The sequence below is a fragment of the Drosophila bipectinata genome, chromosome 2L (assembly GCF_030179905.1).
Source record: "Drosophila bipectinata strain 14024-0381.07 chromosome 2L, DbipHiC1v2, whole genome shotgun sequence".
Lineage (NCBI taxonomy): Eukaryota > Metazoa > Arthropoda > Insecta > Diptera > Drosophilidae > Drosophila > Drosophila bipectinata.
In genome coordinates this window covers 10,763,663-10,900,041 of record NC_091736.1, presented here as the reverse complement: position 1 = coordinate 10,900,041, position 136,379 = coordinate 10,763,663, and the positions used below count along the sequence as shown (strand labels likewise).

The 136,379-nt window shown below is 39.5% G+C and overlaps 7 protein-coding genes and 1 long non-coding RNA gene across 16 annotated transcripts in view; 3 read left to right on the top strand and 5 right to left on the bottom strand.

The window, feature by feature from the left end:
• The window catches only part of haf (leucine-rich repeat and fibronectin type-III domain-containing protein hattifattener), a 6,826-nt gene extending 2,551 nt beyond the window's left edge, over positions 1-4,275 (top strand). The window contains 3 exon segments of the mRNA XM_070276970.1: positions 374-534; positions 718-1,095; positions 1,922-4,275. Coding sequence (XP_070133071.1) covers positions 374-534; positions 718-1,095; positions 1,922-3,080 — 1,698 coding nt within the window. The 3' untranslated portion in view covers positions 3,081-4,275.
• Positions 4,276-4,820: 545 nt separating this feature from the next.
• Positions 4,821-7,213, bottom strand: Rab3GAP1 (RAB3 GTPase activating protein subunit 1). The gene is made up of 2 exons (XM_017243484.3): positions 5,816-7,213; positions 4,821-5,012 (listed from the first exon to the last, which is right to left on the bottom strand). The coding sequence occupies exons 1-2, from the start codon at positions 7,142-7,144 to the stop codon at positions 4,836-4,838; spliced, it is 1,506 nt and encodes a 501-aa protein (XP_017098973.2). The 5' UTR covers positions 7,145-7,213; the 3' UTR covers positions 4,821-4,835.
• A 226-nt stretch (positions 7,214-7,439) lies between these two features.
• Positions 7,440-9,155, bottom strand: RFeSP (Rieske iron-sulfur protein). Its single transcript, XM_017243291.3, has 3 exons — positions 8,952-9,155; positions 8,027-8,406; positions 7,440-7,964 (listed from the first exon to the last, which is right to left on the bottom strand). Exons 1-3 carry the CDS (start codon positions 9,043-9,045, stop codon positions 7,746-7,748), a joined length of 693 nt encoding a protein of 230 aa, XP_017098780.2. The 5' UTR covers positions 9,046-9,155; the 3' UTR covers positions 7,440-7,745.
• Positions 9,156-51,274: 42,119 nt separating this feature from the next.
• Positions 51,275-90,715, top strand: chinmo (Chronologically inappropriate morphogenesis). Its single transcript, XM_070276737.1, is given in 8 exon segments — positions 51,275-51,730; positions 52,752-53,868; positions 78,386-78,448; positions 81,687-82,334; positions 85,644-85,861; positions 85,924-86,768; positions 86,827-86,974; positions 87,043-90,715. Coding segments are annotated over 5 exon segments (2,571 nt in total). The 5' UTR covers positions 51,275-51,730; positions 52,752-53,868; positions 78,386-78,448; positions 81,687-82,216; the 3' UTR covers positions 88,285-90,715.
• On the top strand, positions 79,057-79,823 carry LOC138925813 (uncharacterized). Its single transcript, XR_011442034.1, has 2 exons — positions 79,057-79,503; positions 79,565-79,823. It is a non-coding gene; the product is annotated as an uncharacterized lncRNA (long non-coding RNA).
• A 7,040-nt stretch (positions 90,716-97,755) lies between the features above and the next one.
• Positions 97,756-111,783, bottom strand: LOC108126913 (uncharacterized). The gene is given in 6 exon segments (XM_017243684.3): positions 97,756-100,595; positions 100,654-100,808; positions 100,870-101,034; positions 101,799-101,912; positions 101,975-102,105; positions 110,610-111,783. Coding segments are annotated over 6 exon segments (2,529 nt in total). The 5' UTR covers positions 110,813-111,783; the 3' UTR covers positions 97,756-98,834.
• Positions 111,784-111,995: 212 nt separating this feature from the next.
• mEFG1 (mitochondrial translation elongation factor G 1) lies at positions 111,996-114,646 on the bottom strand. The gene is made up of 3 exons (XM_017243820.3): positions 114,481-114,646; positions 112,368-114,388; positions 111,996-112,314 (listed from the first exon to the last, which is right to left on the bottom strand). Exons 1-3 carry the CDS (start codon positions 114,550-114,552, stop codon positions 112,170-112,172), a joined length of 2,238 nt encoding a protein of 745 aa, XP_017099309.2. The 5' UTR covers positions 114,553-114,646; the 3' UTR covers positions 111,996-112,169.
• A 446-nt stretch (positions 114,647-115,092) lies between these two features.
• Positions 115,093-135,419, bottom strand: Ndae1 (Na[+]-driven anion exchanger 1). 9 transcript variants are annotated; one of them, XM_043212645.2, is made up of 12 exons: positions 135,008-135,419; positions 127,924-128,027; positions 126,446-126,637; positions 123,563-124,036; positions 122,003-122,179; positions 121,044-121,344; positions 119,750-120,695; positions 119,193-119,695; positions 118,815-119,127; positions 118,471-118,713; positions 116,907-117,160; positions 115,809-116,601 (listed from the first exon to the last, which is right to left on the bottom strand). In XM_043212645.2, exons 1-12 carry the CDS (start codon positions 135,082-135,084, stop codon positions 116,394-116,396), a joined length of 3,792 nt encoding a protein of 1,263 aa, XP_043068580.1. In that variant the 5' UTR covers positions 135,085-135,419; the 3' UTR covers positions 115,809-116,393. The 9 variants fall into 9 exon arrangements, with proteins under 9 accessions (XP_043068587.1, XP_017099018.2, XP_043068580.1 ...); XM_043212652.2 differs by lacking the exons at positions 115,809-116,601; positions 122,003-122,179 and adding an exon at positions 115,093-115,330 and having other exon boundaries at positions 135,008-135,417; XM_017243537.3 differs by lacking the exons at positions 122,003-122,179; positions 135,008-135,419 and adding an exon at positions 130,484-130,851 and having other exon boundaries at positions 115,812-116,601.
• Between the last annotated feature and the right edge of the window lie 960 nt (positions 135,420-136,379).

Genomic DNA, 136,379 nt, shown 5'->3' with positions numbered 1-136,379 from the left:
CAATCACAAGGTGAGCTCCCATTCCATTACCCCACAACTTGTATCTGGCTTCAAAGTTTGCCAAGAAATTGTTGCTACTCCTCCTGGCTGGCTCCCGGCTGGCTGGCTAGCTGACTAACTGACTGGCTGATTGTCCGGATAGCTGACTTGGAGGTTTGGGAATGGGTTAGACCATGACTGCTGGAAATTGGCAGAGTCGCGATTTGATGACTGCTGATTGTATTTATGGAAGACAACAAATTAAACGTAGCGCAGCGCGGATAAATACTGTCCAGATTGCCAATCTTCAGCTCACTTCTTGGCAAGGTTGCTTGCCAAAAATGTCAGACAAAATAATGGCTGATAAGTGCATAGTTTCTAGGATATATAGTAGTTTTATAATTTGTTTACTTCATTATCTATTTTCCAGGAATGGGATCAAGTCTCGGCCTACAGTGGTCGCTCCATACCGCGTCCTCGCATTTATCCTGTTGACCAGCCGGACGACATGCGTAGCCACTTCTCCGGAATGCCCGGCAAGGTGGGCAAGTCAAGGTGAGCTGACACGACCTTCCATCCATTGAACGAATATTTGCTTGACCCACAATGCCAGCTTGCTGCATTTTTGTTTGCATTTTTATTTATTTGCAATTTTTTCATTTATTTTTATTAAATTTTTGTTAAACCCATCCCATACTCATGCCCAAACACAACACCTCACACACACAACTACAGCAGGTCCTTGGCGGATGGACAGTCGCAGCACAGTTTCTCGAATAATTCGCATCGCGGCTACCTGAACAGCGCCTTCCCCTCGAACTTGGTGAACTCCCGACCGGAATTGCGACAATCCCGGCAATCCCTGGCCGCCGCCTCGGAGCGCATGTCCCGGGCCTCCTACGCCGGCTCCATTCACGGGGGCGGTGGTGGTGGCAACGGCGTCAATGGCGGAGTACCGGGTGGTCTGCCCGTTACCAGCCTGATGGCCATGAGCGGAATGGTGGGTGGTGGTGGACCAGCCAGCATCGCCTCCAGTGCCAGAAGATCGCGTCCCCGATCCAGATCACGCGAACAGCTGAACGCCACGCACATACATAACCATCGACCGGGAAGTCGGTAAGTAGAACACCAAACACCTCATCCAAAGAGTCCAACACCCACACACACCTCTCAGTCACACCCACAAGTCACACCATCTGTCGCCGCCGGATAGAAATCAAAAATCGTAACTCCAAAGGCGATTATCACAAATCACACACGTCTTGAATTACACTTTCAATTCTTTTCTTCAAGTTTTGATTTTAAGATTGTTTGTTTCTTTATTTACGCTTTTGAAAGTTTCTTAATTGAATGAGTTTTTTATGGCTTTGGTGGGTGATTAAATTAATTAGCTTTTTTATGTATCGGGCGGGTCTTTTTTTTGGCAATAGAACGTCTTAAAATTCTCTTAAAGCTCCCATTTAATAGCCTTTCAATGATTTATTTGTTTATATATTTTTGGCTCTGAGTTCCTAGAAATCGTGGGAATAAAAGAATATTATTTCAAGTAATTAGTAATTCCCTCTCCCATCTTCAATCAAAATAAAACTTAAACACTTTCGAACAACTTCCTCGACAAACTCTCTTGTCTTGATTGGCAACTATCCATGGCTGCAATCAAATCAAACTTTCATTCATGTACAAAAATTCTGTAACCAACAACTGTCTATAACATGCATTCCTTTCACCACTAAACCAACCAACCATCCATCTTAGCAAACCCCCTTCCTCCACTGCAGTATAAATTTTCTTGGATTCGATTAAATTTAATTGCGTTTCGCTTGGTTTCGAGCACTCTGGACTACTGGGGGCTTAGTCAGCTCAAAAGGCAATCATTGGGCAATGCGTATTGCAGTGAATCTCTGATATAATCGATGGCCAACTGGCCTCTTTACTATTCCAGATACTCGCAGGCGGGATCGACACACACCTTGAACAACTACTGCGACACATCGGACAATTGGACGGATCACGACATGGACATCTATATGGCCCGCAATCCGACGACGCGGAACGGTTTAGTGCCATTATGAGGGCGGCTCAGCTTATCCTGATATTTCAATGTTGTATTAAACTGGGATGGCATTTTCTGACAATATCTGACGCCGGCTATTGAGGCGGGGAATGGCCGATGTCAGCAACAGCAACAGCAACAACAGCAACAGCAGCAGCAACCAATGCAACATTTGAGGAATGAGCGACATCAACAACGACATAGAAACAATCAGCAATTGGAGCAGCCATATCAGTCAGTACAGCAACAGCAGCAACAGCAGCCGCAACATCAACAACGATTACAGTACTATATGCCACAGACGGAGCGTTGCACCTCACCCCCTGATGTGGTGCCTCGAGCAGCCAATTTCCATAATAGCAACAGTAATAATAGCAACAAAATAGGCAGCAACAACAGCAGCAACACCAGCAACCTGCAACAGTTGCCGCTGGCTGCGCTGACAGAAGCTCTGGTAGATGCAACACCAGACGCTGCAGCAGCGAGTGGCATTGTTGTTGAGAACTATTTTAACGAATATGAACGTCAGGAAATCATTTATCATCATCCCACAAAAGTAGCAACAGCAGCAACAGCAACTGCAACAACTGAAGAAGTGGCAGCAACAACAGCACGCCACCAGCAAGTACCCCGCAGCAATGCCTTCCGTTTACAGTTACCCGCAATGGCAACAGCAACGACTAACAATATTTTATATAATAATAATAATAATAATAATCTTAATCATGATGCAACCAATTATAAGACGCATACATTTAGTGATAGCTGTAATTGTACATGTAATTGTAGTCTAAGCCACGAGGAGGAGATGGATGACGAGGATGGGAAGGAGAAGGTGTTGGCCACTGTGACAACAGCGGCAGTGGCACTGGAGGAGGAGGAGGATGGCAGCTCATCCTTGGCGGCCAGCACTTCGGTGTCAAGCATAGAACAAGTAAGACAGAAGGAGGAGGAGCAGGATGTGTCCTTGTCGCTGAACTTGACATTGGCTGACACTGAGACACCACCAGAGGCTGCAGACCCATCTGGAGACAGGGCCATGCCTTGAGTGCCTCCTAGATGCCGCTGCTGTTGTCACCCCCGGCCTCTAACAATTTGCATAATGCATAACAATTGCGATGGCGAAACATGCAAAACACCTTAAAGTATAATCCAGAAAGAATAGATATTTTTGTATGCTGTTTAGAGTGCAATACTACAATACCCCACACATCCGCTAGTTCTTTATGCAATTAGTTGATTGATCAAAGAACTACAACCTTAAGTCAATATGGTACTAACTAAACACAATAGCTAATAGATCGGATTAACGAATGTCTAGAGTTTAGAGTTTAAGGAATCAAGGATCAATTTGTATGCTGGGATAGACAGGCATAGAAGTCGCTGGAATAGCACAAAAAAAACACAAGCAATATGTAAATAATTTAGAAGAAATACCAATAATGTAGTTTATTCAAAATTATCATTTCTAGCTCAATTAAAATTTGTTTAAATAATCATTTCATCGTTTTCTAGTCCACAGTTTTAACTTTCTTGAATACATTTTTTCAATTTATGATTCTAAGTTTGTCTATCCCAGTCTCGAATCGATTCACCCACATTCCAGTAGTTTTTTGAATCAACCAAACCATTCTACTGCCCAAAAACAGTTTTATTTTAACTCTCATTGAAGTCAGTTTCATTTCGTTTTTGTACAGAAGCTTCAATTGAAACCTATCGTGCTAAGTTCTTTCTTAACTTTTATGATTTTAATAAAAATTTACCTTTTAAAATTGAAACCGTTTTTAGTTATTTATTATTTTGAATCAAATATCGGCCCACTTGTCTCAGACAAGCGTCTGTATATCGTTGTATATAGAAAGTATTTAGGCTTAAGCGTTTCAAACGATTTTCGGTTTTTAGCCTTATCATTATCATTATTATTGTTGGAGGTGGGACGAGTCCGGATGAACAGTCCGGAGGAGTCCGAGCGAAACACAGTTGACAGTTAACAATATTTAGTGCCCGTGGGCAGGAGCTCTCCCCAGAGTTCCAAAACAACGCCCATGCGAGGCACTAAATACTTAGTGAAGTAAGAAAATATCCATATATATATTATATTCTAAACGTTATTCCTAAGAACTATATAGTTACAGACAAGGCTTTGAGCATTAGACAAGTAAGCACAATTTAGGTGGAAAACGGGAGCAATTATTTAGAAGAAACCACAAAAACAAATATTCCAATAAAACTTAGGCAATAAATTTCAATAAAAAAAAACAATTTAGATTTCCAAATCGATGAAATGTTTCACAGACAAGTAGAAGAATCAATATCCCCAAAAACTAGTGTGTAAAAAATTAAATCAATTTTAGTGTTAAATTAAAACTTAATTAAACTGCCTTAGCACATGGAGAAGGAACGAAGCACTTGCTTGAATTTTGTTTAGCGGCACTTTAAGAACACCAACCAGAAACGAGGAATATTTTAGGAGGTAACACCAACACCAAAACTGCCAAACAAAAGTATGGAAACCTGTAGATTATCTCCAGACGAAGACACCAAACGACAACACCACCCAAGCCCCCACAGTTGGGCTTCTATCGATGAGAGTCCCATTATGAATGTGCGTTATATTGTTACTTGTAAATCGAATTCAAATGTTAACTTTGCGGCTTCACAGATTAGCAAACTAAATTTACTAGAATATTTACGAAACGTTTCGTTTTTCGGATTTAGATTCGTACGCATCGAGTTCCAAATAAAGCATATTTTTGTTACGACTTTTGGTTTTTGGTATTCTGTCTTTTATTTTGGTGTTCACTTACCCGGGCACTATCAAGGAATTATCCCATAGCAGCCGCAGTTGACGAGTGAAGGCGGCCCACAGCTGGGCCATGCCCTCGACACCTCCCAGGTGGGCGTGGCAGTTGGCCAAGAGGCAGCTGAGGCGGCACACCAAAGAGTCCGCAGCAGCACTCTTGATGCGCATGGGATCGAACTGAAAAGTATATTAAAGGTTTATATTAAAGTAAGTATTTTTGTACATTAAAAAATCATTATGTTTATAAAAAATGAATTTAAAAATTCGTGGATCAATAGAATGTTAAAGAACCTTAAAGTCAAAAATACTATAGAAACATTAGTCTTGCAAGTGTACGGAAATGACAACCTAAGCCCCAGAGATCCCTATATCTTTGCCAATTCTTATCGGATTCTTGAGAGGATTACCTTAAACGAATGGTGGATCGATTCTCCACAAATCTGCATCAAAATCTAGGAATGAAATATTTTTTAGATTTTTTGTCCATTTTTCTGAGGGATGCCCTTCAAAAGTATGAAAATGCATGGGAGGGCCTCTAGGGCCCTCAGGGATAACTATGTATATCTTTGCCAATTCTTATCGGATTCTTGAGAGAATTACCTTAAACGAATGGTGGATGGATTCTCCACAAATCTGCATCAAAATCTAGGAACGAAATATTTTTTAGATTTTTTGTCCATTTTTCTGAGGGATGCCCTTCAAAAGTATGAAAATGCATTAGAGGGCCTCTAGGGCCCACAGGGATGGCTATATCTTTGCCAATTCTTATCGGATTCTTGAGAGGATTACCTTAAATGACTGGTGGATGGATTCTCAACAAATCTGCATCAAAATCTAGGACCGAAATATTTTTTTGATTTTTTGTTCATTTTTCTGGGGGATGCCCTTCAAAAGTATGAAAACGCATGGGAGGGGAACTACAGAGGTCTACAGAGGTCTACAGAGGTATGGCCTACAGAGGTATTTAATATTCTACTCACCTTATCCTTAAAGTTCTTCTTTGAATATGGATACAGGGCCATATCTGGATGCATATCAGGAAACAGGTAGGCCAGCAGTTCGCTCAATTCGCTCTCTGTCATGGGCCCTGGCAGACGCTTCGTTAGACCAGCTTGTGACGGCAGATTGTAGCTGCGATCTCTGCGTGGGGATAGCTGGTGGGAGGTGATTCGATCCAAAGGATTTGAGGCGCCTTCAGCTCCGCTACTGATACCCGAAAAATTTCTACCCACATACGATTCCAACGATCGAGTAATCCCAGCAACCGATTGGTAATCTTTCAGACAACAGGAGAGGTACGAGGAAGCCTCGACGGACAGGTAGACCTTTCCCAGTGGAGCTTTCGATGGAACAAAATCGGTTCTTTGCTCACTATCGAAGGCTACATGCTCCGATAACTCTGGCCAAGTGTAAACCAAGTAAATTTCCGTGCACGACTCCGGAGTATAGCCGTGTGGCAGAGCGTAAAAGTGTTGAAGTTCAAGCTGGAACACCTCGCCATCCACGACTATATCCTCGGAGCTGAGACCATGATCGAAGGGTACATACATGGGCATGCGAATGCGCATGGTATCTAAGGCGTAGGTGGTGCAAACCGAAATCTTGGCCGCCTGGTTATAGGAAGAAGGTACCTTTTCCCGGAACAGTGTGAGCAAGCCCATTAGAAAACGGCACTCTGGCGGAGCTCTCTCCAGCCCAATCAGCCTAAAGTTAGTCCTCAGAGCAGGTGCCAAGGCCAAGCCTGTGTAGAAATTCCACTTGGGATCGTAGATCTGTACGAATATAGGCACCACACTCTGAACTTCCGCAGCCACCACAGCAGCGGCGCTCAAAAAGAAATTAAACTCCGAAGTGGATTTCATGTATTTAAGATTGGGGCTGGCAGGATGCATAACAATAAACCTTCTCAGGCCGTAGATCCTGGCCAGCGTGTGCAGGTCCTGCGTGTTCCTTATTGGTGGCCCAAAACTATTTCCAATGCTCATCAGATCTTCGTGGCAAATGGTGCGTTGCAAGCATGTATTTTCCTTGATCTCCTCCCGTGCTCCCAATTCATCCTCCTCCAATATGGCTTGATGGTACTCCACTTCAATGCCATTCGTATTCATTAGTATGTCCAGTTTCTCTTGTTGCACCTTCCACTTGCAACGAAAGATTTCCTCGGGTCGCAGACTCCGGCCTACGTCAGAGTCGGAGGAAACATCCCATTTTTGGAGTATTTCGCCCAGCTGGGCATTGAACACCTCCCAATCGGAGTCGGCGCTAAAGTTTTCTCTATAGAATTCGTTATCATCGATTTCTTCGGCCATTATTAAGATTATTTTAACGCGTATTAAAAAGTCAACAAACAAAAGTCGCAGACAAAACAATGACCAGAGCTGCCAGACCCAAGAATTTTGTTAATCAGCTGTTGGTTGTGCCTGTTGGTTTTTAATAAGTGTTGGAAAACGATTAAGACTTCTTTAAAAAATAAATTTAATTTAAAAATTAATAAAGCTTTAAAGAGCCATCTATTATTATGCAAAATAAAGTCTAATCAGTCGAATCTAATTATCGGCTATTAAGGTAGCTTTAAAAGTCTTAAATTAAAACCATTCAATAAAATATTTGCCTAAATCCATGTCTTAATTCAAACACAAAGCATTAATTATATTACTTCAGTTAGTATACAATTACTAAAATAAAAACAAAAGCTAAATTTGGATTGAACATGTCTTCGTTTCTTGATTCTGTTTGCTAGTCTTCTGCCACTATATAATTTTTGTTTCCACTTGATTTCTTGAGGGAGCTATCTCTTGAGTTCGAATGAATACTTCGTTTGTTGTCAGCCGTTTTGTTTGGTTGTTTTTTATTAATTTACATCAATCCATTCACTATGTAGTTGGGGCTTAAACGATAACAGCTCTCTATTTAGCCAACCACGAGAGTTCCCTCATCGGGGAATTCGTGGGTGGGCACCTCCAGATTAAGGGGCGCCGGTCCCTTGCGGATCCTGCCCGAAGCGTCGTAGTGGGATCCGTGGCAAGGGCAATAATAGCCTCCAAAGTCACCGGCATTCGCGATGGGCACACAGCCAAGATGCGTGCACACACCAATGACCACCAGCCACTCAGGCTTGATCACACGTTGCTGCAAAATAAACATAATTATTATATTTATAAAATCTCGAAGATTACTCTAATACTACTCACATCATCGGTTTCCGGATCACGGAGTGTGGCGGTTGGCACCTGACGCTCAGTATCGATCTCACCGGCAGTACGGTGACGGATGAACAGCGGCTTTCCGCGCCACTTGAACGTCACCGACTTGCCCTCGGGGATGTCCGAAAGCTTGATCTCGATCTTGGCCATGGCCAGCACATCGGCGGTGGCACTCATCGATCCCACAAAGGTGTTGACCAGACCCTTGGCCGCATACGCGCTTCCAACAGCCGCGGCTCCGACCATCAGGTAGGAGAAGGCCTTGCGCTCCTCGGCGGACTCATTACGACGACGGCTATCCTTGACGGAGTCACGACGATAGTCGGTGAAGTCTGGCACCTGCAAGTCGGTGTGTCCCTGGCGGTTGGCTGAAAAATAAATGAGTGAGTGAGTAAATGATGTCACTTGTGGTTGGATTCTGTTCCTGGTTGTGTTCCCGCTGTGACTACAGTTTTAACTGGTAACTGGTTAACCACCTGTTAAGAGGTATTACAATACTATAGTATTTCTATTGTTTTTTCATAAACAATTAGAATTAACCTTCCTTGAAATGTTAGCCCTGTAGCGATGCATTTTAAGCATCTTGTTTACATTTTAGTTTCAAAACATTTTCTCAATTATTTTTATATATTAATTGACCATATTCCTTAACACCTTTTAAGGAAGAGATGCCCTATATTGCGATTCCTAGTCTCCATCCCCTCCTTGCGAATAGTTGTTGTTGTTGGACGAGGTTATGTTGAAATTACGTAAGGAAGTTTGCCAATTCTCCTCCGTGGTGTCTGTAAACCGCTTCCTAACTGGTATTCCTTGTATTTGAAGGGTTTTAATAAACTTTTCCCTCTTCCATTCATTATGTAATGATTGTGTTTTTCTGCCTGCTGGGCCTCCTCGCCGAGTTCCGAAACCTTACCCATGGAGTTGATGGCCACACCGGTGGCCTTGAGGCCGGTGGAAATAGCCTGGACACCGCCTCGGACGTAGGCTCGCGACACGGCGTTCAGCATTTTGTGTGGGTATACGTTTGTCGGATGAAATAAATCACAAAAATATTCAAGTCGAAAATTTCGACGTTCGTCGCTATTTGCCTGCTGAGCACAGGGTTGCAAAACGATGGGACAGGGCTGCCATGTTTTTTTTGTCAGCTGATAGCAATGCTGCCGGACTGCAAGGCACAGTGGTTCATTTTGTCAACTGTTTTTTCTTAGTTTGTCAATTTTTTATAGAATTTGATTTATATTTTTAATATTTTATTATATTTTTAGTTGAGGGCTTATTTTTGTCAGCCCCTCTTGGGCTTGGAGAGTGATGAGAGAGCGTTGCCATATCTGTCTGTTCAATGTACTACTAGCGCCATCTATCTTAGAAGTTTATTTTTTAAAAATATTTTTCAGGTGAATTTTAAACTTGAATATTTACCTTAAATAAACTTGCGAAAGCTGGCAGTAAGCATATCTCAGCATCCTCAAAAGTAGTGTTACTTTTAAAAATACTTCTTACATTTTTAATAAATTATAAATTGAAAACATTTAATGAAAATTAGAGATTATTTTATTCTAATTTTCTTATTTAAAAAACAACTTTATCTTGGTTGCCGAATGTGTTTTATGCTCTACAGTAAAATAAATTTTAATAACAGGCCTAAAACGTGAAAAAATATTAACCTTCCTTTGAATTCATCTGCATTTAAAACTTTTTCAGGCTATTTCCTCTGGTTTTCTGAATTAAAATAAAGTTAATTTTGTTTCAGAATGTTAATAAGAATCTAGAAAATATAAATATACTATTCCCATTACTCGTATTTAAAAATTGCTGTATAAAAATCGCTCTAATACATCATATATTTGAAAACAACCATAAACTAATAAGACTCTTTAGTTTTTAATATAATATCATTTTCCAAGTACTCTTCATTAGATTGTTGCCTAGAGATATTTTCTGAATTTGTCAAATTGCATTTTATTTACCTTTCCATCTAACCCTTTCATCCCCCACTTGCAGCATCCCAGCATTAGTGCCACCCCTGTTTGAAAGAAAACTACCGTCCAAATTAGCAACTGCAGCGGCTCAGCTTTTCCCAGATGATGAAAAAGGGGTTTCCATGACAAACCGGTTACACTCAAAAGAACGACATTCAGACCGGAGCTTCGCTCCAGAGATGGAAAAGCCAACCACCGAGTTTCCAACGTTTTTCCACTGCAGTTTCCCATTATGATGTCACTGATTGGACTCCGCTCGCATCCCCCGTTCCCCGTTCGGGGTGGATTCGCTTAGCTTAATTAATAAGCGAACCTCTTGAGTTATTGTTGGCAATTTACAAATCGTTCCCTGGTTGATATCATTCAACGCATAAAATGCCAATAAAAAATTGCATAAAAAATGGCGATGGGGTATGGGAATTTGTTATGCGCATAAAAGTAGGCAACCAAAATTTGGCGAAACTTTAAAACCAAAAAAAAAACGTCCTCAGCTCCGGAGTTAAGGCCGTAAAAAGCGAGAAGAACTCTCCCACAGCCGGCTGAAATGTAATTCCTCTGGCGCCAGCCCTGTGATTATCGAAAGTAGTTCTTTTTGATGTCGAAAGTTTGCTGCCTTCCCGCCTACTCCTCCCCCTTTGTAGGTGGCAAGTGAAAGTGAAAGCGAAAGGCGAATGTCGGCCCCCGTATCCGTCTATTTTCCCAAAAATGTGGAAAGAGGGGGGGGATGGGGAGGGAAAATCTGCGCACATAACAGTGCCTCTATGTACTCTGCCACAGGCACACACACACCGAAGCATCCAAAAGGGGGGGCAGTACGGTTGCAGAGCTGGGGCAGGAGGTGGCAGCAAGGAAAAGTGCGTGAATTTTTGCCAAAAAAAAACCAAAAATAAAATTAAAATTTAAGAAGACTAATGCTGAAGAAATACTCTTTTTTTTTAATTTTTTTATTTAATATATATTTTTAATATAATAATAATAAAGTTTTTACTTCCTCATCTTATTTTTTAATGACAACCAGAAATTCCAAATTTAATTTTTTGGCAGTGCCTAGGACAGAAAAGTTAAAACTATGCCGCGTAGGCGTCGTGGCAACAACAGTCTCCCGCCTCCCACTCCCCCTGGCCAACCACCAATTCCCCCCATTCTGCTCCCCCGCATCCTAACCGCATCCTTCACTCCAATTTAACTCTGTCAGGCTTCGGCTGCGTTACACTTTTCACCAACTTTTACATGGGAAACTGGCGCCAACTACAACAAGAAAAGCAACAACAAACATACAACAACAGTGGGCCAAGTTACAACCCTGCCTCAGGACAGTTGCCTCCCGCTTTTGGCCACCAGCCCCCTTTTCCCTTTAGAAATTTTAGTGTGGCGTGTGCAGCATTGCGGCTGCGGCAGAAGCAACAAAAAAAAAATACTTTTACACAGAGAAAAATTATAAGATTATTTCTTAAAAAATGTATAATATTTTGTTATAAAATAAAAGACAATATTTTGTTTTAACTATTTGTAAAAAATATATATTTATTTTTAAAAATATAAGAACTATTTTCCTGAAAAATTAGTTTCCCAGTGGAAATGCGACGACTTTTCCTGCTTATCGCAACATCAGCCAAGCATAAAGCTCAGCCTAGCACCCACCCCCGCTCTGGGGCACTACCCTCCACCTCCCCCTACATCTCCCACTCGTTCTACTCCCTAAAATCCACTCATCCCCTTGCTGGAAAAGTTGAAAGTGGAAAATTGTGCGAGGCAGGCGAAAAGTTTTGTGCGGCTCCATGACTGACAGTCTTCCACAGATGCCAAGGCGCTGCCACGCCTACTCCCACGACGAGTCCTTGCAGTGCCCCGGTCACCCCTTTACCACCCACCCAACAAGCTCCATTTTCTCTAAGAACGAAAATTAAATGAATCAGAATCATCTGTGCAGCATCAGGAACCACCGTAGAGGATCTGGGAAATTCCGAGTTAAGTAAAGCCCTGTGGCATGTGCAGCGGTGCTTTAGATCCTAAAAATTCGGCACAGCTGGCGGTCATTTATGTGCTCCTCTCTTGAATCCCCGGACCCGGAGCTTTTTGCATTTAAAATTATTATATCTTAGCCGGGCTCAAGTCGGGGCCATTTTTGGGCAGTCGGATTAGGTGACCATGACAATGGACCCGGCCTGTTTGTTTTCATATTTTATTGGGATGGATCCGAGGGATGTGGGCTTTAAGGAGTGTGAATAATGATGTTTCATTGTCTGTTTTTTAAAGGGGAATACAAGTCCTACGAAATCAGTTCAAATGTTAATGGTAGGCTCTTTCTTGCAAGTGGGTTTTTGCGGTTTAAAGTAATACATACTGAGGTTTGGGGCAGGTTGAAATAAATAGTATAAAATAATAGAAAATAAATAAAATAATAAAATAAATAATAAATAAAAATAAATTTTGTTAGAGATCCATATAACAAGAAAATAAATATTAAGGTATGTATTACTAGACCTCTTATTTTGGCTAAAACACTAGTCTATTTTTGTGTTATATTTTATGTACTTATATTAAATATATTAAATATTTGTCAGGTATCCTATAATATCAAGTAACACATATATTTTTGTCCTAAATTTTCCATCCTATTTCCCAACATACCAACATATATCCATTTCCGATCCCCAACTCCCCATATCTTGGTCCTTATCTGCTTGCCAGCTTGAAAGTTTGTCAACAACTCTCGCCCTGCCTTGGGGCTAAGCAGCAACAAAAAAAAAAAAAGAATAAAGTTCCTGCGGCAGGATACGTTTTTATTTTAGGTTTAAGGCGGGAACGAAACCTGCCCTAAATTCGGCCAAGCGGCTTAAAAAGAAAAGCAACCAAAAGAAAAATCGTCAGGCACGCGCAGCAGGAAGGCATCCTGAGTTCCCAAAGAAAGGAAACGAAAACGTTGCGTTTTTCCCTTCCCCACTCTACCCAACAGATTGCATGAAAAACAGGAAATATTTGGGGTTGGGGCTTGGGGGACACATTCTTTTTGGCGGAGGCGCAGCACGCATAAATCTACGGCCCAAATTACATTATTTTGTCATTTTCATTGGGGCGCCTCCCTGGGTGTATTATTTTTTTTTTCAGCCTGCTGCAGTGTCCTGTGTGGTCCTGTGCCCAGCCCGCCAGGCACATAAAACTCAGTCGAAAATAAACTTTCAAGAAAATATACCCCACGCACCGAACCGAGTACAACAAAAAAAATGCAAAAGCTCTAGGGCAAAAGTTTTCCCGGCAAATAAAAAAAATAAACCAGGAATACAGTCGCGAGTACATTATATGCAAGCGGAAAAAAGAGAAAAGGGGGGTTGGCGGGGTGACTTTTGGGGTTGGGGCTTTTGTTGGGGTTTCCACATTGCCTGGGGTTGCTGCTGAAAGTGAAAGTAAATGCAGTCGCAGTCGCAGTCGCTGTCGCTGTTGCCGTCTCCGTCGCAGTCGCAGCAACGCTGACTGAGCTGCTTTCCCCCCCATTTACCATTGAACCCCCCTACCACCCTTCCACCTCCCTCCACCTTCTCTCATTCTCTCTCTCTTTCTGTTTTATTATCCTGCAAGTATCCAAGGACATTGGGGCCATTAAAAATGAAGCAGCAAAAGCTTTCCTTCGAAGCCAACTTTCTTGAGACCAACTGCAACTTGGCGACTTTTCTCCGCCTCTCTCAACCGCACTCTCTTGCGCTTAAGCTTTCGCTCTCACTGCTCTCGGAATTTTCTGCATTGTTTATAACTATTCTTGGAAAATGCGCTTGCGTTGGCTCTCTCTCTCTCTAGCTCTGTCGCTCTTGGGGAACTTTCACTTTCCTCGACAGCCTTGTCCTTTGCCTTCAACTTTCGCTTTCACCCTGAAAGTTCGACGACGTTGCTCCTTCTCTATCGCGGCAAGTCTCTCTTTGTCTCGCTCTCACTCTGACAACTTCCTGTGTGGGCTTCCGGTTTTGTTTTTACAACTGATAAGGCGTCCTGCCGGCACTTTGGCCGCCCCCTTCTGTGTCCTTTGAGCCTCTGTCCACCCTCTGTCGCTCTGTCTCTCTTGTTCGCTCTTGGGAAGACGACCAGCAGGCGCCAGTGTCTGCTTCTTCTTTATGTTAGTGCTTTTATTATGGCTGTGCGTTGCAAGGATCAAGGACGTTCAAGAAAATCCACGGCCAAGAACAAAAACAAAACAAAACCAAAAGGAAAGTAAAGCCAAAAGTAAAGTAAATAGCAAAAAAATGCAGGGCGTTGTTGAAGTTTTTTTTTCGGTTTTTCGGTGGGAGTATGACTTTGACACGGGTTGATGGGTTTGAGTGAGGTGGGGCGGGGCGGGGTGGGGCATATATCCCAACTCCCTGCCACTCCTTCCCCCTTTTGCGTGTGCGTTTTTTTTTTGGTTGCAGCTTTTATGTACTGTATGTACTTTGTGTATATAAATTCGACCAGATGTGCGTGCGCCGGCGCCTATATACAACATTTTCGGTTGGGAGGCTTCTCCCCCCCTCGGCTTTATCCTGGGGGAGGTGGAATTTACTGCAGTCCTTTATGGGCGAGATGAAGAAGAAGAAGATGAGGAAAATGGGGGCCAACACTCACACCAACTCACGCAAGACGACCACTCGCTGCGTTTGTAATTTTGGCGCCTTTGTGCGTGTGCAGCGGTGAATGGCAGCAAAGATGGTGGCGATGAAGAAGGACCCAAAGGAGGCAGAAGAAAAGGACCAGATGGGGGGTGGAGCCAGCAAGCAGCAGGCATGGAGGAATGGGTTTCGAGGTTTTTGGGGGCTTGGGGATTGTACAGTGACAGAATGTAATTTGATATATTTTGAGAAGGCATTGAAAATGCCTGGTGGTTAGGGATATATGTAGGTAGTAATTACATAGAAAAAAAATATATCCTGCAGGTTTAAGGACTCATTTTGTATATATTTTTGTATCAATATTTTCAAAGGACTCTTTTATAATTCCTTTTTTCTCAAAACTATAAAGATTTAATACTATTTTAGACTCATTTCAAGCTTAAATCCACTCTCTTACTCCCAAAATATATATAAAATTTCTCCCAGTGTATCAGGCACATTTTCTTTGGTTCTATGTGAGTGACGTTGACTTTGTTGCGGTTGCTGTTGTTGTTCTGGCCGGGGCTCTATGTGGCATATACTATATAGACCATGATGCCTTGGTATATAGCTTCTTAAACTTCCTGCTTCTCCGACTTTCCGTGTCCTTTCGAATTGTTCGTGTTGCAGGCCTGCTTTTCACCGAAATTGCGTAGTTTGGACATCTTTGTTGTTTCCCTCCCGTGGAAATGCAAGAAAAGCGAAAACAGTTTTCCGCCTTTGGCCATTTTTCGCCTTCAACAATGTGGGTCGTCGTCTGCTGCCTCTTTTTGGCATTTTCCTTCCATTTTCCTTCAATGTGCCACGCACTGCATAGAAATGAGTGTTCCAGAGTGTGTGTGTGGGTGTGGGTGTGCTTTGGCTTGCGGTGCGTTAGTTTAAAGTTCCTTTTTTGGGGACCGATGGGTGGTTGGGTGGTTTGGCTGAATTTTCCGAGTTGCGGCCAGAACCTTCTGCTTTATTTTTACTTTTTGTGAAGAGTGGTGAAAATTCTCTTTGAGGTTTGAGGTTTTTATGTTGTCAGATGCTTTTGACTCCACCATCTTCCACTTTCCACATCCGCCGGTTCTTCTTCATCATCCTGATTTTTTTAGCCAAACAGTTTCTACGGTTTTCTAATAAAGTGCCTTTCCTTGTGGCCAACTGGAATGAGTGGGAGGATGTTGTGTAGGTTGGTTAACTCGAAAATTAATTGCAATTTTAAAGCCTAAGATTGTTGTGAATTTAAAGAAAGTATTTTTAGTAAAAGAAACTTTAAAAGTAGTCATAAGTATATCTATTTATTTTTAATAATTTAAAACCCCCCCCTTGACTCCTTGACAATCGTTCAATTAAAGTTTTCTAAGCATCCTGTCAAGTCAGTTCTCTCCCCGCAGGACTTGCTAATTAATTAAATGAAGCCGGTTTGTCTGTTTGGTGCCACTTGTACAAATGTTGCATTCTCCGGCTGCCGCCAACTTTCCTTTCCTTTGAAAGGCCAGTTTCTGACAACCCACCCACTCCTGATTTAGAGTTTCCCGTAAAATGTCAATCACAATATTGCCTGCCGCACACTCCCCTTTTGATCTCAACCCTTCTCCAGCTGGGAAAATCGAGGACAATTAAAAAACAGTCTGGATTAAATGTATTTGTAATTATGTATTAGCTGAAAGTACTGTGTCTTTGCTTGGAACTTCCTTTGAGCTTTGATGCTGCCACTCTTGTGCTGATAACAAACACCAACACAAGCTCACCAGGCACACAGATAGGCAGGATATAGAAAATCCGAATGCTATGTAAAAGTTGTTGGGCATATAGGGAGGGGGGGATGCAAGGAGAGTGGAGTGGAGACAGGAAACACGAACATCAGCAACAGAAGCAGCAACAGCAGCAGCAGCATCAGTATCAGGAGCAGCAACATAAGTCGGCTTGCATTGACAACCAGCAGAAAAGAAAGTAAGCTGTGAAAAATTAAAAAAAGGTTTAAAATAATATTTTACTTAAGCTTTAAAGAAAAAAAATCAAAATATTTAAGCTTAATATCATTATATTTTTAATTAGAATTAAATGAGGCAATTCTTTCTCCAAGTGCATAGGGTCCTGTGCTTTAGCCTACGCACAAGCTCAGGCTTTCCACTCACACCACCACACTGACACACTGACACACCGACACAAACGCACACAGATGCAGAGTAATTATGTTTCGCCAGCAGCTTCCAACCCCCTTGCCAACCCCACCCTCTTATACATACATCTCCATGGTATTTTTAGTTGGGTTTCTCCACCTTCTTCGTGGCGCTTCTTCTCTGCTGTCTTGTTTTCATTGCATATCTCCTAAGCCCGCCTCTTTCTTCCCCCACTCCCCCCCTCCCACCAGCCATGTAGCTTTGTCTCTGTCGCTCCCAATGGCCATTGACAGGGAGCTGCGGCTCAATTGAAATTTGAGGATTTTTGTCTCAGTGCCCTAATTAATTTTACGTACCATGAAAATCATTGTTTGTTGCTTTTGCCTTTGCCCAAGTCCTGTCAGTCCTGTATATTGTTCCGTCTGTCTTTTGTTGTTGTTTTTGTTGTAAGGACTAGTGTACATGAGCATAATGCAAAATTGAATATGTACGAGTGTAGGAGAGAGTGTAAGTGGGAGGTTGAGTTAAAGTGAGGTGGAGAATCAGAAATAGATGGAGACTTTAATGAATTAGAAGGTCAAGGTGGGAGACATTCCTTAGAAATTCTATACTTATAGTATCCTGTCCATCACAGATCTTAACTCACTTTCTTTATAATAATGCTAATAATTATTCTTCTATTTATATTTCATTTATTAGCTTCCAATACTCATTCTCTGGCTATACCACTTTATAAGCCTGTTTCCACACATTTTCCTTCTCCTGAATATTCATTTTGTGCATTTGCATTTTTAGTATCCAGAACACCCTGTTACAGTGATTTTCCCCCCCAAAAAGCCCCAAAAATTGAAATAAAAAGAAAAACAAAAACTCCAAGCGATTTAACTCGAATCTCGACGGGCTTTGTCGGAATTTCTAACCAGCGGCCTACCTCTGACAATCCTCCCGATTTTTCCTTTGACTGCCCACGTCTCGTTGCTTGGGAAATTTGAGAAAATTAGGTTATGCCTTTGTTGCTGCTCTCGTTTCCTTTCTCCACTTTTCCTTACACCCGTTGCCCCTTTCCCCGTGCCACCTGGAACTCGGCCCCCGGTTTCCATGTTTTTTCTCCTAGGTAATTAAATGCTGCCCCGGCTGGACCGCAGTTACCAACGTTGCTGGCTAACTGGGTTTCCAGCCAGGTTTTTGGGGGGTTTGCTAATCAGCAATCCCAGTCGATCTCCACCCAGCCCCCCTCCCCCCTGCTAGAAGGTTGGGTGGTGGAAATTATGCAAATGGTAAGCACGGAATGTGAAAATTGTTTTTTCATTGCTGCATTTGGGGAAAATATGTTCCCGGTCACTAACAAATTTTAATTAAAACTTGTGCGACTTTCAAACTTGAGCTGCATTACAGATTAAGTATTAAATTTATATGTATTTTTTAAATTGAAGCTATGGTACACTTCCGTACTTTTATTAACTTGCCAACAAAAGTATTCTCCCCTCCTGGTTATTACTTATATTTTAGTCCTAGGTCCTACTTTCTAGTGGTAACTATAGCAGCATTATATTGCGAGTAATTAAGTGCCCTGAGCTGAAGTTTCCTTGAAAATGATACGAATTTCAATTTAATTTTCTTTATTTTTCAGATGGTCCTGCAGCCTCTATGATTTATTCACAAGTATACTTCATATTTTTTTTCGTTTGGTGTCTTGTCGGACAGTGCGACCATTAAATTAATTGCAATTTATCGATTTTCAAATTGCAATCTCAACGGGCCATAAAAAATATTGCTGCCAGCCACCGCATTGAATATCCTATACGTTTTCGTGCCCCATCACATATCATCATGAAAATGCCGCAGCACGAGTCGCAGGACGACAGATAAGGTAGCTCGAAAAAAATGAAGCAGCTATGGGTAGAGAAGACTACTCCAGGATCTGGGTCTGGGTCAGGACCTGGGTCCGAATCCTGGCCTGAGACTCAATGCATTGCATTCACATCCGTGACAGCTGGGCAGGAGAAAAAAAAAGAGTCGCGGCCTCTGGTGTATAGAAATAAATTGTTGGTCCACGTCGGGCAGGGACAAGAATCAGACACGGCGTATGCGTAATGCCAAAGGAGAGGGTAGAAGGTTAGCAAGATTTGGAGGGAGAAGAACGAAGGCTAACGAGAGTAATGCTTTGCGGATAGGTGTAGGGTATCTATGGGGGTATACTTAGAGAGATTATAAACCATCATCATAAATATTTTTTTAGGCAAAAGTACAGAGTACAAGAGTTTTGCTGCCATTTTTTAACAATAATATTTGTATATTTTCTTATATTATTTATAGAGTATAAACCCGATTTATATTTGATTCTTGCAACATCCACCTGCTGGCCAACAGGCAACCAAAGCAATAATGAAAAATATATGTGTGCACCATTAAAATACATCAGATAGGCATAGATCACATGCTCAGCGGGTTTTTCTGGATGCTTTTGTGGATGTGTGTGTGTGTGGGAGTGTGCGGGTGTTCTAGCTGCTGGTCATTTGCTTGCCACATGCATTGACATGGTTGTTGTTATTTTTTGGATTTTTTTTCTATAGCCAATGCTGTTGTTATTGCGTTATCTTTGCTGTCACAGCAACGTCAGGCGAGTTCTGTCCATCCTCGTTTTCCTACAAGTGCCTGAAAGTATGGGTGCCCCATGGGGCTGCGTGTGTGTATATTGGGGGGGTGGATCAGGGTCTTTATGCAGGCTGGTTGGGAGGCCTCGTTAGTTAAATGTGAAACGCTTTTCATATAACTTTAATGAGGTGACGGTGTTTTTATGGCCAAGACCAAGTTTGGGGAAAAAGTCCTAGTTAAGTCATTTTAAAGTGATTTAACAAATTCTACTTTAAACCCCTGATTTATAAAGAAAATCATGTAGAATTTCCTGTAAAATCTTTTAAAGTGCCATTGGTCATTTCCTTGGAACTCAGCATATTCCATTGGCAGACCAATTTAAGTAGCTTATCCCCGGGAACCTGCAAGCCAGGCTCTCGGCGCAATTTAAACTTTTTTTCTAGGCAAGCCGGCAAGCCGAGGCACAGAATCCAAGCTCAAGGGCCTCTTGACTTGTCCTACTTGTTACCAAGCAAAGAAGCTAACAAAAAAGGAGCCGTAAATCCTCTGGCCAGAGGCGGACCCGTCCCAGGACCTTAGTTCGCATGTGTTGTGGTCTTCCATCACAGGGTCCACAAAAAAAAAGGAAGAAGGACCCAAAGAAGGCATAGGCTGAGGCACATCAAGTATGCGCACCGTTGGCCATGCCAACCAACAACAAAAAAGAGCACAAAAATATTGTGTGCTTCGGAAAAAGTTACCGTTATTGTTGTTGTTGTGAAAAGTGCCACGTTACTGTTACATTCCCCTTATATGTACATCCAGCCATAGCCATTTCTCCACTTCCTGCACATTTTTTGGGGCGCCCCAACGAAGTGCGTGTGTCTGCATTGTAAAAACTTTTAATGGCCAACACAGCCAGAGCTCTGGGGCGAGTGGAAGTCTCCATCCACGGCACCCTGGGCTCATTGCATATGTGAACCACAGGTGCCTGGGCGTCCCCAGGACTCAGCCCCCTTTCCTTCGTCATTTTTCGGTAACAACTTTACAGCTGTTGCCTCAATTCCCGGCCATAATCATTAACATTATTGCTGCCCAGATTGCTGGGAGAATTGCCGGCTTAAAGTTTGATTTTACATTAGATTTCCTTTGAACTGGAAGCGTTTCTTGTTATTTTCCTTCATTTTCCGGTTGCCCAATGCATTTTCAATATACAGTTGACAACGTCGACAATTTATTTGGACTGGGGCCATAAATCAAAAATGCGTAAAAATTTTTACTTCGTACGCATTGGACGGGATAGGGCACGCCCATTCAGACCACCCCCTAACCATTCTCAGACCCATCCGGGCAGGCCAGAATACCAAAAAAAAAAGTGTATATAGGGGGGAAAGGCCCATTATCATCATCAACAGTCAGCAAAATGGCAAAACTTGAAGGACAGGAGCATTGGGTATTCAGGGGCAGGACAGAAGCGACCGGAATAGCAACAAGCAGGCGCACCTGAAGCCCCCCCCCTGAAAGGCGGAACTTTTTCAGGATGGGCGGAACCATCGAGGGTGGCTCTAAGAGTTAGAGGTTTGGTGTTTAATAAATATTATTAAAAAGGCTAGTATAAATATTAAAAACATATTTAAGTTAAACTTAGTTTAAACCTTTAAGACATTTTCTTTCAAACTTTAAGCTTTGTATATTGTACTGGCTGGCACCTCTCGATAGTACTCCTTTACTCACCAAACAGCCCCCGCTGTACCACCCCTTTTGGTAAATGTTCTCGCAACAAGGTTGCAATAACAACAGTGGCAGGAGCAGCAGCAGCAGGAGCACCAGCAGAAGCCGGAACAGCAGCAACACAAACACATAAACACAAGCAGACAACCGATTGCCAGGAGCAGTAGAAGCTGCAAGGAAGCAGAGGGCTCGATAAAGTATAGGGGGGGCAAGGAGTGAGAAGAAGACGGTGGCAAACATCCAGGTGGAGGGCGGTTTAAATGGGGGTAGGGCCAGAAGAGCTCCCAAAAAAGGTGCGTACAATCATTTTATTGATTTATATGCCGAAGCTATTACAACTGACATTCGAATTTTCCAACCGGTGGAAGTGCTGCGAGTGGGCGGGGATAACGGCAGTGGGTGGTGAATATTATGAAAGAAGCAGAAACGGCAGCAGCAAAAGTTGCGTGTGGCATGTGGCAACCCCAATGTGCCAGGAATTGCTGCTGTAGCTGTTAATGTTGTCACTGTTGTTGTTGCATTGTTGAAGCTGCTCGTGGCCGAAAGTCCGTGTCGCCCAGCAACGTGCAACAACAATAAATACACAGAAAAAAATTATAGAATTATTAAAATATTTTTAAGAAAATGTTAAAAAATTTTACAAGTATATTTTATAATTAATATAATATTTTAAAAATCAACAGCATTTGCATTCTTGATTTTTTTGGTGTAAGTACATGCTTTTGAAGACGCACCAGCAGCAGCTCAGGAAGAAACAACAAAAACATACAAACTTGTCTATATACTTGGCCAAAAACCGAAAGCCCCCAGCTCCGCACCTAGCACCCCCTCTTTCCTTTATGTGTAGCACACTTTTAGGCGAGGCTTTTGTCTTTTTAGTTTACTTACTTCTTGCACAAGGGGGGGCCGAGTTGTAGGCGTTTACACAAAGCACGGAGAAAGTTAGAGAGGTGGAGAAGTGGCAGGAAGAAAGGAGGAGAAAGCAAGGAAAGATCTCAACCGAAAAGAGGATGCTGTCCAGGGAGGCGGGGGCTTGTAGCTGACAGCCTGACAGCCTACTCGTTACTTTGACAACAACTACCCCCACCACTCGAATCCGAGCCACTCGACTCTGCCTCATCTCACCACCCGCACCACCCCCTTTTCTGTATCCTTCAGATACTCTTGTGCGCTGCGCTTTTGCACTTTCACTTTCGCTTTCGTCGGAGATGTATATATATATAATAAGGAAAATCAATTCTCTCCACCTTTTGCTGCGCCAACAATGTCACTGGGCCAAAAATTAATTAAGGTCGAAAAGGGAAAGTACGCCTCATGCTCCTCCTACTTTCTATCTTTGCATCTGTTGGCTTAGACTTTCGCAGCGATGTCTGTGTTTGTGAGCTCTAATTAAAATTTATATATGCGCGATAAGTTTTTAGTGGTTTACTCCACTTGGGCTGCGCGTCTGCCAGGGAATTTCAAATCCCTGATTTTGACAGGGGACGATTAGAAAGGCACGCGAGTGCCTCGGATATCTAAAATCAAAGGGCAATAATATATAAATTATTAATATATCAAGTGAGAGAGGCAGGATTTAGTCATCTAGAGCTAAAAACTACTTGAACTCAAGTAGATAATTAAATCATTTTGCTTGACTGACAATAAAAACATTAACAATCTCAACCCTCCAAAAAAATCAACAATCTCCTGGCACTAATATGACAAATTTTTGGCAAATTGTGAGCCAATTCAAGATATTAATTGCAAACATCGTTAATTTGGGTCATTACAAGTATGACAGCTTCAATATTAACCAAGAAAAAGGGGGAGAAAACCCTCCAGTCATCCCTTGAAGGAAAAAGAGAGGAAAATAAAGGGAATTCCATAGCACAGTTTCCATTACAACCACCCAAGAACGGCTCCGGCTCGAAAGTAGTGAAAGTAATAGCAGAAAAAACTTTCTGACACACTTTTCCACGCACACACGAACCCAAGAAGGGACTCACTGCAGAAAAGAACTCTTAGCCAGGCCAGAACCGGGATAAACCGGCACACTCACACGCATTGTGTGAAAAAAGGCAAAAAAAGGGGGTTATGGCAAGCGGTTCAACATAGAGGGGATAAACATGTTGAAATTTATTATATTTAGTTGTAAATAAGTGAGCGTGTGTGCGTGGGTTTGTGGTCCAAAAGTGCAAACCTCCCAAAAAATCCTTCCATCCCCCTTTAAAAAAATATCATACATATAGACTGGCATACTTGGTCTGGCGTTAAATGAGATATTTAAGTCATTCAGATGCTATTCGCCGATAAGCAAATTCAGGTCAAGCCCTTTTGCCTTCCAGTTTGCCACATCCTTTAAATGTGTGTCTGTGTGTGTTTGTGTGTGAGTTTGGGTCCAAAGTAGGTGAAAAATAATGGGAAAGGTCTGTTTATAATTTGTTTTTATTTCGGTCAGCAGAAAGTTTTATTTTGCATACATATTGCAGAAAAGGATAATTACTTGCTATTTGATGTGTGTGTTTTTTGTAATCTGTTTAATTTCAAAGTTTTATTATGTATCCATATTAATTTTTGGTAGTTTGGGTTTATTATGGGTTGGCTTTATTATACCCTTGCAGAGGGTATTATAATTTTGGTCAAAAGTGTGCAACGCAGTGAAGGAGACATCTCCGACCCTATAAAGTATATATATTCTTGATCAGAATCACCTCCTGAGTTGATATGAGCATGTCCGTCTGTCCGTCTGTCCGTCTGTCCGTCTGTCCGTCTGTCTGTCCGTCTGTCTGTCTGTTTCTACGCGAACTAGTCTCTCAGTTTTAAAGCTATCGTCTTGAAACTTTGCACACACCCTTCTTTCCTTTGCACGCAGTATATAAGTCGGAACGGCCCGGATCGGCCGACTATATCCTATAGCTGCCATATAACTGATTGATCGGAAATGGTATAACTTTGGTGTTTTTAGAGTTAGAGAGTTCAAATTTGACATGAGAGCTATTTTTGGCAAAACATAACGTCATGCCAAATTTCATAAGGATCGGCCGACTATATCCTATAGCTGCCATATAACTGAACGATCGGAAATGACCCAACTTTCGTGTTTTTGAAGATAGAAAGCTGGAATTTAATACAGATTCTATTTTTAGTCAGTTGATCCAACCTACCGAATTTCATTAGGATCGGCCGACTATATCCCATAGCTGCCATATAACTGAACGATCGGAAATGGTATTTGGTAGAAATATCAACTTTCGTATTTTTGAAGATAGAAGTTTGGGACTTTTTTTAGATTTTGTATTGTAATAAATTGGATTATATATTCCTATTCCCATAAGGATCGGCCAACTATATCCGATGTTTGCGATATATATCCGGTTTTAACTGCAAGGGTATATAAACTTCGGCTCCGCCCGAAGTTAGCTTTCCTTTCTTGTTTTTAATTTAAAATGAAAACAACTTTAATTTTCTGTTCAAAAAAAAGTTATCCATCAATTGAGCGAACGGAAAACAACTGTTGCATACTTTTTGGGGTAAAACTTGACGAAGAATTGGGGTTTCTTTGGGTTGGCCTTTAAATTAAATAACTAAGGAAATACGTTATTAAAACTTAAAACTTAAATTAAATAACTAAGGAAATACGTTATTAAACTATAAAGTAAAACCTAAAGGAAACATTTATACAATAATTTATTTAATATTTATTTTAGCATTTTAAAATCTGTAAAAACTATAGGCACTCATGATTCATGGCACTCATTCACTCATGATTTGTTATTTATACATTTTTATGACCCATCTAAACCCTTTTTATGTAATCCATTGATAATTGCATACAATTACCCCCAATTTGGCGTTATCTCTCATTTTGTCTGCTGTCTGTCTCTGCCAACTCAACCTATAAAAATGGTTAATATATGTCAAACCAAAACAGAAACAGCCCACAACAAAAAAATTTGATAAACATAAGCCGCAGATGACATTCGCTCGGAAGCATACATATACCCTAGATATATTTATACATTTACGCACAGTTCGTCGGTGGCCAGACCTAGACTAACATAATTATCATCATAGATTATATAGGAACAGCCACACGCTTCGCTTGCCAGACCCCAAAAAAAAAATAATAAAAAAAGCTAAACAAACTATCAAAAAACCCTACACACATATATACAGACATGCGTTGTCCCAACAAATAAAAAAAAAAGTTGTACTTGTCAGCGAAATAGAACGCACGATCGGCTAGATAAGTTTCGGTTCTATAGTGTAGGTTTGCTTTGTCAGACAGCTTTTTGTTGAGTTGTTGTTGGGCTATTATATATAAATAAAATATAGAAAAAATATAGAACCCAAGCCAAGATCGAACCACGCACTCTATAAGTGTTTTTACTCTCAAAGAATTTTAATAAAATGATATTTAATAAACTAATATAGATCTTTTTAATATTTTACTTAGATAGTACCTATCAATGGATTTCTGTCTTAATAGTTTTATTCTCTCCCTCCATCTATCCATTAATATAGTACTATTCTACTCTTTCTTACAATTCTTCGAAAAGCCTATATGTATAATCTTATCAGAAAACATACCTATACACCAATAGTTCCCCACAATGCCCACAATAGTTAAAGCTATTTTTTGTAGTTTTTTGGTTGCTTTTTTGGCTTTTTTTGTTGTTTTTTATTTAATGGCTCATACCTTGAACTTCACCGAATTTTTGCCATTTGTTTTGACTATTTCGCACACTTGTTGTTGTTGTTGGTGTTTTCTCTTAATTTGTATTTTTTTCGCATTTCTATTTTGCGAATGTTGATAGTTTGTTATTGTTTGGCTGTAGCAGCGTGTGGGGGTGTGCGAATTTCGTTGTTGTTTTCCTTATTCTGGGATCGTAATCAATTGGGTAGCTGGTGCGAAATAGTTTCGGATGATTTATGCTGGGTGGATGACCCGTTTTGGAAAGGGGGGAATACTACTTGCTCATTTGCGGTGAATCATTTACGATTTATTAAAATTATTATACTATTTATGGTAAATTTTTTTTTGTTTAGGTCAGTTAAACTATTTTTATTGAATTATTTATATGTATACTCCAAGAAAATGACATAAATAAAGTATCTCTTGTAGATCTGGCAATTAATTTTATGAAAGAGAGCCATAAAAACTAAAGAATTCCCAGAACCGAAAGTGTTCTTACTAGCCCCGATTCCAGCACTATGGCTTATTTTTATGTAGAGTCTCCTCCTCACTTCCCTGTAAACTCCACTCGAAAAAAGGCAAATAAAAATAAAAAGCGGCCATAAATAGTCAGAAGAAATGGCCGCAAGCAAAAAATATGCGTGTATATATTTGCATTGAAAATGTTGACCAATTTATATACCTTCTCTCGCCCCAGCCGATGTGCGTGTGTGTGGGTTAGTTTCTTTATTTTTTTTTTTTTGCGTGCAGCCCCCTCCAAAAGTCCGAGTCCCGAAAGTCCGGCGAGTATTCTACGTCCAAATAAATTATGTTATTTTTGTGCAAGTTTCTTGTCCCCTCCTCCCATCACCGCCAGCCCCCTTGTTTGGTTTTCGGACTTGGGACGTTGCGTTTGGCGTGAATGAACTTTTCAAGGTGAAACTAGAAAGAATAGTCAAAGTGTAGCCGAAAAGAACGCCGACCGAGGCAGAGACGTTAGCTGGGGACGCAACTTGCAAAAAGAGAACAGGAACCGCTTCTCTATAGGTGTATCTGTGTGTGTTGGAGTCTATGCATGTGTGTAGGAGAGTGTGTGCCGGGGAGCGTGTGATTGGGATTGAATCAACAACAACAATCTACACACGCATTCGACGGGTTTTTTAGTGCACTGTAAAAAATAGGGTTTTAACCATTTTATCATTTAAAAATTATTAAAATTCTAAACAAGTGCTGTCACTGTTTTCCTAATTCTTTCTGCTTAACTTTCTTTTAAATATAATAACAAATTTATTGTCACACAGGGCGTATTAGTAATATTAATATTTTAACAAATATACATATAATCTACTTATATTAAAACTGAAGCAATCATCACGTTAATCATGGTAAGAATTTTAAGCAAAAATGTACTGTAAATACTTAATATAAATCTTGAAAAAAACATAATTGTGTCAAAATTTTTAACCAAAAATCTAAAAAAAATATATTTATTATAAAAAATAAGTTTTTTTTCTTAGCCTTTTTAGCTAAGGGTTTATTTAATATTTTACCGGCCAACAGGGCGTATGATTTTCTTGCAGTGACCAATGTGTTTCTATCTAGTTTTTATTTTATTTTGAGAAGACCAGAGTCATCGCTTGCAAGTTGATGGAGGATGGAAGATGGTGATAGAGACCACGCACTGAACTGAACAAAAAAAATAGAGAACTAGAAGTAGAAATGAAAATAGAAGTAGAGACAGAATGAAGAAACCAGCCAAGAGCTGGCTGGTAGACAAAGTTTGGCTTTGGCTCCACTCGCTTAGCTGTGGGTTCGCTTCGCTTGGCTTTGACTCTGGCTGGTTGTTATTCTTTTGGTTGAAAAGTCATTTTTGTGGGCTCTGTTATTTCTGCGTTTATTCTTGGCCCCGTGTTAACCTCCCAGCCCGCCTCTCCCCATTCACGAGGCCTGGTCACTGGTTTTGAGTGGCTGCTGATGCTTTGCACTACCAGTATTTTTTTTTTTTTTTTGCCCAAGACTCTGTTTTGTAATTTGAGAAATCATTCACATTTAAATCTGAAAGAGGATTTAAACTTTTAAATTAAAAGAAAACATTATGAAGGTATACAGAAATTGAAAGGATTCTTCCTTAACATCATTACTTATAAAATTTTTCATAAACTGAAATTTTGAAAAATAACAAATGACTTCACGTTATTGTTCTAGCCCAACATTAATTTCCTTTACTTCCAAAAAATATTCATTAATTTGAAATTGCGTTCAATGAGTTTTTGTGGCACTACGGCACTCAAGTACAGAAACGCACAAGAATCGAGTGACTGGCGAGGGCCTACGCATCTGAGACTTCCTCTATTCCCCTCCTCGAAACCTCTACTGTTTAACCAATCAATTTCGGAGCGAAAAAAAAAACTTTTGGTTAATTAATTGCTTAGCAGCCTAAAGAACAAGCAAGCGCAGCTCCAACAAACAAAAATTTATTCCAAACTTCACGCAGTTTTTTTTTCGATATGGCGGCCGGCGTTGAGAGTGTTCCAAGTTGCGTATGCATACTGTAGTAGAGTGGAATGATCGCTTGTACAGCTTTTCAAGGTTATCGAAGCTGATTTCATTCGAGCTCGTCTTCTGGGGTCTATGCTGCTGGTCTAGGCCTATGCCGAAAGATCTCTCAATTCGTTAGAGAACCATTTATCTATATGCAAATTAGTTGAATTTGTATGCAGTATATGGGGAATTATTAATGGATCTTGTCACTGCCTATGGCGAACATGGGCGGGGTTGAAAAAGTGCGTTGAGAATTATAATGACATTGCGTGAACTTGGAAAAGTAAGAGTGAGAAATAAATGAGCTGTTTTAGAGATTTATTTTATATAGAGTAATATTTAAATATAATTTATCATTTGGCTTGAAATTGTATACTTTTGAATGCTTTTTCAAGAGGTTTTTAGGGGTTAATAGGCTTATTTGAATTTATCTGCATAATAAGTAGCTTTAATTTAATTTAACAATTATGTATCTCATAGATACAAACATAACTTGTTAAGTAAAAGCAATTACCAGCTACCTGGCTCAAAACGGATGGACACCCCCGCTGCCACTGCCGCCTTTGCAATTCGTGAGCGATCCCCAAAATGGGAACACTAAAGAGAACTAAAAAAAAAATTGAGAATTAGAGATCTCGCATTAAGGAAAGGAAATGCTGTCTCTAATGACGCCTCAGTCGACGCTGACGTGAGCAGCGGCGTTAACGTCAACGCTGCTGATTGGTGCAGGACAGCAACAACATATTGCGAATACTATACAGATATGGCCACACACACTCGAGTACTGGCACACATGTGTTTGTTTTATTTTTTTTTGCGTTTCTAATAAAGTCAATGAACCTTTCTATGCACGATGCGGTAATTTTTGGGTCTCCCCCTCCACTGTTGCTTCTTTTTTGGCGTTTTTTTTGCGGCTTTCGCGAAATTTCGCTTTGAGTATTATCTTTTTAGCGTTAAATTGTTGTTGCTTGGCGCTGTTGTTTCGGTCAGAGTGCAATGACTGCTGAAAACAGCCATAACAATGATCAACATAAATATATTCCTGACATAAAGCGTGGGAGACAATAAATTCGAACTAATAGATATCAACACAACACCAACATAACACGTATAAAACTAAAGAAATGACTATTTTAGTGATAAATCTTGAAATTATTAACATTTTAATAACTATAAATCAATAAAAAAAATTGAATGACTCCTGTAAAAAGATTTTTAAGCTTTATTTTTCATGGTGTCATAAAAAATTTGGCAAAACAAAGAACTTAAAAATACACAATAGAGATACAAAATAAACTCTGTGCGTATCTAGGGGATTTATAGTATAAATTCTGACATCTGTATGCGTGCCAAAAAGTAAAATTAGAATTTATGTGCGTACGCCGCGAATGGCTAATCATAACAAAGAACCTGAGTAAAAGTTGTTTTCTATTTCTTATACGCTCCCTTTCTCCTCCTTCCATTCCCTCCTAACATTTTTTTTATCACACTCTTTCCGTTTCGTTTGCTACCTCAACATAAAATTCAGGGGGGACTTCACGGCCGCTCAAGGTCACGGTAACAACTTGTCCGGCCTTAAATCATTTTTCGATCCAAATTGATGTCGATCCATAAAGATTTTATAACAAGGAAGCCAAAGATAGGCTAAATGCCTCAAAAATATGTGTCAATAAGATAACGAAAAGCTAAGAAGGTTTTTTGAATTATTAGAGGATCAACTATCACCTGATAAGTTTGTTTAAATGTATATTAAAAACTACTACCGAAAATAAATAAATAAAAATGTTTTAGTCAGGGTGTATTTCATTAAAAATAACTATAGGAAGTTAATGTGCTGCTAGTCTACAAAAAGGGATTTATGGGCTTTTTTTAAATCTTTTCTTAATATCTCGACCTATGTATTTCATTCACATTACCGAATGGTGTACCCTCTGGCGTTTGTCCTTTCGAGTACTATCAATTGGCATTATAAACTGGCAACTATAATCCCAAACTATCCCAAATTTTTCCCGATCACAATTTTTCAAAAAATTGGTCAAATATTTTTCATCTTAAATCTTCTATATTTTGGTGCAGATCTTTGAAGATTGTCCACTCTTTGTTAAAATCATTTGTAAAATGGCTAGAATATAAACTAAAAGGTCACTTAAAGGTTTAATTTTGGCAAACATCACCCTTACATGTCTTTTTTCATGCAGATTATAGGGCATTATTATACAAAACTTGTCCAATATTACATCTTTCTAAGCTTGTAGTATTAAGTACTATCATTCTCGATCAAAATAAGGCCAAGTAGAATCCAACCAGACCTGAAAATGCAACGGTATTTAAACGCCTTATTGATTATGTTATGTTTTACATAATCATTTAATCCATAATGTAACATTTCTCGCCTCTTTTTCTTTTATATTTTCGATAAATGTTCTTTCTCGATAGTTTCTTAATTTTATTGTGGCTTTTTTAAATGCAAAAAACTTGTTTCGAATGGACTTTGATGAATCGCCATCATTTCTAACGCTCCTATTATTCATGCAAAACACACCACTGGCCCCCTCCAATCCCTTCTTCCCATCTTTACAACCTATTTTATTCTATTCCCTCCCATTCCATATAATTTGGCAGCCGAAATAAAAAACAAAAGTCGTGGAAGCAAAGTGCAGAGTGCGTGCTAAGAAGGGGCAGGAAAAATAAAAACAAAATGGCAACGAAAGAGTTGGGGAGCATTTACAAACACAGATACAAATACATACTTATAGATACATGGATAGGTGGAAGTGTGTGTGTGTTTGGCAAAATGTAAAAAGCAAACACCAGATACAGTAAATATTTATTTATAAAAGAAAAATATTAAAAATATGTATAGACGTTCTATTACAAAAGAAAATGACACTGACATATGGGGCGTATGAGTGATTTTAAGAAGGAAATATTTAGTCTATTTTATCACTTAGTTAAGCTTTACTGTTCTCGAATTTTAGTTTCTGGCAGGCTGGCGGCGTCGAAATGCGTGTATTGCATCATCAAATTTAGAAAAAACAAATTCCAAAAAGCCAAAAAAAAAAAACGAAGAGAACACACTCCCGCACGCACTCCCGCGAATACACACACGCACACAGTCTTGCACACAATGTTGGAAAGAAGAGCGCAGAGAATAGCCGAAGGCGTTCGGCAATATGCTTCGGCAATCGTGCGTTCTTCGCTGCGCTTTTGCTGCTTCTAGCCGGTGTCCAAGTGTGTGTGCGCGTGTTGCGTATTTACATATGCTGATCATGGGCCATGTTGGTGGAATTTTTTTCATACATTTTGCACCAATACCAATACCCTTCTGGCAGAACTTTTGGCCGCGCTTAATTGCTGCCGACGCTGACGCTTGACGCCTGACGTTGCTGCGTTGCGTCGCCTACTGACTTTTCTCGGGTTTTTCGCTTTTTTTTTCCTGATTATTCTATGTTCTTTTTTTGCTCAGCATTAGAAAGTGCAATAACCTCGTGGTGAAATTTTCGGCACTCAAGCAGTCAGTGCCTGACATTTGTGGCCGGTTGATGGCAAAGTGCTTTTTGTTATTTCCTACTTAATATTTTCCATCGTTTGTTTGTGCAGCATACACGGCGTATGAGTAATATTTATGGTAGGTCTTTGTTTCAAAGAAAGACTAATTAAGACGAGTAATTTTATTTTTTGTTAATTATTATTACTTTGAATTGTTTTAATAAAACAATAAAGACCTTTATGCTTTACTTTATGCGTTTGCAAAATCCCTATCCTACATGACGTATGAGTAATATTATTGAAAGAAACCTAAAAGATACAATACTTTTTTTCTAAATTTAATTCAAATTTAATTTATCATATGTGTTCTATTTTAAGTTATTGATTACCTTTTTAAGTCTTAATTTTTCACTTATTCCCCGGGCATAACATTCCTAAATACAATATGTTCATAAAACGCATAAAACATCGCCAGTTGTGTAAAGAATGACCTCACTCCGATTTATTTCATCCAGCAATCACATGATGCCCCCACAAAAAATAATAGTTCCCCACTCCACATCCCATACCATACCATACCGCTTCAATCCAAGCCATTTTATTCCCTTGCACATACACATCGAGCTAGAACTTTGTTGTTTGTGGCAACCATTTTGCACTATACAACAAAAACATATCTGAATAAAAAAAAGTGTATAAATGCGAAAAGCAACAGCCGCAGTAACCAACAAAAAATCCAAAGTTGGCTCCAAAGTTGTTTACGAAAGTGCGTGTAAAGGCAGAGCAATGAGAATTATTCCAGTAAACAACATCGGCGGGGGGAACAAAGCCTTACCTGCTACCTGCAGCGTCCCACACTCACACACCAAGGGAGACTCATAGACAAACTACCTGTCATTATTATTTGTGCCTGAATTTGAATACCCTGTAATTACAGTGTCAGGAAGGGATGTCTGTTTACCAGTTACACTATCAATATATATCAATATTGGTAATTATTCTCATAAATTCATAGACTGCTATAATGACTAATACTTTTTTTGAATAACAAATTATATCTTAAAAAGTAAACTCTTAAAAATAACTGGATATGAGTAATAACTATATTTAATCAGTCTGCGAAGTACTCCATATTCGCAATCTTAAAAAATGGTTCCATTCTTCTCCTCCATTCAGCTTCTCCAGCTCCCAGATCGCCATTTTTGTTGCTCCATGACATCTTTTTGGTTGCCTTTCGCCTGTTCTTCACGCACTGCGACTGAAGAATCGAAAATGCGAAAAAGCTCAATTAAAAACGCTCAACAAGCAGCAGCCGAACAAAAATACAAAAAAAAATTAAAATAAAAACGTATAAAACAGAATCAAATTGCCTCTATCGCATTTTTCAAAGTCAGTAACCCTCTAACCTTGAATGTTGTTCTATGACGGGCCGGGTCCGACCCAAGGCTATAGTGCGTGTGATCCATGATCCGCATATATATGTATTTATGGCATATGCTTGTATGAGTGTATGTACAATATAGCAGCGATGAGAGCTGTTTTGATAATGAAACGCAGCGGGGTAGCTCATAGATATAGTTATACATATGCTATACATATGTATATTGATAGACTTGTGCAAAACTTAGTAAGCAATATTATAGGAATTGAAATATAAAAAAATTCTTAGTAATTAGTTTGTTTTTATAATTTCCGGTTCTGCTAACGACAATTGCTTAACAAAAATATTTAAACATTTGGTTTTCCATTACAAAGTGCGTAAGCTGCATGCCAAAACGAGATGGAAGCTCGCTGGCGAACACAAATGCGTGCCGCGAATGACAGCTGTCAAATATTTTGGTAAATTGTTGTTATTGTTGCTGTCTCCTATGCCTTTTGATTAATGCGTTTGTCTTCTCTCTAATTTTGCAATATTTTGTTGGTTATTTTTAAACGAATATACATATTTGAAAAGCCTCTCAACTGGCAGACGCAAGTGACAAACTATTGAGGTAAGCATCAGGGTGGTCTGATGTTTTTTTAATAAAAATAAAAAACCCCTAAAAATTATACTGAAAGCAATAAAATAAATCAAAAACATTGTACATACAAAGTACCTACTGTAGGACTCATTAAAACGCACTTATTCAGCCCGCAAGTGTGAATGTCTTTCGCGTGTAATGGGAAACCCAAGGGGGCGTGCCAAAAGTCGCGGATTGAATTGAAAAGAGGTCTTTGGAAAGGGGACACCCACCCAGCGGCAAGTGGGTGGATGGGTAGGATTAGACACATAATACATACAGTACTGTATGTACCTGACTATTTCATAAAATTTAATTACACATTCACACTTGCGCTTTTAGATGCTGGCCTGCTGGCGTTTTTGTAGGTGTGACAGGCACGCAATTTCCTTGCTTTACATTTTCTCTTTTCTTTTTTTTTTGGCTCTTTAGCTTTTGGTTTTGTTATTTACATGTATCCATCCCACTTTTGAGCTTCTGTTTAGCGAGCACTTCATTTTGACTTTGATTTGTTGGGCTCCTCCAGCGTTTAATGGTGACAAATATGCGTATGTGCGTGGGCGGTTTTCTTTTTTTTGGGCTTGGGGACCTTCGTGTCTTCGGGTTTTGGGCCAAATGCATTGTTTTGGCCCCTTGCTCCCGAGCTTTTGTTTACAGCTTAATTACGGAGCTACTAATTACGAGGCGGGTGTCTCCCTGATTTATGTGATTTTGATTTACAGTTGACAGTTGTGATGAGGCCGGGAAAATGGAAATAAAGATATGACTTCTGGGTTAACTTCTAAATTGGGGGTTTGAGATTCTAGATTACTTTATTGTGGAGTCAGCATGGCAGTTAAATACTTGAATTTGATTGGAAAATCCGTTTTTATGATTCTATTTAACATAATCATAATTTTGTAATGGCCCTTGCATTGATTTAACCTTCCATTCGATTTAGATAAGATTAAATAACTTCCGATTGGGGACCTCCGAATAATTACAAAACCCACACAAAGAACTGGTCTTACCCAGATCATAATCTTTAATTCTTTGCATATTAAATATGAATAGCCCCAACTGGCCTTGCATCCAACAAAATATTTGTTAAGTGACTTCATCAATGTGTTTGGCTGCAAGTTTTTCTTAATTTTGTTTGTTGTTTTTCGTGGGCTTTTTGTGTTTGCTTGTAAGTCGTTGTAAACGCAGCTAGAAAAGAAAAACGAACAACGGATTCGACAATCGACAATGGAACGACCTTGAACACCAACACACTCACACACACCAAGAGACTGACACGAGCATTTTTCTTAAGGGCCCCCTGCCTCAGTCACTGCCCCTGCCTCTGCCTCTGCCCCATAAAAAAATGCCCTTCACATCGAGTCTCAACAACAAAAACTCAAGAGAAACAATCGACATGGTGTTGGAGCTCTGCTATCAATGCGTATATCAATTAAATTTATTGTTGTTGCTGGTTCTGCTGTGGGAGACCTTAGCCCTTCCATAAAATGTGTGTTTGTGTTTTTTTTTTCAATGTGTGTAACTAACTCATTTCCGCAGTCAGTTAAAAACACGTTTCCAAACACGATCCCTTTGTTCATTGCGATTAAAGCTGTTTAAAAATTATTAAGACAATATTTAATAATTCAGAACAGAATCACAAAAAAATCATAACAGTCCATTAATCATATTCTAAATTTTTATTAAATTTTGATTTCAGTAATTGGAATTGTTTTATTGATTAGGTGTATGAGAAGTCCCTAAACCCTCTTCTTATAAATAGATATGTATATTCAATTAAAAAAAAATCAAACATTTTCCATAATTTCGTATGAGACTCTTAACAGCTGTCTTGGAAACGCTCTAAAACTATCCAATTTTCCGGTAGTTATGAGAAAAAGTTATAGCGTGCAATTGAATATCAAAACTCAACCCGAAATCACTTTCCGGTGCTGTTAAAATATTTAAATAGAGCCATAAACTTGTAACCTGTCGGCTGTTTTCAAGGTTACCCTTCGATTTGGCCTCTTCGGTGATTCGATTTGGGTTTGTGACCTCTGCCCGGTGCAGGGCCAATTGAAAAACCGTTGGAATGTCCAATGCACGTGAGTCTGTTCAGGTGTTTGATATTCAAATCAAAATTTTATTGATTACCTCGAACTCGAGTGTTATGCATTTCATTATAAATTACAATCGAACCTTGATTTATGATCAAGGAAGAGGGGGCTGTAAATGGCCCTTGAAATGGTTAAAAAATCAATATATAAGGTAGGGTTTAAGTTAACAAGATTTTAATTACAGCAATTAGAGTAGTAAGCTGGGGTTTGGGTCTGAGACTTTATTGATAAGTTTATGATAATATCAACAATTTCTCTTAAATTTTTCAAAAAGAAATTCATATTCAAATTTAATTTAACCCTAATTCCATGTCATTCTAATTGAACGCCTTGAGAGTTAACAACTTAATTGTGATGTTAATTGGAATGGTTATGGATATAGGCACATTATATACCATATTCCCCCATACCTTTGTACAAACTATACTTACTATTCACAGCTAATGGCAGACAAAGTATATAGTTTGCAGTGCAAATACAAATCAGTTGCGTAAATAATGCGTATCGCTGTGAACTCCCCAACAGCCCCTCTGGCCAAAAAAAAGAGGCAAGTTGGGCATTTATAAATTACACTCCAACGACAGCGGCCCAAGAGCATTAAGCATTTTGATTAGCAGCTGCAAAAACTACACACAAAAAAAGCTGAAAAATACTCTGAGTTATATACACAAATATATTACTTATATAGATACAAGCATATAGCCAAAAGTAAAAAAAAAAATATGCGTAGCAACAACAAAACTAGCAAACTGGCAAACGCACTAACCAAAAAATCCGACAGATACTGCCAGCTAACAAAGTACAACAAAAAAAGGCCTGAAATTCATTTGTCGATGCGATGCGTATAGCCCTGAACATAACCTTGAGTTGGGTTGACTTATAGTTGTTGCTTTTTTATTTAAAGATTCGTAAATTTTTTTTCATACATTTTTGGGAGCTTTTGTTGAGCAAAATGCGTTCGGGTGGGACAGAGATGGCGATTGAAAAATGCGTTACGCACATGAACAACGCACTCATACTCCTGCACTTGCCATATGGCGATAGATGCGAATCGCACACAGATACTAACTCATACAGGCATAGGCCTAGTCATAGGCGCATGGCAATTGAAGGCAACCAAAAAATTATGCGTTAGCTTTTGGTTCGTTATGGGTCTTGTGGGCATTATTAATGCGCTTCCGAAAAATATACATATTCTTGTTCCAAATAAGGAATATCATTTTTGCTTTAACTTACAAGATGATAAGTCACTTCCTGTTGACTCAGAAATATGCAATTATTAGCAATAAGCATAATTAGTCATTTAAAATATATTCATAAAATATAAAATATACATAAAAATGAGTCAAACCTCAAACTGCATGAGAATTTCCAAATAATACAAATTCTTTATAATATTTATAAAATAAATATTACTTTGCAAGCCCCTGAAAGTTTATTAAAAATACTTTAAACTATGATTAAAAATTCCCAGAAAATGATGCAATATTTATATTTAATTTTTAATCACAAAACGTTATAAAGTATTAATATTTTTTGAAGTAAAAGTACCGCATTCATCAAGCCCCCAAAACTGAATTATTTGGTAATATTGAAGCCTATGACTCCAACGCCTGAGCTACGAAAATGAAGCTCAAAGCAAATGCCGAATGACAGAAGACCGAAAGAGTAGAAAGAGATAGCTATAGAGTTAGAAAAAGACAACGAAATCGAAATCTTTTGCCAAGCGCATAAAATTCTGCGTGCGGTTTCGGCTGCTCCTCCGGCTTTTTCAGCCTCTGTTTGTTCGACCCCTGAGCTTAAGTTTTCAGTTTTAGGTATAGTTTCATGTAGTTTTTTTTTTGTTTTGTGTTAGGCCCAAGATTAGAGCCTCTATGAAAAACCAGAAATTCAGTTTTTTTGTGTTGCTGTCATTTCTGTTCAAACATTTTGTGTTGCCAAGCGTCCGGCGAGTTGTGATTTTTCGATTCACATGTGTGCGAGAGGGGCTCTACTATGTGGGCCTGAAGTTTAGATTTCGTTGTTAACACAACACGCATTTTGTGCGTAAGGTCGACGCAGTTTCGGCGTACAATAACCGGTAATTATATGGCCAAAAATACACACAAATAAACACACGCACATGCGTACAGATCTATGGATCTATGGGCTTAGATCAACAAAATGACGCTGCAGACCCGAGAGCCTGAGAAAATTACTCGAATCTAGTCATCAGCAAATAAATCACTCGACATTTCCGCATTTCAATTGGCCTGCCATTTAGAATTTTTAACTTTTAGAAGAATTTTTTTGAATTACCAAACGGCCAGCACTTTAGTTGAGATGCAAACCATTTGAACGAAACAAGGTGCAGATCCATTTGCCTTTCGTTCAACTTGACGAAACAGCAATGCACTCTTAAGCGATAAAGAGCTCTCTGGCCAAAATACGTTCTCTTTTGGCCTTGTTTCTCGATTGGCAAAAATATAAGAGCATTGTAGATTTGCAATTTGCACTGTACACGTTGCGTATGATTGATATTTTTGCGTATGAGTGATATTTTTAGATACATAGTTCGTCATAATATACAAAATTCCTATTGAAACCTTAATAAATCTAATTAAATTCGAATCTTTACTCTCTAATCTATAAAAACATTAATTAATGACTTATTTTTTAAGCACATTTAAAAGTAAAAAACAATCATAAAACCAACAAAAATCCATTAAATAACCACCATCCTCTTAACCTTCAAAAGTTGTTAGTCCAGAAAAAACCAATGCCCCCAAAAATCATTATCCTTATTGATCAGTCACCGTTGTTTTTATTTTTTAAGGGGAAATAAGTTTGTCAGAATTGTTTGTAGTTGTCATTGGCATTATTAAGGCGACAATTGGTAAGGGGATGGTCAACACAGTGTGGGGGGGATAAGCTTATCCAGAAAGTTCTTAATGTATTGGCCTTTTCAGTGGCTCCTTCGTCCGTTGTTCTCCCCCTTAAAAAAAATCTCAATTGAAATGAAATCTTTTGTATCCCTCTGGTTTATTTTGTCATTGACTTTCACTTCCTGCCACTGGCGGTCACTGGAAATGTGTGCCACATGTTAATGTCTTTGTGCCAATTCAGACAGGACTCCGGTCTTTGTTTTTTTCTTTCATTTTTTAAAAACTGTCAGTACAACTTTTGCCTTTGACAGTCTTGTTTTATTGCCATTTTATATTTTTGACATTTATTGGCAAGTTGTTTTTTGAAGTGTCCCCTCACCAAATAATAAACTTTTAAAAAATATTTGAGATATAAGTAGGTGGGGTTTGTTTTTTTCCCATTTCCGTTGATGATTCTGTTTGCTTTAAAGGTCTTTGGTGCTTGAGAATCCTGAGGAGTTATTATTTAGCTAAGCTTCTTTTATTAGCTTTATTGAACTTAAAGACATTTCTTGCCATTTTACAAACCATTTAAGGTTTAGTCTCTTCCAGTTTGTAACCCCTGTTTTCATTAACACCCCTCCTCAAGCTGCTTATGATTTCCCCCTCAAAAAAAAATCGACTTCTTGGTCTATCAGTTCACTGGCATCGACTCTGAAGACCCAGAAAATTCCCTATTACTTTCCCTTGCAGTTGGCCAAGAAAAATTCTTGCTAGAGTTATATTTTGTTGTTTTCGTGCCCTTCGCTTATCAATTTAATGGCCAACTGGCGTCAGCGGGGGCTGGTCCAAACAAAGCAGCCAAAAAAGGAGTCAGTCCCGCAAATGTCACAAACAGTCGAATAGGAATCCGGAAAAACCAGTGAGGGGAGACAAGGGCAATGTCAGACCCAGTGCACCACAGACACAGATATATGTTCCGTTTATACAGTGAGGCAGTGAGTTAACCATTAAACCACCATCCCAAAGCCCCCCCAATGCTCCCCTTTTTTCAGCAAAAATTGTGAGCGTCGCCAGAATGCAATAACATTGTCTGGGCCAGCAAATTTGTTTGGCCCAAAAGGAAAGAAGTAGGCGAAAAACAAGTCAAAGATTAAAAACAAGCGCATGAAAAAATACACACAAGAACGTATATAAACTATACAGATGAGATTTGTGCTGCTGTTTGTGTTGTGTTATTTTTATGGGCCGTCAGTAGGCGCCAGGATTCCTGCTTCCTTCCTAGGCCCAATAGTTCTTCAGCTCCTCTTTTCACAATTTTTGTTGTTGGGAGGAGTTCTGTTTCCTTCAGTCAGCGATTTTCGCCTTCACTTGCACATTTCATTCCCTCTGATTGGATTGGTCTGGTTGGCTTCGGTTTCAGATTGCCCGGCGCTTCCTTTCCCTTTCACAGACTTGTTTTTCGCATCATTTGCTTGTTCTCCCCTCCTGGAACTAATTTGAATGATTTTTTCTAGCGTTGCGTGGGCATAAATATATAATTTTTTCTTTTTACTTTATTATCATATTTTTGTTTTTTGGGGTTTGCTGTGGGACCTATTATGATCGTTAAATGTTAAAATAGGGAAGCAGGAAAAAACAAACAAAAAAACTAATAAAATTATGGTCTAAAAAACCGGAAGATTTTAACTTACTCGCATAAAATTAATAAAAAGTATTTCCTCCTTTCCCTGGATCGATTCATTTTGATTCTGCATCAAAATCCTGAGACAAAATATTTTTCAGATTTTTTGTCCATTTTCGTGATGGGATCCCTTGGAAATGAGGTTTTCCCTGTAGGGTCCACTGTGATGGCTATATCTTTCCCAATTCTCATCCGATTCTCAAGCGGAGTACCTTAAACGGTTTCTGGGTTGATTTGCCACCATTCTTCATCAAAATCCTGAGGCAAAATATTTTTCAAATTTTTTGTCCATTTTTGTGATGGGATCCCTTGGAAATGAGGTTTTCCCTGTAGGGTCCACTGTGATGGCTATATCTTTCCCAATTCTCACCCGATTCTCAAGCGGAGTACCTTAAACGATTTCTGGACAGATTCGCCACCATTCTGCATCAAAATCCTGAGACAAAATATTTTGCAGATTTTTTGTCCATTTTCGTGATGGGATCCCTTGGAAATAAGGTTTTCCCTGTAGGGTCCACTGTGATGGCTATATCTTTCCCAATTCTCATCCGATTCTCAAGCGGAGTACCTTAAACGATTTCTGGATCGATTCTCCACCATTCTGCATCAAAATCCTGAGGCAAAATATTTTTCAAATTTTTTGTCCATTTTCGTGATGGGATCCCTTGGAAATGAGGTTTTCCCTGTAGGGTCCACTGTGATGGCTATATCTTTCCCAATTCTCATCCGATTCTCAAGCGGAGTACCTTAAACGATTTCTGGACAGATTCGCCACCATTCTGCACCAAAATCCTGAGACAAAATATTTTTTAGATTTTTTGTCCATTTTCGTGATGGGAATTTCGCGATTCTCTTCCGATTCTTAAGAGGAGTACCTTAAACGATTTCTAGGTCGATTCGCCACCATTCTGCATTAAAATTTTGAGACAAAATATTTTTGAGTTTTTTTGTCCATTTTCGTGAGGGATCCCTTGGAAATGAGGTTTTCCCTATAGGGTCCGCAGTAATGGCTACTACTTTTACTATTTTACTATTTTATTTGCATTTACTTCCTCGTAACCTGCAACAATGAAATGTCGCACCCATATTTCTGTTTTTGGGAGACCCCTTGATGAGTTGAACCAAAATTGATGAGACACGGCCGCAAAAGGAATTAGAATGAAAACGCAATTTCCCTATAAAAATATCCATTGAGTCCGGGCCAAGCCTCGGAAAACGCAGCAAATAATGAAATTATTTAATTTTGTAATGAATTTTTATTTCACTTGTGCGCATTAACGCAGAAGGAGGCATAAATGAAGACCAAAGAATGGCGAATTATTTCATGCATGTTACCCCAAAAATTTCCATTAAAATGCAATAAAAAAAGGAGGGTAGCGTAAAAAGGACAAAACTAACTACAGCCGGCAAACGGCTGTAGACGAGGCGGGAAACCAAAAAGAAAAAAAATTTATGTGAAAATAATAAAATTAAAAGGAAATTTTCCATGGGCTGGTCAACGGCCTACACGGCGTATGTGTGCTTCATGATTTCGAATGCCATTTGGCCATTAACTAATACTAAGAAAACGGTTATAGGGGATAAAGGGGAAGGGGGTTTTGGGGGAATAAGTTCAGGTGAGGGTGTCCTGCAGCAGCAGGTGACCTGCGTGCTTAAACAAAGAATTATATTACGTATACGCCGCCTTGGTTTCGGTATTTCATTTTTTTCTGAACTTTGATTATAGTTTCCTTTTTTTACTGGGCGCAGCTACATATATGTACACGTACAAGAAAATCCTTTTTGGGGTTTTTAATATATGGCTTTGTAAATTAAGAGATTTTAAGAGGGCTATTTTGGAAGTAGTTTTTTTTGGCAAAGAGATGAAAATATTTAAGATTAATAAAGAAGTGAAGTAGATCTTTGAATAAAGAATATTTTTATGACCTTTTTGCCATCATTTCTATAATATTTTCTTATTAAATAAGCATATCTATACCCTTGTTTTGTAGAAATAAAAGCTTTCCTTTGCCAAAAATATAATATTTCCCCCGAAGTTTCTTAAAGTGCATTACCAATTCGTTATTAAAACAATCAAATCCTTTTCCCCACTTGTTTGATTTATTAGTACAATAGTTTTTACGCACATTTTCCACATTTCCCTGTCCAGTCTCACCCGAAATGCAAATTAGTATAATTATGTTATACCATCCACTTTGCGTGAAAAAACGGAAGAGAGGACTTGACGAAAGGTGGCCAAGGAGTGCAGCTAACACACACACTGATTAAAAAAAAAAGAAACCACAGCACACACACCCTTTTGTTGTGTGATTTATGGTTTTTCTATCCCCTCTCGGACTTTTTTGATTAATTGCCAACTCGGCCAACAAAAAACTAAAGTAGTTAAATGCAAAATGGTCAAGCCCAGGCAATTGTAATTGCGGAATCTGGCCAACTCCATCTTGTAATGAAGAATTACAAAACTAAAGCAAGACAAGCTACATTTCCGGTAGGCAGAATGACCTACCCAAAAACCAAAAAAATTGTGAAGAAGAAGAAGAAGCCAAAGCATTATTAGAAGAACAAGAAAACAGCAGCAACGGCGGCCACAACAATGGATCATTAATTCAAATGCCGCCTGGACCAGTTCTTCTGGGGGCTCCAAGATTACAACAAAGCAAAGCAAAGAAGCAGAAAAGCACAAAAGCAGAAAGCAAAACGCAGAAGCAAGCAATCAGCACAAGTTGAGATCGCAGCAGGCAGAACGAACAGTAAGGGTTACATGAATAGGTCACTTTAACAAATTATTAAAATCAAGTTTGCTCTACTGATAAGGCAGTTAGTTCCTAATTTTATATCTAGATTAATCCTAAAAATTAATTACAATTTGTTACCTGCTTCTATGCCTTTATGAAGCATTGTATGCCTGGCCTTTGAGCACAAAAAGGCCCCAAATCCCCCTCCCACCCTTCGAATTTTATGCGTGCGCATTCCAAGCCTATGCTACGCTGCTGTTGCTATTCTTCTTGCTGTTGCTTTTGCTTTTTGCTTTTTGCCTTCTGCTGTGTGCTGACATTCGTTGCGATGAGGTAATCAGCGAAGAGTGCGTGCGTGTGCGAGCAAGATGGGGCATATGGGGGGGAACAGGGGGGGCTTTGAGGGAGCGGGACAGCGGGAGAGTGAGTGCGTGAGCGCAAAGCTTGGCATGTTTCGGCTCTCATTGCACGCGCCGAAATTCACCGCACCCTCGAATGCTCCCTCTCTCGGTCGCCCCCAAAAGACTAGCCCCTCTCCTCCCTCCGAAAACCGCTCGTTCCCTCTTCTCGGGCAGATTATGGCCCTTTGACATCCCATAAATTTCATGTCCATGCCGCTCGTCGACAAAAGATTAACCGAGCAACAACAACAATCCAAACATAAGAGCCAAAAAAATAGCAACATCACTAGAAACTACAACGAATTCCTGGATTTTATATTTCTACAATGTGGAAACTTGTACTATTTGTTTCTGTTTTGCAGTAATTCTTTGTAAAAATGTTGATCTTGGATCTTCTTGTCATTAAATATTCAACATTTTATAGCAAATCGAAGCGATTCGGCTGGCCCCTTTATTTTTGATTGAAATTACCATAAAGTTTGTGATAAATATTCGTTTAATGGGCCTATAGATGAGGCATTAATTTGTTCAATCAATTAAGTTGTTAATTTCAACAGGTTGGAGATCAGAGTTCAAGAGTTTATTTCATACATTAAAATAATATTAAAACTTAAACCCCCACACATCTGGCAACCATGTTATCTTGTGCAAATTTTCGCAATATTCGCGATCGCCATTTTTTCGCATCCAATCAGAAGCTTGTTCTCTCACAGACACAGCCATATGAGCATGCTTGCCAATACACTTGCATTCGCTCTCTCTTAGTCAGTCGGCGCATACAGATGCAGTTATTGGCGAGCGTCGGAAAGAGATGGCGATTATGGTTCTGCCTTCCTTTCGAAAAAAATGACGAACTTAAGTAACATAATTAACTAGAAATTGGCAGACATGATGGAAATGAATTTTTTTAGTACCACTTGAGGCCGAGTAATAGACAAAATGATTGATTAACTAAAGCCCAAGGGCTTGGCCCTTCTGTGTGTATCTTCAAGATGCGCAAATATCCAATATGTATCTCGTAGTTCCGCTACTTCGACAAAGTCATTAATTTGCAATTAGTTCAAAGGCGTGGGAATAGAAATTGCCTGCGATTTTCCCCCAAGATTAGTAAAGTCTCCACCCAAACAAAAAAAATAAAAAAGGTTTAATAATAATATTTAAAAGTAAAAAAATTATTTTCTTATAATTTAAATAATTTCTTGTTTATTGGCTGTTTTAATTTATTCAACTTTTTAGCTGAACTGGAATCTATAATTATTTTATTGGCTCCAGTAGCTACCGTTTTTTGCGAAACTCAGCATTATTTGTGCCCCCACACACAGATTTTAATATTCACAATTGGCTTTTGCTTTCTGATTGTACCGAAAGGCGGCGGCCCACCTCCTTCGCTAACATCTGACACACAATTGAATTCTTCCGGTTGCTGTTGCAAGCACAAAACTTTACGTCATGCCACCCGCCCTCGACCACCACAGCGATTCGCCTCGGCATTTACAATTCATGCATAATAAACAAATAAAGAAAAAGTTGAGAATTGCCTATGAACATAGAAAGCTGTCTCTGGGAATCTCTGCTCTTCTCTTCTGCCTTTGTGGCCATTAAATGGTGCAAGTCCTTCTAGCTTGGCTCCTGCATAAAATAAATATAAATAAAGGAGGAAAAACAGGAAAAACAAAGCGGGAATAACAAAAACATTGAGGAAAACTGGAAAACCGTTGACAATTGTGGTTGTGGAAATTGTTTTTGGGGGTTTTTCGCTGGTCTTTCAATTTCTTTTTGAATTTTTTTCATCCTCTTCTGGTTTTTAGTTCATTTAATTTATGGTTAATTGGGTTGAAGGTTCTGGTAATATGATTTTATTATGAAGTGATAATCTGAAGGGTAGGGTCTGGTTGAGTTTTGGGAGGAGTAAGTTATTAAAACTTAAAATACTTTAAATAATTTTAATTAATCATCTCCATTCTATTTGAAACCCATTTATTTTTTTCTTAATTCTAAACAACTTCCAGTTGATTTGTTGCTCTTACATAATGGCTCAGTGGTTGCACAGCAGCAGCAGCAGCAACATCTCGTCTAACGATTGATAGATTGCATTCAGAATATTACCCAACCCCCTCGGTGGGAGGCAAGGGCAAACCTCGAAAAAGCCGAATAAGTAAAACAACAATCGGAGCGAAGATCAAAGGCAGAACAACAGCCATAGGGAACAATCAACTGCGTCAGCACGGCAACAGCAGCTGAGGCAGCGCCATCATGTTGCAACATCCACCAATACACAGGCAGTCACATGTGGATTATATGCAGTGACCCACTTACCGAAAACGACAAAAAAAAACAACAAATAACCAGAAGCTAGCTATGAATTTGTTTTTTAAGTTTTGTGTTAGAATTGCACTTACACGGAGGGGTGGGAAAGAGAAAAAGTGGCTGAGAGGGTGGGGAGTCACCCACCGACTGCAGAAAACTGGATTACAGTGGTTACTGCTTACAAAAAACACCAAAAAGGGGTTGCAATTGAGGGATTAGAAGGGATTTGTTAAAAAAATAAATTAAACAAATAGAAAAATATGTTCAAACTAAAGAATCTTAAGGTTCTTATAGCGATAAACAAATAGAGATTAAATTTGTAATAAAATATTATTTGTTATAATTAATTCATAGCATTTAAAATTGCATAGTTCAGTGGTTTGACATTGCCGGCTGATGATATGTATCTACGTATCTTTTCATCTGACTGGAGAGTATCTGTGTGTGCGTAGCTGCAGCGACAACATGCGTGCGTGACCCAATTTCCATCCCGCTCTATCTCTCGTTACATTAAACCCCAACTGCCCTTCAGATACATCACCCGCTGTTTGCTCTAATTCACATAGGCCTCTCTAGCCAAATTTTGACCATATTGTGAGTTCTTTTGAACATACTACCATAGATTTAAATTCTTTATTTAGCCTGTAATTTGTTAACTAATTCCTTGAGAACCCCCATATGCAAATTACTTTCCCGACAACCCACTTGAGTTCATTCACCTAAACATCATAATCGATTGGTGGAGTCCGTAAGGTAAACAAATGCCTAAAATAAAAAAAAAACAGGACTCTAAGAAACCTTGATAATAAACGTAAGGTGAAAAGGCAATCAATGTCGTCGTCCTAGAACTTTGCCTTCCAACCTGCCCCTGCCCCAGATTCCATTCCATAAAAAAAGGGGAGGGATTTTTTTTTTGTGGACTATTTCGTCCTTGCTCATTGTGGGTAATAGAGCATTCAACTCAGTCCCAAATCAAGAGACGAGCAACAGGAGTTCCCCTCACAAAAGGCAAGGCGCAAAAATTATTACATTAGCCGGGGGTTTCCTTTTTGCGGCTGCTTTTCCCCCTTTACGTTGCCCTCTGTCCTCTGCCCTCTTGTAAGGTAGTAAAAATTATGTGTAAAATGTCCTTGAAACCCTTTTTTTTATCTTTTGTTGTCTGTCTTCCTTGGCGGGGCATTGTTGTTGCGACTCCGCTTATTTTCGCCTTACTTTTGAATGAATAAGAGGATTCAATGAGTGGCACAAGCTGAAATACGCAATATTTTTCCATGTGCGGGACTTTATTTTCATGTCATTGCGTCGTAAAATTATTTAAATAGGATTTTGTACAGGAAACAGTTGCATTTTTGTAGCAGGACTTTTAAATATTAATAGTGATTTAAAATCTATATGGATTATTGCTCAAAATATTGAGTAACCACCACATCTCCTCATAAAAAAATGAAAAACACAAAAAAATACACCACCATACCCCCAGAATTAAATGTGCTGGCATTGCTACAAAAATAAATGATATCATCTTATCTGCAACAGCACTGATATCGGGGGAAGGGGGCTATAATTGGGGCTGGGGTTGAAGTGGGTGGGATGTCCGTGAAATCCGAAGCGAATGTGTTTTGCGTTCAAGTGTTTGTTTATTTTTTGAGAGAATGGGGACCGGCAGCGCAAGCCAAAATGTCAATTCAGATATTAAAAATATATAATATTTATGATGAAAATGGAAGAAAAATATACAACTTAAACTATTCATCAAAATATAGTTTATTTCAGGCCTACAGGGCGTATTAGTATTATTCCGGAAATAATCGTTGTTATAGCCCTTTTGTTTGTGAAAGATATTCTTGCCTATGCAAGCCCTTTGTCCTTAAATAAAAATAATATTCTCCGCCAAAAGCATAAAAATGCAGTATACACACATAAAACTGAGTTTTTTTTTTTTTTTTGGTGGCGCATATTGCCCCAAACGCCCCATAACCGAAAGCGAAAAGCACAAACAAACAAACATATTTATGTACAAAATAGGCAAACAAACCGACGCATACAAACGTTTACTATACCCTCTATGTATAGATGTGCAAGTGTATATATAGTATATAGACGAATGTAATTGCCAAATAGTGTACATAGGCGAGCCTACGCACAAAACCCCAAAAAACGAAGAGGCCGAAGAGGCAGCAGCGCAGCAACAGCGCCGCTCTGCAGCGACGTCAGTTTCGAGTACATAACAAATAAATGCTAAAATTTCACGAAATACCAAAAAACGCACACCCAAAAATGCGCGCACACCAATACAAACACATAGACGCACAAAAACCAATACAAACGCACGCGCCCCACACAAACACCCGAACACATACATACATATACAGTAAGCCCAGTACATATACAAATATACAAACGCAAGCTGCAAAAGTGCGTTCGAAAGCCCAAAAAGTGGAGCATATAACGCACAACCACCCACACCCATGTGAAGTCCCCCTTCTGTTGAGCACCACCCATCCACCACCCACAACAAAAAAGTGTGTAGCTAAGCAAAAAGCATAGAGAGGTGGGGTTGGGGTCCAAAAAGTGCGTGCAGCACTGCAAAAGCAAAAGCGAGAGAGAAGAAGCAACACAGCAAGGCGGATGCTCAGGGGTGGATTTGGGGGTGGGCGGTTTCCAATATAGTGGGTGGTGGGGCGGATGGTCTAAAAACAAGAATGCAGTGGATTTGCGGAAACTGGAAGGGTTTCATATACCGGATACAGTGGTCAGCCAAATGATATTTTATTAGGGAACAATCTTAGTGACATTTTTAAGAGAGTTTTTAAGGTCAAACATCATATTTAAAACACTTTATTAAATAATAATAGATCTAAAACTTATATTGCTATAAAATTTCTTTAAATTTTTGGCTTTTCATTGTTTTTTTTTAGCTTTTATAAAAACTACCCTAAGTTTAATCTCTATGTTCATAATATTATTAATTTTATAGTTTCAAAACCTCTGATATTGACGTTTTTTTCAAGTGGGGGCCATAAATTACCAATAACTCTGTTCTCTATTTTCAAAATATATCAAATTCGATACACAGAATATGTATTTCCCTCTGTGGCCCAGAACTTCTCATAAGAATTTCATTTCGGTAATTAATATAATAGCCGCCCAGGGCCGAGAACTCGCCGCAATCAATGTCGATATTAATTGCCCTGCAATCGGAATCCGTCCCTGCGATATGCGTCGCTGCCAGCGCAGGCGTTGGCAGAGCGGCCATTGTATGCTGCCAAAAATACGCAATTCACCCACACACACACAGACGCATGTGGTATGCACACGGCGGCATATAAGAGAGCTGCATTGGTGTGCGGGAAAAAGCTCGTGCTTATTGGATTTCCAAAGCATAAGAGCGGCAACGCCGGCTGCGCTGTCGCCGCTCCACGTGTTTCTTGAGTTGCGTAAATTTTTGGTCGGGGCTCCACCCCCCTCCACACCCTGCCATTCGCCCATAAGCTTTCATTGTCATTGTGTGCATAAAATGGCAGCAGTAGCAGCAGCAGCAGTACTTACTGCTCTCAGAGAGAGCGGCAGAGCGAAAGGGAGAGCGTCATGCGCTCTCCATTCTTTGAAGCTGGGGAAGTTCTGCCGCCGCGAAAGCTTGGCGGCATTGTTATTGTTGTGTTCAGGATTCCACGGTTTTCTATTTTTGCAGGAGAAAACGAGTATTTTTCAACAGGGTCAGTTTTTTTTTTATTTATGCTCTGTCTTTGAAATTGGTTTTACTTTGCGAGAGAATTTTGTGTCTTTGCCCCGCGAGTTAAGAATCAACTTTTAATTAATCGAAATAAATGAATTGTATTTATTAATTTTTTTTTTTTTTACAATTTCTGCGTTGAAATTACGTTTTAATTGTTTCGATGGTTCTGGAATTTGATATTTTAGGTTTTTTTTATTTTGAAAGAATTGCATTCAAAGAAGGGATAATGACACTTGTGGGAATAGGAAAGAGATTTTGGGTTAAAATGGGGCAGAATTTTGAGGGTTTTTCGTTGGGATTTCAAATATGCAAATTAGGTTTTCATTTGAAAGAAAATTATAACTGCATTGTTTTCTTAAATACCATAAAACTATAAAATTTTTTTAAAATTCCAGTTTTAGGGAAGGAAGTACTTAAGGTCTTGAAACCCTTGAAGTCTTAAACTTAACTCGTTCAATTGCCTGTATCTAGGAAATACTTGAATAATTTTTTCTATTATTAAATCCGCTTAAGGAGAAACCCTTTCTTATTGCATCTATGTAGTATTACCGCATTTGGACCACCTGGCCGGGAATCTCCTGCTGGGCGAATAGGTTAAGACCAAGTTTACGTTCGCTATTTATGGACTAGATTTCCCTAAACATTTTCCACTTGAACGGAGGACCCATAATTACCTCATGTCCTTTTGGCTTATGCAATTTCGCCTGCATGAGCCTCAGAGGGGTAGGTGCAAGAGCAGCATGATAGAGAGAGAAAGAGCAAGGAAAGGTAGATAAACTCACCCCCGGGAAGGATAACTCTTATCCTGGGGCGGCAGTGCATACACACAGAAAAAGATATGCAAAAATTAAATGCATCCAGGAATTGTTCTTAGGAGCATTATTCAAAATAATGCTTCTTTTAAGATTTTTGTTAATTTCTTTAAATATTATACCATTTATTATCCTTTCTGTTAAAATTCGTCCTTATTGGATCCAATCTGACCATTGCAAGTCTCTCTCGCCTGCATTCCAATTGGATTAATAGCAGAAAGTGGTTGCGAGAGAGCCCAGGCAGACCCAGCTGCTGAGAAGCAAAATCAAAAACAAAAGCACACGCACACACTTGCAAACACTGCGGCGGGGGCGATTTTGGGCCAATGCAAAATGGGCGCACTCAGCGCCAAAAACAAAAACAAAAACAACATGAGCAGCCCCAATGTTGGCGAAAAAGCACACACAGTGACTGCGACGCCAGCGCAGCTCCCACGAACAGTGAGGCAAAATTAATTGTTTTGTTAATATTTAAAGGAAAAATATTAGAAAATAAAAGAATAAGTATTTCTTATCATAAGATAAAATTTATTGTATAACTATATTTAAACTTAAAATAAATTAAAATTAATGTTTAAAGAGTAAAATATAAGCTTTTCACTAGTTAACAGTATTTTTCTGACTTATAAAAAATCTATTAATATTAAAAACATAACCTGCTTTTAGTATTAGCCCTATTTTAATATTTTTAGCCCACTGTTTGTGAGAGAAGCTCTTGCCTGCGCTTTACTGCGTTTTTACTCTCAGTCTGCTATTGTTTGGCTCTGTCGCGTCGCTGCCGAAGTGGCCCGCCGGCTGCATGGATTCGCTGGAAGAGCTGGTTTTGAGAACGCCACAATAGCGCAGTCGACGCTAGCAGAGGCAGAGGCAGCAAAGAGAACGCGAGAGAGGGCCCATGCAATCCATGGCGGATGCTTAATCAGGCCCGCTGAACACTGTTCGCTCGCGTCGTGTTCCCACTGTCGAAAAAATCTCCGGACGGAAAGGCTCGCCGTCGCAAAACATAGAAACTACGGTCTATTCGGTCCTAGGTTTCGGTGGTGCTCGCAGCTCGAGCGCGTGTGCATTTTGTCGTCTCTCGGAGCAGCAGCGCAGCACAAGTACTGCCGCAGAAACTGAACGTTAAATTGCAACATTTTCGAAAACAATACAAATCACTGTTTTCGAAATATCTAAAACAGCCGCACTTTTATACCATATTCGTATTTTCGTCTATATATACATATACATATATATATATATATTGTCGTGTGGAAATGTGCATTTGATGCAACAACAGCAGAAGATTTTGCGGCATTAAAAAACTTTAATTTATTATTTCACTTTTGTTTGTGTTCGGGAAGCAAATGCGAAAATTGTGAAAGTGATTTTTCCGACAAGTGATTAAAGGTAATTTCCAGTTGGAAAAATAAAGTGATTTAAAAAATTTTAAAAAAATATCCAAATAATATTCGAGAATAGAAAAAGGACTCGTCCTACAATTGCAACTCACTAACATTAATGCAACAAAAAATTGTGCGTGTGTGTGTGTATTCTATGGATTGGGGTGTGTGTGCGTTTAGAACTTCCAGATTCAAAGAAAAAACTGGATCGGGGAAAAAGTGAAGCAAAAACTTTTATGCATAACGAAAACGTCTGCATTTTTAATCAAGCAACAACAATAGAAACAGCAACAACACAAGCAACATCACCAATAACAAAAACAACAAGAACCATGGAACAATAAACAACCCTCCCCGTTGATCCGCCTAGCCCCCCCCTGAAAATAAACAAGGCGCAATCCCAGTGAATTGGTGAACCCCTTTTTTGCACTATGTGCCACTGCCACTGCTACATCCTCGTGTGTTTGAGTGTGTGTGTCTGTGTTAGAGAGTGTGAAAGGAAGTAAAAAGGACTAGAGAGTGCGAGGCAAAGTGCAAGAAGTGCATCAAGAAAAAATGCAATTAAGCCAGGACACTTGTTCTAAGGAGAAAAAAGCTAAAAAAAACCCAACCAGAACACTTAAAAATAATATAGAGCTTTTAATTTAAAAGTGTGAAAAAATATCTTTCAAAAATAGTGACTTTCTAACTCCAAAACTGAGAAATAATATTATTCTCCACCCCAAAATGTTATAGTTTATGAAGCCAAAAATGACATTTACCAGAAGCCCAATGGGAAAAACAGACCCATAGATAAAAATTTCCAATTGGAAAAACAAGATGTGAAAACCATATTATTAAAAAATGTATAAGTAAAGTGAATATTTCCCTAGAGTAATATTTCTGCTATACATATTAGTATTTCTTTTATTTAAATTCCCCAATCGCTTCTGGTAAATAAATATTAACTTTTTGGTACATTAAACAGAGTAAATCATGTATTATTTATGAGATATGAATAAAGTAATCTAACAATTCTCTATTTCCAGCCAAATGTCACTGTGAAAATGCATCTACAAACTAATCACAATTCAAATTTCAACAAAAAGATAAACATTCAGCGACAGATACTCTGGCGAATGCAACAAAATGCAAATCAAGCAACTAATTTTGAACATTTAACCATTTAAATTAAAAAAATAATTTTTTGAAAATTATAAATATTTAATATTAAAATGAACTGAAAACTAAAAAAAAACTACCGAAAATCAACCGCAAAATTTTCAAATTGGCAACATCATTTTTGGTCTAAAAATAATTCAACAAAAATTAATCCACAGAACATAAAAAAAAAACGATTTTTGGCAAGCTGCGTGGTGAAAGAAAGCATTAAAAAAATATAAATATATATAACGAAACAAAAAAAGTATAAATTATCTTAAAAACGTCCACACGTGAAAATGTTTTGCAACTAAAATATATCAAATGTAACTTTTTGAAATCAACTTAAAGTCAAAGATTGAAATTAAACCAGAAAACCCTCAGAAGCTCAATCCAAAATCCAGTTGAAAATCCAGGGGAAATCTTTTTAGAACAAACGCAAAAAACCGCAAAAATTTAAGCCAACAAACTAAATTGGTCAAATATTCAAAATTATTGGTTCGGACATACGCAATACTATACAACACAGTAACACAGCAGCAACAACAACATCAACAGCCATAGCAACTGAGCCGACTACTACAGTAACTACAGTAATCACTACAGTAAGAGCAACCGCATCAGCATCAGCCAGCAGCAGCAGCAGCAAAAAACGTGTGTGTTAGTTTGCATAAAAATTTCGTTTCGAAAATAAAAAAAAAATCAAAAGCATCAAATATTTAACAGACATAATACAAATACAAATCGTAATAAACATAATAAAATATTATAATAATATAATCTATACAAAATATGTATCTATGCTTACAAATTATATCGGAAAAAAATATTTGGTAAACAATTTTTGAGTCTTACTTAAATAATTAGTAACTAAAACTAAAAACAAAAACATTTTGGCCCAAGTGCAGTGTTAAAAATTCAAAATTAAACTTTTGTGAAAAGTGTTTAGAACTTGAATGATTCTGGACTTGGATTAAACCCGAAAATTTGCAATTGGATATTAAGGTGAGATTTTAATATAAGTTTTTCTTTCCCTGCACTAAAAAATATGAATGAAATGTTGCTTTAGAAAGTGTCCACAAACATTTGCAAACAATTACTCGGCCCATAATTACATTTATAATTTATGCAAAAAAATATAAAGAAATGGAGGAAAAAAATTGCCTACGCACTTGGCGTATGATTTATGACACTCAACTTTTGGCGTTGCATATTAATAACGGGAATGCGTGAAGAAAAGCAAAAAGTTGCTTAGTTGACATTTCTACATGTGTACGTACCTACATCCCTTTTTTTTAGGGTTTAGGGTTGTGCATAAATTAAAAATATATATATTATTTTTCTTGTGCAGCATTATTACCATTGTAGTTGTTGTTGTTGTTGATTCATCTAAGCCCAAAAACTGCGTCGCAGTTGACACGCAATATTATTACCCTATTTGCCCCAACCGCCACCACCTTCCTGCTAGCTCTGCTCTGACTAGCAGCCGACTGCGCTGCCGGCGCCGCTGCCACTTTGACCTACTTAGCAGCGCAGCGTGTTCCAAATTTTGTGCGTTGTTCGGTGGTGTACTGTTTGTCCGCTTGCCCCCCCTCCTTCCCCCCATCTCGCTCGCACTTGGTAATGCCATTGCGTGCGCTTGAAATTGTAGTTTTTGTTATTGTTGTTGTTTTTGTTTTTGTAACTGGGGGTCTTCCGCATTTAATTAAAATGCACAGAAATTTTTTCTTGGAGGTTTTTCAGGCAGAACGCATTTTTGTGATAAAAAGTATCTGTAAGATACACTATAAAAAGATAGTTTTGGAAAAAGATACTTTTATTTAATAATTTGGGTTTAAAAAAACAATAGTTTTTCTTTCTGTGTCTTTAGTTTCTTCAAAGTTTCATGTCAGCTGCATTTTCACTTGTCGGAAGTGAGACGGGCAACACCCTCTTTCTTCTCTCTTCCACTTTCTCACGTGCATTTGCACAATCGTAAAGTTTTTTCTTAGAATTCAGCCCCTCTCGCTTGCTCCCACTGATGTAAGCAGACAGACTGGCTGGGCTTCTTCTGCTCTGTAATGTGTTGTAACTGACGCAATGCAACCGTCTTCTTCTTCTTCATTATTTTTGTCGGCACTTGCGTAAAGTATCTACGAGTTCTCGTCTGGAAATTTTGTAAGTTTTTATGACTTGCCACTGCAGTTGCCTGAATTTTAATGCCAACGATTACCCAGAAACGTTGCAAGAAAGTGACCCGACATGCATTTATTTGGAAAGTCTTTCTTAAGGCCGACAAGACTAAGAGCTAGTAGTTAGTAACTATAAGATCTAATAAGGAAATGTACATAGTATGCAAATATCTCTTATAAAAGCTTACTTGTTATAAAATCAGGTTTTTTTATAGTTTTATGAGCCATTAAGGCCAAGACACGCACTTTTTTCCGCCAAGGGCTGCAATAGTCTTAAGCCAAAAACCCTCAAAAAAAAAAAAAAAGAAACTTACACGAGACTTGACCATAAAAATTCATATGAAATAATCGCTTTTATGAACTGCTAATTAGGCTTATCAAACAAAAAAAAAAAGAGCAAAGTTTTCGGGGCTATGTATAAGACTCCATATACATATATAAGGCTTGGTATAGGGGCTGTGGTCTAGGCAGGGGGTGTGGTCGTTGGTCTGAAAACCTGTCAGTGTCAGTCAAAGTGACAAACTTTTCTTTTTTTTCTGCTGCTGGCTTCTGGTTCCTCTTTGTGCGTTTCCATGGCGCTTAAATGTTAGCTAAATGCGAAAAAAGTACAACCGCATAGGCCTATCGGAAGAGATAGTGACTCATACACACACACATGCAAGTACACTAAAGGCCAAGGTATTAGAAAAATAATACCCTAAATAAAATATTCTAGCAAAAGGTTTATTAAAATTAAAATTTGCTTAATTTTTAAAAGGTATTTTTATATTTTAATTAAAAGTCTAGATTCATGACATATTTTTAAAGTTTTTTTAGTAACATATCTTGAATATTTTCAATTATTTGCATCTCTCTTATAAATTATAAAAGGCCACACACTTCCACTGCAAGAAACGAGGTCTATAATATTAGACCCAGCTGTATTTACAAACCCTATTGAGGTTTGGCAAACTCTATTCGTATTTTTTCGCTAGTTTTGTTAGCTTTTCTTTTTTTTTTTTTATTTTGCTGCCATTCCCCAGTTGCTAATTGCCAGTTGCCTTTTGCTCTACTTCACCACACAACCACACAACTACACACGCACATGCACACGCACACAAAACTTTTGCATGCAATCGCCTTCTGTATGTGTATGTGTGTGGGTGTGTATATTTGCGATGGCCGCCGCAATAGTTTGCCGACTAGAAAACGCATTTCATGGGCGGACATTTTCTATCTTTCTCTCTCTCCCACTCCTCTCTTGATGGCGCGCTTTTTTTGTAGGTTTATCTGCATGGAACAGTGGGTGTGTGTGTGTAGGGTTGCCATTGCCATTTTTCAGTGAGTGCGTTTTGCGTTTGCGTTTGTGGGGCCATAAAAAAGGCTTATATGACATGGATGAGAAATGTCTGCAGAAGATGGTTTGGTTTTCAACAAAAATTGGATATTGGAAAACATAGTTTTTCTATGTTTTTTTCTCCTTTTTGAATGCAATATTTGCAGCTACATTTATGAAATATGTATGTATGTATTAGTTAGCAATCACAAAGCTTTTTTTCTTGAAATCTGTAGATTTTTAGAGAATAAATGATCTCATTTAATTGAAATAAAATTCTTAAAATTGCAAGCTCATAAAATCACTGAACTTTGTTCATTCTAAGCCTATTACATCACTACCCAGAAACAAAAAAAAAACGAATGCTGATAATTTCAGTCCGAAAAGCTACACAGACACATGCAGAAGGGCGCAACAAAAAAAAAAACACAACAAAAATTTAGAAAAAAAAAAATTACAAAAAAAGCACAGCAAAAAAAAACAGCATATAGTTGAAGTGGCTATGTAATGGCAAACAAAGGCACAAGCACATAGGCCTATGTATGTACATACACTTGTCAGGCCATGTAGGAGGGCAGTCTGGCGGCCGCCCTATCTCTCTCTATCATTCTCCCTCTCTCGCTCGACGAACGCAGCGCAAAAAAAGTGGCATCAAAATGTGGAGAGATCTACAGAGTTCATAAATAAATGCGTGGCCTACAATTAAATTGGCTCAAAGTGCCTAGGGAGCAGAAAAAAAAATGCCAGGAGAGGGGGTGATAGCGTTGAAATTGGTGAGAGAGAGGGGGGAGGTGTCGGCGAGAGGGGGCCTGCACAGCAACAAAAATAAAACTACGAAATAAAATAGCAGCAGCAGCAGCAGCAGCAGCGATAGAAAAAAACCTTGAGCTGGCACAACATAATTAAAAATGTGCGTAGACGCACTCATACACACACACACAAACAAATAAATGCCCGAAAAAAAAACGCACACACATTCATACAAATCGCTCTCCCACCACACACAAACACACACACTCTCAAACTTTGCAGTGCGTAAAGCTTTTCCTGCTTCAGAAATGACATTCACGCGCAATAAATATCAGACTACCAGCCAACCGAAAAAAAACAACAACAAGAACGCCAAAAATCATGAAATCAACAAAAAAAGCTCCACTGCAAATCCAACAACAACAAAAGTAGGAAGTCTAAAAATGGCAGCTACAAAAAACTATAGCCCCATAGGCCTAATGGCGAATGCAGAAAGAGGAAGAGAGAGGGAGGCCAAAGCTTTACGGCACGCACTTTACAAAGCTTTGATAGGCGCCACGCATATTAAAGCCGAAGCTTTTTCGAAATGATCATAGATTGGCGATCGAGAATAACTTGAAACTAAAAGTAACTAGATTCTATAGCTTAGCGCTTGGAGATACAATCTTAAAGATACAAGATCTCAAAGATACAGATACAGAAAATTAGAAAATATAGATAATAAATAATTATAAATAAAAAAATTAATTTATACCTTATTTATAGTCAATAATATAGCACTATTTTGAAGGAATATAAAATTTGCAACATTATAAGTATTATTCCAAAGGATTCTACAAAAAATATAGCCCACTTTCCCGACCCTAATTGAAATGCAACGATGACACAATTTCCCATTGCGTGATGCAGCAAAGAAGAAGAAACCCAAAACAAAAGAAAGGAAACCGAAATGATTATATAATTGGAGGAGAACCTTCGGCTCCCCTCAATTTCATTTTAATAACGGTTAATTAAGTCAAGAGTAATATACGCATATTAAAAGCTATACAAGCAAGCACACTCCAGAACACTCTCTCGGAAACACATGCAACCAAAACATAATTCTTTGAAATTACCCCAATCTGTGGATATCTTTTATATGTCACATGAGATGTTTGTTTGTTGTTGTTGTTGTTGTTGTTTTTTTTCAACTTGACATTTCCTCCATTTTTTTTTTCCACCTTTGTAACTTCCTTTTCCCCAGATTTTCCTAATATTTCGAAAGCAAGTGAAGCGAAGACGATTGGAGTGCACTCGCCAGGGGGGCGAAAAGGGCGAGAAAAGCGAGAAGTGGAACAAAAAGCACAAAAGAAAAATGGTTAAGGAAATTAAAAAGCATAAAAACAACAACAACAGCAGCAGCTTCCGTTAAAACAAAGCAAACTCAAGTGGAAGAAGGAACAAAGAAAGGGAGCAGCGAAAAAAAAGGGTTCCCAAAGAAAGGTCGTTGGATGGGGAGGGGGGCGAAAGAACACATATGCAGCATTTACCGTTAACTCTTCGAGGGCGTTCTTTTTTTGTGGTTAACTCTTATTTTTGACTCTTTTTTTTGAACTCTTCTTTGTTGGTTCTTCTTTGGCGGTGTTTCTGGTTCGTTTAATATGCAGAACTTTGGATTTTGGTATGATGATGCACTTGGCTCAATGGGAAAATAATCAGTCAAGAGCAGGTAATTTAATGTCAAGTGTGTTGGGTAATTATATAAACCAAAGACGGGCACACTAAGGCATGTAGTTCGTCACCTACTTGCATAGCTGTCATTAAAGAGCATTTTGAAGGGAATTTTGGTAAAAAGGATGATTTAAGTTACAAACTTTAATCCCTAATATATCAAATAATTTCCGTGTTAATCCTATAATAGTACATTTTAAGACTAATTCCACCCCTTGAGACCTTACTTTTCAACGGATGACTTAGCCCAAGTTATACAATGCCTTTTTTTGGCCACATGCTTGGGTGATTCATTCATTTGGTGGCACGAACGACTACCCCCACCCTTTGTGGCACTTTGGAACAATGTAACAATGCATTTACGCAACTCTTGCCTTGCACTTGCCTGTCTGATGACGATAATGATATTGTTTGAGGTTGGAAGATACCCCAGCTTAATTTATGCATTTTCTCAAAGTTTTTTTTTTGGTTTTTCGGCCGTCATGCGTGGGTGACTCAAGGTGTTTCATTCACATTGCGATGACCGCTGATAAAACACATTTTAAAAACCAACCACCTACCTATGTACCTACCTACCGCCTGCAGTGACGAACGTCTCTTGGCTACCGCTTCTTTTTCTTCTTTTTTGGTCTAATTAAAATGCACCAACTCGAGTGCAACATTTTATGGACGTGATTTACACAGGAACACAAGCGCAGAAAGAGTGTAGATTTTTTGAGGGGAATGGGGCGAAACCATGAAATTGAATTGCTACTTTGAAGTGCACTCGATGTCAGTGGAAGGGCCCGAAAGGGTTAACTGCACACATGGCTGCACGGCTGATAGACAGCCCTAAAAAAAAAGTGGTGGTCCCCCTCGGGGGGTTAGGGAGTGAGGTGAGGTGTTGGAGCCATCACAACCGCCGGGCCACCTAGTTACCCACACTAATTACGGGGAAAATGCAGCCAAGGCAACGTCGCATGTGCACAGCGGCAACATCGCTGGGATCTAAACTTTTTTCTTTTTTTTTCTAATTTTTTTTACTACCCAGTTTTAACAACTTCATTAGAAGAATCCATAAAAAACAGTTGCAAGAGAGTCTGGTACTTGTTGCAAATTTTTTTCCGAATTTTCTTGATTGGAGGTTTTTGTCTCGAAGGACCAAAATGTAGAATACTTAAGGCTGTAACTCAGAATAGTTAGTTAAAAATTTATTATTAATATTAATTTATTATCAACTATATTTTAAACATTATTACCTTTGATTCTTTGTAGGTAAGCACAACTAAGGCTTTGTTCGAACTAATTAGGCCGTCGTTTAGCGCCTAAGTTACCGTAAGTTCCCTCTATGGCCATAATTGCATAAAAATTTTCCATTTCTATGGTGCAGACGTATATTTTGTGTCGTATTTGTTTTGCATTTAACTCCCCCACGTGCCCCTTGAGGCCTTTTCCATTTGCTTGCGCTTCGGTTCATCTAAGGGCTTGCCAGTGGGGACGGGAACCTCCCTGACTCCAGTTTTTCTCCAGTATTCCTGACCATAAATTTTGCAATTAACGACAAATGTCACTTTGTCTGGCCGATGGCGACGTTGTCGACGACATCCGACCATTGCAACCATTTTGTTGTGGTGGGTGTAGGGGGGATGTGGCACTCACTGGGTTTTTTTTGTTGTTGTTTTGTGGAGCCCTGGCTGAATGCTTTTAGCCCAGGACCATCGAAGCATGGCATGGCCTCTGAACGGGCTAAATAAACCCCAACCTCTTGGGCCGCCCACTTACGGTCTGTTCGTCCTGCAATTGCATTAAAAAGCATAAATTTACTTTAGCCCTGGCCCAGGAACGTTATAAAATCCATTTATGCACTTCACTTGCTCTCTTTTGCATGCCCCAGACCACCCCCACCCTTTTTGGGTGGTTGCATGCTGCTGGTCAGACTGTGGATCCAGGGTCCTAGCGTCGAGCAGCACCAGCTCCTCTGCAATCTACAATAATTTCTGATTTCTTTTTTGTGCCGTTCCCATTTTATATTTTTGCTGCCAATTCTGCAGTCCAGGCTAGCGTAAATAGAAAGAGAGAGAAAACAGAGTGGGGCAGTGAAGAAAAAGGATGGAGAATGCAATTTTTACACAAAATTCCCAACGAACCCGGCCAAAACCCACCAAAGCAAACCCACTTTTGCTTTTGTTTTGTTTTGTGTTGTGACGATGATGATGAAGTTTAATTTAGACACGACCCTAGTCCGAGCCTCCGTTTTGTTGAGCTTCCCTTTTGCTGCTGCAGCACCCGCATGGTGTGGCAGCCATCTGTGCCATCTCATACCCAGCACCACCGCCCACTTTAAACCACTGCCAGCAGCCAGAGGCCACAAAAATGGAAAAAACCGGGAGGGGGAAAGACTTTTGTTTGCTTTGTCAGTTGCTGCGCCAAAGTTTTGTTGATAAATAAATTTTTTAGCGATAAATTTTGCAGAATGCAAAAATCAATTTTCTTCCTTTTTGTGTTCTCTCTCCACTGCATAAATAAATCATCAATGCACTGTGGGGGGAATATGTTTTTTAGCCTTATGGGTATTCGATTGCAGTTTCCTTCCCCTACCCGGGCCCCATGAAATTCTGATATTCTGCATTTCTGTTTTGGGAAAATATTGCTGCCAAGCGTAAATGGAAAATGTCAGGCTATTTTTGTATCAAAAAACAAAAGTTTATTTTGTTTTTATTCCTTTGCCAAAGGGGATTTATCCTACAAATGGAATTTTTAAGTGGTTTATGGCTTAAAATAATAGCTTTAATTTGGGGAAATGTTTTAAAAAGTTGACTATTATTAAAAGCTGATTGACAATGGAAGTTATGAACTCTTTCCGATAGTATAATATATCATATATCACATAGATTATCAAACTATCAAACCCATTGAAAACTTTTGGGAAATTGATACAAAATGATGAAGAATTAAACTTCGAACCTTTTATGGTGTTTCACTGAAAAATCGTAGGGATATTGGCCAAGATATAGCCTCCGCTCTAGACCATCCATTCCATGAGATTTAAAATTTTTGAAGGTCTAATCAAACCTTCTAATAAATTTGGTATTATTTTGATGAATTATTGGAAATAATCAATATTATTTCAAATTGATGTCTACAATATTTCACTTGCCTAACCCCAAATCTTGTAATTTTTTTCGGACCTATAAAGCCTTTGTAATCGCCATAGCTCCTTTACCATATTATTGATTCATGTTCTATCCGAAAATTCCTAAAACAAAAAACATCCTTTTAGTCTGAGCCCAACTATTGATGGATACCCAAAACTCCCATAGACGGGAAAACTAAAACCTTTTATCAAAGATAAATAAAATGGGGAAAATGGAAAACTCGAGGGGATGGCCTGGCATGGTGGGGTTGCAATAGGGGTTGCCAGAGTTGGGAAAGCCTGCATGCGACAAATGCAGGCAAAAAAGCTAGAAAAGCCTGAAGAAGGAAAATGGGAAAATGCCAGACTCTCGGCAGCATATGTGAGAGGATGGATGGATGGATGGGTGGGTGGGGTTGGGTTTTGGGTGGGAAAACCTCTCGCCGAAAGCCAATGTGCAATGTCTATGCAAACACAAGGGGGTGGTGGCAGACTACTGCTTTCTTCTTTCTTTCTCTATTACTCATTCTCTCTCTCTTCCACTCTCTGTGTGTGTGTTTGGCAACTCCAACAACTGCAGTCGACAAATGTGAAATAAATTAAAATATTTTTATCTACACTCATGCACGTAGTAGCCCTGCAATGTGGAAATTGCTTCCATCTTCCCGTCAGTTGTAAAAGTTTTTCGAAGCTTTGGAGTTTAAGCAACCCTCTCTGGTGGCAGGCATCCTGCCTCCTGCCACATTCCTCTCCTCTCTATGTGTGTGTTTGTTGAAAGTTTTGTTTTTGCAGAGTTGCATTTTGTGCTAAAATGTTTTTTGGCCTTTTTATTGTTGTTTGTTGTTTGAGAATTATTGCTGCATCGCCAAGAAAGGGTTGCAACTGCAGTTGTTCTCTCTCTACTCGGTATCTGCTTTCTCTTTTCTTTTACTCGTTCTGTCTCTACCTCTGCTTTATGGCTTATACATATGTGTTGTCTGCTTTTTGGCGCATTGCACTAACCGACTATAAATGAAATGCCGCATGACGGCCCCCAAGCCACACCCCCTCTTTCAGTATTTTTTTTGTGTGCCACCCCCTGCTCTCTGCATGCAAAAAAGTGAAAGTTTGTGCTGCTCCTTTTTTGAGTTTCCCTCGGTGGAAAGAAGAAAGGGACAAAAGGAGGAAGGAAGAGAATGAGAATGGGGAAGAGAGAGTACTAGAGAGAGAAAGACAGACAGGGGGAGGGTGAGAGAGCAGGGGGTTTGCTGTATGCTCTGCACTTTGTTTGGGGGTTGCACGCCGCCACCCCACTGCCGCTGCTGTTGCTGCTGCTGCCGCCCCCCCCTTTTGGGCCAAGTGCTGCAGTCGAGGGTTGTTGTGTTTCATAATGATGACAGCCCAGAGTTCCTGATGCTGCTGCTGCTGCTCCCCGATGATGATCACGGCACTGATGATGATAATGACGTTCCATGCAGGGGATACAACCCTCATGCAATGTTGTTCCTCATTGATTTTCCTTTTTTCCATTTTTTTTCTCCTGCCTCCTTTTTTTTTTGTTGTTTTTGGGTTTTACTTTTCCTCCTCTTTCTACTCGAAAGAAGGACCTGGGGCACGGGGAAGGAAAAACTTTTTTCCAAGCAACAAAATGCATTTTTTGTGCGCCGCCTGCAGACAATGCGACAGACAGTGGACCTCCAGAGGGGGAAGGTGGTGTAAGGGGGTGGAAAAGGACGATGGGTGGGTGGGTGTTGGGCGTACTAGTGTAGTGGCTGCCGCCTGCATAGAGAGAATTCATTTGGCTTGTCTGCGTCTGGCTGAAAGTCTGGCAAGGAAATCACAGACGATAAGGAAATGAGTGAAAATTCATTTCGGCTTTTGGCCTGGTCTCCCTGCATTCCACCCTCTCTTTCTAGGACTACATCCATCTCTGTCTATTCCTGTAGTATTCGTAGTTTATAGTATTTTCTTCATTTTACTACAGCATAGCTTCCCCCCTTTGACACGTTCAGGCTGCCGAGTCCTGTCGGCTTTGTGGCTATAATTTGCCTGCATTTTCCTGCACCACCCCCTCTCCCGATGCATTTGAGCAATTTATTGCTGGGACATCATCCTTGTCAATGGTCGGTCCTTCCAGTTTCCTCGTTTCCTTGACTATCCTTCATCCTTTTTTTGGTTTTTGTCTTTTGTGGGTTTTTTTTTTTTCTGCGGCTTGCACAACTTGAACTCTAATGAAATTTCTTCTCCAAGCCTTCCCTTGTTTTTTTTTGCCACAATTTTTCATTAGGATTTCTGAGCTGTCCTGCGGCAGTTTTCTCTAGTTAATTTGTGTGATTTGCTGCATTGATCAAAGGGAGGAGGGAAAAGGGTTAAAAAAATGGGGAGAAGAGCAATAAGTCATCAAGTCAGGATTGAGATATACGAGGACATTCTCCAATAGACATTCTGGGCAAAGATAATCAGTCTCAAAGAACAGCCCTTAAAGAAATACATATATGCTCCAACCACTAAACAATTGCATACTTTTAAGGGCTGTGTAAGCTTCACACCCTCCCTCCCGCCATCTGCAATCCCTAAACTCAGTTATGTCAACTGCAATTTGTAGATACAAATCTAACACTCGAGATACTTACAATAAAAGAGAAACGAGGGTGACGAGGGCGCACCCACACTCTGAACACTAAACACTTTCGCTGTTTGGCTGCCAAAATGTCATAACTTTCGATTTCGTGGCAAGTCGCGAACGCGAGTCGCCGGCTTAACCCCAGACAGACCTCGATACCCAATGCGACCCAGTACCGAATTCCTCCAGTCGCGGAATCGCGATTTGTCGCACTTCCAAGTTGTTGCACGCCACACAAATGATAAAAAAAAAAAAAGTAAAAGTCATGCGACAATACAATCATTTCTTCTCTTTTTTTTTATTTCGCAGTAAATTGCATGCGACATTTGATTTTATTTTTTGTTGGTTTATGTTTGTCTTTTTTGTATTTTTTTTCTGAGCGCCTTTTGTGTGGCTGTCGACGTCGTGACAAACGCTGTCTGGGACAACCTGAGTGTGACTTTGAACACAAAGATACACACATCCACCTTTCGGATATAGTACACTTTATTGTTGTACTTGTGGGCGTTGCAAAGTGCCAAAGAAATTCCACATTTTCAAGCCTGTCTTTCACTTATTGAATATCAATTGTTTGACATTTTGTTGCTCATTTCACTTCGTGGGTGGGTTAAGAGCAAATATCAAGATAAAAATATATTCAAGTCGATGAAAGTGAATTTTATAATTAAAATTATGATTAATGTTGGTGCTTATAAAGGCTTAAATTATTTAAATAAAAAAAACTCCAAGATATGAATGAAAATAATTTTATGCAAAAACAGACACACACACTCTTAAGGAGAGAGTATCTCTTGAGCATCTCAAAGTATCTGTATCTGTATCTGTGAGTCATGTAAAAAAAGTAATAATAAAAGAAAAAGCACGGCAGCGAAGGAAAAAAAGACAGAAACAGACAGAAAGTGAAATAAAAATCACATTTATCTTGAACTTGAACTTGAAAAATGAAAATGAAGACATCGAAGTCGGTCGACAGTGTTTTTATAGCTGCTCCGTGTTTTTGTTTTATCTTGTAAATTTTTTTAAAGAAATATCTTGATGATAGCTACTGCTTTGAATAATAATTTTAATGATATTAATGATGATATTACAATCAAAGCTTGCAGCTGCAAAAGCCGGCTTTATTCAAAACTTGTTTATTTTTCTGCGCAAAAGACCATCGGATGCACACAGAGATGAGATAATCACTGAAACAAATAAAGAAAAAATTAAATAATATGGTTGGAAAAAAGTTAATCATGAAGCAGACTGAGTAGCGGCTAAAAATAACCACAAAGTACACACACATGTATATCTGAGAATCGGAGAATAAGTGGATAATGCATATAAACTGGCTGCAATGAGAATAAAGCTCGTGTCATTTAGAGACTTTTAATTAGTCTAACATGGCCAAATTTAATTTGATAAAATATGAGTTGAAAAATGCTGAACACGCGCTTGATTTATAGTTTATAGCTTCTTACAATAATTGCCAGGGACATAAGTTAATATTAATTAATAATATCTACAAAAGTCTAGCTTAAAACTAGTATCAATTAAAGCCAACTAATGCATTCATTATTAAATGTCAAATATCGCCAGACAGAACTGTGGCAACAACAAATGACAACGCTTCCGTAAATAAATACAAATTCCAATAACAATTTCGACGTCATTAGACCAAGTCCAATGAATTGTGGCTAAATAAGTGTACAAATGTCCAAGGAGGTGAATAAAATGACATAATAGAGCAAATAAATGTATATACTGCCGGCATAAATATGTATGAGACTGGTATAATGCGGTTGGGGAGATTAATAAAATGGAATGCAAGTTCATAAATTAAAATGGGGAGACATTTATGAGGCAAAGAGATACACCAAAAATATTAAATCTTTTAAATGAAATGGTTCTTAATAAATATATTAAAAATATTAAATGTATTTAATATTTCTAGTACTATACTACAATGCTTTGTATCTTTTTTTTAATCATTATCTTCTGTCTGCACTTTGTTGTCATGGTATCTGTATCTGTTCTCGCACTCGTATCCGTATCCGTATCTGTATCTGTAGTCTGTCTAACTGTTTGTGTTCAGTTGACGCTCTTGCTCTTCTGTCTCTTATTATTATGTATTAGCATTATTATTTTTTGCTCCAACTTTTTTTTTGTTTTGGCAGAAGCAGCGTGGAATGAGGGATTCGTGGAATTGGGACACTTGTGTGCAGTGCGAACGAATTTTTTTGAATTTCTTGTTGTTGTTTTGGCTTTTAGATATTTTTTTTGCGGCTCTTGGCTCTTACTTGGATGTTTGCTTCCCATCAGGGCTTTCTTTGTGTATTGTGGCGGCGGCGGGCACTTCATTGCAAAAAGTCTCCCGAACTTCTGTTAGTTTTTCGCCATTTTTTTTGCGCGTGTCCGTCAATGTCAAATGGAACTGTTTCTTTGCTATTTTTTCGCATATCTCTCCAGGTTCGTTTTTTTATTATTAATTGTTTTGCACTAACAGGTTGGCCAAATATTTGAACAAAGTTGCACTTGTTTTTTCGGGCAGAAAAATTTTCCACTCCGTACCATGTGGCGTATGAGTAATATTTTTTTCAGCTGCATTAAAACGAAATGAAATATTGACAAGCAAAATCTATTTCTTTGCATAACTTGAAATGCAAAAAAAAGCAACAAATCTCCTTTATTTTGTTTTTGTTTTTTTATCTATATAACCGAAAACTTGAAATGCGCAAGCAAAATCGCCAACAAAAATCGCAAAAAAAAACTGAACAAAAATTGAAATTTTTTTTTGGCGAGCTAACAAACACACTCAAAGATTGCAACCAAGGTCAATGATGAATAACAGCAAATGCGCTGTTCTCTATATATTTTTTTGTTAGTGTGTGTGTGTGTTTTTTTGTACCAGTCGGAGATCTCCACTGGGGGGATGGAGGAGGTGCTATAGAGAGAGCGGGCGAGATGGAACCAAAATGCGTTCTTTATTTTTCCTTCACTGACTTTTTGAGGGGGGTTTGCCTTGCCGTACAAAGTAAATAATTTTGTTTGCCAGTCTCCCGGAATCGAGTATCCCACACATACTAGATCGACCTTATTGCGGGTGTATGAGTTCTATATACCCCGATGTTTCGGGCTTTTTTATTTTAGTTGAATTTTATTTGTGCATTGTCGTTCGGCGAGTGCGATATTTGCCAGAAAGTGGAGATCAGTGAAGAGTTTGGCAAGTGTAGATCTGTTTTTTTTATAAAATAAATATACTTCCTTGTATATAAACTTCCCCCATAATCGCGGCAAAGTTTCTCATCGTTTTGCATACATCATATGCATTAATTGCTTAATTGATTCACATTTTATTCAATTCATTCAATTTGGTATTCTCAGCCAAACACTCAAACAACCCCCACACAAACACACTCTTAGTTCTCCAATTTGGTGGAGATCTTTTTTTGGGCTTTATTTCTCACCTTTCATGCATGCGCGACTAATTCCAGGAATTCCTTTGACTGACTAACCCAAAAGTTGTTGTTCTCACACGCGCAGAATACAAAGGAGAGCCCAAGAAATGGCGCCGAATATCCTTGAAAAAGGCAAAAGCCGATAACGAATAAACCCAGAGAAGAATTGTACAAAAAACAACAACATTTTGGGGCAAAGATGCCAGCGCAGTGGCAGTGGCAGGCTGCAACAACAAAAGCAAAAACAACGGAAAAGATAAATCAAAAAGTAACCAAACACACTCACAAATGCAATCATAAAAAAAAATACAAATTTTAGAAGAAAAGAAAGCTTTTTTGACGTAGAAGATACGACAAAGATATACCTCTTAGATACATTTGTATCTTATAGATCATCCATACTTTTTTAAAAGATCCATTGAATAAAATTGTATGAAAAATATAAAAAATTATAAATGAAGAATTATTTTAGAGAATTAGAATTATTCGAATTAGAATTATTCCACCCCCTTAAAAAAAGTATCTCACAGATACGTAGCCCAAACAACTGTTGGCTTATTCTTGCTATTCAGCAAAATAAACTGCATTTGACCTTGTTTCGCGGTGCCCATGTATGGGTTAGCTTAGAACAAACAAGATATGTACGTTTATATAGGCATATGTACATACAACCATACATAGATACGCTTTTAAACAAATGTACATAAGAGCCAGAGCGGGATAGAGATACTTAGATGGCTGTGTGCATGCGAATATTCGCGATATTCACTATCGTTGTTGTTGTTTTATTTTTTGGGGCTTGTTTGCTTTGCTTTGAGTATTCGCTGAGAGAGGGAGAGAATTATAAAAAAAGAGAGATAAAAGATTAAGTTTTTAAAATAATTTTTTAATAAAATAAATAAACAAAAGTATGATGAATAATAGGCAAAAGAACTTTTAGAAGAAAGCGGATTTCCTCTTGGAAGAATTGGGAAATTTCCCCAAAAAAAACCCCCAATTCTCTTCTCTCTCTTATTGACTCATTTATCGCCAAATGCTTGCAATTTCTAATTCTTGTTGTTTTGCCAAAAAAGCTAAATCAAAATGTAGGTTAAATTTACGGAAATTGCGACGAGGGTCTCGCAACACACATGTGTCTTTGTTTGTGTTTGTTTTTTCTTCAAGTGTATATGTTTAGCAATAGTGTATAAAAATATAAAACAGCCATAAAACAAAAATAACACTAAACAGATACGTGTTCAGATAGCACACTCACACTCGAATAAATAACATGCATGTGAATGGTTTTTGTTCTTGTCGATGATGTTTTTTTATTTTTTAGTTTTTTTTTTCTAATTTGGATTATGCAATAATTGAACGAAGAGACAAAGTGAGATAGTCCGAATGGGGTATGACTTATGATACGAAATCAGCTGGAAACAGGTGCTGCCACGCCACAGATATGAACTCTCTGTTGCTTTCAAAAAACAATTAACTAACACCCGGACAGTAAAAATATTCTTCTTATTAGCCGTATAATAGTAGTCTCTTGGCCATTTGTGCGCGTCCAATCAGAATGCATCGAGGCACTCACATTTGTGCATCATCCGACAGAGACAGAGCTACCTACCAGATACAGATACATAGATACTCGCACGAGCATTGCATTTATTTTATTTCGCATCGCCACGATCGCTTTTAGTTGCCATTGTTCGTTCGGTTCGACTTCGTCGCTATTTTTTGTTATCGTTGCATTTTTTTGCAATTTTTTTGCAAGTGGCTTCGGCTTTGTGCACTGAATTTTAATTCGTTGTTGGAAATATTTACGCTTGACGAAGTGCCTTCGGTTCCCCAGCTCGATTCGGTTGTGCATTCCTCTTATTGGATAAAAAACTTTGTATGCATTAGAGGCTTCTCTACAAACTAAGCCCAAAACAAAAAAAAGAAACTAATTGTATTTCGTTTTTATCTCTCTTTCCAGGTAAATAATCATCATCTCTTGGACTAACTTGATTACAACCGACCCACCCCTAGTAAGTCATCCACTGAGATACAATATCTTCAACATCTTTGGCTAGTCATGGCTCAGATGCAGAGAAAACCTGCCACGTCATGACCAAACAATTCCGTTACCCAATTTAGAGGCAAACCATCCACCCACCCCCCAACTAACCGAAAACCATAAAATCCAGATCCATCATCTGAGCCAGATAGAGAACAACCGAAACTTTAAGCCACCACCAAAGTTAAACCAAAAGGAACGTCAGTAGCATCCCCCATATTGGGTTTTCCTGCCACTTTGCTATGCAATGAAAACAAAACTGCAACAGCGCTTTTGTGGCACGGACTGAGGGGGGGAAATCTTGTCCGGGAAAAAAGAGGAAAAACATCCTTCGGGCACGTGCTGATAATGAACCGTCCTCCGGCTGTGCTACCCATGTTGCACATGCAACCCCCTATGTCAGGGGTTGCTAGGGTGGCAGATCCTTGCCTCTAATCCCCTGACTGCAATCCAGCTGCAGCATCAAAGGATTCCCGTATTCGATTCGTGGCGCCGGCTAACCCTCGAGTGCAACTGCAACAATTTTCGGTCCCTGTTAATTAACCGTTGCGTCTTTGTTGCAATCGCCACAAGGGTTGAAGGGTTGCAACATACTACACGCAGGGCACACAGCCAGGCTAAGCTGATGCGACAGGCCCGGCGCGTGTCCTGCCGCCCAACTAATTGCAGTTCTCAATCAGAAAATCCTTCCACCCAAAAAAAAAAAAAAGAAATGCCCTGAAGGACAATAGAAGAAAGGTTTTTACGGAAAACTGGTTTCCATTACTTTCGGGCCTTTGTTGCCAGGAGTTTCCGGACAATGTTGCTTTGAGCTGCGATTTGTCGATATGTTTTTTTAAAATAGCTTAGTCTTAAATATTTAGATATTTTTTTACTTTAAGAGTTTAGTTTTAAAAGTTTATTCTTCATTAAAATATTACAACTTTTGAAAACTAAAGTTTAAACCCCTCAGATACTCCAATTACTGCCTTCTTGCCAAGTTAACACCTGAAAGTTTTACTTTTTCTCGACAATTTGGCGAAAGTCCTTCAAGGAGCAAATAATTTGTTGTCAATCCCAAAGAGTCCTTTTGTTTCCTTTTTTTTATTTTTGCCCTTTTTGTGCTCCTGCCGAGACCCACAAAAAAGCAATCGTCTTGAATCGCCTCGAAATGTTTCTGCCTCAATTTGACACATTTTCGATAGTCACCCTGCCCCCTCGTTGTTGCAGCACTTTTCCCCATCAATCTGCAAGGGAAAACCCAACCGAAGAAAAAAGGATATAGAAGAAATAGCAGAAAGGAAAAAATTTATCCTACATAGAGTGGAAAAGCTGAAGACGAAAGAGTCACGCCTTGGTGGCTCATCAGAATTTTTTGGGGGAAACTTTGTGTTGCAACATTTTGTTGCCGCCTGTGCGCAATTGCCCAATAACAACAACTACTACTGGGGGTCCTTTGGGCTTCGGGCCCTTTTTGCAGAATTTTTTTAATAACAGAGGCCAGGAGAGTTTAACTTTTGTTGCTTACGTCATTGGTAATGCTATTTTTTTTGGCAAGTGCGTGACGCGGTAGAAATGTCACTTTAATGACATTTTGTTGTAAGTTTGAGGAAAGAAAATAAGAGAAAGTAAAAGGATAAAGAATAAGAGAGAAAAAGCTTAAAAAAAATAAAGTTTATAGCACTTTATAAAGGAATCTAAGAAACATTTTATTTATTGCCCGACAGAAAGGTTAGCCCATACTTTATAATGTGAGAGCATATCCCCCCTGTTACTCCTTGTTACTTTCTCCTTCTTATCTCCCCCTCTTTGTTCTCCTCTTTATCCTCCATCCTCCATTCTCCAGCTCGCCGCTCATTCAATGCACGTCCAACGAAAATGATTGTGTATACGCCTCAGTGCCTCAGTGCGGCAAATGCGTGCGGCAACTGAGTAATTAGCAGACGCAGGACACTCGGCAGGATACACACGCACCCGAGGCTCACCAGTACTCCTACATATACATACATATACTCTAATAATTGCCTAATTGCATTAGCCCAAAATTATGCTGCATTCTTGCACTTCAAAGAAAGCGAACCATATTTTTGAACTTTCTCTTTCTCGGAATATACTTCCCATGGGTTTTATGTGTCTATATGTATTATTATTTTTTTTTTGGCAAAACTGGGTGACAATTTGCTGCACAAGTGCGTGACAATATCACAGAGTGTGCGTGTGTTGGTGTGCAACCCCCAAAAAACGCACAAATTTCGTACCACACTACACAGCCCACCCTTAGTCCTGCGGGGCTCGCAAGAAAATTGATTTTTTCGCAGTTTTTCCGTTTTCGGGCTGCAGTCTGCGTTTTATGTGCGCTCCTTTTTTGTCCTGTCGAGTCCTGCGAGTGCTTTTGGGTCTCCTTGGGATCCTGGTACATGGGCATAAATTATGTGAGTGTGCGTGTGTCTAAGAGAGGTGTTGAGGAGGCCTTAGAAAGCTCTTGCGCCTGTGCGTTGCCTGGCATTGTTTTTGGCACAGGAATTGCAGAAAAAGTTTATTAGAATTTGTCCTTTCAAGAGTCCTGTCCTTCAAACTATGACAAATTTTTTGTAAGCCATTACAATAAGCCATTAAAATTATTTAATTGGTTAATTGAAATTCAAAGAGCAGGCCCCAACCTACAGAAAATATTTATATTTTTATTCAAAACATTTTCTATAGAACAATATTTGTTTTTTTGTCATTCAATGGTGATTATTTTTTTTGGCCAGTACCACCCTTAACGAGTTATGCGTGTGGGTTGTGCCACGCCCATTTGCTGAATGAAAATCACTTGACTTTTCATTAATAAAATTGGCAGCAGACTTGCCGAGGCTGGGGATAAAGTTTCGAGTTCTAGAGTTGAGGGGGGGATCTCGATGAATGGTCGTCGGGCCATATATGCATTTGATACTTGCCATACCCAGAATATGAAACCCCTTTTTTTTTTCATTGTTAAATTCATATATTTTTGGATTTTTTTTTTTTGTAGACCACACCCCAAACTTTGTGGGTTCTTTTTTTCGCGTCAAGTGAGACACGCAGAATGCGGCTTACCGAAAAGTGAAAGAAGACCAAAACGAAAAAAAATGTTTTCCATACGCATTAATGCAGCAATGCGTAAGCAAAGAACTTGGCTGGAAAGGAGGGGACAGGCTGGACAGATTTTGTTATGATTATGCCATATGAAGTATGGCATACTAGAGGGTAGTCCTTGCAAGGGCTTTGCAGTCTTTGATATGCTTTGCAGTCCACAGAGAGCTGGAGAATATTTATAGCTCCATTTTTTTTTTCAAGGGAATTGATTAACGTAATTGTTTGAAAGTCAAGGGGTGCGTGTGTAGGACTTTAAAAAATGTGAAAAAAATATTTCGAATTTAAGGGAAAGTTTTCTTTAAGAGCTTCATGCATTAAGTATTAAGTACATGGCTTTTTTTGGGGCATTTTTTGTAAATCATTCAACATCCATTACCATTGTTTGTTTTGAACTTTAGGGGGGGTATCCTTTCCTCATCCTTCTGAGACTCGTCGGATATCGTTGTTCAAAATTCAATGAGCAAAGTGCCGCATGGACGTAGAATTTATTGAAAAATCATGATATGTAACCATCGAAAAAACCACAGGATGGGCAGGATCAGCCGAGAGTCTGGCCGGGAACAGGGCCTTGAGTTTTGCAAAGGTCTGGTATGGTTCTGGTCTGGTCTGGTATGGTCTGGCATGCAAAAGCGTCGATATGACAGCTTGACTGAACTAAAACCGCGTTGCCAGAGCTAGACAAAAGGCCAAAATACACAAACAGCGGCTATTGGGGGGGCTGTGGGGTAAAAAGGACAAAACAAAAAGCGCCCACACATCCACATACACACACGCATGACCGGGACCCAGGACCAGGAAATATGATTTTTTCGTGCTTGTTGAGCAGAAGCTTCACATTTTTTTTTTGTTTCTGAAGGAGGAGGAAAAAATGTTAGAGAGCCTACTACCATGCCACACGCTGATTGACGTGCCTTTTATTGATGCTCTTGATTGGTTTTTACCTTTTTACACAGACATGCGGGCGGTGGGGAGGTCGGCGCCTCCCACTACCCATTTTGAGGCCTCCCCCCCTCCGTTGGTCGTTAGTTCAATATGTGCGTCGGTGTCTGGTGCCACGCCTCCTGGTTATGATTTTTATTACAGGTGGGAGATACAAAAAACGTCATAGTACCCCTGATGAATTGTTGGGCCGCTCTATTTGCTTAAAAAATGTACCTCTTTTTTGGTGTATTTTCAATGTGTATCCTTGATGGTTAATTTTTTATGCACATAGGAGATTCAGAATTCCCCCCCTTGGAGAGCTGCGGGTTGAGCATCAAAATCTATTTGCGTTTTTAATCAAATGTTCAAATTTTGAACGCATATCGCTCGCCCAGGATCGTATCGGATCGTATAGGCCGTCAGACCGGGGTATCCTTTGGTTTGTTTAACTTTTATATCGTAATTGCATATCGCAGGAGGCGATTGAGAGCGGAGGGAGTCCAAACAAACTAATCAAATGTCTGCCATCGTCCTGTTTCTATCGCCACTTCCGTTTCCGTTTGCATCTCCACTCCCCCCTTCTGCTGTTTTGTGTTTTTTTTTCATCCTCGATTCCGCTAATGCTTTAATCCTTGCTGCCTCCATGGTGTCCTGAAAAACGGCGTGTCCTGCTCCTGTCCGCGTGTATTAAATCGATGAAGTATTAACGACTTAATTGCATGTTTGTCAGACATTTTGCATTGACCCTCCTACTCCTCCTGTTAGCCTTTGAAGTTTATGAGAATTCGGCTGTTATCCTTCGGGCCCGCAGGAGGCGTTGCAGTCAAGTCCTGCGGCCAGCACTCATTTCGGGAAATGCGAATTCGATTAAAGTAATGACTTTTTGAGTAGCCCCGAAGCACTCTGGGGCTCAGGTGGGCTCAGGTGTTATCTTTGTGCCACGAAGAGGAAATTTCGGTAATGAAAGTGGGCTGGGTAATACGAAAGAAGGTCTAAAAAGTTTCCAAGAATAAGGATATTGATTTTTTTTGTTAAATGACTTTAAGATGGGAGAATAATTTAGGAAAGAATGGGGCCTTAGCTTAACCTTACCTTTCCTATTCTGTGTATCCCTAAATTTTGATTAACTTCTTCCTGGTTTTCTAAAAAAAACTGGAATCTCTACCCAAGACCCTATAGAATGCAGTCCTTTCCTCTTCAACCATAAACCCCCTTTGAAAAAAGCCATCCAACAATGCTTTCAGTCTTCGGCTCTTGTATTTCTAATTCCAATCCACTGCAGACTCTCAAAATGGAAATACAACAGCAGCTTAACGTTCTAATTGACAAGCAAGCAAAAATATTTACGTACTCAAGTCCAAACATTCTAATCAATGCACTGCGATGGACAAAGAAAGGGCTAACAGGACCTAAAAAAAAAAATCGGGGGAAATGGGGAAAAATCGGAAGGAAAGTGGAGTCATAGATGGGCCATCGATGGGATATGAGAGGAGGATATATATATATAAGGGATAGCAGGACAACGAAGCCTTTCAAACAAACAACAATCGTTGGGGCTCTGGCCAGGAGCAGGCACAGTGAAAATTCATCAAAGTGACTCAAGCCAGGAAATAAAAAAACGAACCCTGTGCGTCGTCGCTCCAACTGTCAAAATGCGTCGAAGCGAACATCATTGGATTTGTGATTGAACAGAAATTTCCATACATTGAGACCGTTCTTTGTTTTTGTTCTCTTTTCCATTTTTTTTTGTTGGATTTATTTAGCGTCTTCCTCTGCCCATTTTCATTTAGAAAATGCATGCTGGAGTGATAATGCCACAAAGGCAGTTTTTGGGGGCTGGACGGACAACCTTCATTAGACCGGGGCTTCATCCCAATCCAACCCAACCCAACCATCCATCCATCCTTCCATCCACATCCCCTTGAATCGAAAATTTATATTTACGGATTTGTAAGTTATGCACTCGACTGATTCTCGCACTGTGGATTGTCTGTCAAATGTCGCGACAGGCGGCACGGTATGGTATGCTATGTCCCTGCCACATTTTTCTTTTCTGGTTTTGTCGGAGTGGTTTTTGCTGTAACCAACCCCCTTTCCGGCCCTCTGCCCTGGCTCTGAAGCGTTCAATAATTGTGTAAAACGCTTTCAGTTTTACATTTCAATCTTAATTTAGTTTTTGGCATAACGTTTGCCTGCCAATCCTCCTTCTGGCCAACCAATCGCCGGACAAAGCCCAGTTACCACACACCAAAAAAAAACAAGGGGTTAAGTCTGTGAAAGGGTTAAGGATAGGAGGTGGATGGTTATTTTTGTTGTTCGCCATTTGGCCAGTTGATCTTTTGGCTAATGAAGTTTGTCATTGAGCTTTATTTAATTTGGTGATGATGCGAAAAAACAACAGGAAATCAAATGGGGAGTTTGGAAGGACTTAAAAAAAATGGATTAGCTTTGAAAATGGTGTGAGATTTTGAAAAAGAATTCAAAAATAATAGAAATGATCTGAAAAATGAAATATTTATACAAATCAAATGCATTTTAGACTTCCAAATCCAATAACTAAATCACTTTCCCCAGCTTCTGTTTTAAAAACTGTCACTTTTCAAACTCAAGATGACAATTTCAGCTGTCACAGACACACAGGTTACACAGGCAAATGGTGAGAGGTCAATTCTTGTATTGCCCACCTGCAGCTGTCAACCTTTACAATCCCCTGCCCGTTGGTGTTCGATCCAACAACGGAATTGCTTAAAACAATTGCGTATACGACGCGTGGCCTGCGTGAAAATTGCAACATTACAACGTGTAGGTTTGGAAAACATTTGCCGAAAGTAGAGTGGGAAGGATGTCCGTTCGGTGGACGTTCCTGCCAGTTACCTTTTTGACATTTGATTGAGATTTGTTATCGGCGAATTCATCAATGATATATACAATAAAAATACACACAACGCACTGCTGCCGGGATGGAAATAGAGGTTGGGCGGGCTATTCTCCGCCCCAGACACTGAGACGCACTGGAAAATGGGGGAAAAAATACACAGTCCTGGGGGAAAAGGCAGCTACCCAGTGACCATTCATCCTGTGGGTCCGGGGCTTCGTGTCTGGTTTGGTTTTTGGGAGGATGGATGGGCGGTGTTGTTCCACACCCACCTGGCAATAGTTATCGGCCAGGACCAGTGACATTTCTCGGCAGGACACCCTCTGCCTAACTGCTGTGTTACTTCTATTAGATTTTCCCTTCTCATAAAGAAAAAAAAAACCTGGCCAGCTACCCAAGCAGCTGTTGTTTGGTCCATGCAGCCCCCACTCCCTCCCACTTTTCGTACTTGTTGTGTATTTTTGCAATAAAGCAACGCACCGAGAGGGGGGCGGGAGGAGGGTGGAGTGACAGAGCTGGCCATGCGTACCTTTCGATCCTTGTGTGACATTTGAATTCGGCAAACGAGACACGAGTGGGGAATGTGTGGCAGTGGCAAGAGTGGCAGCCAACATTTTCTTTTATACAACTTTGGCAGTTAGCCCTGGTTCCCCGTTACTCCTCGCCCCTTCCCCCTCTTACCAAAAACGAAAGGCCAACGTTTGCGTATCTATTTTTTAATTTTGCTGACGAGGCACGAAAACATACAGAACGCAATTGTTCCAACGTCCACAATGCATTCCAGTTACTCTGCTCTTCTGTGTATCCTGGCTCCTGTTTTGTGTCCTGACATGTGTGCGTCTCATGCTGATAAGCAGTAGCCGTACCCCACCAGGATGCTGGGAGAAGGATAAACCACCCACAGAAAAGCAACACAACACAAAAAAAATATTAAAACCTAGAAGAGCAGCCAAGTTCCGCGCCAAATGAAAAGTTAAACTGTGTGACGCGCTTTTGAAAAACTGGTGAGGGATTTCAGGCCCCCCATCCAAAAGCCCCGCTTTTTTCGGAAACCCCGCCAGGATGTTTGATTCGATACCTCCGTTGGCCCGCTCCTTAAACCCCATACCCCCCATGGAGCCAACATTTTGCTGGCTTGGCGTGATGAATATTTACTGCGTGCGCTAACTGCTAACTACCTACAGGTATTCCCCATTTTTTGACATTTTTAATTGGGTTTGAGCGCAGCCCCGCCGCCATCGCCAACGCAGGGGGGCCGAGGATGGGCTCTCAGGGCAGTGGGGTCGACAGTTTTTGCCACTTTACGCCTGTCTGTCGAGCCTTGTTTCTCGTGATTGAATGCCCGCCAGAGCTGAGGGTTCGATTTCAAGCGAAACTTAACCATCTATTATGGGTATTTAAAAGGCAAAGATCCAGAGACTCTTATACTATAAATACTATTTATTCTTTTGACTCTTTTACTAATTTTTATTATTATTTTTTCTACTTGCAGGTAACTATGTGGGTTCTGGCTTTGTGGAAGACTTCCATCTCCCTTCCATGTTATAATGACGTTGTAAGTCCCCGTCTAATTATGTTTCTAAAAACAATTAATTTGGGAACCTATCAAGTTTCTTTCTATAGGGGAGAAGCAACAATAAAAACAAAATAAAGAAAATCAAATGTAATTGCGACAAGGGAAGCGTATCTTGAAGATACAAATACTAGACTGCTTAACACAATTCTGTATTTTTGTTTTGGTTGTTCAGCGAAGCGTATTAACCGAAACTGTCAACCGTACATTTGTGTTAACTGTTTTTTATTTTTCAACCTAATGGTAACTCATTTGTAAGCCATGGACTTGCATTTCAAGTTGGTTGCAGTTGCGTGCATGGCTAATTACCAGACCGGCACTTGATGGGGAAAGCTCTATAAAGTAGGGTACATTTTTCGGTGAAAATTATTAGAGCTAATCTGCTTGCCACACCACAGATTTATGCAATATGACATCACAATGCCTGTAATAGCCAAAAGTTACTCAATTCCCCAGCTGTTTATCAAATGCACCTGATTCTGGGCATCCAGCTGCGTTTCCAGCCATGTGTGTGCTGTAACTCTGAAGCAACTCGTATTACAGAATTTTATGCAACAGCTTTGATGTGGAATGCCACCCGTGGCGAGTTTACTTCACTGGCAATGCTGGGTAATATGACATTTATTCAGAGATCTTCTGGGCTGCACATCTGTTGGGGTTCTAGGCTATTATGCCAACAGGTCTATTAAGGTTTACCAACATTTGACAAGAGCTGTCTTTGTCAGGAATTCTTTAAGAAAAAAAAGGGATTGTGTTTTCAAAGAAATCAAGATTAAATCAAGTAAGTCTTGGTTTCAGTCTCAAATATCTTTTGGCTGTGTTATAAGGCGTATCTGTATCTAATAAAAATAAAAATATCTGAGAAATGCAGCCCAAGAGATTTTTAACAGATTTTTCGGCTCGTCGCCGCAACTTCTTGAAAATCTTTGTCCAAATAATGTTTCTATTATTTATAATTTTTATGCTGACGCGTACGTTCGGGCCTATCAAGGTTTGCCAAAAGAGGAAGGATTCACTTTATAAACTATAGTCTCTTTGTGAGTATGAAATAAACTCAAAGTGATTGCACAACCCTTAATCAAATGCGTTTTGTGACAGACATCCGAAATGTTTTCATAATAAAATGCGTCATATCCCAAAGCTAATTGCCATTGAGACGAAACCAGAACAACGAAAATGTATCCATGAAATACTCAAGATATGCTGCCTGCCTCCAATGCACTTCAAAACAAATAATCAAAAAAAAAACGACAGAAATGTGAATCACGGAATTGAATTGACGTTTTTGTCTAAATAGCGCGCAAGGTCAATTAGATGAAAGAAAATATAACAATTAAATATTCAAGTTTTTATGGCATTTCAATGTTGTTTTTGAGAATTCAGTAAACAAGTCATTGAATGGGTTTTTAAGTTTAAAATAAATGTTACTTTTAGGCTAGTTATAGATACTATTTCAAATCGTTTTTGGTTTATTTTAAATAAATTGCGTAATTTCGTATTATTTTTTTGTGATGACCTGAAGAAGCAAAACAGGATCAACCCCTTAACCTCCCCTGAAGCTACAAGTTCTTGATCCAAAAACCCAAGAAGAAAAACAACTTTTATTTCATTGTATGTGTGATGTGTTGTGTTCCTGGAACGCATATCCTATATCTGAGTTTGTGTTTGTGAAAAGGATTTACGCGTTTTTTTTTCTTTTTCTTCCTTATTGTTTACTTGTGTATTTCGCACATTTATTGCCGCCTGTGTGGATGGTTGTTTGTTTTGGAAGGCAGATAGGTTACCAGATACCTGAGCTATGATTTCGCCTTGAGAATTCAACCATTCAGGTGTGTGTGTACTGGAATTGTGATCTATTTTTCGGCTTTGGCTTTGGCTTTTTCTTTTATTCTTCTTAGGCATTTTGTGTAATTGAAAAAGCATTTCAAATGCAGCTGCGTAAATTTCGCTGCGTATTCCCTTCTGACAGCAACAATAGGACTCTGTAGTCCTTGTAGAGCCAAAGCTGGGCAAGTACAGTTGAGCTCACAAAGCTCTGGAACGCAAAACAGAGGAGGAAGCCAGCGAAGTGCAAAAATAAAGGAAATGCCTCTAAGGATTTGTAAAAGGCATATCCTTCTATGGGGTTGTCCTTATAGAGGGGGATGATAGTTACGCAACTAGAGATTTATTTGGGTTACAAATAGATAATTACAAAGAACTACAAATTACTGTATAAAAATTTATTTAAAAAAAAAAGTATTTTTTTGTGGTAGTAGCATCGATTTCTTTGTTGGCCCTCAAGGGCAGCTTCTAACCACACCTCCTCGCTGAAGTGAATTCCTGTTGTCGGACTCCAAAAACTGCAAACTTCCCAGGAATTTCTTAATAGCTTTTTACCGATATCTTTCCTTTTTTTGTGTTAACCCCTCGTCATTGAAACGAAACCGTTGATTTTGATGGCCAACAACAGAAAAAAAACGGCAGAGAAAGAAAAAAAATAAAGAACACTGAAGCTATGGAGAAGCTTCCATAAAAGTTGCGAGTCCACATTTTTCTAACGATTAAACAAATTCGAAGAAAACAAACGCATCCCATGCAACGATGACAGCAGCCTCACCTGCAGTTTCCAGGAATCGAAATCCGAAAACAGGATAATGGGGCAAGGGGTAGTAGGATGGAGGACAGAGGAGGATGGATTCTTTTTATTTTTTTAGAAACCGTAGACGAAACAAAGTCAACGGAGTCAGAAATCAGAAAGTTTCTCGCTCGCGTTGCATCAAAGCCTTTGGACGGCGGCATTTTTGAGAGTTCCTGGGCCAGTCCAGAATTCCCAGAATTGAATCGTATATCTTTAACTTTTTTTTCCTTGGCTTTGGAGTGGTGGTTGGGTTCTTTCTAAATGCTCGATTAATTTCTAATAAATTGGTCGGAAATGCTGCAGGCCAACGATATATAGGGTTACCAACACAAATGTGATGCAGTTTCTATATCGCAGCCGCAGCCTGGCTTTTGAAATTTGAGTTTTGGGGAAACGTATTTCTCGGAACTACTTCGATTGGGCGCTGAAATTGTTTTCCGATAGCCCTTTTGCAACTTGCAACGTATTTTTTTTTTTTTGTATTTTAATTATTAAAAGGAGATTGAGAAAGCAGGCATTGGGTTTGCCATCTAGTTCAATGTCAAACGCATCGATACTGAAACTAATCGCACAATATAATTTTCGTCATTCTCGTTGCAGCATTTGTCGTGTTCGGATTCGGATTCGTCGTTGTAGTGTGTCGTTGTTCGTAATTTAAATAAACCATAATTCGGTATATTTCTTATGCCAACGCCACCATCATCACCAAATCTATTATCAGCAACAGCAGCGGAAGTACTCCGTAAACCGGAATTAAACGCCAAAAAAACGAGAGCAAGAACGCGAACGAGAAGAACGACAAACAAGAAATTATATAATCAATTGCAAAATTCCCTTTGGCTAAGGAATTGCAGCGGCCGAATTGCTTTTATGCTCTACTGCCAGCTACAAAATTCCACGAAATTCCATTTTGGCAACACGATAACAAACAAACAAATTCGTATCACTAACCAAGAACTTCAAAAACAAAATCTTAAATTGAAAAATCAACTAAAACATCAAATCATTTGCAAGAAACATCGTTGCATTGGCGTCTGCATCCTGCAAGTAAATAATATCAGCAAGGATACTAAGGATAACGGTACAGATATAGGCGGTGCAACGGAGACACAAGCACAACTGCTGGCAAAATGGATCCACAGCAGCAGTTCTGCCTCAAGTGGAACAGTTATTCCTCCAACTTGGCAATAACATTCTCCAATCTGTTCAAATCGGATCTACTGGCCGATGTCATATTATCCTGCGATGGTAAGTTTGAAAAAATATTATAAATATTATAGCATGTATTTTTTATGAAATATTATCAAAGCTGGCCTTGACTTTGTTAGCATATATATTTTTGTATTCTTATCAAGCTTTTACTTCCGCGTTAAAAAAGGACTTTCCCCATCAGAGCCTCCTCCAATTGAGTTATTCTTATTTACCTACGAGACTCCTGCCTTTTATTTTCTTTCCACTTGTGTTTATTTTCCTTTTATTTATTTTTTTTTTTGTTAATAAGCCTGGCTGACGAGCCACCAGACATTGATTTCTTTTCGGCCCTTTTGCCGCTGGCTGGCTTGATGGAGACGCGAAGTTGCTTTTATGGCTTGTCTCGTCCTTGTCTGTCAGTCGGGCTCAGCCATTTTCCTTTTGGCCCGTCTGTCTACTAGTTCATTTACGGCCCTATACTACAGTTTTTATGCTGGCTTATTAAATGCCGAATAAATGCGGGCAAACCTATATAGCGACTGTTATCCGAGAGTGTGTGTGTGTGAGCCACAAACAATATATATACATATACATATATTTATTCAGGCTTTGGCTAAGGTCAGTTATTTGGGAGCTTCATTATGTGTTTGTGTTGTGTTGTGGGACCCTTGTTAACCTTCTTTTCTTTTGCTCTTGATTTGGGTTTAAATATTTTCCCTTGCCGGTCGTTGGGTGTTTCAAGCATCTTGGCTTATTTTTATGATTATTATGTAGAGTATGTTTGCCATTTCATGTCCTAACCTTGAAAATATTTAAATTCTTTAAACAGGATCCTTAAAGTAAAAGCCCTCTTACCCACAAAACATTACTCATACGCCATGTGTGCGTAAGTATGGATTTTTTGCATTGATTGAATGTTGAGTGGGTAAAAAAAAACCGCGTTCTAGGATTATTGGTTGGGTTGTTTTGGCTAAGAGTGGGTGGGACATACGCAGACATCCACAAACACCAAAAAAAAAAAAGAAATCGCGAAAGCCTAGACAAATCCTGGAACCCTTTTCCGTGCTTCCTGTTCCATGCCGCGTTGTCATTCATATCAATCGAAGTGGTACTACTTTTGATTAAAATTTCCAGCGTTATCCTCCCGGCTGGCCACCTCCCACCCTGGTTCTAACCCCTTTTTGCGTTGGCTGCTTTTAATTGTGGTTTTTAATATTTTCCCGAGGTCTGCTTGTTGGATATGGGAGTCCATCCGAAATTCTGCATTTGTTATGTTTGATTTAGCCCCCCACCACTCTTGTCTTTTGTCCATTTGGAAATGAAGCATTAAATATTTGGCCGTCTGCGAGAACAAAAGCAAATAACGTATGTTTTTTATTGTTTTTAATATTCATGTGGATATTTTTGGAATTTTTTGTTTGCAAGGATAATAAGTGCAAGGCTTTGAAGTAGAGGAGTTCTGGGGGCAGGCTTAGCACTTGAGAAATGAACATTTTTACCCAAATGAACATTTACTTAGCCTGGGGCTATGTTTTTGGTTTACTTGGGGGATGATTCACTTTTTAAGGGTGACTCTGGTCCTTAAGAAGGATGCATTTTTGTAGCCATGCCTTCTCCTAATCATGACTCATTAGATACGATTAGATTATCCCAAGTACAAGTACTTGTTATTGCCATACTGTGCATATTGGCAATAGTGGAAAAATAGCCGAAATCAAAACAAATTGTCGAGTAAACGAAAAAACGAACACGAGCCAACGCAGAACGTAAACAAGCGCACGCCAGCTGAAAAAAAAAATATATGTATACATATATATTATATATTATATGACATTTCTTTATCAAGGCCAGGCCATACAGACATATCGGAGTATGAATTTGTATCAGTATCGTTTCGAGTGTATGTATATGTGCGTTTTTTTTGCGTTTCTTTTGTGGTGATTGTGACCCAATTTCTGTTGTATCAAGTGTTAGAAAATCAACCAACGAAATAAAACACAAAAACTCTCGTCTGATACACAGAAGCATAATCACGAGAACGAAAAAGAATCGAAAGTGTAAACAAGTGTGTACCGCCGAATGTGCAATATGCGTAGTCCGTTAAAGTCTGGGTATATTAATCAGCACAAATCAGCAAAAGATTATATAATTCGAAACGAAAAACGAAATAAAATTCCATTCGCAAGCTAATGAGTGACGCCGTAAATCGCGCATACGCAGCGTTGCCTGAATCACTTCCGAGTGCTTTGCAATGCGTTTGATTTTGACCTTGATGTCATTTTGTTTTGCCTCCCAAATGTATTTGTTATCAGGCCTTATCAGGGGAGAACCCAAAGGCGAGAATTGACACAATTCTGCCGAAATTCACGCATAGCGATAACCCCCACAAACAAAAAAAAAGAGGAATATTTTTAATGCATTTTTTCGCTTCAGCTGCTACGAAAATTTCACAAAGTGCCTTCGAAAGAAAAAAGTGTCAAACTTGAGATATATTTATGAACAGTGTCGGCGGTAAATAAAAATTCTAGTTCCTTCCCTGTTGCACCCGGTGGCAGAGTAGCAGCTGTCCATCTCTGTCACAGCCACTGCTGGGCGATGTTGCTCTAATTTGGCTTAAGTAATGCTCGCTGCCAGCACAACAAGTGCCCCATAAAGAAAAAGACATAACTTTCAACCTCCAAACCACCCTCCACCTCCACCAGGGAGATACAAAAAAAAAGGAGACGAAAATCTGGAAAAAGAAACAAGAGAAAGTCGAAAAGAAAAGCGTGAAAAATTGTAGTAGCGCGCCATCACCACCCACTCAGACCTAGAGAAGAAAATATACTTAGCTTACATTGCGTATACGCCGCGTTGGTTTTTGTGTGTCAGGTATAGGTAGCAGGACCTACACAAAAGACTCCCAGGACCAAGACGACATTGATGTTGAATAATAACTCAGACAGACTCACCCACCCAAGCACCCAAAACACAAACACATACACACCCATACCCACACCCACCAAAGCCCCATAAAGACACTCATGTACAAATATCAAAAGGAAAAGCAGCCACTTGGTTGGGTGGGTGTGTGTGTGAGAAAATCATTTCCTTGCTGCGGCTTTTATTGTCCTTCTTGTACGTGTTTATGTATGTATTCGAGGGTATGCTGGGATAATGGTGTGAGTGCGAATACGAGTATATATTTGACATGATTTTTTATGAGTTCAAGGTCTCGGTTTGGCGTTTTTGGCGCAACCTGTTGGCATCGTTTTATGGGCCAAGCTTTAAAAGGAAAATTAGGCAAATCTTAAGGCATGCCTTAGATACTTTTAAACTTCAAAAATATTATAACGTATTCTAATAAACTTATATTCTTTATTTTAGGCGCAGTATTCAAAGCACACAAACTTATCTTGGCGGCCTGCTCCAAAAAGTTCGCCGATCTGTTCGAGAACACGCCCACAAATGGCCAGTGCGTCATTATCCTGGAGGCTACCACGCCGGACAACATGGCCGCTCTGCTCGAGTTCATGTACAAGGGCGAGGTCCATGTCTCCCAGGAGGCACTCAACAGTTTCCTCAAGTCTGCTGAGAGTTTGCAGGTAAGATTGCCTTTTAAACCAAAAGATCATGGAAAGTGGATCTCAAATGTCACTCCTTTCAGGTCAAAGGCCTCTCCACTGAGACGGGACGCCTGGCGGCCCAACAGGCCCAACAACAACACATGGGTGACTCCTCGCCCCTGGACTCGCCGACGGGCAGGCGCAGCATTCGCAACAGCTTGAGCGGCGGCGGAAACATCGTCCACGGCGGTGTGGGCGCAGGAGGCGTGGGAATGGGTGGCGGCGGAGCCGGAGCCAACTCGATACCCGGCGGTCTGGGCAACGGTAATGGACTGAGCCTGGCCGGAGCCCTGAGCGCTGCCGGGGGTATGGCAGCAGCGGCCAGTGTGGCTGCCAGCGGACTGAGCGCCTTGGCGGCCAGTGCCAATGCTTTGGACAGATGCACCAGTGCCGGTGGCAACATCATCGGTGGCACAGCGGCTGGTATTGGACCGCTGAGCGGAGGATCGGGAACCGGAGCCGGATCGGGAATCGGCGGAGTGGGAGGCAATGGCGTGGGCGGAGGTAACAACGGACCGATTAGCCTGGGCAGCGGTGCTGGCGCCGCTCTCCACCTGGGCGGATCTACCGGCAGCCTGAAGCAGGAGTGCGACTCCCTTATGCATCCTAGCAGCAGCAGCAGCTCCTCCGGAATGGGCTACACCCATGTTCCTCCGATCTACCGACCCATCTCGTATGAACCTCTGCGGAAGCGCGCCCTGCGCAGCCCGTATGCCGAGCAGGAGCAACGCGGCTCTGTCCTTCGTGACGGATCCAAGAACTCTCTGTCTGAGTGCCCGAGTCCCATCAACAAGCCACCGTACCACCGTCCCTCGTCCAGCGCCTCCTCCACCGCGCCCACCGAGGCAGATACCATGCACTCGGAACGAGCTTCTCCGCAGTCCAGGTGAGTTCGCTTGAGACTCCATACCATTCTTTATTTATAAACTAATCCCATCCTGTAGTCGATATGAAAACCACAGTCCCAGCACCACAGCCGGCAATGGAAACGCCACCAGTGGCTTGGATCGCATTGTGAAGTCGGAGCGCAACAACGGCAGTGCCAACGAGGCCAACGATGACGATCGCGAACTGATGGATGAATCAACTGATGTGAGTTTTTAAAGAATAAATAATAAACTAATGATTTTAATATGAAATTTGAACCGAAAACCAAACAGAACGGAGCCGAGGACCTGCGCGTTAAGCTGGAGAACTCGAACTACTCACCGCCACCGCCGCCGAACTCAAACACCTCGTCGACCACACCGAACGCTCTGCTGGAGAACCTGAAGAACGCCGACGGATCACTGTCTGGCAACCTGGCGGCTTCGATAGCTCCGGCGGACATGCTGAACGTGTGGAATGCGACCAAGATGAACAACAAGAACAGTGTGAACACGGCCGATGGCAAGAAGCTGAAGTGCTTGTACTGCGACCGCCTGTACGGCTACGAGACGAACCTGCGGGCGCACATCCGGCAGCGTCATCAGGGCATCCGGGTGCCGTGCCCCTTCTGCGAGCGCACCTTCACCAGGAACAACACGGTGCGGCGGCACATTGCGCGTGAGCACAAGCAGGAGATCGGACTGGCGGCGGGGGCCACCATCGCGCCCGCCCATGTGGCCGCAGCTGCGGCGGCGGCGGCGGCCGCCAATCACTCGCCATAGGAAGCAGCCGCAACAGCAGCGGCAGCAGTAGTCATGACCGCCCACAAGGAGGCGGCGAAGCAGCGCAAACGTAAATCACTCAAGATGGCATTGGAGAAGTGCATGCAGCGACGGGATGCACTGGTGGCAGAGGCCACGATCACCACACCAAGCAGCACAACGGGGGCAGGAGAGGAGGAGGGGGCGACCGGATCCGACGAGGGCAAGGACGGATCTGGCGCCGGGGCAGGAGTAGCTGGTTCAGCGGGCACTGAGCCACCACTCACCTACGAACAACAACAACAGCGGATGCACCAGGAGCTGGCGCATCAAATCAAGGCGGCCATGGCCGCCGAGCGGGCTCAGGAGGCAATGGATGCTACAGTAAACACCACTGCCAACACTACCACCACCACCACAACTACCAACACGACGGGCACCACCAGCGACGGCAGCAGCGATGCCGAGGCCAGCGATGGCAGCGAACGGCCCATGGAGGTGGACGAGCAGCCGCCAGAGCCACAGCCAGGATCGGAGCTCCTAGTAGTGGAGCCGAAGATCGAGGTTCTGTCGGAGTCGGAGGAGGCAGAGGAGGAGGAAGAGGAGGACCACCACCACCGACTCCACCTGCACATGTCCGAAGAGCCCGAGATCCAGGCCGAAGCTGTCTACGATCGTATGCCCACCACGCCCACCAGCCCACAACAACACATTATACCGCCCAACGAGACGCCCACTTTGACCTCCACGCCCAAGGTCAATGTGGAGCAGTAGGAGCCACTGAAGAGTGCCCCCCTAACAATGCCCCCAAAGAAGCTGCTAAAATTTAGGATAAGTATACACGACGACGATGAGAAGAATTGATGAGAAGACCATATAGAGAAGATGAGTGATTTACAAAGAAGAACATGAGAAGATTTACGCGCGAAGAAAAATGACTACTGTTGCAACTGCTGTTGCCCTCGGAGACCAACACCACTACCACCAACTACTAGCACCACCAAGCTAAAGACCCAGAATCTGGGCAGATAATTAAACTAACAAAGAATTACTAATAATGATAAGATATACGATACAAGAAACAGAGAAATACGTACACATGCAGGCAGAGAAGGCAGACAGACGCACACACGAACAGAAGGCAGTATTTGATGTCCAACTTTTTGCAGAACATTTTTATTACAAATTTGTGTTGAAGCCACCAACCATTTTCGCATAGAAACAAGAAACAAAACAAACACAAGTCCCCTAGATTCACAATTCAACAAATATTTGTAACAATTTTCACCAAAAGAAAAGCCAGTAAAAAGAAGGAAACCACCAGCAAAATACACACAGTAACAGAAACAGTAACAAAAAAAATAATAGTACAATTGCAATCCGGCTGAAAAATTGTTTTCAGGGTGCTACAATCAATGCAACAAACCAGGGCACTTGCAACAACCAGTGCCACACAAAACGAATAACAAATTAAAACTAAAACTATGAAATAGTAAAAAATGCAAAAAGTTTGAACGTTTTTGATTGGTACAGCCTAGTATGAGAAATCGGTAGGGAAGAACTAAGTGTAACAAGTGTATAACGAATTTGTTTAGTCGTGTGTGTAAAGGATAATTTACATTATCGCATATATATTTTTGATTTCCTATAGTAACAACATTACAAACTGCATTACAAGTTGCCTCAAATCAAACGAAACGATAATGCTAAAAAAAAAAAAACAAAAAACAACAGAACTTAAGTAAATTGAATTAAACTAAAGAAACAATTAAAGAATACTGTAAACAAATAGCTGCAACAGACAAACTACAAAGCAACAATAGCAACAACAAAACCGCAACCACAAGTACCTGCAATAATTAAATAGTATAAAAAAAAATAACAAAAGAAACAAAATACAAATAGCAATGAAAAACGCTAGAAGGGAGCCGGCCCAGGACTCCTTGGGGGTGTCAGGTGATCGTCCGAAGTCCCCGCCTCCGACTGCCCGTTTGTCCGGTTTTTTGTAAATAATTTTATTAAATTTATCATACGAAAAGGCAAACCAGGGACATCAGTAGTGTGGGGTCAAGTGATAGGGTCGCCCTCCAGGGAGCACACCTCCCACGGCCAGTGCTCCACAACATAAACAATATTTTTTGCTTTAACGAAACATACAATTTTTTGGTTTGCTCATTTTTTGCATTATTTTATGATTAATTTTTTTATAATCGTGTTTAGGCCTCAAAATTTCAAACAGAACTGCTTTTCGGCTACCAAAAAAATAATTCAATATCAAATTCAATTCCGAATTCAAAAGTTTCTAATGAAGTAACATAAAAACAATTGGTAAATTGGGTGCCTATAAGAAATATATAATTAAATGACTACTAGTGAAATTTTATAAACAAAGGAAGAATATATTTAACGATTAAACGATGGAGGAGAAATGGAAATAGTAAGGAAATCGTAAAGTAAATGTAATTATTTTTTAATTGAATAATTCTAGCAAACATTAATAATTCAATGTTGATTGAAAAGCAAGCAAAGCGAAGCAAAACATATGATTGAAAAAATAATGATATAAAAGCAGAAACCACTCAAAAACGTTCTCAAAAACTTGACGGCAAACAACAGCAACAAGCAAACAACAAAAACAGCAATAATTACAGCAAACAAAATTCGAAATCAAAACAACTTTTGGCACACCTTTGGAAAACATTTTTCGTACAAAAGAAATTTCACCAAAAAAGAAAAAAATCCAAACCAACAAAAATTCAAAATTCATTTTTTCGGCTCTTATAATTTCGAAGGCTACATCAAAGGAAGAAATTCCTCAAATAAAAAAATATCCACAAAATAAGCTGTAAAATACTAAAAATTAAAAGTAATTGTTGTAAGCGAACGAGTAAAAAAAATCTAAAGAAACTGCAATTGAAAATATTGAGAAAAAAAAGAAAATAATAATCTGCCAGCATGAAAATGGGCGGAAACTTGTAAATACATTTATTAGAAATGCATATATATCATTAGAGATTATATATGCATGACCTCAGTTGTATAATGATAAAGCCTAGATCTAAATATTAATATATGTACGTGTATGTATACATAATGTACTAAGCGCATATGTAGGAACACTTAGGCTCGCCAACACTGAGAGAAGAAAGGAAGTAAGGAAGGGTTTTATTTTAGATCTTAGAAGCTAAACTAAACTGAATTTCAATTGTGAAAACTGTTTTAATTTGTACGTTTTCCGTTAGCAGGTTATCCAGCAGAATGAGGTTATCCAATGATAGCAGCAGGGTGATAATTGCACACAAACTCCGAGCAGAATCCATAGCCAAAATGTTAAATATTTAAACTACTTTTAATAACTGTTGACCACCACATCACAACACACACCAAACACCACACACACAAAACAATTTCAAACTATTTTTTAAACCCAGTTTTTTCTGTGATATCGTTTTGAAGTTGCAAGAAAGTTTAGTTCTTTTCGTTTTCAGAAATCATTCAAACTCGAATTTTATTTTGGCATTCGTGTTGGGCAGAATAGAAGGAAAAGTGCAACAGAGCAATAGCAATATTTTAAAATTACAATTAAAGTCTGGCAATATTTTTAAAAACCAAAACTACCTCTTCACCACACCCCTCCTCACGCCCATGAGCAGATTTCTTTCAAGTCCTGTGGCCAGTTTTCAGTCTTTGTATCCTTGCCAGCGTTCTCTGGAGTCTGAATTACATTTTATTTTTAAGTACGTTGGCGAGGTGCAATCGCTCCAGCTGGCACACAGGACCAAGCCATCAATCAGTCAAGCAATCCGTCATTCAGTTAATCAATCAAACAATATATATATCTGCTAATCAGGGGTTAGAAAGATTAAACGTAATATTAATATTAATTTTACGTACTTTTAGGTTTTATGTTAATTTAGTTTTTAAGTTCAGTCTTCGTTTTTCGTTTTACGTTTTACGTTTAGAGTCTAATCAAACTCAGGAACTCATATACCTCAGGAAAGAACCTACCTCTTTGTGTTTAGTCTTGTTTTAAATATTTTTATTTTTTTATCCATATAACGAGTATAGTTTTTGTATGGGACAAAAAAATAAAACCTGGAATGAGGAGAAACACAAGAATACGTTGTTGTAATCGAAGATGCTATCAAGGAAAGCTTTAGATTTAGTTCGATTATTGGTTAGTTTTAGTGAGGATTAATTTTAAAACTTAAATGCAAAAGACACAATCACATAAACACACGCCCAAAACACACAATAGCAATAATGGGAAACCAAAATACCAGATCGAACTGCAATAGTAAACTGAACTACCTCAATTAGCCATAGACTGTGCAGTAACGAAATGAGCATGATATAAATGTAATTTTATACACTTCTTGATCTTAATTTCCCGATTTATTTTATTCTTTTTGTAAAATGGTGACACACGAACATACAGACAGACACAGTCCAATACCTTTGGCATTTGACAAGAAACTGTTTTAGTTGAAAAATCTTTTGGTTTTCATGTAAATATGCGCTAAAAAAGGAAGGTCACATTAACGTTAACCTACAACAAATATATGCTTTTGGCTAAATTCTAATTATAAAATAAAAAATATCCTCATGTTTTACTATCTATGTGTAGAGAGCAGACGTAGGCGATATATGACCAGGATTAAGATCATTTGTATACATCAATTTCGGCAAAGCAACTAAATGAGGCAAACCAAACGAAGCACGCGTTCGAGTAGCGTGACTCAGTATAATCTAACTATAAAACAAAAATACAAAGAAATTATTTAAGGCTACAAAATTAATCCAAAAAGGAAGAGAAAATCCACAGAAACACTAACGTGACAACGGATCCCAGTGAATGGTATACTTTTGCTTGAGCCAAGTCCAAATGGCCAAATACGACAAAATTTTGAGCAAAGAAAAAAATCTACATTTAACTAAATTCAAAGCAAACCCCACATGGTTATAAAAAAATATATAAAATTTAAAGGTAAACATTTTGCTAAACAAAAAATAAAATTTTCTAAAAGAAACTTGCGTAATACACACAAAAAAAAACATTTTAGGCTTAAACTTTTGGCTAAAGAAAACAAAATTTAAATATTAAAATTATTAGGCACACGCAAAAACAAATATGTATATGCATAAAATATTATACATTAATATTTATTTAAAAAAGGTAAAAAAAAAGCGGAAAAGAAAAAGCAAAAATACTTTATCTGTAATCAGATTTTAGGCCCAACTTTTCGACAAGCGGCGTAAAATAATTTCTTTGTAAAATATGTTTGCAAACAAAAAAAAATCGAAAGAAAAAACCCAGAAAGCGTAATTAACTTAATCTAAAAATAAAATTAAAAAAACACAAATGTCGCCATTTTGCATTTAGAGCGTACAGTAAAGCACACAAAACGTCGACGACAAAAATGCGTCACGAAAACCAACAATTATTGTACATAAAACATATGAAAACAAAAACTATAAAAAATGTGTATTGTATATTCGTAATTTTTGAATCATTTTTAGTTACCAGTTTCCTTTACCCTTGCGTTGTATAAATTAACTTTTAAGCAAAACCCCATAAAATAAAAAAACGAAACTGTAACAAGAACGCAAATATAATAAGGGGAATAATAATAATATATAGTGTGTGCACAGGTACAAACAAAATTTAAGTTCAATTAAAAGTGAAAAATTAGTGCACCGAACACATTTGATAAGAACTCGATGTAATTTTTGTTATATATTTTTGTTAGTAATTGTTTTTCTATTAATATATTTAGTGCGAAATGTCAAAACAAACAAAATAACACGAAATCCCCCCCTTCAACAAGCCAATTGTACTTACGATTTTGTTTACGTTCTTATATATATATTATTTTTGTGACACTTTCCGTTGACAGTACAGTGAGGCATCCAGCTGGAGCCTCCTAGTCACAAATTGCAATAGAACCGCGCTATCCCCTCTCCTGGAATTACCATTATGTTTACCTTACCTAAGTTATTCCAAATAACTATAAAATAATAAAAGGAGAAAAGCGAAAAACTGCTTGCACTAAAAACACACACAATTTAAGTTTAAGAAGCAAGAAGAATGTAATATATATTTTGTATATTTTGTAACAATTTTCGTCTGGTTCTGTTCGATCGCAACAAATTGGCTTGTTTACACATCTTTTCTAATTTGTAACAAATATACGATTAAATCTAAATTTATAATATAAACACGTAAATTCTAAAAACAAAATGCAACTAAATAAATGTTAAACCCCAGAAAAAAAAACAAAAACATCTAATTGGCAATTTTCATTGGTTCTAAATCTAAATTAACAAACACACACACGAAATTCTCCTCTCCCTACAGTACTGACACCCTATGGACTCCAGAACGCACTTCCCCACCCCCCAATACCCCAGAAATTAATTGTAAAAAAATAATGTATACTATAGTTTACGATAATCGAAATTAAATCGAAATTAATGTGTTTAGGCCTAAGTAACTTTACAGTTCAGTTCATTGCAAAATTTGAAGAGGATAACGCTTCTTGAAATCGACTGTACGATATCCGACTATATATGGTAATATATGTGGTATATAGTATGCCCTCCCCTCTCTCAATGTGTAAATCAAGTTGTTGTAAATTTGTCTAAAACGATAAATCGAAGCAAGTACAAATTATATTTAATGTATGTGTGCATTTTTATTATTTTAATATTCAATTTTTTTTCCTATTATTTCTTGTTTTTACTTTGAGTTTTTATCGTATATAAGGTCACACTTAAACGAAAAAAGTAAGAAGAAAAGAAAAGCTACAAAAACTTTTGGAACAATGATGAGTACAAAATTTCAGGTAACACAAACAAAATTTAGCAGATAAATTAAAATTAATTAAATATATATAGAGGTATCGATGAATGCAAAATCGTACAAATTTTTCGGCATAAAGTATAAAGTTAAAATTTTAAGGGAAACTGTCAAAAACAGGCAGTTGGTGTGACTTTAAGAATTGAGTGATGATTGAAGTTCAGTTTCATCCGATCTGGATTATCTGGATCTATTTTAATCACCTGTGGATTAGTGCATTTTAAGTTTCTTTCATTTTCAAACAAAGGCAACAAAACTTGAGTTACACATGACAACCTACGTTAAATCATAACCATTTGATTCAACTTTGTTCTGAACTGAAAAGTTTTCCAAAATTACTACCATTTTCACCATTTAAATTCGAAAAAAAACTAAAAGTTCGAATAGAGTCCACTCAGAAAAATAAAAAAGTATATCCAAATATACTTGAAAGACATAATTATGTATATGTAACATAAATGTAAAAGATGAAATAGTTTTAAAAAAACGCAAATCCGTTTGGAGCAAACTCAGGGCATTATCAAGACTCACGACGATGTATACATGCATTTAATATAACAACCTTTTTCGATATGTATTACGATTAAAATAATAATACAAAAATAAAAAAAAAGAACAAAAGCGAAAATGAAAAGACAGATGTAATAATCATGCGAAACGATTATGAACAACTCAGGTATTAAATATTAAATGAAATATTTTTAAAAACTTATAACGAAATGAGAACGGCAGTCAAGTCAACATTTTCACAAGTTGTGCAATATTCTTAAAGTTTTCTAAATACGTAATAGTATTAATAATCTAAAAACTAAAACGAAAATAAAAAGGGAAAAGTCAGAGAAAGTGAAAGCAAAACCAATCGGCGAGTTGAGATGTTCATAAGGCATGGATTTGAGGATAAGGCGGGGTTATGTGAGTTTTTGGAAGCACATGACGATTAAACATGTACTTACTACTCCTTTAGCATTTTATTTTTTAACCAAAACCAACCACACAAAAACCAACAAAACTTACAAATACAAACCACAACAAAGGACACACTCAAACACACAAGAATACACATTGACAAACAAAAAAAAAATAGTAAAATAAATAGCTAAATGAAAATGAGTTTATATAAAGAAGGAAAACATAAAACTGTGATTACATTTGATTATCGAGACGTTGATGAGCGAATGTTGCATAATTATTGAGCAAAAGAAGGAAAAAAATTGGAATTATTATTGTCTGAAACTGCTTTTGATTTCGAGTATTGGCAAAAATGGTCTATGAATGCGACAGAGCATAAGTAAATAAATATTTAATTAGCCGAAATATTAAACTTCAAAAGAAACAAATAAGAAAATGCAAATTATAATTATCTAAGTTACTTGAGATTAGCGAAGCCTACTAACCTTATTTTACGATGCCAGTTTACCATTTTAACCAGGCTGAAACTAGAGCTGCGAAGATACTTTCGATTTAGTTCACATTTCCCTGAACCATTTCCGCATGTAGTGCACTTTAGTTAAAAATTAAAGTCTGAGATTTTACATTTATGTATATGGTCAAGGTATACAACTTAAAGCGTATTCGAAGTGGAAGTCTAAAACCAAATCGATTAATTAAGTTTATTGAAATACTTATTAAAAATAAAACACACTCTCACTTACACACTCACACATATGTATTTGGCTATGTATGTATGTAAAAATCAAGAATAGAAAGTATAGAAGCTGAAAAAGGATTTAAGAAAGGAGCGACGAAAAACTATGCTATACCAAAAATTTTCAGAGCGGCATATGATTTCCATATATGTATAATGTATGTATATCTGAACAAAATGCAAGCGAAGCATTTAAGTAAACAGCTTCAATATATTTTAAAGAAACACGAACTCGGAACTAAAATTTACGATTATGCCATACATTTTTGTGTAACAAATAAAACCTACGAGTAAGCAAAAACCAACAGTCACACAGAAAACCAAACGCATTGTAACAGAAACTCACAAAGCATGGAAAGAAAATGGGAAACCAGATTGGAATTAAGCATAAAAAGTATATGAACGAACCTAAATTCAATAAACTTGTTGCTAAAATATAATAAAACGAAAATAAATGGATTTCTTTTTTGCATATGGGGCGGTTTTTTCTCAGAACTGTAAAAAAAACTTATTATCTGAGGGGCTACTAAGATATATTTCATTAAAGGATCTTATAAGAATTACCAACACTCAGATACATTTTCCTAACCAATTTTAACATTTTTTTAACGGAATTTTATTTCAAATAAAGATTCAAAATTTAGTTGGCCGTCTTTTCGTGTTTTCCAACACTGTTCTAAATGTTAGTATTTTTGGTATTTTTCACAAAGCAGCTGCTACAAAATGGGATATGAAACACTTTAAAGATTTTTTTAAAATCTTTAAACATAAACTTTAAAAAACGTTAATTTAAATAATAAAAACAAAATAATTAATCAAAATACTGTACACATCAGAACATCAAACACAAAGAGACGAAAATGAAGCAATAAATTTAATGAAATATACGGAATTTATTATGGCGCCCTTTAAGAAAAAGCTCAAGTAGTTTAAAAATGTAATAAGAATGACTATTTTTATCCCCTCTATTTATGAATTAAAATAACAAACACAATTAAACAATTTATATGGCATATATTACGTTTATTTTGTTTGAGAAATGTCTAGAACACCAATAAAGTAAATTCTGTAGCAAACAAGTACGATTATTATTATTAAATGTCCATTTTTTGAATGCATTTTATTGCTTTTCATGGTTTTGGTATTGGTTGACTTAATTTTATATTTATATACGAGTAATATGAGTATAATAACCTTTTCAGTTATGAAAAAAGATTCTATGTTCCACAAATGCCGTTTCTATAACAGTTTTTAGTTAATTTCGAGTTAATTGTTTTTAGTTTATCTTTTGTAGTAATTTGTTACAGTTGGAGTGGAAATATTTGGATAATGATTCCACAAAGTATAGAATGCTGTGCTGCTGCAACAGATCGGATATATTCAGGGATTACTGTAACCTTTATACAATAGGCAAACAATTAAAAATAGCCGCTACTTACTAATCAACAAATGTTTTAATCCTCATACTGGTTAATTCTTATTAATTTTTAAATATTTCTTAAATATTCGCAAGCACTTTGAATACAGTTTAATGTGGCTTAAAAATAAATTTGATTTTCATATATAATTGTGTGTACGTTTTCAACGGAATCTCAACATTGCAAGGAAGATATTTGGCTTTAAGTTTTTTGTTTTTTCTTTTTTTTAGTTTTTTAGATAACTCTAGAATAGTTTTAAGGTATAGAAGTTGTGCTATAAGAAATAAATAATAAAAAATAAATCAAACCAAAACAAATAAAAATTATAATTGCATTTTGTTTATTATCGTTTTCCATTTTTTTGTAAGGTCTTAGCTAATAAATTCTGCTAGGAAATTATAAAACTAACAGCATTTTACAAAATAATATCGAGATTAAACTTTGATTGTGGTAAATTTTTTTATACAAATTGAACTTACAGGACTACTAAATGAATTTAACTAAATTACAAAAACAATGACGATTTATTAAGTTAAATCTAAACAAGCTGAGGGAAGTTTTCTTGGCTGGAAAATTGCTCAAAGTGGATATGTTTTTTTTTAGTTTGGATTTCTTGTTGGAAAACTTTGAAAGGGCTTTGAGAACTCCGGCTTGGTCCCTTCCCCAGCTGAAACTAATTTGTTTTATAAATTCACATAGTCCGGATTTTAAGGTAGTTTACACGTCAAACTAATCTTCTGGATGCATTTAACAAATATGAAAAATAATGTACATTGGTTTATTCACTATATTTATAAAGTAATCCTAATACTCCTCACGTTTCGTCGTTTGTTACCCCCGAATAACAACAAATTGAACAGCTTTTAGAATTTTGGTTTCGATTATCCCACGAAAATTGGTGTTTTCTCTTCTGTATATTCCATTCCTATATGAGGTTGACCCATCCCACTGCTATACGGTGTCGACAGTACTGTATAATAGCTTCAGGTTTAGAGGTATGTGTGTGTATGAGTTATAAGATGATTTCCGTCGAGCTCTGCTGGAGAGGATCGTGCTGGTAGGCCTCGGCATTTGGTATCGGCGAGTATTTGGAGCTCCTCTTGCTGGACGTGGCTGAATTAAGTGGAGCAGCCGTGGTGGTGGTATAGCTGTAGGTGGTTCCTCCTCCATTCAGACTCGTCACTGCACTCATCAATCCCGGTCCCGGAAACTTGGCCACGGTTACCACACTCGGCGTTAATGTGGCCGTCGAGGAATCATTGCTACCAGCTGGTTTCGTACCAGTCTTGGCAGTGTTTCTCCGGCGTACTGGCGTCTCTTGGAGGACAGCGGACTTCCTGATCGTCTGCTGGAGCAGGGCGTTCACATCGATGGCTGGCCAGGCGACCAGCGAGACACTTCGTCATAAGGAGCTGTCCACCGGCGATGAGCTGCGTTTGTGTTTCGTGTGGGGATTGCGGTTGAAGTTCTTGCAGGCCAGTGGCTCTGCCTCCTTCAGCTCCCTTTCTTTTTTGTCCGGCCTCTCCTCGTCCTGAAGGGGGAAGGATGTGTTTCCTCCAGCTGTAGAGGACAGTGAGAAATACTCCGCCGATTGGCTCAGGGACGAGGCATCTGCATCGGTTAGATTGCCGCCCCCAATGTTATCACTCCTCATGGTGTGATCACCCAGCTCCTGATCCACAAAAGAGGATCTGTGGGTGCTCAACGGTGTTAAGGTGCTGCTGTGCATATCATCGCCCTCCTGGGATGGCGTTATGGTATGATCTGCTGCCGTGCAGAAGCTTTCCCTCTGTCCTGTCGTTTCGTCATCCTCATCGTCAGCTTCCTCCTCATCGTCGCCGGCTTCCTCCTGGGAACAGGAGCCACAACAGCAGCTGGAATTGTGACAGGAACAGTAGCTGGCTCGCCTTGAGCCCGAAATGCACTGATGGCACTCCGCCGCAACGGTCATTTCGTGATGATCCTCGTCCAAACTGCTGCAGGAACACGAGCTGGAGCAACTGCTGCAGTAATCCTGGCCAGGCTCGGCTATGAATCGCTTCCGCTTGATCCTCACGCATTCGTTTCGCACCGGCGCCGAGGCGGGAGCTCCCCGCTTGGTGGAACTACTCGAACTATTGGTGTTTGGCGGCTGGGTGAGATGAGTTTCATCTTCGGGTAGCTGCTGGGATCCCATTTGCACATCGTCGTCGTCCTCGTCGTGCGACAGCTCATCCGTCTCGATGGTCGTGTTGGAGTTCAGGGAACTCCTTCTGTGATGATGCTGCTCCCGCAGGGGCGCCATTATGATGGGCTTCATTCCCTCGCTGGCGACCTTGTAGGGGAAGTTCGAGGTGGCCGTGCTGCTGTTGTTCTCATCGCCATCCTCGCTCATGGTGGCGGCGTCGATCTCAATGGCTATGGCCTGGTGATGCGGTGGCAGTCCATCTTCGCTGGAGTCCAAGGAAGACTTGTTTGGAAGCATTGGGTTGTGGTTCGTCTGCTTGGTGTCCCGCTGGCCATGGTGATGATTCTGCTGGTTGGACTTGTGCCGCTTCTGGTGCAGCAGAGCTCTTCGCTTTGTGCTTCGATAGTTGCAGTGACTGTGACTATGGCTATGGCTGTGGTGGTGATGGTGATGGTGCCGGTGGTGGTTGCAGTGGCAGTGGTGATGATGTGTGGTAATCACACAACAGCAGCTTCCTCCCTCCAACCGTGTCTGGGTGGCATTGTTTCGCTTCCGGCGACAGCAGTTGGCGCTCAGATCCTGCCCTCCAATCAGTCGCTGCTCATTGGAGGCCGGCGAGTGGACAATGACCACTTCCAGGGCCGCGGCCATGCTGCTATCGTCCTTGCTCTTGCCACTGCCACCGGGTCGGGGCAGCATCTTGTTGTTGTTGTGATACTGAAAGGCGCGATTATCATGGCACTGGCCAAAGTCCAGCACCTTGAAGTGCTCGTCGTCCGCCCGGGCGGTGAGGAGGTGATCGTCGCCACTACTGCTCACGGTCACCGGCAGCGAGAGCTGGTGCTCCTCGGAATGGGATGTATGTAGATCGTGGGGATGCATGTGCTGCGGCTGTTCTTCGGGGGCAAACTGCTAATCGCCGCGGCGCACATCCCGCGGCTTGGAATTCTTGCGGTAGAACCACACCTGTGACAGGATAGCTATGTCCAAGCTGACCTGAAAGTGTACTCGAATCTTAGTATCCAATAAGAAGATGTATAGTTGCAATACTGACCTGCAGCGTGCCACAGATCCAGAACTGTGAGGGTGCTTTCCTTACAATAAAGTAACCAGTCTTAAACATATCACCGAGCGTCCACATGATCACCATGTGTATGCTCATTCCATATGTTGATTTATTCTTAAAGTTGCGCAGAAATTGCGGCGCCCCTGAAACGGATGAGTTAAGTTTCAAATACAAGAGTGTGAGATTGGATGTATGGATCATTACCCAGCATGGCCTCCGTGAAGACAGCCACGAAGCCCATGGCCTCCATGAACCAGTGCACCGACAACATCAGATATGTTATGGCAGCCCCAACGGCCCACACCACCAGCATAAAGTCCAGATACGACTGGAAGTCTGTCCAGCTCCAAAAGTACTTAAAGTCAAGATCTGTGAAAAGATTCATAAAATATCGTTGTAATATATATCTCTTGAAATCACTGCGCTTTTCCCATTACCTTTGCCATTTCATAATCGCTTTCATAAACTTTTCTCAAAACAACCATTAGCTAGGCAAAGGTCAAGGGTCAAGCTGGCAATTTACAGTCCCATAAATCGTTCAAAACCTGAAGACCAGACCCCCCCGCACAGAAAAAACAACAGCGACTGCAGATGGCAAGCCAGTTGGAAATCAATTTTCATTATCTTGGCCTGCTTTTAGGCGCTGCACAATTTACGACAAGCCATGCCACAAAGAAGCCCAAGGCGTGCCAATATAATTAGCTCATGCCAGAGTGTGGGTGTTGTACTATACTACCATATAGTATAGACAATATACATATAGATAGTCGGTTCATTGATCAATTTACCCCAACGGTTGGCAACAGGGCCCCAGAAGGCAGGAGGTCTAAGGCCCTAACCCAGTTTCTGGGTGTTGGGTGCTCAGTGTTTCTATTTCCACTGATAAGAAGTAATGAAGGAGAAGAAATAAATGCGGATAGGCAACGACCGAATCATAAAGATAAAGTCTGCTAAAATAACAGAAGGTGCAGCTCCCTGTTTTCATTTAAACCTAATGGAATTCTTTCTCTTGGTGCCCATCATGACTCAATTTCAATCTTTTCCAGCAGTTCTGACACCGGAAATTGCCATCAATGCCGTGAGTGAAAAGTTTTCCCAAAAACAAATCTTAGAAAACGTTGCAGCTGACTCACCGTTTAAATAATGCCGGGAACGTACTCGCTTCAGGACGCTACCGCCCGGGTCTGTGGAAACCGAGGCTCCCGTATCCGTGTCTGTCATCACCTTGGGCAAATGCAGTTCATCACCTGGAAAGAGGGGGTCAGATAGTTGACTTGTTTATCCTGTCAGGTGGTGTATTGGGACTCACCTCTCAGGGTATGCTCGCGGTTATTGGCATTCACCCGCTTCACCTTCACGCACAGATGGATCATCAGGAACATGGTCACGTTCATGACGACACTCTGCACCAGCAGTGGAAGCTCATACCGGCTGGAGAACCTGCGCAGAAACCAAGAACAAAAAATGGGTAAAGGTCAATCGGAAAGGTTAATTTAAAGTGACATTATAATTAACTTGTTTTACAATCAAGCTTTGGGAATAAAAGCTATAGTCTAGGGGGAAACTTTAATATATTTAATTGCGGCAATTATAAGAATCATAAACCCCAAGAACATATATTCTTTGGAAAATTCCCCTGAGGTGTGGAAACCCATTTTTCACACCTCAATCCAAGCCCTTTCTAACGACCAAACCCCACTGTTCCACCCAAAAAAAAGTGCCTAAAGGTCTACACCAAACATATTATTATTTTATCTCCCCCAGGTTGACAACTTCCTTGGCCCAATCTGGAGCAGGGTGTAGCGTTAAGTACTTTTAATTGACAGGTGCTTGAGTGGCTCGAACAACAAGTGATTGATGTGTGCGCCCAGTAGCATAATTCACCCACGGACAAAATCGATTATGAGTACTGCCTCAGGGACCAGGACCAGAATGAAACGCCAGGGCCCTGTCATAAATCTGACAGATGCCAAGTGGGTGAGAAAAGGGTCCCCAAACACAAAAAACAAACAATGAGGGAATGGAACGTGTTGAGGCCATCAAACAAAAGCCGGACAAACCAAACATGCGGCTCAAAGGGAAGTCAACAGATTTGCTAGGGATTTGTTTGGAGGTCCCAATGCCAAGTGTCATTACAAACAAAAAAAAACAGAAGAAGAAAAAAAAGCGACAATTTGTTGGTATATTGTTGGTTGTTGGTGCCTCACATCCAAACAGCAGATAGCATACATTTCCGCGTTGCTTCCGATTGCCAGGCTGCCAGAAAACGAGGGGCAGGATGACATCCTCCCCTCTTTGCAAGTCAACGCCTTTGGCATGTCGTTCTGACATGACATGGAAATTGAATTACAAGCTGTACTGTGCCAAGTCAATGCCTCTCTTTATAGAAACAACTGAATCATTGAATGACTTTAAACAGGACATTCAATAAATATTCAAAAATATATGCCGAGTATAACAAATAGTCCTAATGCATTCTCAGTGACTTGTCCCCTCGTTACTAGCCCCAAATGGTGGGGTTTTGCCATTTAAATTGGCGACAAAAAAACTGAAAACACCAACGCTTACAATTGCACGGTTCAGCGTGTTAAATACGTCGTAAAAAATCGATAAAATAATATACGTGCATTACAAGCACACTCGACATTCGGCGGCATGTTCTCAGTCCGTAATGTAAACAATTTTCCAACTACCAGGTATTAGTTACTCCCCAAAACCTCCATACTTCTAGTCCTACATTTTCAGGCTCACTTTCAATGGCAATTTGTTCGAATAGCCGCACAATTTGTCCAAATTGGGAGCGGGGGTGGCCACGAAAGTGTCACTTAGGCTTGATGAAAGTTTTATTGATGGAAATTTCATGGGGGCGTCTCTATTCTGCTGGTAAATTAAGTCACCGAAAATGAGCACACATGCACGTGACACGGCCGGATGGCTGTCTGTCTGGGTTTAGTGTCTGTTTTTAGAAATAATTAAAATTCTGTGTTGCCTTCAGCGCAATGTTTACTCAAGTGGGTGGGCTTTTGGCCTAATGTCTGAGATACAGTGGTTATCATAAGCAGGTACTTTACGAATATTTCTTAAATAAAATATTAAAATAACTAAGAACCAGCTCAGACCTCATACCCCCTTTTCAAACTAAAGCCTTTAATATCTTGCACCTATAATTTTTCCCACAATAGTAGTAGTTGTACTAACTTAGTCCTGCGCTTAACACAAATTTCATTTGGGTTTAACTGGCGTGCGGACGCCTGTAAGTAGGCTACACTTTCTGTGGACAAAAGTCCTCATCATTGTCTCACTGGTGAAGGGCTCCTAACTAACGGAAACCGTGGCACTCAAGTCCATGCATTCCGGCTATTTCGGAACCACTTTAGGATAGGCTCATGGATGTGTGTTTGCTTCGAGGATTGTGTAAACACAAGCTGGTGCCTGATGAGCATTAAAAGGGGGTAAAAAAAATCAAGAAATATATAGAGAACCAACAACCGGAATGAAGTGACTATGGGATGATGATGAATGCCCATAACTGGGTCGATCTGTGCTAAGCTAAGCTGTTCCAAATGACCTTGCCAAGGATAAATCAAAGAAAGACCGACACTGCCGCCCCACTAGAGAGGCTCGAAAAAGTGTGTTAAGCTGTGACTTGAAATTCACACTTTGATCATCGAACCAAAAGCCGATAATTAACCAATAAAGAGATCTACAAACCAGACTAGACGACAATAAGTTAGCGCGTTTTATTAACTAGCAAATAAGAGTTAAGGTTTAAGCAAATATTATCATATTTCACCTACAGTAGAGTTCTATAGAAGGAAAAAAAAATCAATAAAATATAAGAAACAACCTGCAGCTCGTTGACATTCCATAGAGAGAATGAGACAATAAATATTTTATTATAGCATTTGATTTGCTCAATGAAAATTAATGCGAACAAAGCTCACCCACATGGCGCTAAGCCCATAAAACCCCAAATGGAAATACATACAAAGGCCTCTAGCCACCCCGGAGTTTGGTTGGGAAAAACACTTCAATTTAGGCCCCTCCTCCGGAAAACCCACATCCCGAGGCGATAGCGGCAAAGTCAAGACCACATGCACACACCGATAACAATGTCATAGGCAAAATAATATATATATAAAATGGGGAAAGCAATGCCACAATTGAAAATGGAAAATAAAAGGCCAACCAACCAACCATACCCGAGGAAAACAATTCCCCCGATTTGCATATGAACACCAGAAATTTGTAGCCCTTCCGATATCAGATATATTCATGTCCTTGCAGATACATAGGTCTCTGAGCTCAGAGTTGATTGAGTTAGCCACTACTTGGCGATTTGCATTTTATTCTTTGAGTTGCCCCCGACCTGCCACAATCGCACTGGCAGTGGGTGCCACTCGGCTATCAGAAGCGATTCCAAGTCATGCGCCTTAAAGGCTTAACCGAATACATGTCAATGCCGTTTTGGGGGACACAGCTGCTTCTCGAAGGCAAGTCGAGCGTGATAATGCTTTTTAAACTTTATATCCGCGTTTTTTTAACGGAGCATGCGATTAAATGGGGAAATAAAGTCAACTTTTGCGTGGAAAATAATCAATAATGCCCCACAGAGAGGCACCTTTAGCTTGACCTATCCAAAACTTATATAAGCCGCTTATTTTGCTCCGCAGGCCCACAAAATTAATGAAACATTCAAGTTGAAATTTAATATTCCCCCAGCTAGCCACACGCAGATTATCTCTGGTTCTGAATAGATATATATTATATGATTTTCTGCTCAACTCTGCCGGTGTGCCGGCAAGTGTACAATATATCTATTTTAATTGAGAAATTGAAATCAGTGTCTGTTGCGTCAGTCAACGTCAACGTCACACATATTCCGGACATGCAAAGAAGCCAGATGGAGGCAAGAGCTCCCGATTGGATTGGGTTTGTTGGGTTTGTTCATTCAGCAGTTCTCCGACTCGGCAGTAAACATTGGACGGCGAATGGATTGACGGCATTTGTTCATCCGCCTTGTTTTCGAACTACACCGAATTAACAAAACATTAAGGGTGTTGTGGCTCAAGAGGCCTCTTTTATATTTAAGTCCCCAACTGGTTAGATATTCTATCCACGCAGCAAATTACAAATCTGTTTCAAGCCCAAATCGCACAAAAACACAACCCGGTCGAAAGGCAAAGCCAAAGCTTGGCATTAAAATTCAATTAGGCCAACGTCTCTGGCACAAAGCCCAACAAAAGCGAAAGATTAACGTTGTGTTTGCTGTCTCTTGAATTTAATTTTCTGTCCTCTCCGCACCTGTGACCTGTGAGGATTTTAGGGATTGGTCCCCTCATCACAGCACGAAATATGGCGTGGATAGCTTTTTCACGACTCTTTGTTTAATTACGCCGAAGCCCAACAAAAAAAATCTTGAAGCAAAGGCAGTGTGGAGATAAGAGCTCTTAGTTGGTTGACCTTTGGCCCTAACCGCACCCAGGTTATCACAATGATTCGCATTGAAAGCAAACTTTTAATGAAAATGGAACAAATGCGATTGAGATAATGCCAATCGACTTAAGATGTAGGCTTCCTAGAAACTAACGTATATATATAGTACATTGTAATAGAGATAGCCCCGTGGGTCGACTTAGTTGTGAGGCCGAAACGGAAACTGATAATTGGCTCAATTAAATAGAGAGTTTAGGGTGCCTGGGATGAGCTCACAATTAAGATGATTAAAATGGGGGAAGCGTGTTGACAGAATGAGAGCTTAATAGCAAGGGACTAACTTGTTCGAACTATTTCCTAACATAAAAGATAACTTTTGGAAAATATATTAAAAGCAAACTTTGTAATTTCTCAGCAAATGTTTTGTGAATTCATCTTGAATTTCAAGTGTTCTCGAAAAGTTGCCAAACAAAGTAGTGGCCTGACAACTTTCAGAACTTCCAGAAATTATAAATCTTGTACCGCAGCTTCAACCACAATTTAGTTGGCAACCACCCAGGCAACATTTCAGCATCGATGAGAGAGGCGAGTCAAGTGCAATGACGTTTAGAATTCAAACCAGAATTCAAGCACCATCATTATTGGGGTTTCAGCAATCAAAACCGGTTCAAAAATTCTAAAAAAAAAACAAATCTAATTTGCATGCGAAGCGAAAATAAGTCGCCGCAGCGGGAGACCAAAAACCGTAAACATTTATGGGCATTACTACTACCAGTGAAGGGGATCTAATGCCCCAAAAATGACCCTCCAACAAAATTAATTGAAACAGGCCCTCCCTCACATCACTTTCGAGCCCCAAAACCTTGACCTTCACCCAACAACTGTTAAACAAACTTGTTCTTTTTTTTATAATTTTTTTTGTGGCAAGTGAGTGGTAAGAATTAATAATAAATAAACAAGGAAACTGGGCCAAAGCTGATATAAATAAAAATGAATGAAAGTCGTGCGGGCAGGCTTTAATAAATTATTAAAAGAAATTAGATTAGATTGGAAAATGTCTCATTTCGCTATCTCGTGCCAGCCAAAAGGTATTTTAATGATAACCAAATTATAAATTACGAAATGATTGAGTGGACCTGTGATACTTTTTAGATATCTATTAAAATGCCATTATCTACTGGTGCATAGCATTCAGGATTACGAATGCCTATTTATTGATAAGTTTTACGTAAACAAATTAATTGGTTGGAGTAGACACACGCCTTGTCGGTTGGCGAGACTGGGGTTATCTTTTCAAATTTATATACCGATAACAGGGGTCTTTTATGGAAAACACTTGTGAGGAAAATGGGGCGAGAATGAGGCGGTATAGCAGCAAATAGATTGCTTCGAAGGTACTATCAAAATTCGAATGACGAAAAATGACAGCAGATAGGGGACATTTTTGTGAAAAGATCACTTATCAGTTTAGGAAGTGGTTGTGTAAATGCCAAGACAACAAATAATTAACAAAATTGATTGTTTGTCTGGCAAATAAATTTCAGAAGAAACAATCGGCAGTTTGTTTGATTAGAACTTGATATGAAGTGGGGGTCTTAGAGGGTATTCTATAAGGTTTTGAAACTATATTAATTTTTTCTAAAAAAATTTATGTATTTTTCAGGCCATTTCTAAACAGAAGAATCCAATTAGTCAGCAAATTTTCAGACTTATTACATTTCCTTCTTGATTGCTTAACTTTTAAAGCTTCTCCAGTCGAGTTCAATGAACCCCGGGGCCAAGTTCTCCAACTTAACCCTTCACTTTACGCCCCCTAGGCACCATTTCAAATAAAGTTGAATAATATGAAAAGTTGGCACAACATTTTGCAACAATTTAAGCGAGTTCACAAGCTCAAGTATACAATTAGTTTAAAATATGAATATTTAAAATGTGAACTATACAATTTTAATTACAGCCAAAACCGTTGCCACGTTTTTTGTTAATTTGTTAAGTGTAAATAGCCCGACGATTGAGAGCAATTCACTGACAAATTGTGTAAATATTTAAGCAAATTGCAAATATAGAAATGACTGGGTCCGAGTCAGGCCAACACACTGTCTACACTATATAGTATAGGCCAATATCCATTGTATCGGTGTAAACTACAATTCATATTTTTAGTCCAGACCCGTAGACTTGTTTTGTCACGGCCCACTGCCCTGAGCCAAGTCGATTGAGTCATAATTTTTTTTGGGTCGATTTTTTGTGAAATCCGACTCGGTTTTGTTGGATAAATAAATTAACTTTATATACATATATATTTATTATTAGTCATAGACCAGAATAAACGCCTATATGGAGCTACCATTATTTAATCTAGAGTTATATAGGTTTCCTTTAATGGTATTCTTGAATATAAGGTTTTCCATGCCCAGATAAGACTGCTGAAGCATAACAACACTCTTCCGGAATTATTATTTTCTTGGAACTGTTAAGGGCTCTTGAAATAATTCCAAAAATTCTGTATTTCTTATCATGAGAGAATACTATTATTTACAAATTAAATTCCCTTTCCACTGCCATTTTTTAAGAGTCATAGTAATTAATAAGCTTCGTTTTCCAGCAATGAGCTCATGCAGAAGCCTCTAGGGTCGGTCGGTGTTGGGTTCTTGCGCTTCATCCCAGTCAGGGCTTGCGAATGATCAAATGTAAAATATATATACATATATATACTCACGATCATCAACAAAGCAATGCATGATAATAATATTTTTTTTTCAGATGTGTCATCGGCTTTGTTCCTACCACTTACATTGTTTCATTGTCTGGAAAGTTTTCCTCTCTGGTGTGAAAACCCTTACTTGTTATTTATATTTTTAAGACACTAAATTATTAATTGCAGTCTGGCAATTAGTTGTGATTTAAGCAAGTCGTGCAACTACTATAACAGGAAAGCGAAATTAGTGCAAGTGGGCGTTCTCAGACGGTTCTAAAGAGATAAGACGCTAAAAATAATAATTATCTTTATAGCCATAAACTAATAACCCACTGCACTTCCTAAACTCGTGCATTTATTCTCATTCTTACTTCCTTTCATTAGTTGAGTTAACCTCCCAGGTTCTGTTCTTCATTGAAACTCATCGCGTGACAACAATAGAAAAGTACAATAGACCTCCCACAATGAAACTCGTAAACATCTTTATATAGTATATATAGAATAGTGTGGATAGATTATTAGGCGGCAAGCCGATGCATTCACTTTACTTGCCGGCAACAATTTTCAGCTTAAATAATTCATATATTGATTGCCACGCAGGCTAGACAAATTGACGAGGGCCACCAGTTGCTTTATAGGCTTTACAATATTCCGTCTTTTCGATCATTTATTTATAGGAAGCAGCTATAAGCTCTTCAAAAAACACTCATAAAAGACACAGCTTTAAAGGGGTAAACAACAAAAACAGACAAAAACCAGCTGGGCTAAGAGTAGTTGACCCTGGGTTGAGTCTGAAAAGGCTATCAGGTGTATTGTGGTCTACTGAGACTATCAGAATTCCATGGTAAATATTTAAGCGAGTTCCCAAAAAAAGTGTCAGAAAGAGAAATTCAATCAATAAATTCATTTAAAAGCAGTTCCAACTGGCTTGGCTTAAATGGCATTGTGACATTTTGAGAGCTATTTTGCACACTCATTCAAATTGAATTAAAAATTTATTTTATTAATTTTGATTTATGTATGGTATGTGGATGCCTCGGCTGAACGATGAACCAAGCTCTCATGGGGGTGGAAATTGTTTTGGTTTTATGATATTATATGGATGCTTCCATATATAGTCTTATCATAATAATCAAGAATACATATGTTATCAACTTTTCTTCCATAAGCCATATTTTTTTTTCAGATCACCATGAATGATGATAAATCCTTCATTTATTATGATTATTGATCCCATTATTGCCAAGTACCATATCGTAGCTAAAACCATAAAGATATATGCCCAACAGTTCAACAGTCCTTGGAGATTTCGGAGTAATCTATGAGGTGGGAATTCGACTAGAAATCATGACATAGCTATACTGAGATATGGGGGTTCTACAAAACAGAGTCGCGACGTTACGCGATAGAATTTCGTACGATAAGCACCTGAATTGCCCCCCTTGATAACCCGCGATAAGAGGTGTTTGGAGAGTGGGTTTAGTCATTCCATAAGAGTTTTACCCGGGGTTTAACTAAAAATGGATTAAGGTGTACACTTCAGAAGTATCTTAAAGATACCTACTGTGAATAATCTATTCCATTTCATAGTCCATATAATAAAAGGAATTTTTATTCAAAATTTTGTAAAATCAAAGACTTTGAAACATCTGGAGTACAGTCATGATTGATTTATGGCTGAGATGAAAGGTATGGCATTCGAAAAGTTTATTTTTATTTCCCCCCAACTACTTGAGCGTATTTTATAGCATTTTTTCGTTAAAAATTTAAGGAAATTTTGGCAAAGATTTTCAAAAATTCAAATACATACCAGAAGAGTATTCTCAGAGAATTCGCTATCAGCAGGGCGAGACAGACGTAGAGCGAGAATCCTTCCGCATCCTGGGTCTTCTTGATTTCGATATATTGGGGCACATAGGGGATAACACCGCCGATGACCATGGCCGATGCAGCTGCCCCGCCCACCAAATGGCCCACCGTAAGGCCCAACTCATCGTTGATGATCCAATCCATTGTTTTTATTTCTTAAAATTTAGATTTACTTGAAAATTTTTATATTTTTAGGATATTTTTTGTTGTTTTATAGGCTGTCGGATATGTGTGTTGTTGTTTTTGTAGTTTTGTTGACTAGAGGTTGTTGTTTTTGTTGCTGCGAAGCCGGTTCTTGGAAGTAGACGTTGTTGTTGCGGATGCGATTACTGTTATTTGCATTATAAACGTCGAAGAAGATTAGCGTGGGAGGAAGGAAGTACAGGAAGTCAGCTGTGGTTCTTGTTGTTGTTGTTGTTATGATCTCGTTCTCTTGCAGAGGCACACACTCTCACACACATACACAAACATAAACACAGGTAGGCCAAACACTATTATTTTTCGCTTCTCCGCTCTCTCTCTCTCTTGCTTGCTTTGTTTTTGTTGTTGTGCAGTTTTTGTTTTTCTTTTTGGCTTTCCGCGTTTTTGTATTGAATTTTCCCCGAAAACGCGCGCCCCGTCGCCTAGGCCGATGATGATTGCTTCCCTCTACCTTTCACAAAATTGTCAGCAAATTTCCTGCGCATACTAGACCAGAAAATGAAGGGGGGCCTTCACACAATACGCTCCATTTCCACCAAAAACACATCACTCATCACCGCACTTTTCATATGTTCTCTGCATTTCAATTGCATTTTCCTCCGTTGACTTTTAATTGAGTTAAATTTTTTTTGTCGTTGTTGTTGTTGTTGATGATTTTTTCCGACGTTGCGGAAAACTGCGATTAAATGCTGTTCGTTTATATCGTCTTGGTATTCGCTTTAATTCGATTATTCAAGTTTTTGTGGCGCTTGTCATATCTTATCTTGCCTGTATTTGCATTTTCCTGCAAAAACCGTCCGCGGACCAACGGCACACAGCGAAGAAAGTAAGGAAGAAAGTGGCAAAAAGACGAGAAACAAAACACACAACTGCCTCGGAAGGCAACTATTTGGCGTTTGGTGAAGGGTCTTGGTTTTTATTATCATGTTTATTGGGCACACTTTTCAAATTAGTGTGACCAGAGATAAAGACAGCTGATTTTTCGGTTTTTGCTTTGAATTCATATTCTTACCGGTTCATGTATTTTTAACCGGTTCGTTATTTTTATAAAAAAAAGCTCAAGGCGCCATAATGCATATTTTGAATATTCTTAATATTTTTAAGATTTAGTAAGAACACCTATATCTTAAACTTTTCTTATTTTGTTTTTTAATATACAAAAACTGTACAAGTCGCCATTATCACAGTAAAAACTGAAGATTATATGAAGTAAGATTGAACTAAGCAAATATATAGGGGGTGACACAATAACATTTCGATTTTAAGGAGATGGTTACTAAAACTATTTAAAAATTATAATTTAGTTCTTTCGTTTCTTCTTGTCCGCTTGTCCCAGACCCTGAGACTCCTGGTACTGGCGCACAATCTGGTCCTGGACATCTGGCAGGCAGGGCGAGTAGCGGGAGTACTCCATGGTGAACTCGCCCTTCCCCTGGGTGCTCGATCTATAAGATAAATAATTAAAATAGTTGATATATGAAAGATATTCCCCACTCACCTTAACTCTCCAGCATAACCGAACATATCATTCAGGGGAACCTCTGCGTAGACAGTGAACCAGCCTTCTGTTCCCTCAGTTCCGGTGATGATGCCATGACGTTTGCTCAGATGACCCATCACGGCGCCCTGGAACTCCTCGGGTGCCGTGACCTCCACCAGCATAATGGGTTCCAGGATCTGCCAGTTTCCGTTCTGGAAGACCTCTTTGATGGCACCATGGGCAGCCAGCATGAAAGCCAACTCACTGGAATCCACAATGTGGTGACCACCATCCTGCAGGCGGAAACGGATGCCGGATAGCTTGTGGCCCGAAAGCATGCCCTTCTCGGCCATTTCGCGGTATCCTTTTTCAACTCCGGGCACAAACTGCTTGGGTACATTGGTGCCCACAGTTTCATCCACAAATTCCAGCAAAGTATTTTGGTTTGGTGGCAGTGGCTCCATGATTCCTATAATTCTGGCATATTGACCCGAACCTCCAGACTGCTTCTTGTGTAGATAATCAAATTCGCAAGGTCCCACCAGAGTTTCCCTAAATGCTACCTTGGGCTTGCCCAAGGTCACTGGGCAACCGTATTCCCTCTCCATTCGCTGGGCATAGATCTCCAGATGCAGCTCTCCCATGCCGGAGACAAGGGTTTCCTTCACATCGTTGTCGAAAAAGAAGTGGAAAGTGGGATCTTCCTTGGTGAATCTCGCAATGGCCTTGGAGAAGTTATCCCTATCCTTGGTGTTGTTTGGCTTGATGGCCATCGAGACGACAGGTTCAGGTACAAAAATGGACTCCATGGCCAGGTTGTTCTTGGGATTGGTGGTGAAAGTGTCTCCAGAAGCGCAGTCCACGCCGAACAGAGCAAAGATATCGCCGGCGTACACCTCGTTAACATCCTCCATTTGGTTGGAATGCAGACGAACCAGACGAGCTATTCTCACTTTCTTGTTGGTGCGGGCATTGAAGATATTGTCGCCCTTACGAAGGACTCCCTGGTAGCATCGGAGGTAGGTGAGTTGTCCGAAACGACCAGCCTCCAGCTTGAAAGCGAGACCGACAAAGGCATCTTTTCCATCACGAGCAGGATTAAGGACTATTTTCTCAGGGTCCTGACCCTCTTTTTCGACAAAGGCCAGGTTCTCCACCTCACCGGGATTGGGCAAGTACTCCAGCACAGCATCAAGCAGGGGCTGAACGCCCTTATTTTTCAGGGCAGTTCCCACTAAAACGGGGGTAAAAGTCCTCTTGATGCAGGTCCTCCTCAGAGCGGCCTTGATATCATCCTCGGTGAAGGGTTTCTCCTCCAGGAAGAGCTCGCCGAAGGTGTCATCTGCATTGGACAGATGTTCTATCAGTTCCTGCCTCCGCTCCTGGCTCTCCACCCGCATGTCTTGTGGGATCTCATCCAGCCTAACATTCATTCCATGTTCTCCCTCGAAGTAGAGTGCTCTCTCACGCACCAAATCCACTATTCCCTTGCAGTTGCTCTCCACGCCGATGGGCAACTGGATGAAAGCGGCATTGTGATTCATTTTGGAGCGCATCTGGGAGAGAACCCGGTAGGGATTGGATCCCATTCGGTCCAGTTTGTTGATGAACGCCAGGCAGGGAACATTGTAGCGTTTCATCTGACGGTTGACGGTCAGGGTCTGACTCTGGACTCCTCCGACAGCGCAAAGGACTAGCACAGCTCCGTCCAAGACGCGCAGGGCACGCTCCACCTCCACGGTGAAGTCCACATGGCCCGGGGTGTCGATGATGTTGATGTTAGTGTCTTTCCAAAGAGTGTAAGTGGCTGCCGACTGAATAGTGATGCCTCGCTGCCGCTCCAGCTCCATGCTGTCCATGGTGGCGCCCACGTTGTCCTTTCCACGCACCTCGTGCATCTCCGCAATTCTTCCGGTGTAGAACAGGATCCGCTCCGTCAACGTGGTCTTGCCACTGTCTATGTGCGCCGAGATTCCGATGTTCCTGATCTTGTCGATCGGTCGGTGCTCCGCGTACTTGGCATGCGAGCTGTAGCCGGCCTGTGGAGTTAAAATTACATTAATTAATTACATTCTTCCAATTACATAACCCGGCAAGGGGTTTCGGTGTTTATGGTAAACTTATAGCTCACCCGGCTCATGGTTTCCAGAGCCCTCAGCCGCAGGGGACTGCTGGCAGTCAAGAGGCGTGTAATTAGCGACATCCCGGCTAGTTTTAATTAATAAAATGGAATATTATTAAAAAACACGCGCGATGAGAGCTGGATTTCAGGTGAGAGGGTCACTCTTCAGCTAGTCAGCTGATTGCCAAGCCAGTGTGGTCACACCCCTTCATTATGTCAGCTGTTCTGTTTAGAGACTGTTATGCCCCTGTAATTTAATAAATTTTGCAGTTTGTTTATATTTTGAAATAATAAATAAAATTCACTTAAATAAATTATAAGAACTTAAAATTCTCTAAATAAAAATAAGAGTCTGCGGAGGAATAGTGGTACTTTCCCAAACTTTTCTTTGAACTTCTTTTAAAACAGTGCAAGTCGCCATAGTTTCCGCCATTTTTCAAAGGCACGCCATTAAAAAATGGCAGCCATCATAATTGACGCCATTACCGGAAGTCAATCCTTCCCCATTCAATTCCCCATTAAAATAATAACTATTCCTTTTTGTATACATTTATTTCAACAAATTTCCTTTAGTATCAAGGTATACGAGTATAAGATTGGTTTTCGAGGTGTCGCTTGATATGTTGCCAGCAATTAATTTGTGCCACAAATCGCACTTCGGGGTATCAATACGAAAAAGGGGACGGTTGGTGGTACATAAATATCATAAATTCATAGACACGATTATAGACACACAGAGCTAATGTACAGGTACACAGATATACGCTAAAATTTAATTTAAATCATCGATTCAAACGGATGTTTCTGTTGGTGTAAGATATCCACGCCACAATTGCTTCGACGTATCAAATTTTGTGTTCTGCAATGATGAGATATTAGAGTTAATAATTGTGATTTGTGCGATAAGTTAGCTCTAAGCCTATTCTCATTTATACAGACTATACGTACACTTATATTCTCAGGTAAATGGTATAGAAGATGCACATACAGACATCAAACAGGATGCTAAATGGAGCCATGAATTATTGATAGTTTGATAGTTTGGAAACAGAGTTTGCATCGAAAGTGATTTTTTATTTAATAGCAAACTCTGATTCTTAAAGGATGTCTGATGCTTGATACATTCGAGTTATGGTTGACAGGCAGAAGTCGATTCAGGTGCTATTTATATGAATGTTGAGAGATATAGATTTGGGAGCAGTAAGTGCCACACGTAAGACTCACAACTATATGCACAAAATACACTGAAAACGAACGATGCATACCAAATATGTATAAAGAAATGAAAGATACAGAGTTCGATTCTCATTTAGAATTTGTGGCTAATTAATTGCTTGCCACTTTTATTCAATAATTATAGTTGTATATAGTTTATATATATATATAGTATTATTGGGTAGGATGTGTGCGTTTTTGTTTCGAACTTAGTGTAAGGCATAAAGTATAATACAATTGTTTACAGTTTTGTCTTGGCCAGACTAAATGATAACCCCCTTCCCGACCCCAAATCACAGTTCAAGAACTCCCATATAACACACAAATCGCTTTAGCTAACCAAGTCAAAAATTGATGGAAATCGGAAAAACATCGGCCCTCCGATGACATCTATTTGTAATATATTTCTTTGGAATTGACTCTATAAAATTCGGTTCAAAATTGTATATGTTTGAAGTGTTTTGTTGGTTTACTATTATTTATAGTATTTATCTGTAATACTTGTATAACTTGTACCTGAGCCCCAAATCAAAATGTAACCCTCTACTGGCACTGCTACAAAAACGTTTACCAAAAACCCTTTCATGGAATAACTACTACGGTATATAGTAAATATAGATTATGATACTGTTGTGAATGGCCAACTACAGATACATAGATGTGTGTGTTCTTTGTTCGTTTGAAAAATCAGGGATCTCTAGAGATCTTTAAACTGGCGTTATGTTGGCAGGATTCTGGGTGATATTTGATCCTTCGAGCTTGGCAGCCGCCTCCTTGCAGTTGCTCATTTGGTGTTGCTGTTGTCCTGCTGTGGGATTCCCTGGATTATTGTTGCTGTTGGCCATGGCTTCACTGTACTCGTCCGCCTCATGCATGGGTGAGAGGCGTGGCGATAGGGCGGCACTCGAGGGAGTACTGTAGAGAGACAGGGAAGGCATGGGGGTATGCGAAACCGAGCATGAATGATTTAAAAGTTTTACACTCAGAAAAAATGACAGAAGATGCCAATCAAGATTTAAGGAAAAACACAAAAATCAGTGGCGAAATCAATATTTTTTTTGAGTGTATTAAAAAAAGGAGAGTAGATAGTTTTATATACAAAAGATCGAGCATAGTTCTAGCGGCTCATGAGGAGTTCGTATGAGATCTGACTGAGCTGACTGGATCTTCGGATTTCAGGATCTGGGATTTTGGGAAGACTCTTTAGTGGGAAGACTTACTGGTTGCCATTGATCTGACGGACTTTCACCGTGACCGGAATGATCAGCTGCTCCGATATTCCGTTGCCATCCTTGTTGATCTGCTGCCAGACTGTGGTCCGATTGACCGCCTCCTGGGGAATGTTAATGGTGGGTCCATTGTTGCTCGGCTTGTTTCCGGATAGGGGAATATGGATGGTGGTGGGGCCCGATTTATTGGCATTATAATTCGTCCCGGCACCAGGCGCCCCAGGCGGTTGCTGATGATGATTGTCCTTCAATACAAAAATTTGCACAAATTGCATAGTTTTTTGGGACCCAAACATATCATTGAGGGAGTCAAGGATCAGTAAGGAAGTGGAAAAGTAGAGATAGCAAATCTGGTCTAAGGTTGCAGGAGTGAAAGAGAGAAAGAGCTCGCTAAATATTTCGCTAAATATTTGATCGTGTGTTGTTGTGTGAAAGCCAATTCGGTGGTGGGGGGTGTATTTAAAATTTTGATTTATGCCAATTTTTTGTTTAAAATTTTATTTGTTTAGGCTTTTTTTGTTTTGTGTCGCAATTTTGGATTTTGCCCTTGCAATTTTTTACATCAATTTTCACTACAATTACGTGTATGTTTTTTGTCGCTGGTTAGTTACTGGAACTCTAAACCCGATGACTATAAATAACGTAACAGGTTCCGTTTAATACATTAAGGTACTTGTTGTACAGTGTAAACGTTTGACTAATTATGACTTATACTAGGGTTTCATTTACATTTATAAATATCATATTATATATATATAGAGGGTAAGTAGTTTTTAGAGTAGGTTCGCATAGATAACATATTATGATTAATTTTTCTTGCACTACATAAAAACAGATAGTTTCTCTTTTGTTTTCATTTTTTGTGGTTTTCGCATTTACAAGTGGTCTAAAAGCTTGTGTTTTAGCATATAATCAAAAAAGAGTATAAACAAGTTTATCAAAAATAATCGTACGTATAAAAATCAAAATGCAAAATAGCTGCATGCGATAATTTTTAAGTTTAAATTAAAATAGAGGAAAGAAGGAGAAAAACATTTACAAAATACTGTTAAAGACATGATAAAAACGTGTATAACAGATTATAATGCATATACATGGATTATATAGAACTATAGTTGTAGTTTGAAGAAATGTAACAAGACCGACAAAATGCAAATTAATCCAAAAATCGAAATAAGCGATTTTATCGGAATCGGAACCAACGCTGGGTTCCTTTTTTTTGTGCGGTGGACTGGGCAGCACTGCAAACGCAAATGAAATGGGCAGCACTGGTCCGTGGGATTTTGTTTCTTTATGTGTTTTCCTTTTTTTGTATTTTTGTTGTGTTTTGGGTGAGTGGTGTTGTGCTTGAAGAGGTGTAGGTGTGTGCTGGTTGTCTCTACTTGAGAAGACTGCTTTGTGCCTCGAACTCCTTCTCATTTGCATTTGATGTGGTGCACTTGATGAGGCCCAGACCCACAGCACTGCCCGCATCACCACCAGGACCAGCCGGTTTATTCACCACCCGGCCCCCACGGCCCTTTCCGAACGGAAATATTCTCGCCAATAAGCCCACCTCAGCGTCCAGTTTGTGGAGATCGTCAGCCGCCGCCCTCTTTGTCATTTCCGGCATTATGTCGTCCAGAATCTTCAGTTCACGGCGCGTGAACACCAGATCCAGGGCTTTCCTTATTCCAATCATCACCACCAACATCAGTGGGAACAGGATCGAGGTCTGTGAGAAGGATTTAATCAGCCAGAGGATAATAAGACAAGCCAATTGGATAATCGTGAACAGGTGAACGCGTTTGATGGGAACCTGCAGGGCGAGTCAAATCAAAGAATTAGTTTTTGTTAAAATAAAGTAGAAGACTTGGTTTGTCTTTTATAGTCTTTATATTTTAAATTCCAAACCCTTACCTGACGCAGGAACATGTAGTCTGGCTGGTACTTCGCCGGCATAAACATGATCAGTATACGATCGAAGAACTGCAGACCCTTGAGCGAGGCCACTCCCATGTACAAGAATACACCGAACAGAACCGGCATAGGAATGTGGCCGAGCAGCGGGGTAAGGAGCACTGAGACACCGATAGTCAGGAAGATCAGGATGTGGGTAACCCGCTGCTCGCGCACGCCCAGGAATTGTGGTTTCTCGCCAGGGGCCGAGCACTCCGATTCCAGTTTCAATGAGTTTACATGATTGATGCTCAACACAGTGGCAGCCACGAACCTGGAAACAATATTAATTAGTAAGTAATTTGAAATAAAGACATGGCATTTATTTGCAGAACTCACCATGGAAGACCCATCACACTGCAGATGGCAATCAGAATGGAGAGGATAAACAGGTCCAGATGATAGCCGCAGCCCTTCTTCAACTTATTTTCCTTCCGGTTGACAATGACGGCCGTAATCTGTTGATCCATGAAGATCAGAATAGTGCCAAGCAGAGCGGGGAAGACGGCAATCATTGGTGACCACCAGGGGTTCTTCTCCGAGAAGGGAGGAATCAACCAGCCACGGGTGTCCAAAGTCGGTTTCAGCTCGTTGGGCACCTCCAGTTTCTGGGTGGGAACTCCCAGGAAATGGTCAAAGAAGCTCATGGCAAAAATGGCAATCAAAACGGAAAAGTCACTGATGTACTGGCGGACAATGGAGGGGAAGAAAAGGGCGTTCTTGAAGTCCTTCAATATGGTCGAGATGATGAAGGTGCCGGCGCACAGAACCACTGACATGAGGAAAACATTTTCGGTGGGTGGAGTGCCACAATCGCCGCCAACTAAAGTGCCATTGTACGACTGAAAATAAGAAGCTATAGTGTATGATTTTTAGTTTTAAAATATTATTCTTACCGCACAAGAATCCCAGTTGTATTTGGCGTAGTCCACGACACTGGCATTACTTCCTAGTGGCGGCGTGCAGACACAATCGTATATTCCCTGGTTCACTGGGAAGTTCTTTCCAATAACAACCACATTTTCGATGGCTTTGTATATAAAGATGAATGCAATCAGAGTGGCAAAGTTTTCTTCGGTAAATCGAGTGATGTAGCACACCAGGGCACTGGCATCAATCGCGGTCAGGACGATACAAATGCCGGCAACCCACATGCCGATCCAGAACCGGAATGTCATATAGTCCCATCCCATTTTGAAACAGAACTCGTATATGATGGATTCGAAGACCAGAACTGGACCGGTGGAGCCGAGAATTGTCAACGGCTGACCCGAAAAGAAGCCATAGCCCATGCCACAAACGAATCCGGAGACCAAGGACTCCATAGCAGCCATGTGCTTGCCGGTAGCCTCCGCCAGTAATCCGCCAAAGGTAATAATTGGTGAGAGGCAGGCGAAGTAGAGGAAAATCCAGGAGGCCACGCACTGCATGGATAAAGCATCCTTATAGTCGCTCAGATACCAGGGTGCCTTGCGTTTCACATCGTTGATGAGGCCACCAAACAGACGACCTGTCCTGGAGAGCCCTGACTCCTCGCGCAGTCGCTGTTCCTCCTCCTCCTCGTCCACCTCCTCCTTGGGCAGCTCTGGTGGTCGTTTTCGCACCTCCTGCGATGGAATGGCCGCTGGCGGTTCAATGCGAATGGTGGGGTCCCATTCTCCAGGTGGCAGCACGGTCACCGCATCCAGGAACTCATCCACACCAGACAGCAGGTGGTCGCGTTTTCGGGCCCTGTAAGCCACTTCGTGGAAAATCTCGTCCGACATCAGGGTGGCCATTGCACGGCCAATCTCATGGAAGTTGCTCTGGCTGCCAGGTGGTCCAAGCAGGATGAAAATGAATCTGAGGAGATACGAATTGGCATGCTCTTTAGAAACAATAATCTTGAAATGTTTATAGCTCATGGCTCATGATTAATCGTCATTCTTAAAAATTCTCATTAATAAATATTTTTCGCAATGAGTAATAAAGATATATAGTATTGCAGAGTCATAAATTGATAAGGATATCATGACCCATTGTGGCATATAACTCTTCATTGCAAATTTTATTATCAATTCAATGTTTTTGTTTATTAAAGGCAAACGAAAAGAACAATAAAGTGCTTTCATTGATATAGCGTAGCATTTATTCTTAGGATTTTATTTATTTTTAAATAAACCATTTTTATTATAAAATATAAATATATACCTGGTTGGCACTGGCACCTCTGTGAGATCGCCCATCACCGCCGCCTGGCTGAGACGAATGAAGCAGGATAGGGTCCTTTCGAGGAAGTCCACCTCGCCGACGAGGATGTTGCTGGCCTCTGCGCCGGGGGGGATCTTGCGCATGAAGTGAGTGTTGCCCTTGTGTCCTTGCTGTTCGCTCAGCTCCGTGCCGCTGCTGGGCCTGGCCATCGACTGGCTGCTGGGGCTCTTCACCATGTCCTCTGTGATCACGGGCAGGTTTTGTGCGGGCCGCAGGTTTTTGGAGGATTTAGATTTTTTCTCTGCATTAGTCGGTGTTTTGGTTTTGGGTGTATTTTTTCGGCAGGGTGCAGGTTTTGGGTATCGTGTGTGGTTGTATTTTATTCATATTTTTTTTTTTCGATTACGTGCGTTGATAAATATTACAATAATAATAAACACAACAACAGGTAGTTCCAAACATTACAACGATACAACATAAAAAAACATACGAAAAAAGAAGTGCAAAAGAAGAGTTTTCGGATTAAATTCAGATTCGTCTAAAGGTGCTGGAAGAGATTTCAAATTTAATTTAAATATATAGACAATGAGGCATGCGGGGAGTAGATAGATTTCAGATGGAAAAGGATCTGAAAACGTGTTAGTGGTGATTTCAGCGTGCAGATGTGTTTGTGTTAGGTGTTCTCTTCGATACTACAGAACCATTTTCCTGAAAATCCAATTTTGAGTGGATTTTAACCTTCATGCAAATTTTGCCAGCTTGGGGTTTACAAATTTCTCCAACCAATTCGATTCTTATATTTACAAAACTTCGATCTACGAAACAAATCAAATTTTTATTTTTCAGGATCATTGAAACAATTAACAGACACGCAAAAAAACAAAGACAAGGTAAAACTATAACGAAAACTGACATTGGTTGAGTTTTTTCTTGATTTTTGTTTGAGTTGGTTTCTTTACCGAGCGTTCTGTTGCTGGGCTTTCCACTGGGCACCGTTAGAAAACGCCCCATGCCGCCACCACCACCAGTGGTGCTCAAGTTTGAATTTCCATTGGATCCGGGTGGTCCCGGTTCGCTGGCCGTTTGGGAAATGGGCGTTGTGGCCCCCAAGGTGTGGCCGGAGGACTGCTCTTCAACTGGAAAATGTTTCGGGTTTTTTTGGTTGGTTTTCAATCGAAAAAAATCTGTAGGGTAACTAAACATCTGGCTCATCTCTTAAACTCTCAAAAAACCTAATTTACCTCATGTTCTATTTGATTGGTAAGGGGTTTATAAGAAAAGGACTCTAAGGTGTAAGGTTGAAGTTCGGGGTACATATTATAAAGATTATATAGATTAAAGAGAGTAGTAACGTTCAAAGATACAGAATAGAACACAGGTACTTAATATTCAGGTAATATTTTTCATCTGATTAAAGTTGTATAAATTAGACAACACAATTAGTGATCGACATATCGGTATAGAATTTCTTGGGGCTAACGAGCTTTTGAAGGATTAATTTAGAATAGATTCGGTAAAGAGATTAAATAGTAGTTCAAAGATTAAAAGAGTAAAGAGTTAGAGATAAACACAGCGTGCTCTTGATAAAAGGTACAGTAGAAAGAACAGTAAAAACCATTAATGGGCTATTACTTGTCGTTGATTGTGACTGCGGACGTCCTTGGCTGTGGGTTTGATGCTGAGGCGAGGCCCCGGCATGAAACCAGGTGGTGACCCCTATGGCCCCCAGATGCGATGAGGTGTCAGCTTTTATATATATTTTATATTTTTAAATAATTGAGAACGAAGAGCGCAAGAGGGGGTATTTTATTTGATGGTTCTCTTTATAATATCCTACAGTTTACTGGCTTTATGGATATGAGTGATTTATGAATGATTGTGGTTTCTAATTTAAAATGGGCTGTCTACCTAAAGGGGCTGTCGGCTATTTTTTATTTTAGGAGGGTATTGTATTCTAGAAATTAATTTTATTTAAGAATTGGGTTTGGCTTGAAGAAGGTAATAGCCAAGAAACTGGACCAATTAAAAGGGGATTTGATTTCATTTATGGGACTTTCTATTGGCTTGGTTCAGTGTGAATTTTGTTAAGTGCAAGGCAACTGAAAATTTTTGACAAGGCTTATTATTTTCAGCTTTACAAATTTACAGTGAATTATTTTGTTGTTTTGGGACTACTCTCTAGTTACTAGGCTATACCTGTGGGAACAGCGAGATAACAACCACGCTGATCCTTACTGGACACATAGAGGGGTGTCTGGTATTCTCCAGTGAAATCCATTCCGACCGACGAGCCATGCATAGAGTGCAGAGGATTGCTCTTGCCCAGGTCTGAGTTATTGGTATTAGTTTTGGATCGGATTGGATGAGAGTTTTTAGACACTGTGACAGAGACTGTTTTTGATGATCCTAATGAACTGAGGCTGAGAGTGATGACGGTTCTCGCAGATGATTCACAGTTTGACACCAAACGGAACGAGATGAGCTTAGAGTACGCTTAGAGAACTGCCCCCCATACTCACTTTTCGATGACGACTGGTTGCGCATATCGGCCAAGGACCGAATGATCGGCAGTCGTGTCTTCTTGGCATACTCGTGCTGGTGGCGATGTCGTCGCAGGAGTGCATCCTTGACCTTGTCCTTGACCCCAGGGGGTAGAGTGCCGGCACTGACCATTTGGTCGCATACCAGATCGGCCATCACCTCCAGATTATGGGCCTCCATGTCCAGCATAACACTTCCGTTGACCAGCAGGCGGCGGAGCTCGAAGAGAGAGTGCAGCGACAAGGTCGCCACATGAGGCTTCGACCACCTGTTTCCACCCTCCTCTACATCCTCCTCGAATTTGATCCAGCGCGCCGTCTCCTTCCACTCGATCTCATCGCCCTCCTTCACCAGCATTCCCATTTCCGAGAAGAGGGGGTGTGATACGTGGGTGCCGTCGTCGCCCACATCTTCGCCAAGTATGAACTGGACCCGTTGGGCGGGAGGAGTCGCTGTGGGTTGAATGGTAAGGATTAAACAATGTATTTTAGAAAGCGGATACAAATTTATTTTAAACATCTAAATGCCTGTTTCTCGAATTCCCAAAGTGATCGGACCACTATCTATGTCCTAGCTAAAGGCTCTTATGCTCTAACTTGCCCAAAAATCATCCGATTCTTAAGCGGAGTGTTTTAAATGATTTGTGAATCTATTCTCTATGAATCTGCATCAAAACCTAGAAACAAATTATTTTTTAGATTTTTTGTCTAATTTTCCAGGGGGTCCCCTTCAAAAATCACGAAAATGCCATGTGGGGACAAAATTGACCCTCCGAAGGCTCTAACTTGGCCAATAATCATCCGATTCTTAAGCGGAGTGTTTTAAATGATTTGTGAATCTATTCTCTATGAATCTGCATCAAAACCTAGAAACACATTATTTTTTAGATTTTTTGTCTAATTTTCCAGGGGGTCCCCTTCAAAAATCATGAAAATGCCATGTGGGGACAAAATTGACCCTCCGAAGGCTCTAACTTGCCCAATAATCATCCGATTCTTAAGCGGAGTGTTTTAAATGATTTGTGAATCGATTCTCTATGAATCTGCATCAAAACCTAGAAACAAATTATTTTTTAGGTTTTTTGTCTAATTTTCCAGGGGGTCCCCTTCCAAAATCACGAAAATGCCATGTGGGGACAAAATTGACCCTCCGAAGGCTCTAACTTGGCCAATAATCATCCGATTCTTAAGCGGAGTGTTTTAAATGATTTGTGAATCTATTCTCTATGAATCTGCATCAAAACCTAGAAACACATTATTTTTTAGATTTTTTGTCTAATTTTCCAGGGGGTCCCCTTCAAAAATCATGAAAATGCCATGTGGGGACAAAATTGACCCTCCGAAGGCTCTAACTTGCCCAATAATCATCTGATTCTTAAGCGGAGTGTTTTAAATGATTTGTGAATCGATTCTCTATAAATCTGCATCAAAACCTAGAAACAAATTATTTTTTATATTTTTTGTCAAATTTTCCAGGGGGTCCCCTTCAAAAATCACGAAAATGCCATGTGGGGACAAAATTGCCCCTCCGAAAGCTCTAACTTGGCCAAAAATCATCCGATTCTTAAGCGGAGTGTTTTAAATGATTTGTGAATCGATTCTCTATGAATCTGCATCAAACCCTAGAAACAAATACATTTTTAGATTTTTTGTCAATTTTCCAAGCTGGTCCCTTTAAAATATCATACAAAATTATTTGGTAGGACAATATGGGCCTTGTAAAGATTTTCAGCTTCGCCAATTATTACACGATTCGTAAGATATTCTTTAAATTTTTTTGTTGTTTGTGAACAACTCAAATACTACCCTTTATCCTTATACATTTTTTCCTAATCGTAGTGTTTTTTCCTCCTGACAGACCTTCATTAGCTTAATAAACATTTATGACTGGGTCACAACAGCTTCATGTGTTTGCCAGAGGCTACCTCCCCTTCGTCCTTCATAACCATCATCCGTGTCCTTGGACCCTGCTCAGTGCGTGCTAAAGTTAATTGGCGTAATAATTTGGCCCTGATCTGTGCTGGGAATTCGCCACTGGCCATCGACCATATGTCCTCTATAGTCTTGTTTGAGTTTGTACTGCGGTTTATGTATGTCGCAATTGCGTGACATATCCTTACTACTCGAGATGCTTTGCGGATGTGTATTTATGAGGTTGGAGCGCATTAAAATTATCTAAATAATTTATTTAGGAAATGTAATTCGAGGCAATAAAGTGAGACCCATAACCTTTTCTTTGAGTAAAATACGAGTTGTGGACTTTTTCTGTATGTATCATGGTTATGAAAATTCTAATTAATTTGAGAATGCTTGCCCTTCCAAGGTAAAACGTGGGTGCAAGAGTTATTGTTTACGGATGAAATTAAAAGTGTGACAAGGGTTAGGCATGTACCTGTTTGCTGTTAGATTAGAAATGAAAGTAAGCTCCATAAAATATTTACAAGTGGTTAGTTAATATTAAAGCTAGTAGTATGAAGTTTGCAAATGGGGTTAAGAGCAATATATTAGTTGGTTTCCCTTCCTTAAAAATAATTTAAGTAATTAGGCTTAATGCTGACCCTCATTACAATCAATGTCCTTGTCGTCAACTTCTAGGACAGACTAAGCCAATCATCTATCATTTCCATTATCCTTCTGCCTACAATGGCTATGTCTGAGCTATGAGGCTATAATTTGTGAAATTTACCCGCACCCTACTGTTTCCTGTAATTTGTAACAATTCTCGGCCTGGCCGAAACTGATTGGCCACATTTGTTGGCTGGCTTTTCATTTTCTCGTGGCATTCATCACTCTTCAGCATCCATATCGTAATTATATTTGCTAGGAGCACACACACACACAAGGGAGAACACCTGGACCCACCTGGTCGCTCCGCTTCCTGTTGCTTGTCGCTCATGTTGTCCTTGCCAGCACCGCCGCCCACACTTCCGGATCCGCCGATGGAACCGTTTCCGCCAGCCCCTGCACCCCCATGATGGTGCTTGCGCCGGCGCTGCGAATGGCGTCGTCCTCCTGGCACATGGACACCCACATAGACGGTGTGTGCACGATGTCCTGCCGGAGAGAATGCGAATGCGGGAATAAACGTCAGAAGGACATACGACGACGGGTAGGTTGGGGAAATCCAAATTGAGTGCGACGTTGTTTATTAATTGCAATTGAGTTACATAATTCGGTTACTCCAAAGTGTTTTTATAGCTTTTTTATGGGTTTTGTTTAGGATCAAATAAATAGTTACTTAAATACTTAAAAAGTTCAATAAACTAATAATTCCTTAAATCCTAAACTGGCCCTTGATGTTATTATCATACAAAATTGTGCAAGCCCACTCGTTTTATTAAATTCGAAACGTGTTCTCTATTGTCAACACTTTCATTTGCAATCACGGCTTAAAGTTCAAATTGAAATATATGTATTTATTTTTCTTTTATTTTTGGTGATAAGCCCTATGTATTTTTTTGCTAAATCTTGCCCAGCCATCAGTTCATTTTTTATTTTCCACCCAAGGCCAGAATAAATTACGTATACGCAGCGTTGAATCATCTACGAATCTGTGGCAAACTCAAGCTTTTATTCCTGCTGTTCTGGTTTTTTTTTTCTTCTTCGGCTATGACGACAAATAAATTTATGTTAATTACTTATTTCCCTGAGTTTTATGCTCGCCTTTGAGCAATTCTCCAGCTTAGATTCTCCGTCTTTGTTCGGCTTGCACTAATTGTGATATCATCAGCAGTTTTTCATAAATTTAAATTAATTATACGAAGCAGATCTTATGGATAAATTCTTGCTACTTTCTGCCAAGTCACGCGATAAGCGGCGCCACGAAAAGTTGCACTTTGTTTATGCAATTTGTCGCCAGGTACAGTAAAGACTACTTCAAAGGTTACGGTTAATTAATCAAAGCGATGAGTATGTTATCATTTTGTACAATTTGGTAAGTAAAAGCCAATGAGAGACCAAAACCGGAAGCATATAGTTATGTTGAATGTAATTAAGATGTAAAAAGTCATCTAGTTTTTATATCCAGTTGGATCTAGATTTTCAACCCCAAAAACTGACAATATCCGAAGAACTTTTAGTTGGTTTCGACTTTAGTTTTGGTAGCGTGTCAAAAGTTGTCAGGTTGCAATTAACACGACGCAAATTTCTTGTTTTTCTCTCATCTTGTCACTTGGCTGGTTTTACAAGCCAGCTCTAAAAATTGGTATTTGCGTTTGGACCCAATTTTTCGAGGGGTCGCCCATTCGATTCAGGTTTTCTTCGTTTTTATCAATATTCAGCGAGCAATTAAGAAAAACTGTTTCAAAAGAAAAATTTCCATTTGAGCCAGCCAGACTCACCTTCGAAATCGTTTTCTGTAAATTGTTGGGTAAAATCCTCGCCGCCAGTGCGCGGGTCCTTGGGCGCCTCATCGTCACCACTCGAGGAGTTCATGGTCCAGGGTCTGTCGAGAAAAAACAAAAAGGAAATTTAATATTTACCCAAAGGATAATTAAACAATAAAGAAAAGGGTAGGCTCTAGAGATAACCACCTTACATTTTAATTAAATAATTCCCCATCACAGCTAGCCTATTTTTTTGTTATCAGGGGAAAGTGTTTGGTAATTGGTGCAACTGTTACGGTTGCCTCAGCAACCTAGAAAAGTCTCAGCCCTATTGACAAACCTAGAAAATTATACCTCGGGTGCTGAGCTGAATATGCAAATAGATTGTCAATCGCCTAATTGAAATGCGCTTTTGCTATAAACGCAAAGTGAGCAGACGACTCACATAACTGATCACAGCGTATAAAAATCGACATAAATTAAAACAAATTGTGGGTGTTATGCATGGTGAAAAGCAGATACTCTTTATTAAAAAATATAAAAGACCATAAATCATAAACTAAGTGTGAATATTTATACAAATATTTAAGATATGGAATTTGATTATTGGATAATATTTCAAAACCTTATATTCTTTAAGAAAGGTGCACTTCCTTTAGTGCTCTAACTTGTTACATTTTATACTTTTTCAAGACCTCCCTCGAAAAGTATAAAGTAAACAAAACGCCTACAAAACTGACAATGATTTCACAGTCAGTGTCATTGTTATACTCATTGTCACGGGTTTTAAGTCACTGTTTCATTGAGGCTCTCACATCATTCAAACACTTTTCATAATCCAGAGAAATAATGTCACCCACAACTCAGAACCCAGAACCGGAATATTTAAGAGCCTCACTTCGCCAGTACCCCATAAATTATTTGGCTCTGGTTGCATTTCAATTTTAGTTCCCATTTCCATGCAAATTATTAATTTTTTATGGTCTTTTAACAGTGAGTTGATTTCGCTTTTAATATACAACGTTTGGCTTCACATTCAATGGAAAATCGTTTGCGTTTTGCTAAATTGCGTAATTTTGATCCATACACGTGCTTCAGTTTATTAATTGGGATATGAATATGGCGATATTTACGAGTATTTGGCCAACCTTTATTGCCAATGAATTCATTAGTATTTATTGTTATTTTTTATTTGCACTGAGATTTAGGTTTTCCATGCCGCTTTATAATCGAAACTGTTGTTTAATTTGTGCGACGTGTCCGATAAGAAGATAATATCTTTATTGTGATCTAATCTTGGGCGTGGTTATAGTGTAATTACTAATAATTAAATTTCTATTAACAACAAAGTGTTCTATATGTGTAGTGTGGGTGGGTTACCAGGTTAGTCAACCATACAGGAATATATATAAAAGTAAACATTTTGACAATATCAAGAATAAACCTTCATAAATCACAGATAACACTCTGAAGTGTCCAAAGTAGAGATTTATTAACAAAGTTAGATTGGTAATGTTAAGGAAATACTTTGTAAAATCTAAAGTATCCCATTTCTTGCTAAATAATGTGTGTTTACACAAACCGGCTAATTTTAGTAATTTCCAGGTTTAATTATGATGGAAAAATTTGCATTGCATAAAGGTTTATTTCTATATAGCCCATCATCTTGCTGTCATTGTGCCTTGCCTTATCAGCCACGCAAATTTTTAATCTATATGGTACTCGAGTATATGGACTAGACAGCGGCCAGAGGGACGGACACCTCCAGTCTGTCTGCCAATTGCCGGTCTAAACTGGGTCTACCCAGGGTTTACCTCAGATCGCACCTTATGTGCATTTTGATGACTTTATAATCGCAGCCCCTGAGTCACAACAACAAATATTAAATTTGGGCAACGACATTAACTTAATGTCTGATGCTGTATAATGTGTCAACAAAGCCGTAGACTATTTGCACTAGACTTTGTTTAATTAAACGCTTGGTGCTAGTGTAAAGAAATACTTAAGATGGGTTGGGCCAAAAAATTTTAATATATTCTTATAGGTTTATGACTGTCTGTTCTTCTAGAGAATAGTTGGAAATAATGTACTAAAATTTCTTATTTTTCGTAGCGATAAACTAATTGAGGGGTTGTTTTTAGAAAAATAAAAGATTAAAAGTAATAGGTTTGTAGAACTCTTAAATTGCAAGATTAAGAAACACTTACGTAGTAAGATTTCTTATAAAAATGTGCAATGAATTAATATAATATTAAGAACCCATTCTGGCTTTTCTAGTTTCAAATCCTTATCAAGCATTTTTGAAAGGTTTTATTGCGTTCTAAAATTTTTTATATTTTTTGTTGGTTTATGTTTTCTTATCATATTCTTTATGATGAATAAAGTTGTAATTATATTCATCTAATTTCTTGTATTTTAAATTCTCCCTTGGGATAAACTTGCACTGAAAAGAATTTCGCAAGCCTGAGCCTGATAAGCCTGCCTGCGAAAGTGAAAAATCAACTTTTGAACCTTGATATCTTTTCAGTGGCTTGTTGTTTTTCCTTGATGATGATGAATCACTGCTGGTACTTACAATTCTATGTACTCATTATTTTTGGCCATCACCTTATCGCTCAGAACAGCGATCGAAAATTACGGCAAATGTGTACGGGAGCTGTGTTTTGCTTGTTCTTGGCTTTTGGGGTACGAGTGTTTTTATAGTTTGTGGAAGAGTTTTTATACACAGACCCCACGATTATCAACCGAAAAACGAAATTGTGCGATAGACGACAACGACGACGACGTGAATTGGGGAAACAATAAAAGGCGAATGTGGGGTTCCGTTTTATGATTTGATTTTAATCAGCTCGAATTCGGCAGAGTCTATATAAATTTTATTTAGATAGTGTATGTTTTAGACGCGACCCGCCGACTCGACGGGCGATTGCAGACTAACTAACTTTGCCGATCTTCGAATTGAAGCAGCTGGGCTCGCTTAACCCTCTGTCGCCGATTCTGCTGCTGGCGGCTTTAATCGCCGACGTCGGCATCGGCAGCACGATCCGAGCCGACACTCGGAGAAAAATTGCTGTAGGTCTCTCGTAGAATGGCCGAATCGCCACAGCTGGGGCAGGGGCGGTGCATTACAAAATGTGTTTTTAAATGCCAATTTCGCCTACTTAACTTTATCGATAGTTTAGCCTCCAAATGGGCTTCCTTATCGCCAAAGTTTCGAACCTTATCACCAAATCGTATTAAAAAAGGGCAAAAAACGAGAGCCTAGGTTTACCTAATCAAAAGTGCATTTTAATGGCCCGTTACAAGACTGGCTGGGCATTAGCCATTGTTGACAAATCCAGTTAGAACCGCTGGGCTTATAGAGAGGGAGCTACAGGTACTACAACTCAAAGCAACAAGTGTCTTTTTTGATTTCTTGAATTTTTCGGTTCAAGTGGTTGTTGACTAATGAATAGCCACAAACATTTTTTATCAAAATATATACGAGAGTGGGCTATAAGTATTTTTTTTATTTTTTGTATAGATATGTATGTTTATTTCCATCGTTTCTGTTGTGGCTGGGATTTTCTCGATGACGAAAATAAACAACAAAAGATATCCAAGTGGTCAGGGCCCTTGAAAAACTTTTATGTAGGGCAGTGGGTGTCAAACCAAAGTGAACAAATTTATTGTAAATCAGTGAATTGATTTAAATTTTAAATCACAATTATGCTATGCCCTTTTAAAGCTAAATTATCAGCCAACACGTTTGTATAAGATTGGCTGCGGCTATTTTTAAGCATTTATAGCACGTTGTTGTGTATTTTTTCTCTTATAACTGATATTCAAATTGGTAACTAATTAGCATAATTTTGACCAATCTTAGTTTTATTTTATTTTATGGTGAAAACTGATCTAAATCTATTAAAGAATAAGTTTCAACATTATTGGCCCTCAAGCAGATTCATTTAAATGCAATTTTAAATGTTTTTTATTTTAAAATTTAGTGCTTATAAAACTAAAAATTATTTTAATTTAATTCGAAGAACTGTTTTGGATTGGGAGGTTGTTTTGTTCGGTGTTGTTGTCTTAGTTGTTTTTATATTTATTTGTCGTTGTTGGTAGTGTGTTTGGTAACTGCAAGGTGAAGTCTACCGGTTAGAACCGGTAGAAAGCAATCGGTTCGGGTTCAGGTTTCGCCGATAGACAGAGCCCCCCATGAGAGGGCTCTAGCGGGCGAGAGATGTTTGCGATAAAGGGGATTTTTAAATGATATTTGTTTTTTTCTTAAATTTTTTTTTATCAAAAAATTAAATTTTTTGGTGTCTGTCAAAATAAGTGACGCAAAAAACAAAAGCGAGGGTAATCGGAAATAATAACATTGTTTTTGTTTGTTCATTTGTTAAGATCGAGAAGTGAATTCTTGTGAATCGAGTTGAGTCGACTCGATTCGATTCGAATTTCATTGTTAATAAATCTATTTTCCTGGCGTGGTTGTAATTAACAGCCATTAGCACTTTGACAAACTGTGAATGAATTAAGAATGGAAGGTTAATCGAGTTTCTATTGCCTCCATTGACAAGGCCAAGAATCAAAGAAATCTGTCGAATTAATAACGATTTCTTTGACGTAAATTTGTGGAAACGATTTTCGTCTAATCTTATTTGTGGCTTCAAATTGAAAGGCGAATTAATCATAGTCAACGTCACACCCTCAGGATTTGGTCTTATTTTTCACGGCCTGTTGCTATCAAGGGGCCACTCGACACGAATCGCCCTGACAACTAAATTGTTTAATAAACGCAACTCTTGATTAACTTCGATTCTTATCACTGATGGCTGCCAGCCAACGCGTCACTTCACCCACTCGAGTGCCACTCGATAAGTTTTCGGTACCTTTTTAATTGCTAAAAAAAATAATACCTTATCGTCCCACACCAGGTCTAGATTGTCGTGTACAAAAATATACAGCCAGGTCCTATTTACTTGATGGGTTTATGGCGGAAAAAATTCTCTTTGACACCTTTCCGCCAAGATTTTTATGATCACTCAAATATGATTTTAAATATGTATTAATCAACGTTCTCTTTGGGAAACAATGCGGCTTATAGTGCCTCTCTTTAATGGCTATTTGCTTGTTTTATTTGTTAGCCAGGTTTATGATATCACTGGCTTAATTGCAGAAAAATATAAAAGTCAAAAGTCATCAAGATTTTGAGATTTCAAGCAATCAGTTTATTAAAGCTGAAAACAAAACTAAAGCAAAGCAAGGGAGACTCTATTGTGCCCTGAATATTTTATTTATTCCTTTCAGGAATGTTTCTGCTCATGGCTTCCTTTAATCCTAGTCCCAAAGGCTTTCCTTTTCTTATTTTTAGAATTTCTTAAATATCCCAAAGCTCTTTTATTTTCCGTTTCCATTATCACACCCCACACACCCACTGCCTCACCCTTGACCTTCGCCATGAGCTCATATCCTGGCCACTCTAGGAGCCCCGCAAACAAATCAAGGTCATCCGAGTTATAAATTCCTTGGGGCTGCAATATCTCACATCTAACTTTTGTATTATTCTTTATCTTGGCACTATGACACTATGGCTTTTAGTGTCGTATCTTGTTTTAGTGCCCTTCCAATTAGAGCCGAGAATAGGGTTTTTTTCAGATGGCCATGGGTCGTGTGAAAATGGTTCAGTTCGCTGCTGGTCTGATGTCATTCTAGCCATTTGATTCCGTTTTTATTGTCTTTCTGGTGCAAAATGGACAAAGAAGCTAACTGCCAAGTGAGAAATTGCTGTCATCTCTGGCAGCATATAGTTCAGTTTTTTTTTTTAACAGACAAATATGAGCGACGATATTTGCCAAAGAAATTTGCAATTAGTCGGGGAACACGATAAACTTGGCAAAAGTCACAAAAGGTGGGGCGAACTCAGGTGCGATTTGGGACCTCCGGCAAACGACATGGCGTGTGCCATTTTGAGATACATCCGTTGCATGCGGAAGTGACACACATAACAGGGCGGTGGGGATGGATGTTAGGGGATTGGAAATGGGAACTGTGACTTGGGGCTTGGGGAAAATGGGATCAATGTCCCCCAATGAAGCGAGAATCCGGCAAGCAAAACAGAGAATTTCGAATGCAGAGAGGCAGGGAGAGAGAAAGTACTTCGCGGTTTTAGAGAGCCCTGGAGAGTCACAACTTCTCTGTGGTTCTCTGAGGTATGTCCTCCTCTTTCCTCTAACCATCCACATTTTCCCCCTTTCTCTCGGGTCTTGCTCTCTTTGTTGTTTGTTGTATGTATATTGTTTGCTTATCGAACGCCTCCCTTATCACAACAGACAAAGAAAGCACCCAGGCCACAAGAAGCACAAAGACAGTGTCTTCTATATAAACATGTTCCAGCCCCCCCTTTGCACTTGACATGCTGTTGACCCAGTCTCTGTTAAAACCCACACGAGACATCCTCAACAAACCCAGGCCAAACAAAACACAAAGTATCTGTATCCCACAGATACACAAATGTATATTCAAATTTTGATAAAAGCGACTAAAAGTCTAAAACCCCAATGGATCTAACTCATTCTAATGATAGTCCGTAAACGTTTCTATCAAATTGGATACCAGATATTCAGATACGAGATACTGTATCTTTAGACGTGCGTGTCTTGAGGAATTGAATTGTCGGGCCAGTCGTTCGCCATTGTCACTTAATTGGACTCGGTAATAGTGTTTTTAGCTTCATTTTGCTTCCTAGATATTACAATCTTTACAAATCTTATTATAGCTTTTATTGTGACTTCGTTGCTGACATCTCTATAAGGGAGATATAGACGTCCATTGTGCGACGTCTAATAATATCACTAAAAATGGAAAATGGGTCTTAAAAAGGGGATTACAATTGAAAACTTTCAAGCTACCATTTAGTTACATGAATTTCAACTTTGAACTCCTTTCTCCTCATTAATTATTTACTTAATATCGACTATAGCCTAGCAACCACCAACAAAGGCCTTTGTTTCTTTGATCCTGCTCCTCAAAAACACTCAACACTCATACGCCCCGTTGTCCAGGAACCACCTAGTCTTGTTGTTGTACTGAAACAGGATGTATATCTTTTATATACCTGCTACTATCAGTGGCTATTACTCTGGGCAATCGGCCATGTCCATGGATGTGCTTCAGTTGCGCCTGCTGCGGCATCCTGCCTGTTTTTGGTAGTTTTTTGGCTCCTTCTGCTCCCTGGAAACACCCCGAATGTCCTTTCGAACTGTTTTTGTTTGTGTCCTGATTTTGTGATGTGAGGGCACGTTGGCAAAACAAAGAAAACTCAGCGGGCGAGCGGGGTTAATGACACCGAAAGTCAAATATTGACTGACACTAGCTAAGTGGATTTTCCTTAATCCTTTCACAACGAATTATTCAAAATTAACTTAGTCTAAGCACTTTTCAAAGGATATGTATATATTTTCAGGAAGGTATTTTTTTTTAGGGTTTTTGGAGATTCTTTCGGTGATATCCGCTATCGTTTAAGTCGCGCGGCAGACTAATCCGGCCGGCTGGCTGTCGAGAAGTTCAGAGCCCAGAACTCGATGTTTTCCGATGCATCTCCGGCATTTTCTCGCTCTCCAGCTGAGTTTTCCTCTCTTTTCGCTGCAGTTTTCCGAGCAAAGAGTATGGAGATTCTCTTCGGGATGGATTTTCTCTGACTCTCTGCCGGCTGTGCTTAACACATTTGCATTTGCGGCTTTTCATGTTATTATACCATTATGAGCACGCTGCATGTTTGATGATTGGGGGGCTGTGAGGCGGACTTAAAGGCTGAAGCTGTGGTGGGCGGAAAATCTGAGGTTGGAAGCAGGGGGTGGAAGCCTGGTCATGTCAATTTAATTTTGTGGAAATTCGCTTTCGACGCACTGAATCAAGTTAGTGTGTGAAGGTTTTCCCACTAACGGTAGCAATAGGATCCTTTTATTTTTGATTTTTTTTTCCCCCCAGAGTCCAATTTAATTAACTCTGAACGCGACATGTCCTTCCCGGATGGACAGTTTTTAATGTAATTCAATTGACGTAATGCAAACAGTAATTAATGGAGATTTTTAATGTCAAAATTGGTTAATGGGAAGAGCATTTCTTTGTTTGATTTTATATAATACAGGTTTATAAATAATACAAACGTGCGTTTATTAAGCCATGAATGGTTCAGGCTTTTGAAGTGAAAAGGGTTTTCAGCGCAAATTAACTTTTGGTAGCAAACCATTCGGAAGTGATGGATCTTTTGAAAAACCTGAGCTAATTTTAGACCATTTTCCATAATTTTTCCTCAGAAAATATCTGTGCACACTCTTCCTGTTTCGTCCTGTATCCTTTCAACTTTTCCCCACATGAAAATTGGGTCCCATTTCAGTGGAAAACCATTCGCGTTCCAACTATTATTAAACTGAAACTGTTTTGTAACCAACCACGTGAATTGAGTCTATGCGAGAAAAATGACATGA

What these genes read in the sequence shown, in the direction of transcription:
- Ndae1 (XM_043212645.2), bottom strand. Translation starts at nt 135,084, where the DNA reads ATGCCGCAGCAGGCGCAACTGAAGCACATCCATGGACATGGCCGATTG. An exon ending in GCCCAGCAACAGAACGCTCG is followed by an intron (nt 121,345 to 122,002) that starts GTAAAGAAACCA and finishes CGACTAATGCAG; the next exon opens with AGAAAAAATCTAAATCCTCC. An exon ending in GAGGTGCCAGTGCCAACCAG is followed by an intron (nt 120,696 to 121,043) that starts GTATATATTTAT and finishes GTATCTCCTCAG; the next exon opens with ATTCATTTTCATCCTGCTTG.
- mEFG1 (XM_017243820.3), bottom strand. Translation starts at nt 114,552, where the DNA reads ATGTCGCTAATTACACGCCTCTTGACTGCCAGCAGTCCCCTGCGGCTG. An exon ending in CTCTGGAAACCATGAGCCGG is followed by an intron (nt 114,389 to 114,480) that starts GTGAGCTATAAG and finishes TTAACTCCACAG; the next exon opens with GCCGGCTACAGCTCGCATGC. An exon ending in GGTTATGCTGGAGAGTTAAG is followed by an intron (nt 112,315 to 112,367) that starts GTGAGTGGGGAA and finishes TTTATCTTATAG; the next exon opens with ATCGAGCACCCAGGGGAAGG.
- RFeSP (XM_017243291.3), bottom strand. Translation starts at nt 9,045, where the DNA reads ATGCTGAACGCCGTGTCGCGAGCCTACGTCCGAGGCGGTGTCCAGGCT. An exon ending in TGTGGCCATCAACTCCATGG is followed by an intron (nt 8,407 to 8,951) that starts GTAAGGTTTCGG and finishes TTTATTTTTCAG; the next exon opens with CCAACCGCCAGGGACACACC. An exon ending in GTGATCCGGAAACCGATGAT is followed by an intron (nt 7,965 to 8,026) that starts GTGAGTAGTATT and finishes TTTATTTTGCAG; the next exon opens with CAACGTGTGATCAAGCCTGA.
- Rab3GAP1 (XM_017243484.3), bottom strand. Translation starts at nt 7,144, where the DNA reads ATGGCCGAAGAAATCGATGATAACGAATTCTATAGAGAAAACTTTAGC. An exon ending in AGAAGAACTTTAAGGATAAG is followed by an intron (nt 5,013 to 5,815) that starts GTGAGTAGAATA and finishes TATACTTTTCAG; the next exon opens with TTCGATCCCATGCGCATCAA.